Source organism: Myiozetetes cayanensis, unplaced genomic scaffold (assembly GCF_022539395.1).
Source record: "Myiozetetes cayanensis isolate MyiCay16 unplaced genomic scaffold, myiCay2020 scf6-25, whole genome shotgun sequence".
Taxonomy (NCBI): domain Eukaryota; kingdom Metazoa; phylum Chordata; class Aves; order Passeriformes; family Tyrannidae; genus Myiozetetes; species Myiozetetes cayanensis.
The window spans coordinates 60,927,627-61,052,353 of NW_026087853.1; the positions used below are offsets into that span (position 1 = coordinate 60,927,627).

A 124,727-nucleotide genomic window follows, 5' to 3' on the forward strand; every position below is an offset into this window, starting at 1 on the left:
CTGTCCTGCCTAAGTGTTCCCAGCTTTTCCAATCTGGAAGCTACAAGGAAGCTGTAAATTCAAAAGCAGAAAGAGAAGATCTACCAGCAAAAGACAGAAAAAGGGAAAGGATTCAGAAAACATTTCCTGCAATCTAATTAATAATTACTCCCAATTCCCCAGTGAGAAGAACAAGAATCTGACAGTCCCCTGCAGCCAGAGCTTAGCGCACATCCAGAGTGGCAATTCCATCACCTAGAAGAAAAAAAAAAAAAAAAGAAGAAGAAAAAGTGATTTAGTTAGTTTTAAAGTTACTCTAATTTCTTAAAACCAAACGAAAACATTTGCTTTTGATTTTTATTGGGCAAATATAATGAGCAGTGGGCACAGGGCATGTCATTAATGCTGATGTGAATGATGCTTTCTGGGGGAAGACCAACGCATTTCCCAAGTCCAACTCCTGCCCAAGGACTGATTTGCACAGGCGTAAAATCTCTTCTATGAAGTGATTTTGTTCCATCTAATCATACTTGCCCAGTCTGTTCCCTGTGGATACTGCCAGGCTGGAGACAGGCACACAAAGACCACTTTGGCCAGGGCTCTCTCTGTCTCTGCAGACTGGGGACTCTGCAGTGACCAGGACACTCCAGCACAGACAGCCTGGAACCAGAGCAGATCCCTCTGGATTGGCAACATCCTGGGGATACCTGGGGACAGAAACCATCAGCCTCTGGGGCTCCCATTTCTTGTCCATCACAAAGATCGTGCCAAATTTAGGGATGCAGCTCCTCAGACTCTGTGACCACAAAACCCAGTTCTGGCCTTGTTCTCGTGGGGACCCACAGGGACTCAACAAAAACAATAAAGGTTAGAGTTTTGTGCTGCTTTGACAAACCTCACCTCAGCTCTGCCTTGGCACTGCCCCTCTGCTCCCAAACACCTCTGTGGGATTTTGGCCCCTAATTTGCACAAACCCATGGTACTTTGCATAATAACTCAACAATGGTCATTAATGGGTGCTGCAGGTGGGAGTCAGAGGGGTTCCTGTGCTCCAGCAGTGCCAGGAGATGTCTCATCCCTTCCCCAGGGCGCTGCTGCAGGGACATTCTCCGGGAGGCTGCAGGACACACCTGCACCAGGATGGGAATCTGGGCTCTCAAACCCATCCAACAGCTCCGGCCCTGGAGCTGCTGCTGAACCTCCTGCTTGGCCAGTGGGGCTGAGAGAGGGAAAACTTACAGGGGGAACTGAGAAAACAACCCCAAATCTCAGTAACTCACTTCGTAGTAAAAAGCTGTGCCTGCGTTTGCACACATCCAGGAAAAGCACTCCCACTGGAGGAGCCTTGGAATTTCCTTTGGCATTCACTGGACCGGCACAGCTCAAACTGATGCCATTCAGTTCTCCATCTCCCAAAGGCAGGTTCTCCTTTGCTGTGGGGTTTTTGCCTGTCCCGTAGTCCCGAGGCAGAAATCAACTAATTCAAGGCAGCACCTCAAAACATTGGGGGAAAACACCATAACACTACACGGCCTCCCTTTGTAAACAAACACCAAACTGCTTAAATAAAAAACAATAAATGGCACACTACAACGTCTGGCACTTTCAATTTAACCACGGCGAGTCAGCTGGTAAATTACACAGTGTTAAACTTAAAATAAATAAATAAATAAATAAATCAATTATGATATGAAAGTCAGGGAGATCAGAGAATCCCCCTACAGGGAACTAAAAAAACAACCACTGCTTTGGCTTCATGGGAAAGCCTGGAAAACGCTTGGAAGCGATGCCGATTTGTCCCGTTTCGTCCCAGTCTCTTCCTGGACCTCGACCGCTTTTAACACAGATGCTGCTGTCTCAGGAAGGTTTTGGAGCGCTCCTGAAAGTTTTTTTAAGAGCCCACAGACTGAAAAGGCACAGGGCGTCTATCACGGACATGTGAACTCCCACAAAACAGCTCCTTTCCCCTCTCAGTACAAAGTTATTTTCACACGGTATCATTTAACAGGAGGTGCCCGGGAACTCAAGACTGAGCCCTGCATAAAACAAAACAAACGGAGGGGGAGGAAGCTTTGCTCGGGGGGAACGCACTCCGGGACAGACTTGACCTTGAGTTTTGCTCTTTGTGTTGGGACATTTTACAGAGAAACTCCAGCACGGGAAAGCCGCAGTGCAGCGAACGAATCCCCGAGAATCCTTTCCCATCCCCTCCCGCCCTCCCCACAGCGCAAGGGGCGCCGCCATGTTGTGCTGCCCCCGCGCAAAGCCCGCCGGGAGTTGTAGTTCCCGCCCCGCCGCACAACATGGCGGCCCCGCGCCGCCGCTGGGTCCTTGTGCCCGCCCGCCCCCTCCCTCATCCCCCTTCACTCCGTTCCCTGCTGATGGCAACGCCCCGAGCGCCCGGGAGAGCCCCGCTTGTTCCCCCCGCGGTCACAGATTTCCATTTCCGCACTGTGGCTGCCGCTTCCACGCTTTTATTGTCAGTGCGGGCGCAGTGATGGGGTGCTGTGCTCTGGAGGGGGGGGCGCGCTGAGGTGCAGACACCTCTGCCCCCCAAAGTGCAGGTGGGGTGGGGAAGGGGGCGTGCGGCCCTTCCCCACGGTGCCCTGGCGGCGGGGGCTCTGCCCGTGCCCCCCTAAGATCAGGGCGCGGGGTCAGCGCTTGGGGTCGGGCCATCCGTGTGGTCGCAGAAGGGGCCGGAGCCGCCGTCCAGGCTGTCCTGCCGCACCACCCCGCGGGGCCGCGACGAGGGCCGTGACTCCCGGCGGGGCCGCCCTGGCTCCTCCACAGCCTCGAACACCTGTTGGGGGACAGAGAGGGGTCATCCCACGCCGCGCCGTGGCCGGACCCCCCGGCCCGCCCCGGTCCCCCGCTCACCTCGCCGGCCAGGGGCTCCCCCGGCAGCTCGGGGGGCTCGGGCGTCTCCAGCAGGCTGATGCTCCGCATGACGGCGCAGAGGGAGATGCGGGGGCGCCGGGAGGCCCCCAGCACCGCCCTGCCGGCCGCCTCCTCCTCGGGGGGCTGCGGGGAGGGCAGCGGGGACGACAGCGGGGACAGCGGGGACGGGACACTCGTGTCCCTCGGGGTGTCCTCCTCGGGCTGCGGCGCCCGCTCGGCCGCCCGGGGCTCCCAGAGGCTGCTGTGCCGGCTGCCACACACCCGCCGGTCAGTGCCTGGACACGGCCCCCAGGGGAGCCACACCTGTCCCCTCCTACCTGTCCCCTTCCACTGTCCCCCTGCCTGCTCACCTGTCCCCTCCTACCTGTCCCCTTCCACTGTCCCCCTGCCTGCTCACCTGTCCCCTTCCACTGTCCCCCTGCCTGCTCACCTGTCCCCCTCCTACCTGTCCCCTTCCACTGTCCCCCTCCCTGCTCACCTGTCCCCCTCCCACCTGTCCCCTTCCACTCTCCTCCTCCCTGCTCACCTGTCCCCTCCTACCTGTCCCCTTCCACTGTCCCCCTGCCTGCTCACCTGTCCCCCTCCCACCCGTCCCCACCCTGTCCCTGCCCCATCCCCGCTCACCTGGCACTGAGGATGCCCTGGTAGAAGTCGAGCTGCCGCATGAAGCCCGGGTTGGGCAGGACGCTGGGCCGGCAGTGCCGGACGTGCCGCAGCGCCCGCTCCAGGGGCCACCCAAACTCCTTCATGGCGTAGGCCAGCACCGTGGCGGCCGAGCGGCTCAGCCCCATGCGGCAGTGCACCAGTGCCCGGCCCCCCGACGCCCTGCACGGGGGACACCGGGGACACCATGTCCACAGGGCTCCCCCAATGCCCCAACCACCCCAGGTTCACCATGTCCACAGGGCTCCCCCAATGCCCCAACCACCCCAGGTTCACCATGTCCACAGGGCTCCCAGTATCCCCAGCCACGCGAGGATCACCAGGAACACCGAGTCCCCAGCCATTCTCGTGTCCCCAGGGCTCCCCTTGTCCCACAGAGCTCCCTGTATCCCCAAGAGCCCCATGCTCCAGATCTCCCTGGTCCCCCCAGTATCTGCAGAGACCCAATTCCACAGGGCTCCCCAGTGCTCCCAGTGTCCCCAGTGCACCCCAGCACTTCATTCATCAAGACTCTTCCCCATATCCCCCTGCGCCCAGCTCCAGCCCCTGACCCTCCATGTCCCCGATGTCCCCCCACCATGCCCTGGGGGCTGCCCTGGCCCCACTGACCGGACGCGGGAGAGGAAGAGGAAGGTGTCATTCCAGTGGGGCAGGAGCTGGGCCGCCTCCTCGTCGTACACCCGTACGTTCATGTACGTGAACAGCGCTGGGAAGAAGTTGTCAATCTCCCGTGCCACGTTCAGGATGTGCGTGACCCTGTGGGGACATAGGTGATACCCCAACGGGTGTCCTATGATGACCTCATACCTCATGGCCCCACCCATGCCATAGGATCCCATGCCACACCATGTCACTCCGGATGACCCCATACACATCCATGACATTCCAGATGACCCCGTACCCACTGTGCCACCCCAGATGACCCCGTACCCACCCCTGACACCCCAGATGCCCCCATGACCACAAAGACCCCATGCCACCCCAGTGGCACCCCAGATGACCCCATGCCATGCCGGTGTCACCTCTGATGACCCCATGACCACCCCACCATGACCCCAGGTGCCCCTGTGCCATGCCACACTCACTTGTTCTGCTGCAGCTCCTCCAGGTTGGCCGCATTCCACTCGGAGCCCTGTGCGGTGACAGCCATGAGGGGTGGGGACACCCTTGCCCACCCTGCCCACCCTGCCCACCCCGCTGCCCACCAGGTAGAGGTGCGGGAACACACGTGAGGGCCGGTCCATCTGCGCCAGCACCAGCAGCATCTCGTTGTCGATGAAGTCCTTGTGCTGGGCCAGGCTGTGCCCCGTGCGCCACTCCAGCTCCTCCCGCACCTGCACACCACCAGGGGTGAGGGACGGCGCTGCCTGGCCTTCCCTGTCCCCCCCACCTGCTGCCACCCACCTCCTTGGAGGTGACGTTCTCCAGGTCGGCAGTGGCCATCACGTCCCGCAGCAGCGCCCGCACCGCCTGCTCCGACAGCTCTGGTGCCGCTGGCCTGGCACCCCATCACCTCATCATGGGTGTCACCACCGGCACTGCCCACCCACCCCAGCCAGACCATGCCCTGCACAGACCCCGCCTCCCTAAATGCAACCCCTGCATCTCCATGACCCATTTTCTTTAAGTGGGAAACTTAAAAAACTGGAAGCTCTACCCATTTTATTTAAGACCCACCCGTTCCTTTAAGCCCCACCCCATTCCTTCAAGCCCCACCTCATTTCCTTTAAGCCCCACTTATTCCTTTAAGCCTCATCCTATTTCCTTTGAGCCCCACTTTATTTCCTTTAAGCCCCACTTTGTTTCCTTTAAGCCCCACCCCATCCAGACAAGCCCTGCCCCGTAACCCACACGCGGAATGCAGACCCCAGCCCTTGGCACAAGCCCCACCCGGCAGAACCCCGCCCTCACAGCCCCACCCAATGCCCCACCCTTACACCACAAGCCCCCCGTACCCGGGCTGTGGGTCGGCTCTTACCGCAGGGGCGGGGGCGATGCCGGGCGCACGGACTCGAGGTCGGCCATGGCCAGCCACTCGTTGAGGCAGCTCTGCTCCGAGCTCAGCGCCGCCGCGTAGCCGCGGGCCCAGGCCAGCGCGGGGCCCCCCGGGATGTGCCCGCCGCGGGCAGCGTCCTCGCAGGCACGGTGCAGCTCCTGCAGCACAGCCCTGCCGCACGCCACCTGCCACCCCTGCTCTGCCACCGCCACCCCGACACCGCCCCAGCACAGTCTGCCGCCACCCCAACACCGTGCCCCTGTGTCGGCCGTCCCCTCCATGTGGATGCCGCTATCCCTCTGCCAGCTGTGCCCAAACCCTCCCCCAGCCCTGTTCCCGTCACTGTGCCCATGGTGGTGCCTGTAGGTCTGTGTCCTGGCTCTGCCCATGGTGGTGCCCACATCCCCTGTGCCCACGCTGACACCAATGTTCCCTGGGCCCCAACAGTGCCCATGTTCCCCATGCCCCCAGCAGTTCCCGTATCCTGTGTCCGTGGTGGTGCTCCCATCCCCTGTGCCCTTGGCAGTGCCCACATTCCCCGTGTCTGTTGTGAGCTCAGATCCCCCATGCCATGGTGGTGCCCACACCCCCTTGGCCCGTGGCAATGTCCATGTCCCCCATGTCCAGGGTGGTGCCCACACCCCCATGCCCATGGTTACACCCAGGCCTCGCTCACCACATGGTCTGCACCGAGATGGGCTTGAAGATGCGGGTCTGTCCACCCGACGTCACACTGAACCCCCTGGGCACCACGGGGATACGTGTGGGTCAGGGTGAGCACCCCAGGCCCACCCCTCCCCATTCCCAGAATCCCGGCCCCCCCTTACCCATCGCCGTCGAGGAACACCTGGGTGTCGCTCCAGAGGGGCAGCACCATGCCCAGGGTGCAGCGGGCGGCCCTGGGGCGGGCACAGGTCAGGGGGTGCGGCCGCCCCACCGTGTCCCCCCCGCACCCCGCTCACCCCTCGTGGGCGAAATCCACTCCCAGCAGCGCCGTCTGGCCCTCGGCGCCTGCCTCCTCCGGCCGCACCACCAGCAGGTACCGCACACGCCGCGGCCGCGCCGACTCCAGCCGCACCGCCTGAGCGGGAGGGGGGCATTGGCAGGGGGATCTGCCCCTCCCCAGAGCCCCCCAGTGCTCCCAGGGACCTGGGAGGAGCATCAAGCATGCCAGGGCCAGGCTGGGCCGTATCCCATCCTTACACCATCCCCATCCATTCCATCCCTGTTCCTATTCTGTCCTGTCCTGTTCCGTCCCTGTCTTGACATCATCCTACCACATCCCTGTTCTGTTCCTGTCCATATCCCATCCCCATTCTGTCTCCATCCCATCCCCTCCCTGTCCCCATCCCATCCCCATGTTCCAGAGGGATCCATGCCCTACCAGCCGGATGGCATCCTGGGGGCGCAGCAATTGCATCATGAGGTGCAGGTGCTTCTCCTGCTGCCTCGGGGCCTGGCCAGGAGGCTCATCTGGTGGAGGCTCATCCAGGGGGGTCTCAGCCGGGGGGGGCTCGTCCTGGGGAGGCTCCTCTGCAGGCAGCAGCAGCGCAGCCCCCTTGACCATGACAAAGCTCTGCCTGGGGGGTAGGAGGGTCCTGAGCAGCTGGGGCAACCCCAGAGCGCTCCTCTGAGGGAGACAGAGCTGGGGAGGGGGCAGCTGTACCCTCCCCATCCCAGTGCCCCCCATCCCGGGGGTCCCGAGGCCCCTCTCACCGCCGCTGCAGTTTGCCACGTCTGGGAGCATCTTCCTCCTGCAAATTGTGGGGGGCAATTCCTGGGGGGAGCGTGACCCCAGGGCACGGGCAATGCCTGGGGGTCCCACCCCCCTTGACCCCCCCCAGCATGGACACCACAGTCCAGTGACCCCTGCCAACCACCACCCCCATGGGCCCCTGGGGAGGTGTAGGGGCCCCATGGGGGTCCCACTGGGGAGGTGGATTCCTGGGGACTTCCCCTCGGAATAGCAGAGGGGGTACTGCCCCGGTGCCCCTCACCCTGGAATGGGGAACCTGGGATGAGCACCCAGAAAAGGCCCAGTGGGAGAGGGGGGGCACCGGGAGCCACTGGGACAGTGAAGGGACTGGGAGGACTGGGGAAAGTGGGAGCAACTGGGGACAACCATCCACACTCCCATATTCCCCCCTTAACTGCGGGAGCAGCGGAGACACCAACGTGCACTGAGGGCAACTGGGTAAACTTCCAGCAAACTCGTAGTAAAGTTCCACCGGGAACGGCCGGGATAACCTTGCACCGGGAGCGACCGGAGATTTCCGCCCCCCACCCCCTCTTCCCTCTGGGATCCCCCGGACTAGCCCATCGCGACCTCCGAAGCACCGGGGCTCCCGGGAACAGCCCCCCGCACCAGAACCCCCCGAACCAACCTAAACACCCCCCAGGGCACCGGGACGCGCAGGAGCTCCGAGACCCCCCGGCCCATCCTGTACCCCCGCACCGGGATCCCCCGGGGCTCCGGGACAGCCCGCTTCCCCCCGGGAGTCCCCATCCCCCGCACCGGGATGGCCCGGGACAGCCCGTACCCCCGCTCCGGGACCTCCCCGGGCTCCGGGACCCCCCGGCCCGTCCCCGCCGGGATGCCCCGCTCAGCCCCCGTGCCGGAGCCGCACTCACCGCGGGGCCCCCGGGCGAGCCCCCCGCCCGCCGCACCGTCACCAGCGCCATGCCCCGCCGCGCCGCCCCCCCGCACCAGGAAGCGCCGCCGCTGCCCCGCCCGGACGGGAACGGGAACGGGAGCGGGAGCGGGCACGGCTCCGGGCACGGCACGGCCACGGCAACACCGCCCCGGGACCACCGGAGAGCCCCCGCTCGAGCGGGGCATCCCCAGCATCCCGGAGCCGCCCCGGCAGCCTTTCCCGGGGATTAGCCGGGACCCCCACGCGCGTTGCCCCTGGGCAACTCAGGATCCGCATTCCAGCCCGTGGGACGCCCCCACCCCCAGGAAAGAGGGAAACTCCCGAGCTCCCCGGCACGTGGGACCCCCCACCATGTCGCCAGCAGATGGGAACCCACCCAGTTTCCCAGAACCTGGGACCCTCCAGGTCCTCAGAGGGTGGGAGCCCTCCGAGGGTTCCTGGCACTTGAGACCTCACCCAGGTCCCCAGAATGTGAGACTCCCCACGCCCTCAGATCTCCAGAAAATGAGAAGCCCCCAAGGGTCCTGGCACCTGGGACCCCTCAGGTCCACAGCAGGGGGGAACACCACAAGAGACCTCAGCACCCATGCCGCCCCAGATCCCACCAGGTGGGAATCCCCAAGGGTCCCCAGCAGGTGGGGAAACCCCCCCCCCCCAGTTCCCCAACCCATGGGACACCCCCAGGTACTCCGTAGGTGTGAATATCCTGAGGGTCCTCAGCACATGGGACCCCCCCAGGTCTCATCAAGTGGAAATCCCCTGAGGGTCCCCAGCATGTGACAGCCCCCCAAAACCCATCACCCCACGGGGCCCCAGTCAAGCCCCTCTTCCTGGGTGAGGGTATCCCCAGGAAATATAATTAAATAAATCAACCCCAGGGCTGGGAATGGGGGCACGGGGCCAGATTTGGGGGAGTTGAAGGGGAGGAGCACCCCAGCAGTACCACACATACGCTTAGTGGCTGAGGCCCATCACCTGAGCCCCACCCTACCTGCAGGCTCCACCCTTTTTCCCAGCCTCCACCCCCTGGGACACCCCACCCATCACCCCCCCAGGCACAGACACGTTTTTGTGTATATATATATATATATATGTATATGTATATGTACAGACATTCGGGGCCCCTGCTCCCCCCACTGCAACGAGGGACGAGGCCAGGGGGTACCCCTGCAGCGCCCCCCCCAACTGGAGTGCCTTTAAATAGGGGTCACCCACATCCCACGGGGACCCCTGGGGACATCCTGCCCCCCAGGGGGTCAAGGTACAACACCAAAGAGGAGGAGGAGGGAGGTCCCAGGGGAGGGGGACCTAGGAATTGGGGTGTTCCTGGGGTGGGGGTTCCCAGGTGAGGGTCCCTGGGCTGAGGTTTGAGCCTGGCAGGAGAGGAGCCCTGGACTGGGGGTCCTGGGGGTAGGAGGATCCCTGGATCAAATTCCCCCATGCGGGGGCTGTGCCCACATCAGGGGGTCCCCATCATGGGGGGGCCACCCCGGCAGGGCTGTGCCCAAACTGGGGTGTCCCAGTGTAGGACAGTACCCACGCTGGGGTGTTCCCTGGGTGGGGTGTCCCTGTCCCTGCAAGGGGTGTGTCCCCACGTGGGACATCTGCGTCCCTGCGTGGCGTGACCCCACGTGGGACATCCCTGTCCCGGTGCAGGATGTCCCTGTCCTGGTGCTACTTTTCGGTGAGGGAGAGGCGCAGGATGCGCTGGAGCTCCTCGTCCTCCTCACGCCGCCGCCGCTCCCGCTCCTCCTGCTCCCGCTCCGACAGGGCCATGGCCAGGCGCAGCTGCTCCGCAAAGCTGCCATACTCGGGGGGGCCTGGGGGGCTCCCCCCACCCGCGCCGGGGGGGCTCCCGGCGGCCGGGGGCTCGGTGCTGGGCCTGGCCTGCAGCAGCATGCTCTCCTGCAGGGCCCTGCCAGGGGACAGCAGACGTGGCCGTGTCCCCTTTGTGGAGGCCACACCCCCTCTGTGAAGGCCACACCCCCTCTGGCACACCTGTGCCCCACCCACCCCAGGTGGACACTCCCCACCCCACGCTCCACCCACCTGCCAGCCACACCCACACCGGTCACTAGCCCCGCCCTCTATGGCCACACCCTTTGGACAGCAAGAAGCTCCTCCCCTTTTTGTCACCCCCAAACCTTGACATTGCTAAGCCCTGCCCCTCATGGACCTGCTCCCTCCCACCAACTTTTTAAGCCCGTTTAGGCCACACCCCTCTGCCCCACCCCAACGCCTTTAGGTCCCTCCCTCCCACCAGGTGAGGTGGGTGTGGCACCCCCCACCCCGCGGGTGGAGCCCCACCTCTCCAGCTGCAGGTCCTCGTCGTAGGGCGGCGGCTCCGCGCCCGGGCGGGTGTTGGTCAGCGCCTCCCAGATGGTCACCTGTGGGGCGGGGCTGCAGGTGAGCAGCTGTGGCCAGGTGAGGGGGTGTGGCCAGGTGAGCAGGTCTGGCCAGGTGAGGGGATGTGGCCAGGTGAGGGGGGTGTGGCCGCACCTGGTCGGTCTCGGTGCCGGCGTCCAGCAGGCTCTGCTGGATGGCGAACTGCAGCAGGTCATCGTCCTCGTCCCGCAGGGGCTCGCTGCGCCCCGCGCCCAGCACGGTGTACCCCGCGGGCACCTCGAACACCCCCGCCTCCACCTCGCACGGGAACGGCCAGGCTGCCGTGGCAGGGGGGCTGTCAGCACCCGCGGGTGTCCCACAGCACCCCACACCCACGGCATCCCACGGAACACTGTGCCCACAGCACCCCGTGGCACCCCGAGGCATCCCATGGCACCCCCCACGTCCCACGACATCCCACGGTGTCCCACAGCATCCCATGGCACCCCACGGCGTCCCATGGACGCCCACAGTATCCCACAGCACCCTGCACCCATGGCACCACACAGCACCCTGTGGAATACCATAGCACCCCACAGTGTCCCATGACACCCCACAGCATCTCATGGCACCCTGTGGCATCCCACGGCACCCCACATCATCCCACAGTGTCCCCTGGCGCCACACAGCATCCACACCCACCCCGTTCCCCTGAGCACCCCATGCCACCCTGAGTCCACGGGGATCCCATGGCTCCCAGCACCCCCCGGCTCCCCTAGCCTCACCTCTGGGCCCGGGGGGGTCGGTGCCGGGGGGCTGCTGCGGGGCACAGATCCGCACGGAGCCCAGTGGCTGGTCACACCCGCACAGGTTGCTGAAGGTGATGCGGGCGTTGAGCACATGGAACAGCGGGATCTCTGCGGGCACAGGCATCAGTGGCTCCGCCCCTCATTGAGCCCTGCCCCTAATTAATCCCATCCCGACTAAGGCCCGCCCTCACCGATCTTGACGGGGAAGCCGGGGGGCAGCTTGAGGGTGATGAAGTCGCGCAGTTTGGCGAAGTGGGCGTTGGAGATGGCCATGAGGTCGATGATGGGCGTCACCTGCTCCGCCAGCGACAGCGGGTGCTGCTCGCACAGCCACAGCGTCGCCTTGAACCTGCCCGGGCACCGCCGTGGGCACGGGGACCCGCTGGGGACACCGCCCGGCTCCGGGGACACCGCCCCAGGGCCCCGGCACCGCCCCCGCGGGGACACACTTGGGATGCATGTCACCACTCCCAGGGTTCCTGACACACACTGCCGTGTCCCTGGGGACCTTGTCACCACCCCAGCATCACAGCCCCTGGGACCATGTCACCGCCCCTAGGAGTCCTGACACCCCATGCCATGTGCCAGGGACCCCACCACAACCCGGTGGGCCCTGACACCCAGTGCCACATCCCTGGGGCCCCGTTATGGGTCCTGACACTCCACGCCACGGCCCCTGGGACCCTGCCAGCACCCCAGGGGTCATGGCCCTGGGACAGCGTCACCACCCCTGTGTCACATATCCCAGGGCCCTGTCACCACCACCACGGGTCCTGTCACCTGGTGTCACGTTCCTGGGACTTCTGACAGCTGGTGCCACATCCCCAGGATCCCATTACCACCCCATGGATCCTGACAGCTGATACCACATCCCCTGGATCCTGTCACCACCCAGTGCCATGTCCCCATGATGTCTGTCCCCTCGGGGCAGTGGCCTCACCTCTGCACTTTGCTGGACATCTCGATGGGGCGCCCGATGTTGCGGGTCTCGAGGTCGAAGTGGGGGTCAAAGTACTCCTCGGGGGTGATGGCCGTGGGGTTGGTGGGGCTGGCAGCCTGCAGCACGGGCGCCTGCGGGGACACCAGCGCTGCTCAGCCCCACCAGGGACCGCCAGTCCCCACTGGGGACCCCCAGTCTCCCCGGGAACCCCCTGGCCCAGTCACTCACCCCGTTGTGGGTGCCGTGCTGCTGTGCAATGCCCAGGAAGGAGTGGAAGGGGGTCTTGGAGCCTGGGAGGAGAGGGGAGTGCAGGGGTGCAGCGTGGGCAGTGGGGGGGCACCCCTGGGGCTGCCCAGGCTGCCACCAGTCACACCCTGCGTGGGCTGCCACACCTGATGGGTGACACCCCAAACGGTGTCCCACGCCTGGCATGTCACACTCCGCACCCGGTGTCCCACACCTATCACATGTCACACCCCACACGCTGTCCCACCCCTGGGGGACGCCTGTCCCACACCCAGTGTCCCACACCCAGTGTCCCACCCTGGAAGGGGGTGGGCTTTGCCCAGGAGTGGCCATGTCCCCGCTGTGCACAGGCCCCTGACTGGCTGCCGGGGCTGTCACCTTTACTGCGTGACTTGTCCTGGTCCGACAGATGCTCCGTCCTGGTCTTGGTGACCAGCTCCACGTTACTGGCGCTGTACACCTGGGGGGCGACACCGTCAGCCCCGCCACGCTCCGGGGTGTCCCCGGCGTCCCCCCCCATTCTCTGTGCCCACCTTGGCCTCGTAGCCGCTGACCACCTCCATCTTCTCCGAGCGCCAGCCCCAGATCCCAGACTTGTTCCTGGGAGGGTGGAAGGCGTCAGGTCCCCACGGGGGGGGTCCCCACAGCCGCTCACCCTCTCCTTGCGCAAGCGTTTTCCTTCCTTCCCCTCCGCACGTGCCTCCCCCTGGCCACGGCCCCTTCCCGCCGAGTGTCACCACCCCCGCCACGCCAGGGCGCTGTCCTCGCCCTTCCCACCTCTCAAAGGCGATGTTCCGGGTGTCCAGGTGCGTGGAGACGATGGGGGAGGTGAGCCTGCCGGCCACGTGCTCCTCGGTGGGCTGCATGGCCGCCAGCAGCAGGTCGGGCTCGTGCAGGGCCAGCGCCAGCGTCTCCGTGTACACCACCTGCTTGTCGTGGTCCACCTCCATCACCACGGCCCCCTCGTCTGCGGGGGGACACCGGGGGGTCGGCACACAGCCCCCCATGGCACCCTGACACCCCCCAGCATGGGGGTCCCTGCGGGCTCTGGGGGAATTGGGAGTCCCTGGTATGTGTGGGGGCTGAGATGGTCCCCTCGGGAAGGGGGAACTGGGGTCCCAGGGGGTCGCTATAGGAGATCTGGGATCCTTAAAGGGCAGTACTTATAATGCAGGGGGTCTTGGGGAGGCATTTGGAGATTGCCTGAGCATATCTGGGGTTCCAGGGGGTCCCTACAGGGAATCTGGTAGGTGCTTATGGTGGTATTTATAGTGCAGGGGGTCTGGGTGGCTCTCCAGGTGACTGGAGGTTCCCAAGAGGTCCCTATAGGGAATCTGGGGTCCCTACAGGGATGTACTTTTAGTGTAGGGGTTCTGGGGGCTCCCCACAGGGACTGGAGGGTTCCCAGGTTTATCCAGTGTGCCAGGGGGTCCAGATAGGTCCTTACAGGGAGGTACCTATAGTGCAGGGGGTCTGGGAGAGTGACTAGAGAGTGTCTGGGGTCCCAAGGGGTCCCTACAGGGGATCTGGGGTCCTTATGGGGATGTAAATATAGTGCAGAGGTGTGGGGGATTCCCAGGGTGACTGGAGGGTGCCAGGGGGTCCCGGGGGGGGGGCTGGAGCTGACCTTCCCCCTTGAAGATGTAGCTGCGGCGGCCGCGCTGCCACGTCATGTGCTCGAAGCCCAGCAGGGTGGTGTCCACCCGCAGGCTCTCGCCGCGCTTCCACACGCGGTACACGTCACTGGGGCACACCTTGGACACCAGCGGCACTGCGGGCACGGGGACCCCCTCAGACACGCGCCCGGGGGGCTCCCGGGACACCCACAACCCGCAGAGCCCGGCCACGCTCACCCCAGCTGGTGAACTCCCACTTCATCTCCACGTAGAAGTCGGACGCCTGGAAGGGATGAGGAGCAGGATGAGCTGGGGGTCCCTGCTGGGGGAGTCCTGGGGGCAGGGATTGGGGTCCCCATAGGTGGGGATATGGGGATCTGGGAGAGTGGGGTCATGGGTGGGGGTCCACGGGGAAGGATAAGGAGGGGGCCCCAGGGAAAAAGGATAAGCACAGGATCCCCAGGCAAAGAGTGGGGTTAGTGGGGGGTTCTGGGGAGAATTGGGATTCCCTGCTGGGGTTACTGGGGAGGTGGGGAGTCCTGGGGGAAGGGACTGGAGTTCCTATTTGGGTCCTATGTGGGGATATGGGGATCAGGGAGGGTGGCTTCATGGGTGTAGGTTCACAGGGATGGATAAGCAGAGTGTCCCCAGGGAAAGAGTGGGGTCAATAGGGAGTTCTAGCAAGATTTTGGGGGGTCCCTCCTGAGGTCACTGGGGAGGTGGGGAGTCCTGAGGGAAGGGATGGGCGTCCCTACTTAGGCCCTGGGTGGGGATCAGGGTGACCTGGGGGAGTGGGGTCATTGGTGGAAGCCAAACAGGGGATCCCCAGGGAAGGAGTGGGGTCAATGGGGAGTTCTGGGAAGACCTGGGGGAAGTTCTGGGAAGATTCTGGGCAGTGGGGAGTCTGGGGGGCAGGGATAGGTGTCCTTACTGGGGTCCTGGGTGGGGATGAGGGCAACCTCATGGGTAGGGGTCATGGGTAGGGGTCTCCAGCAAAGGAACAGGGTTGATGGGGGTTCCTGGGGAGGTTTGGGGGTGCAGAGGCCGTGGTGGGCCCCAGCTGGGGGGGTCTGTACCCGCCGGAGCTTGCTGAGCAGCTCGGGGATGCCGGCGAGCCGCCGCGTCGCGCGCTGGTAGTCGCGGTACTGGAGCACCAGCTGCACCATCTCGGGGTCCCCCGTGCTCACGGCCTCCTGCAGCACTGGGGGGCAGGGGGCAGGGTCACCCGGGGGCCGTGGTGGCGGTGTCCCTGCGTCCCCGCGGTGCCCCCGTACCCGTCCATCCGTTGGCGTTCTCCCGGCCCACGTTGGCGTTGTGCCGCAGCAGCACCCGCACCGACTCCAGGTGGCCCAGGGACACGGCCAGCTCCAGGGGTGTCCGCCCACGGGGGTCCGTCAGCTCCACGTCATGCTGGAAGGGTGGCAGGGTCACTGCCCCCCGGGCACCCTGTGCCACCCAGTGCCCCCCAGTACTCCCCCTGCATCCCCCTGCTCCCAAGGCCTAGTGCTCCCAGTTACCCCCCAGCTCCAGTGCTCCCAGCCCCTCTCCTCCCAGTGCCCTCAATTTCCCAGCCCCTCTTCTCCCAGTGTCACAGAGCCTCCCCCCCCAAGTCTCCCTGTATCCCAGTGCTGCTATCCCAGTGCTCCCAGTTGCTTCCTGATCCCTGGTGCTACAGTCCTCTATTATCCCAGTGTCACCAGTCCTACCAGTGCCACCAGTTCTTCCAGTGCTCCCAGTCCCCTCTGTCCTAGTCTCCCTTAGTACTCCCCTTCCCCCTCAGTGCTTCCAGTCTTCCTCCAGTGCTCCCAGTCTCCCCAGTCTCCCCTAGTGCTCCTGGTGGTCCCTCCCACCCAGTTATCAGTCCCCCATGTTGCCAGTCTCCCACAGTGCTCCCAGCCTCCCCCAAATGCTCCCAGTCCCTCCCAGTCCTCCCAATCCCCTGTACTCCCAGTCTCCCCTAGTGCTTCCAGTCGCCCTGCAATGCTCCCAGTCCCCTCCCAAGTGCTCCCAGTCCTCCCAGTGTTCTGTGCCCCCAGCCTTCCCTAGTGCTCCCAGCCTCTCTCCAGTGCTCCCAGTCCTTACAGTACCAACCCCCCCAGTGCTTCCAGTTTCCCCTAGTCCTGCAAGTCCTGCCAGAGCTCCCAGTCTCCTGTACCCCAGTTTCCCCAGTTCCCTGTACCTCATCTCCCCCCCAGTGCTTCCGATCCCCCTGTAAGGCTGCCAGTCCTCCCAGTCTCCCTCAGTGCTCCCAGTCCTCCCAATAGCCTGTGCCCCCCAGTCTCCCCTAGTGCTTCCAGTCCCCTCCCCAGTGCCCCCAGTCTTCTCTATTGCTCCCAGTTTCCCTCCAATCCTCCCACTACTTCTCCCACACTGCTCCCAGTTTCTCCCAGTGCTTCCAGGCCCCGTGGTGCTCCCAGTCCTCCCATCAGTCTCCCTAGCGCTTCCAGTCTGCTCCTCATGCTCCCAGTCCTGCCTACTGCTCCCAGTCTCCCTCCAGTCCTCCCAGTCCCCTTCCCACACTGCTCCCCATTTCCCCCAGTGCTCCCAGTCCCTCCAGCGCTCCCAGTTTCCCCAGTGCTCCCAGTCCTGCCTACTGCTCCCAGTCTCCCTCCAGTCCCTCCAGTCCCCTTCCCACACTGCTCCCCATTTCCCCAGTGCTCCCAGTCCCTCCATTGCTCCCAGTCCTGCCTACTGCTCCCAGTCTCCCTCCAGTCCCTCCAGTCCCCTTCCGACACTGCTCCCCATTTCTCCCAGCGCTCCCAGTTTCCCCCAGTGCTCCCAGTCCTGCAGGTCCACCCAGCACGGCCCCGTATCCCCATTCCTCCCATTCCCCCGCCCCCGGCATTCCCAGCGCTCCCAGTGCCCCCATCCCCGCTGCCGCGAGCCCCCGCTCTCTCCCCGCGCTCCCATCCCGCTCCCATCCCGGTGCGCGGTGGATTGGGGTGGGGTGGGGGTGGGTTGCGAGGGTGGGGGGGGGTGCCCGTTCTCCCCGGTGCCATTCCCGGTGCCGCTCCCGGTGCCGCTCCCGGTGCCGCTCCCCCACCGTCCCCGCGCGCAGGGCGCTGTCCAGCGCCTGGTGCCGGTTGTGCCAGACGAGCCGGTGCAGCGGGAAGGTGTCGGCGGGCCGGGCCATCCCCGCACCATGTCCTTTTTATCCCTCCCCCGCCCCGCAACCCGCGGGGGCCGCCGGACGGGCCGCAGCGCGGGGCCTTGCCCGCAATGGCTGCGCGGGGGCGGCGGCGGCGGCGGCGCAGAGCGGCGGCTGGGGCGGGGCCGCACCGGGCACCGGCAGCGGCCACCGGCGCAGGGGAAGGGGAAGGGGAAGGGAAAGGCGCCGGCATCCCGAATGGCACCGGCGGCAGCGCCGGGATCCGCCGTGCCGCCGTGCCCGGTGCCGTTCCGGGATGGACATCGGCACCCGGAACGGCACCGGGCACGGCGGCACGGCGGATCCCGGCTCGTCCGCGTCCCGGGGGCTCCCTGACCCCCCTTTTTGTCAGCTCTGTAGAGCTCAGGGACCACCGTGCACCCGGATTCAGGCTCACCCCGTTTTACCCCATCTCATCCCACCCTGTCCAACCCTCATCCTCATCCTCATCCCGGGGGCTCTCTGACGCCTTTTATGTGGTGACATCAGTCCTGTGGTGAGTGAGTGCTCAGGACCGCTGTGCGGCTGACTGTGGGCTTATCCCATCCCATCCCATCCCATCCCATCCCATCCCATGCCATTCCATTCCATCCCATCCCATCCCATGCCATCCCATCCCATGCCATCCCATCCCGTCCCATCCCATCCTCGGGAATGCCGGAGCACAGCCCCCCGACGCGCTGCCCGCAGGCAGGGCGTGCACAGGAGAGGTGCCACCTGCACCGCCCGGCGACAAGGGGACGGCCAAAGTCACCCCCACAGACAAAGCACAGCAAAGGGGGGGGACGCGACCCCCAGCACTGCCCGCTGACACCCGGGACACCCACCCTGAAGGGCTGGGAGACACCCGGGAATGTCCCCAAAGTGCCAGTGTGTCCATGGGGGGACACACAGGGGCAGCCCCCACATCACAGGAGGTGACAGGGACATGGTGACACCTTCAGTGGGCACGGTGACCTCTCTGCCCCCCGCAGTGAGGCGGAGCCAGGTGGTGTTTTCCTATATTTTTATTATAAAAACTCTTTTTTTTTTTGGCATTCTCACGTCTCTGCTCATGAAAATCTCACTCACTCGTTGACCCCCCCCTCTGCCCAGTGCCCCCCATGCCCAGTGCCCCCTCAGTCCCTGGAGCAGAGCGACCAGAAACCAATATTTACAGATGCTGCCAGGAACTGGGGAGGGGGGGAACCCCTTTGCCCATCAGGAGGCTGATTTTGGGGGAGGGGTCCCACCTAATCCCTCTCCCCTGGGAAGGGGGGGTGGCAGTGGGCTGGGGGTGCCCCCCTTGCCCTGGGGGGTGGCAGGAGGGGCAGAGGCAGAGCTGGGGGGTGCAGGGGACCTGTGGCACAGTATTTACAGGGGGTCCCCCCGGCACACACACACACACACACACACACACGAGGAGTTGGCACCCACGGGACAGGCACAGCCACACGGGGAGGGGGGGACACACTGGCACCCACCGACCCCTTTGGCACACGCGGCAGTGGGGCAGCGGGTGGGCAGGGACGGGCAGGGGCGCGGGGGCTGCCTTCATCTGAGCCGGAGAGTTCGTGGAGGATCAGGGTGGGGACACCAGGAGAGGTGCCCAACGCCAGCGGCGTCACTGCAGCCGTGCCCCTGGGGTGGCACCAGCCCCAGGAGACACGGGAGGACACGCGGGAACCCAACCCAATAAATTAGAGGCGGGGTGGGAAGGGGGGAAAGGACACCCGGAGTGGGTCAGAGCCCGTTGGGGGAGCGCTGGATGAAGGGCACTTTGCTGAGCTCCACCACGGGCGAGCGGGGCTTGTTCTGCATGCGGGGCACCCTCTGCAGCAGCTGCTGCGCCTGGCGCTGCGCGTCCCGCAGCTCCTTCCGCCACTGCACCAGCTCGGGGTCGCTCTGCGGGGCAGGCAACGGGTCAGGAAGGGCTCCTGGAGGGGACAGGGCAGGGGGACAGGGTGGCCAGGAAATGCCCGGGGCAGGGAACAGGTCAGGACAGGCTCCCCAGGACACCAGGGCAGAGGACAGGGTGGCCAAGGACTCCCCAGGCAGCGCACAGGGTGACAGGCTCCCCAGGGCGCCAGGGAAGGGTATGGAGTGGTTGGGTGCTCCCCAGGGCAGGGCATAGGGTGCCAGAGCAGGGGACTGGTGGTCTGGGGCTCGCTGAGGCACCAGGGCAAGATTCGGTTTGTCAGGAGGGACTGCCCAGGGTGCCAGGGCAGGGCACATGTGCTCCCTGGGGCAGGGCATGGATCAGATAGGTTCTCCCCACGGCACTGAGGCAGGGAACAGAGTGGTTTGGGACTCCGTGGGGTGCCAGGACAAGGTACAGGGTGTTTTGGGTCTCCCTGGGTTCTGGAGCTGCCCTGAGCTTTCAGCATTCATGCCCTGTCATGGCTTGAAGGACTAAATGTGCAGAGCTAGTGGCCAGCAGGAGGTGGCCAGCAGCTGGCAGGAGATGGATAGTGCCCAGCAGAGGATGGCTAGTGACAGCCTGGAGGTGGCTACTACCTAGCAGAGGGGATGGCTAGCAGTTAGCAGGAGGTGGCCAGCACCCAGCAAGGTCTGGTTAGTGGCCGGTGGGAGCGAGCAGCACTCAGGGGAGATGGCCAGCAAGGGGGCAGGGGGTGGCCAGCCCTAGGGGTGACCCAGGGGGAGGGGGGCACACTCACATCACACTGCAGCACGAACTGCTTGCCCCCGCGGATGCGGAGCAGGATGCACTTGCGCTCCTTCACCTGCGTCTCCTCCACCGAGTCGATCTCCTCCATGGTGAGCAGGGACTGCTGGGGGGACAGGCTCAGCCCGGCCCCTGGGCCCCCACGCCCCCAAACCCCTCGCAGTGCCCACCCAGTGCCGCAGCCCCCCAGTCCCGTGCCGTGCCCGCCTTACCGGCGACTCGCCCTCCCCGCGCCACTCGAGGCGGTTGGGGAAGAGGTAGAAGTAGCGGCGCTGCCACTGCGTCAGGAAGGGGTTTCCCAGCTTGGCCATGTACCCGTGCATGATGCAGTCCTTGCCCATGGCATACTCTGTGCCCAGGAGAGGCAGGGTCAGCCCCGGGTGCATCCTGAGGGGACTGTCAGGACGGAGGTCCCCGGCCCCACTCACCCTCCTCGTGGCCCAGCTGCTTGTTCTTGGCTTTCTTGCGGGCCTCCAGCTTGTCGGTGTCGGCGTTGACGGCGTCGAAGACGGTCTCGGTCACCTCCTGCTGCCAGCGCTCCGAGATGGTGAGCGGGAAGTTGCGGTACAGCTCCTGGTCGCTCTCCAGCAGCTGGGCAGGGCGGGGCGCCAGGGTGAGGGGCTGCCGGGCACCCCACGCCCCCACACCCGGCCCCTGCGCCCCGGTACCTTGATGCCCTTGGTGTCCTCCTCGTCGAAGGAGCCGATGTCGAAGGCGTCGGCCGCGTTCACCTCGCCGCGGGGCGGGACGAGGGGCGGCGGGTACTGCGGGTAGGAACGGGGGGTCACAGGGGTGGCTGCCCCTGCCCGTGTCCCTGTCCCCAACCACGGGCGTAGCGCCTCTCACCTTCTGCAGGAAAACCATCTGCCAGTCCAGGCCCTTGAAGAAGGGCTCCTCCTTCACCTCCTGAGCCCTGGGGAGGCAGGAGGGCGGGTGAGCTGCGCTCTCAGAGCAGTGCACCAGCACACCCTCCCCAGCAGCCCGGGGGTCTCGGGGCACTCACCCACGCCCCATGCAGCCCAGGCGCCGGTTGACATCCCGCTGCAGCAGCCCCTCCAGCAGAGAGCGCAGCTCCGGGGAGAAGGAGTCTGGCAGCTCCACAGCCTGTGGGAGATTCCACGAGCACACTGGCACCAAGGGACAGGGATAGGGACGCACACAGATGTGCACAGGATACACACAAATGGGCACGAACATGCACTGTGGGCAGAGCTCAGCGTGAAGGACCAGCTGTCCCTGACCCTCCACATCCCCAGTGAGCCCCTCAGGTCACCACCAGCACGTGGTGGGGGGCACAGCAGCCCAGAGGTGCTCGTGCCCTGCCCTCACATCAGCACCCCTGGCACACACACACACACACAGGGGAGCCCCCACTCACCATGGTGAGGGTCATCCGGTCGATCTCGTGCTTGTCCTTTGTCTTGTGCTGCCGAAACGGGCTGTGCCTGCAGCATCAGTGGAGGGGGGGGTCAGCAGTGCCCACCTGGGCCCACCCACACCCACCCGAGCCCGACACTCACCCTCGGAGCAGTTTGAAGAGCATGCAGCCCAGGGAGAACCAGTCGGCGCTGCTGTCGTACGCCACCCCCTTCTGCAGCACCTCCGGCGCCATGTACCCGTGGGTGCCCCTGGGGAGGGGCACAGGGGGGTCAGGGGCCGCCCCGGGCGGGTGGGCAGGGTGGGCAGGGGTGTGGGCACACTCACACGCTGGCGTGGGGCTTCTTCTTGGAGAAGTCGCAGGCCAGGCCCAGGTCAGAGATGCGGACGTGCCCGAACTCGTCCAGGAGGATGTTTGCTGGCTGCCAAGACACGGCATTCCCCCTGAGCCCACAGGCACAGCTGGGGAGCTCTCTGGGATTTGGGGTGTCCAAAGGACTGAGATGGGACTGGGAAGTGCTGATGGGGTCAGCAAGTACCCGCCCTGAGGTCTCAGAGTCTGCCACTGATGTTAGGGGGCTCCCTAAGGGTGTGGGTGCCTGTGGGGACGGTCACCTTGAGGTCACGGTACACGACGAAACGGCTGTGCATGTGCTCCAGGCCCAGGATGATCTCGGCAGCGTAGAACCTCATCTCCGCCTCCGAGAAGACGCCGTGCTGGGACAGGTGATAGTGCAGGTCCCCCCCTGTGACCACAGGGACCAGCTGTCACCCTGGCACTGCCTCCTGGAGCCATGGGGTCCCTTGGTACCGGGGTCTCACCGTTCATGAGGTCGAGGATGAAGCTGAGCTTGTCGGGCGTGTGGAAGGCGTACGACATGCACACGATGAACGGGCAGTCCTGGCGGGAGACACAGGGGGTGGTCATCCTCCCTGCCCCTGTTCCCTGTGCCCTGCCACAGCCCACCAGCAGGGTGCCAGCCCTGCCCCTGTGCCCTCACCCCGGTGCTGACGAGGGACAGCATGATGCGCTCGTTGAGGGCCAGCGTCTCGCCCTGCTTCATCTTGATGCGCTTCTTGTCCAAGCACTTCATGGCGTACCTGGGGGCACGGAGTCCCTGCAGCCACTGTGTCCCCACAGCCACACCACCGTGTCCCTCTGTGGGACCACCAGCACCCCAAATTGGGAGTGAACCCCTCTGCCTCCCGCCACGTGGAGCATCCCCTATTACATTTTGCCCGTGTCTGCTTTCCGGCAGCCGTAGACCTCCCCGAAACCGCCGCGGCCGATGATTCGGTGAACGCTGAAGTCGTTCATGGTGAGCTGGAGGGGTGACAAGGAGGCACGGGTGAGCCTGGACACCTGGGTCCCACAGCCTGTGTCCCCCTCCCTGGAGGTGCATCCTGGGGTGCGGGGGTTCCTGCTCACATGGATGTTCAGCTCCACGTTCTTCCACTGGCAGAACCGCGTGAACTTGTCACTGCAAGGAAGCACAGACAGGGCAAGAGTGGAGACCCTGGAGAAACACCCTCTGCCAAGAACCCTTGGATTTGTCTGGAGACAGGCAGCACCCACTGGAACCCTTGTCTGGGAACAGAGACCCTGGGAGAGACCTGGGGATGAGAAGTGTCCCGAGTCCCCAGTGTAGTGACAGACACCCCTGGAGCTTTATCTGAGAAGGGACCCCCTGGTCCCAGTCTGGGCTAGGAGACCCAGGGACCCAGGGGGATGGGACACCCCGATCCACATGGGACTCTCCTCCCAGCTCACCTCTCGATGAATTTCTGGAAGATGCCCCCTCGCAGGTTCTGGCAGATCTCCTCAATGTAAGGCTGGAGGGGACACAGAGCTCAGCGTGGTGTCCCCAGGGACACCCAGGTCACCCGGCCCCCACCATTACGTGAAGTCTTCTCCATCCCTGGGATTTCACACACCCCCACTGCCACTTCCAGGCCCCCAGGGAAGCTTCTGCCACTCCAGGTAACCTGAATCTCTGAGGACCCCAACACCACCAGACCTGGGGACTCCACTGTCGCCCTAGGGTGACATCCCTGCTACCTCCAGCTCCCAGTGCCCCGATGACCACCCCATGGGGACCACCAGCAATCCCCCATCACTCCCACCATGCTGGGGACCCTCTCACCATCCCTTGGGGTCCCCATACTCGCTGGGAATCTCCTTTTTTCCCCCACCTCCAGGGACTCCTGTCACCCCCAGCCCTCTTTAAGGATTAACTCCCTGAGTACCACAGGTGTCAGGGAACCCCCTCTGTCCCGGGTGATGCTCACCTGGAAGAGATCTGGGGGCACCTGCTTCTTGCTCAGGCGGCTCTGGACGTGCTCCGTGGCGCTCTTGGAGAAGGGCTGTGAGGCGAGATGGGATTGTGTCACTCTGGATAGAAGGGACAGGGACACAGGGGCCAGGCAGGGGAAAACCCCCAGAGGGGGTCTGTGTCTGGGTCTATGGCTCCCAGGACGGAGCCCGTGGAGGATTCGGAGCTCCCTCTGAAGACACAGGGTACCAGGCCCCTGTGGGCACAGGGGGGACACCCCTGCCAGCCCGGTGCCTCGCCCCACGGCACGGCACTCACGTGGGAGCAGGCCAGCAGCTCCTTCATGATGTAATGGTCGAAGATGTGGCGGCTCCGGGCGGCTCGTTCCTCCTCCGAGTCCAGCTTCTCGTACTTCTTGATCTGGAAAGGGCACAGCTCCCGTGGCACAGGGGCACACAGGACCTGGCACACTGGGAACCGCGGCCCCAACCCCTCTGGGTGCCACATCCTGCGGGCGCACGATGGTTCCCCCATCCCCTGTGTCCTGGCTCCCTGGGCACCGTCACCTCGGGTACTGCTCTTGGCACCGCGTCTGTGGGCCTGTAGGTACCAAAGCCCAGCCCACCCCTCCTCATGAACACAGGGGGCTGTCACGGGGGTGCCCCCATCTCACCTCCTCATAAAACTCCATCAGAGGCTTGGCCTCCTCGGCCTGGTTGAAGGCAAAGTCCCGGAAGAGCAGGTAGCCTGGCAGGGACAAAGCCACAGCATGAGAGATGCCAGCCCCACAGCCCACATCAAGGGACACAGGGACCATCCCCTGGCCTGCCTGGCCCTGCTAACACCCCCATGCCAGGCTTGGAGAAGGGAAGTGCCCAGCAGGGAGCGGTGAGGGTTTGGCAGGGTGACAGGGGGGACCGGGCTGGCACAGGGAGCAACGCTGTGGGGCAGGGCAGGGGGGCAGCGAGGGGGCTGAGTGGAGGGGGACACTGTGGCAGGGGCATGGGCGGGTACCACGGGCAGGCTGCCCTGGGGACGACGTGCCCGGAAACCGCCGGGGCCGGCAGGAGGAAGTGAGAGGCGCTTCCTGCCCGGGACGGTTAAGGCTGGCGTGGGGGGAAGCGACAGGGCGGGGGACGTGGGGTGGGGAACGTGGCGCAGCCCCCTGGCACCCCGTCCAGCCCGGCCCCACAGCCCCCCTGCTACCCCCCAGGGGGCAGGGGAATGGCCATGGCCACCATCACTGTCGTGGTGGCCACCAGCCCACTCCAGTGGGTGCTCCCCCAGGTGCCCCCCCACCTCCCCCCCACCCAGGGCCCTCAGCTCACCGATCTTCTGCGTGAAGATCTTGTCAAAGGTCACCTCTCCCCGGTCCTCCAGGTACTTCTGCATGACGCTGCGGATGCTGGGGAGACACCGCAGGGGCTCAGTGCCCCCTGGAAGACCCCGTGCCCACCGTGCTCCTCCTCTCCCACTCCTCCCATGTTCTGTGTCCCCATCCAAGTGTGACAAGTTGCTGGGCCCCTGTAAGGATCACAGGGTGTCCCACGCACTGGGGGTCCAAGGCAGGCTGGGGAGGAGGGTGTCCCCAGAAAGCTTCCTGGGTGCCTGGAAGTGAGGGCACCTGGGTCTGGAAGGGGGAGTGGGGACCCTGACCACACGTGTGCACCTGGGCACGGGTGTGAGTGTGTAAACAAACGTGTGCAAGGCGGCAGGAGGGCAGGGGGCTGCCGTGGGGGGGTCAGAGAGCATACACGTGACTGTATGTCCATGTCCGTGTGTCTCTGCGTTTGTGTCTGTCTGTCAGGCAGGATGAGTGTGTGTCCATGTCTGTCTCCATGTCCATGTGCTGGTGTCTGTCCGTGTGTCAGGCAGCACGTGTGTGTGTCCATGCCCGTGTGCCCGTGTCTGTGTGCCTGTGTCTGTACATCACGCAGGATGTGTCCATGTCTGTGTGTCTGTGTGTCCCTGTCCACGTCTGTGTGTCCCTGCCCGTGCGTGTCCGTGTGTCCGTGTCCGTGTGTCCGTGTGCCGGTGCCAGGGGCAGGACACGGTGCCGGAGCGCTCCCGGGCAGGTGTTCCCAGCGGGTGCTGCACACCCGTGTGCAATGTACCGGTGTCACACCCGTGTGTCCGTGTGCCGGTGTCACACCCGTGTGCGATGTACCGGTGTCACACCCGTGTGTCACTGTGCCGGTGTCACACCCGTGTGCGGGTGCCGGTGTCACACCCGTGTGCGGAGTGCCGGTGTCACACCCGTGTGTTTGGGGTGCCGGTGTCACACCCGTGTGCGGGTGCCGGTGTCACAGCCGTGTCCGTGTGCTGGTGTCACACCCGTGTGTCCGTGTGCCGGTGTCACACCCGTGTCCGTGTGCCGGTGTCACACCCGTGTTTGTGTGCGGGGGGGTGCCGGTGTCACACCCGTGTGTCAGGGTGCCGGTGTCACACCCGTGTGTCAGTGTGCCGGTGTCACACCCGTGTGTCCGTGTGCCGGTGTCACACCCGTGTCCGTGTGCCGGTGTCACACCTGTGTGCGGGGTGCCGGTGTCACACCCGTGTCCGTGTGCCGGTGTCACACCCGTGTCCGTGTGCCGGTGTCACACCCGTGTCCGTGTGCCGGTGTCACACCCGTGTGTCCGTGTGCCGGTGTCACACCCGTGTGCCGTGTGCCGGTGTCACACCCGTGTGTCACTGTGCCGGTGTCACACCCGTGTGTCCGTGTGCCGGTGTCACTCCCGTGTCCGTGTGCCGGTGTCACACCCGTGTCACTGTGCCGGTGTCACACCCGTGTCAGTGTGCCGGTGTCACACCCGTGTCCGTGTGCCGGTGTCACACCCGTGTGTCCGTGTGCCGGTGTCACACCCGTGTCCGTGTGCCGGTGTCACACCCGTGTCAGTGTGCCGGTGTCACACCCGTGTGTCAGTGTGCCGGTGTCACACCCGTGTGCGGGGTGCCGGTGTCACACCCGTGTGCGGGGTGCCGGTGTCACACCCGTGTGCGGGGTGCCGGTGTCACACCCGTGTCCGTGTGCCGGTGTCACACCCGTGTCAGTGTGCCGGTGTCACACCCGTGTCAGTGTGCCGGTGTCACACCCGTGCGGTGCCGGTGTCACACCCGTGCGGGGTGCCGGTGTCACACCCGGTGCGTGTGCGGGTGCCGGTGTCACACCCGTGTCCGTGCGGGTGCCGGTGTCACACCCGTGTGCGGTGCCGGTGTCACACCCGTGTCCGTGTGCCGGTGTCACACCCGTGTGCGGGGTGCCGGTGTCACACCCGTGTCAGTGTGCCGGTGTCACACCCGTGTTTGGGGTGCCGGTGTCACACCCGTGTCCGTGTGCCGGTGTCACACCCGTGTGCGGGGTGCCGGTGTCACACCCGTGTGTCACTGTGCCGGTGTCACACCCGTGTGCGTGTGCGGGGTGTCGGTGTCACACCCGTGTGCGGGGTGCCGGTGTCACACCCGTGTGCGTGTGCGGGGTGCCGGTGTCACAGCCGTGTGCGTGTGCGGGAATGCCCGTGTCACAGCCGTGTGCGGGGTGCCGGTGTCACACCCGTGTCCGTGTGCCGGTGTCACACCCGTGTGCGGGGTGCCGGTGTCACACCCGTGTCAGTGTGCCGGTGTCACACCCGTGTTTGGGGTGCCAGTGTCACACCCGTGTCCGTGTGCCGGTGTCACACCCGTGTGTCTGTGTGCCGGTGTCACACCCGTGTGTCCGTGTGCCGGTGTCACACCCGTGTGCGTGTGCGGGGTGTCGGTGTCACACCCGTGTGCGGGAGCGGCGCCGGGAGCGGTGCCGGGGCTGGGAGCGGCCGGCCGGCCGGAGGGGCAGCGGCGGGGCCTCACCTGGGCTCGGGCAGGACGATCCTCTTGCTGGCGCGGGCGGCGGGCGCGGCGCGGCTCTTCTCCATGGCCATCAGGTAGCTCACGTCGGCCAGCACCGCCTCCAGGTCCGCCATGGCCCCGCCGCGGCCCCGCCGTGCCGCCCGGCCCGCCCGCCGGCCCGGAACCGGAACCGCGCCCGGAAGCGGAACGGGGCCGGGCCGGGAGCGGCGGGGGCGCGGCCGGGCCGGGCTGGGCCGGCGGGACGCGGGACACGGGGCGGGCGGGAACGGGAGCGCCCGCAGCGGCCACGGGGACGGCCCGCACCGGGAACGGCGGGCGGGGCCTGCGCCGCCCCGCCCACACGGGAGGGGCCGCCACACCGGCGGCAGCGGGGGGGACACCGGGGGGGACAGCGACGTTACATGTGTGTGACACCGGGTGACACCGGGGGGGACAGCGACATTACATGTGTGTGACACCGGGGGGGACACCGACGTTACATGTGTGTGACACCGGGGGTGACACTGGGGGGGACACCAGTGTGTGACACTGGATGTGTGTGAGACACCGTGTGTGTGTGACATGTGTGTGTCACACTGGAGAGGGTGTGACATTGTGTGTGTGTGATACTGGGTGTGACAGCGGGGTGTGTGTGACACCGTGTGACACTGTGAGAGTGTGTGTGTGTGTGACATTATGGGTGTGTGACACAGGTGTGTGACACTGTGTATGTGTGACACTGTGTGTGTGTGTAACAGTGTGGGACACCGGGGGTGTCTGTGACACTGGGTGTGACACCAGGTGTGTGTGACACTGGGTGTGACACCGGGGTGTTGTGTAACTGTGTGTCAACAGGTGTGTGTGATAGTGGGTGTGACACCAGGGACACCTGTGTTACACCAGACGTGTCTCACTGTGTGACACTGGGCATGTGTGATACCAGGGGTGTGTGTGACACTGTGTGTGTGACACTGGCTCTCTCCCTGTGTGTGACACAGTGTGTGACACTGTGTGCGAGAGACCGTGTGAGTGACACTGGGTGGGTGTGTGACAGTGGGATCCCGCCGCGGGGATGCGGGCTGTGACACCCCTGCAGGCCGGGGGACACTAAATGTCACCCTGGTGGCCCAGGGATCTGCCAGGAAAGGGCAGAGAGCAAGGACTCGCACGGCCCTGGCAGGAGGGGATGGGACACAAGCACAGCTGCCACCACCCACCAGGATGGGGACAGAGGGATGGCTGCTACTGCCACCATAAGAGATGACAGGGGGGACAGAGGAGGTCCCAGCCTCGTCCCCTCCGCTTCCCTCACAGACAAACAACGGGCAGAGCCAACACTCAGGGATTTTAGTTCGTTGTTTTTTTTTTTTCTTTCACTTTTTTTATTCCAAAAATCCACCCCCAAGAAACAAAATATTTCCCTTGGGAGGCTGGGATCTTCCCTCCCCCCACAACAGCCTTGTGGTAATACGTTATGAACAAAGATCCTCTCTAGAAATCTCAGAGAAAAAAAAAAAAAAGGAAAAGTAAAAGGAAAGGCAAACTGAAAATGAACCAAAAGTAACTGCCAAGTAGGTGCCCTCCCTCTGCCCCAGCCAAGAACCCCAACCCCAACTGAGAGAGCGCAAGACTTGGTTTGCTTTTACCCTTAATGCTTACATTTAATTTTAAAGCACAAACATCAGAGATGGACTCTAAATCGCCAACAAAAAAATAGATATTTACAATATTTCTCCGGGGAGGGGAAGGGAGGGAAGGGGGGATCAAAACGAAACAAAAACCACAACCAAACCCTTAAACAAGTTAACTTTGCTTGCAGGAGTTGTCTTTAGGGAGCAGGCTGGGTTGGTTTTAAATCACTAAGTGATTTTATTATATATAATTCTCTTTTTTTCTTCCTTGTGGATTTGCACCACGCCGGGGTGGTGAGGAGGGTTGCACGCCGGCACCTCTGCGGGGCACAGCGGGAAGGGGGTGCTGTCCCCATGGAGGAGGGACCCCCAGAGGGAGGGAGCCCCTGGCCCCTCCAGCCACACCCACCCCCAGCTCTTTTTAAGTTTTCTTTCTTGTTGCAAAACTCAAAAATTAATCCAAAGGAAAAAGAAAAGCATTTAATTCTTCCAACGTCTTCCCTGGGAGCCACCGCCAAGAGAGGCCGAGGCCGAAGGCTCTTCCTCTCACCCAGGGGGGATTTCCTGCTCCGAGCCCTCCGGCAGTGAGGCCACACCATCCCTTGTCCCAGGCACTGTGGGATTGTCCCCTCCGATCCCCCTGTGGCAGCCAGGGACAGTCCCCACACCCGGGAAGGGGGTGGGCGGCCATCTCTCCTCTCTTATTGCTTCTGAAGCAGTGTGGGGGGGCTGCCCTCGGGAGGACCTCCCTGCGGGGCTGGGGACAGGTGGCACAGAGGGGACACCCCGGATTGTGCTATCTGTACGCTGCCAGGGAGAGAGCGGGGTGCTGACACGGGCTGGGGGGAGAGAGTTGGGGAGCGTCCGGGCACAGGCAGGACAGGGAGGGAAATAAAATAGTGACCCAGAAAAAGAAGATTCCAACTTTTTTCCTTTCTTTTTTTTTTCTTTCCTTTTTTTTTTTTGTTGTCTTTTTTTTTTGTTTTGTTTTCTTTTTTTGTTGTTTTTTTGTTGTTTTTTTTAAAGTGCAAAAAGCTCTCTGCTGCCCTAGAGAGAGGTTCTTTGGACCAACCATTCATTGCAAAGGAAAATCGGCAGCGAAAAGGGGGTGGGGGAAGGAGAGGACGATGCAGGGGGGTGGCCGTGCCAGTTCGGTCCCAGGCCATGGAAAAGCCCTCACCCCTCTGGCCCCAGAGTGCTTCACGGTGCCGGGAGCTGGGAGGAAGAGGAGGCAGCTCCTGTCCCCCCATGTGCTCCCTCACCCCTGGCTGATGCTTCCCGAGTCCTCCCTGAGCTCTGGTGTACCTGTGGGTTCTCCCCTGCTCCATCCCCTTGGACAGACGGCGCTCGGGGAAGGCGGATGCTGTCCCAGAGTGGAAGCGAGTTATCCCCCAGCCTCGCCTCCCCGGGCTCTCAAAGCCCCTGCTCCTGCTGACACCCCGGCCACAGGCTCCTGCCCTCGGCCCCAGAGAGCCGCCCGGGTGTGTGGGAGCGGCGGGAGGGGGATGTATCGCAGTCCCTGCAGCCGGAGGAGGGCAAGAGAAAGGGCGTGAGAGCGCTGGGCAAGCACCGAGCTGGCGGTGGCACAGAGGGGTGTGGGGTGTTCTGGCTCTGCTCCCGCTTCCTTGGAGAGACCTTGACCCTTAAGCTTTGTGCTACCGGGGAAGTGACAAGTGTTTCAAGGCAAGGAGACGACGGGGAGGAAGGGGAAAAGCTGGGGGAAGAGGGTGCCCCATTTCTCTGCACAGAGACCTCTGTTACAGGCTCCACCCCAAGAGCGGCCAGCCTCCGGGCTGAGGCTCCCTGCCATGTGCCCGTTCCTCCTCTGGTACTGGCCAGCCTGGCGGGACATCTTCCTCGGCAGAAGTCCCGGGGAAGGAGGAGGAGGAAGGACAGTGGAGCAGCGGCCCTGCCTGCCAAGTCAGGTGGGAGGCAGCGGCAGGACACGGAGGGCAAGGTGGGGAGGTGGAGCGGTTCTCCGAGAGGGGTGGGATGGGCTCTTTTCCTTCTCCTCAGTCTGCCCCGGGGAGGGTCTCTAGCTGATTTTTTGGATCAGCTTCTCATCGGACAGGCAGTAGAGGCTGTTGATGGACAGGTCCGAGATGAAGTGCTCACAGGCTTTGCGGGTGATCTGTTTGCAACCTCGCAGGTCGATTAGGGTGACGTTGGAGATGCGGCGCAGGTACAGCAAGGCCTGGTCCGTCAGCTTATTGCAGCCTGCAGGGAAAGGAGAGCCAGAGTGAGGGGGAACAGCTCCAGGAAGGCAGCACCGAGCTCCCGCGTGGGGCTGGGAGGAGGAAGGTGCCGCAGGACGGCTGGAGCAGCGCACCCACCTGCCATGTTGAGCTCGGTGAGGGAGTTGCGTGTGGAGGAGCCCACGGCGGTGAGGAGGTTGGCCGACTGGTCCGTGAGGTGGTTGCAGTGGCTGAGGTCGAGGCGGGACAGCAGGGGCATATGGCGGATGATCAGGCGCAGCGTGGCGTCGGTGATGTCCAGGCCGGCGAGCCGGAAGTCGATCATGTTGCGGAGTTTGCTGCGATTGTCCTGACCTGCGAAGGGAGAGGAGGAGCTGAGCGTGGACAAACTGCCCTGGTGCACTGGGGCACTCTGGATCCAGCATCACCTCCCTGCTCTGCACCCAGAACGTCACCCTTTTCCATCTCCCCACAACCCCCAGGGACCCTCCTGAGCGACCATCTCTCCAGCCCTGCCTGGGGGCAGCAGCTTACTGGGTTTGTCTGTTGGAGGCGTGAGTAAGTCCCGGATCTGAGGGTCCTTGATTCCTACTGCCCACCGAAGATCGAGGGTCCTGAGAAGGGGGCAGCTGGAGGTACTGAGAGCACAGACCGCAGACCAGGAACAGCCCGCTAGGATGAGGTCTTTCAGGCCTGGTAGGAGGGAGAGAGGTAACGAGTCAGACGGGTTTGGTCAGCTCTGAGGCATCCCAGATCCCAACTTTTTTCCAGGCACATGAGGAAACAGGTCCCCTCCCTGCCTGGGGTGGGACGTTCGCTGGGGGTGAGATCCAGGCACCCCAGGAGTTCCCAAGCTGGCAGGTACCAGGGTGCAGAGCATGTCTCACTGTGCTCCAGTCCTCGGGAAGCCTTGGAGCAGGCTGGTGGCAGAGGCAGAGACCCCTGCCCAGCCCATGCTCACCTGGCAGCCTGTTGACGAGCCACGTAAGCTGTTTTTTGGAGATGTTGGTCCAGCTGAGGTCGAGGCTGACCGGCTGCCTTTTGATGATGCCGCTCAGCGCCTGGGGGGTGATGGACTTGCACCTGCTCAAGTCTATCTTTGTCCACAATCTCTTGTCACAGCACCTGGGGACAAGGACAAGGCTGAAAGTTGAGCCCCATGGGATAAGGGACAGCCAGTGGGTTGCCTGGCTTCAGGGAGGAGCCCAGCCCTGGCATGGCCCCAGCCACAGAACAAGGCTCTCCTCCTGGTTTCCATAGGTCTCCCCAAACATGGGAGGTTGCTGAGGGTGTCTGGCCACCCAGGGCCACCCGGAGCACATTCAGCAGAGTTAGTTTTGCTACCACAAAACAAGACTCAGAGTCACAGCTGTTGATCAGCTTGTCCCCTCCAGGTGCTCCTCCTGCCAGGGCAAAGATTCTAAGGATCCTTGCTCCCAGCAGACAAAACACTCCTCCTGATCCCATCCCACAGCTTCAGCACCGCTCACTGCTTCGCTGGGAGCTGTGGCAGAGCCCAGAGGTGGCAAAAACTCCTCCTCTCCCATGTGGAGACCTGGACCTGATGGCAGCTCAGCTGAGCCCCTGACGGTACAGGCGAGGGGACAGTGTCCTCCAGCCATCACACCACACCCTTCCCACCAGCCACCGATCAAAGCAGGCCAGTCCTTTCCCATCATGCCATCCCTGCTGCTCGGCGGTTAGAAACCTCCCAGCTTCCATTCCCGTCTGTTCCCAAGCCCTCCACCATGCACAGCTGTCCCAGTGCCAGCATTGTCTTCGGGCCTGCTGCCCCTGAGGCACTTCCAGCCAGCAAACCATCCTGCCTCAGCCTGCCTTCCACACTTTCCCTGCCTGCTGGCAGCACAGGAGGCCAGAAAGGGCAAGGACCATCAGGGTAGTGGGTGAGGAAAGGACACTGGCACCTCACAAGGACGTGGTGGGGGACACAGATGCTCAGATCTCCTAGAGGGGACAGTAAGGACCAGTGCACACAGGTCCAAGGGCAATGCTGCCTGGCTCCAGGGAGCGAAGGGAGGGCACTGAGGTGAGATCCCTTCCCTCTGGCTGCCCACCAAGCACGTCCCCTCAGCCCCCCCACGTCCCCACACTCACCACTTGTACCAGGTCTTGCACACCCGCATGCACTCGCAGAGCTCCCTGCGGGTGAGGTAGCGGAAGACGGACATCCAGACCTCTCTCTGCATGCAGCTCTCCTCGTCCTCCTGCGCTCGGCCCCCACGGCCGTTCAGCCGGGCCGCCCCCCCCTCCTCCGCGTTCTCGTCCTCCTCCTCCTCTTCCTCGTCCTCCTCCTCGCCGGCCGCCTCCTCCTCGCCCCCGCTCCGCAGGGGCATCCTGGCGGGCGCGTGGCGCACGACCACGCGGGGCGAGTGCTGCAGGTTGGCGGAGGAGGCCGTGATGGCTTGGAGCTTGGGGACGATCGAGGTGCCGTGGACGTCTTTGGTGGGGCGCTGGAGCGTCACGGTGAGGTAGGAGCCGTGCAGCTTGGCCTTCTCCACCTCCGACAGCTCCTTCTTGCCGCTGGGGTTGTTCTCCTTCTCCCGCACCATGGTTCTCTCCGTGGCCTGCAGCCGCAGCAGCTGCCGCCGCTTGAAGCGCTCGTCCCGGCTGGCGCTGTGGTGGTCGCTGGGGCCGGCGCCGGGGGACGAGCGCGTCACCACGCCCCGCGGGGACGCCGGGTCGTGGATCAGCTGCAGCATCGGGGTGGGAGAGTTGGGCGGGGGAGTCAGGGGCTCCTCGCAGCTCCGCAGGGGCCGCAGCACCTTGGCTTGTGCCGTGTCGTCGTCGCTCTCCTCCACCTTCCGCTTCTGCGGGGAAGGGGGTTAGCAGGGACAGAGCTGTGGTGGGCCTGGGCAATGTTTTCCCTCTTTCCTCTTTCCCAGGGAAGCAACACAGTGCTGGCAGTGCCTGCACCAGCAGTGCCCAGTAGAATCATAGAATGGTTTGGGCTGGAAACAGCCTTAAAGTCATCTCGTTCCAAACCCCTACCATGGGCAGGGACACCTTCCACTAGCCCAGGTTGCTCCAAGCCCCATCTAATCTGGTCTTGAACACTTCGAGGGATGGGGCAGCCACAGCTTCTCTGGGCAACCTGTTCTAGTGCTTCTCCACCCTCTGAGCCAAGAATTTCTTCCTAACAGCTCATTTAAGTACCACCAGGACCAGAGCCCACCCACACCAGGAACCAATGTTCTCCTTCTGCCTTGACAAGAGGGATGTCCCCTGAGGTTGGAGATGGCTTCCATTACATGCCTAACAGCCCAGTGTGTGTTGCAGTGGAATCTCTCAGGATCACAGCTCAGCATCAGTGGGAGCAAAGGGTGCTCACCACAGTACCGGGGGACACACCCCTGTGGGATGCCAGGATAGGATTGTAGAAAGATGTGGGCAGGTCCCCAAGTGCTGCACCCCCCCACAATCCTCACTCTCACTGGTCACTGCCCAACTCATCCCTCCAGCCCACCCTGGCTGAACACATCCCTGGCAGGATGCAGTGGGATGGAGGACACACATTCTGCTCCTTACCTGGCCCTTCTCTGTGTCGTCACCCTGGTAGCATTTGGGGCACTCCCAGCAGTTGGGAAGCTCATCGTTGAGCAGCCCCTCCCCATCCATCTGCAAAGAAAAGGGGAGGGTCAGCAGCGGCCCTGCCCCTGAACCAAGCCCGCCCTGTGCCCAGCACCTGCCCTGCTCACCTGCAGACAGCCAGGGTGAACAATCTCATTGCAGATACAGCACTCCATGAGCTTCTTCTCAAAGTCCTGTGAATCCTCGTTCTGATCCACCTCACCACAAAGTGCACACGTGACCGAGTGAGGCAGCCTGGGCTACAAAGGAAAGCAGGGGTGAAACCAGGGCAAGATGGGACAACCTTCCCGCTTTCCTTCCCCACTACCCGAATCATGGGGAAGGGGCCAGCTATCCCCCAGCAATCAAACTAGGGTAATTGCCCTCCTCTGTCACAGAATCACAGAATTGTTAGGGTTGGAAGGGACCTCTGGAGAGCACTTAGTCCAAACCTCTCACCCAGAGTACGTGACACAGGTGGGTTTTGAATGTCTCCAGAGAGGGAGACCCCATGCCCTCCCTGGGCAGCTGTTTCACTGCTCTGCCACCTTCATGGGAAAGTTCTTCCTCACGTTGAGGTGAAACTTCTTGTGTTTTAGTTTATGGCCCTGACAGGCCACACAGAGCCACTGCCTGACTGTGGGAGGCTCTGAGGGGAAGGCCGAGGCCGCAGACTCACCGCTAAGCACTGCCGGAGGACGCAGGACTGCTTCATGCGGCCGGGCCCGCCGAACTTCTTCATGTCCCTGCAGTAGTGGCACATGCCACACTCGCCCTGCATGCAAGCCTTGCATTTTCGGCACCGCACCCGCCGCCGCCTGGCGCCCGACACGATGGGGGACACCGTGGGCCTGACGGGCGTCGGGCGCGGGGTCGGCTTCATGGTGTGCGGCTTGGTGATGGGGATGGTGGGCAGGCGCACCCGCAGCCGGGCCTGGAGCTTAGACTGGCAACAGAGAGAGACGGGAATGGGGTGAGAGGAGCAAAGCACTGCGTTCTGCTGAGGTCTGAAAGGCTCTGGTCCCTGGATCCAGCACTGTGACCTCGGATACTGTGCTGGAGAACAGCTCTGCTCCCTCAACGCTCTGCAGCCAGAGGAGTCTGGATTGGACACTCCATCACCTCACAGCAAGAGCTCCCCTTCCTCCTACCCCCCATCAGGACTCAATAATGGGTCTGAAAAGGGGTGCTGAGTCCCAAAAGCACCACGGTGTTCCAACAACATCCACTCTTTCCTTCTGAGGCAAGGAATGACAAGGTCCACCTGGGCTGTCCTCTCCATGTGCCACTCAGTGATTCTTGTGGGTCTCTTCCAACTCAGAATGCTCTGTAACTCCTGTCTGTAACCCTGGTCACCTGCCAGCTCTGCACAGGACAGGGCTCAGCTCCGGGCACTCCTTCCCAAGCTCAAGGCACACTGGGAACACCCACCCCCCTGTTAACAGTACAGGTGGGACAGCACAGCTCTTCAGCTGGCATTTGTCACCCTGTATCCCACCAGCCCTCACAGGAGATCTGCTGCTGGCTGCAGCATCCTTCTGGGATCAGCCCTGGTGGGGTGTCCACCACAGCTGAGGGGCTTGGGGAAGGGCAGGCTCCCAAAGGATGGGGTTGGGGATGTGCCAAGCATCTGAGTGCTGCACCCAAAGCATATAGATGTCCCCAGGTCTCTTCTCCCAAGAAAGCTGCCTGAGATGCTTGTGCTGCACAAGGACCAGCAAACCACACTGGATCTCCTTGGGCAGGGCAGGCAAGCAGAGACAGGCACCTCCAAAGGGCAATCCGAGAGGCCTGTTTGTCTCCAGACTCCCAAACGGAGCGTTACCCACCCCTCCCAGAGTGATGGGGTCCTGCTCTTCCCACAGCCTGCCTGTGAGCCCGTCTCCTGGCAGGAAGGAAGCAGTGACCTCGGGGAGCCAACCTGGCAGGCCACAGGAAGGCAGCCTGCAGAGGGGAAGTCCGGCTGCTCCATGCCTCCATCTGCCTGGCAAGCTCAGCGTGGGCTGTGGCCCAGCTATGGGCCCTGGGTTATGAGCACAGCTGGAGAGGGAAGGGCAGAGATGCATGGAAAGGTCCCACTGCTGAGGAGCTGGCTGCTATCTGCAGGGAGCTGCCTCCCTTGGGGCTGTAAGAGCCAAGACTACAGCAGAGTGTGCTAGCAGGGACAGGGACACAAGGGACACGTTCAGCTTGCAGGGAGGGGCTGGACTGATGCCGGCCTTCAAGCCCACCCCTCACATCACTACAACAGTGAGTCCCTCCCCAACACACAACACTCCTCAGACCACCCAGGACTGCCTTATCAAGCCAGAGCTGCTGGGAGAGGAGGATCACCCCTTCCTCCAACAGCCAGGCTCCATGTTCCCTGAGCAGGACCAAAGGGCTGGAGAACATGGAGCAGCTGATCCAGTTACCACCCGTCAGCTGAGCTGGGATAACCAGCATGGTGGGAGAACTCCATTCTGCCAGCAAATGGGTTTGCCCGCGGTGCTGTGGAGGTGGTTGCACCCTACATCCCACCTTGGCACTGCTCCAGAGGCGGGTATGGAAGCAGTGCCACCACACCCCAGTCCCGGGCAGCGACTCAGCCCCACGTGACACCCACCCAGGTCCCCTCCTTACAGCTCTTACCTTATCTCTCTTGGGCCACTGGACGATGGGGACGCCTGTAAGTGCCAGTTTTGGGTCGCTGTTTGCGTATTCTTCCAACAGCAGCTAACGGGGAGAGAGGAGTGGGGGAAAACACAGCAGAGAGACAAAAAGCACAGGTGTGAGCAGAGGGAAACACAGCTCCCGCCAGCGAGGCAGGCTCCGAGCAGATGCCAAGGCCAGCACACTTCAAAGGCGGCTGGGAAGGAGCCCTCCTCTCCCCACGCCCGCCAGCAACCATCCCTCCTCCCCACATGAGACAGACAAGCTCTGTCGAGTCGATCTGCACCAGCGCTTTCATCAACTGCATTTCAGCCCCGAGGCCCCGCACTGGGCGGTGGTAGGGGGAGAGCGCCAAGATTCGGCAGTCTAGGGGGATTTATGGGGGAGGATTCATCAGGATCGCCCCCCCCCCCATCTGCTCCCCCAGCACGGGGCAGCTGGAGGGTGCAGCAGCAGCAGGATGTGGTGCCCCAGCACCCCCTCCGTGGCCTGGCACAAGCTGCCGGGTAGCCGAGAGCTGCTCCCCCGCACTGCCTCGGGGTTTGGCTGTGACTTTGATGGAGAGATCCCTCGGCACCGACCGGACTGGCACGTTGCCCTATGGCGCGACAGCCCCTCGCTCCCGCCGGACCGGGGCTCCCACACTCACCCTGGTCCTTCCGGCCCCCGAGCCCCCCCAGCGCAGACCCCTCCCCACCGAATCTGCCCGTCGCAAAGGTGCTTTATTTACTTGACGTTGCCATGGCTACGCAGGCAGGAGCCTCCTGCCGGCATCCCGGCGGGCGGTGCTTCCCGCTGCCAGGCAAGGCCAGGGCAGGGGGTGCCCGGCGTGCCCCCCACCCGGTTTTTCCGGGTGTCTCAGGAGGCAGGAAGCCGCAGCCTCGCCGCGGCTGCCCGGCAGCGCAGCGTGCCGCCTCCAGACCTTCCGCCTCCCCGGGAGCACATGCCGCGAGGAAAGGTCAGGGCTGGGGGCTCGCACAGGGACATCCGCGTGGGCACCGAACCGCGCCGTCCCCCCTGCCCGGGCTCCGCGGGGGTGGAGGCGGCTCAGGCACGTTTCCAGACGGGGAGCCGAGGGGCTGGGAGGACTCTCGGGGTCCTGAGGCTGCATCTGGCTCGGAGCCGGGGTGGGCGAGAGCCCCCTCGTCCCCTGTGCCCCCTCGCAATGTGGCCGCGGGGACGCGGCCGAGGGGACCCTGCGAGCACCGCGGCCGGAGCGGCGATCGCGCTCCGGGGAAGGGGGAGGTGAGCCCAAGCACCAGCCAGAGACACCCCCAGGGAATCAGGGGTCCCCCCGCGATCCCCTCCCACCCTGCCTGGGACCGGAGCGTCCCCGCGTCCCCTCCCCACGAGCATTGCCAGCCGCCTGACCTTGCGCCTCTGGAGCTGCCGAGACTCCGGGGTGAAGTTTGCCGAGCCCTCTTTGTTTCGGTGCCCGCACTGCGAGGGCTGGGGCCCCCCACCCTCTCCCCGGACACCGCCGGGGGCTGGCTCAGACCCCGGCCGGACCCCCGGTGTTCGGGGACATGGCTGGGGGAGCAGCTGCGCCCCCCGCCCCGAGCGCCCTCGGCTCCCCCCGCCTCCGGCAGCCGCACCGGCGGCCGCGTGCTCCTCCCGAGCCCTCGGGCAGCGGCGGCGGCAGCTTCCTGAGCCGGAGACAATGCTGCTGCGTCACCCACATGCGGTTCCCAGCAATGCTTTGCAACGGGAAGATGGCAGAAGAAAAAGCGAGCGAGGGAGCGGAGGGCAGAGCCGCGCTGCTGCAGCGCCGGGAGGGGCCGGGACGGCGGGGATTGGCGCAGGGTCCGGGCGGTGCTGCCCACCGGCCTCCCCGGGCTCCCTCCCTCCGCCGCCGCAATCCGAGACGCGGGGGCCAGGCTCCCCGGGGCCGGGGACAGCGTGGCACAGAGCCCTCTCCCCGTCCCGCTCACGCCCAGCCGCCCCGGCGCTTTTCTTTTGTCTGCTCCGAGGCGGGTTTTGGATCTGGGAGACCCCAGTGGGGTAAGCGGGGCTTTGGAATGTAGGCGAGGGTGGTCCCCCTCGCAGTCCCCCACCAGGGACTGCACCCCTACCCTCCCGACCCGGCTGGATGAATCGTCCCTGGGAAACATCCCGCCAGCCAAGTTTGGGAGCAGCCGTATTCCCAAAGGCACACCGGGGACCAAACCACTAGAGGGGGACAGATCCATGCCGGGCGACCAAGGTGTCCCCACTCAGCCCCAGCTCCCCGAGACCCCCCCGCAGCTACACACTGCAATTAAAATGGAGGAAACTCCTGAAATAAAGCAAAATAGCGGCTGCTCCCACTCCTGATGTATCCAAAGCATCTGCAGGCAACTACAGCTTTGTGTTTCGAGGAAGCCAGTCACATGCCAACCTGGATCCAGACTGTCACCACCTGAACTGCCAGTGACACCCTAGGGCCCAGGGACCCACAGGCCCAAGTGCTGTGTGTGTGACCAGTGCTGCCATCCCACCTCCCAGAAAGGGAGACCTTCCTGGCACAGCTCACAGGCCACCCTCAACTTCTCATCCATCCATCCCTAAAGGATACAATCCCCATTCCTCACCAAGTCCTCCAGGTGTCCCATTGCCCAGCCAGGTACATGGGCAATGCCAGACCAGAGGCTTTGAGATGAGGTCCTGGAGACAGCATCAGCACTTCTGGGCAGGCTCTCCTTGTTTCTACAATCCTTGGTGCTCCAGTAGCTTCAAGGAAAGCCCAAATGTAATCCATTCATGCCAGGCCACAGGGCTCTGGCTTTAGTTGTCAGACCTGCTCTCAGCAGCCTTATGACCATCCTTCTCCTCTCAAGTCCAGTGGTGGAAACCAGCACAACCCAGAGGGGTCAGAAAGGATGGATGGGAGCAGTTGAAAGACAACAAGAGCTCTCAGAAATTCCCTCTTTGACAGTGATCCCTCCAACGACACCATGCTCAGGATTTTCAGACAATCCCTCCTGCCACAAAGCTGGAAGCACATCTTTGTCACATCCACAGTGCCATGTCCCACCATGTGATGCTCCAGGCTCAACTCATGACAGGATACATACTTTTCCACATGACCCAACATAGAGAGACCCCGAAATCGTGATCACCATACAAGAGGTCGTGGGACAAGGCAGCATTTTCCTGCTCCATGCCTGCTGCCCCGTGCCTGGGGACGCTGGATAGCAGCGGGTGGCAGGAAGCATGGCAGGAAATCTCATCTGAGGGGCAGATCAAAAGAAAACACCACATTCTGACCCTGGGGAGCACAGACCAAAGTGGGGTTTTTCCCAACAGTCCTTAGCCACATCCCAGGTCCATAAATGACCTGGTGCCACAAGGACAGGAACACCAGCTGCAGATCGATGGTCCCAGTTAAAAGATTTAGCTAGAAACATCTTAGCCTTTTTCAGGTTTTACAAGCCAGTCTGTACTGGCGAGTTCCATCACCTCTATGGAAAACAGAAGTTAGAAAAGTAGAGGTTTGCTGTGGTCTGACAAACTTGTCCCGCTTTCTCAGGCACCCTAGGGTTCCTTGAGGATGCCAGTCCCGAGGGACAGAATCCTTCTGAACCTTCAAGGACAGCCAGCTTTAAAGGAGTAAATCCTCAGGGAAACTGTCTGGGACCACAGGGATTGTCACCTGCAGCTCACAACTGGACACAGGGATGCAGGGGGGTGTCACACCAAAACCAGAGGCACAGATTCATTAGCTCCAAAACATTAACAAATTTCTTTGAACAGGTCTCAAACCCCAACACAACACCAACAACCTTGACCGCTCTGCCTTCAAAATGCCCAACACCAACCTCCTTTTCTCAGTCCAAGGGTGAGACATGGTGCTCACAGCTTGAGCTCCTTCAGAGCATCACAAAGGGGCTCAGAAACACATGTGTCACATACTCTAAGGTCACAGCACACACAGGACGCTTGAAAAGCCACAGGAAACCAGAAATGCAGCCTTTAACAGCACCAACACCACCACTCCTTCAGCCAGGACAGCCCACCCCGGGACCCCAGAGCTGGATGTCAGCTTTGATGCAGGCAAGCAGCTGAACAGGTCACCATCAGCAAGTAGGGGAGAAGGTGGTAACTGGTTTTAGGGACTAAAATGCACTTGTGGGGAATAAAGTGAGGCTGATGGTCTCACTTCAGTGCTGAAGGGGCTAAAACACCAAAGCTCATGGGGTCAGCTCAACAGGTCTGGTAGACAAAGGGAAATAAAACCTCAAACAACCCTCGCTGGCCTTAAAAAATTGACTCATGTAACGTCAGGTCACACCCTGGGCAAACAGTCCAAAGAAACAAGGCCAAATCCACCTGGGCAAGGACAGAGCTCCAACCATCAGAGTCCACAGGCAGAACATGAAGGGAACTGTATCACCAAGGAGCACTTTGCACTGACACCCACCAGGGCCCCAGCCAGGGCCCAGAGGGTCCACAGAGGGGTCTCAGCCATGCTGGCTGAGAGCAGTCACTGCTCCTGCTACCCTGACCCAAAATCCAAGGGTGTGACATCAGCCTCATGCAGAGGAAGAGGAGGACACGGAGCCTGCAGACACATCACCCCCTGCCCCAGGACAGGTCAGGGTCAAGCCTTTCCACTTCCAATACCACAATGAAGTGGACGCACCCCAGCACCCCATCCACCCAGTGGATGCATCCCCACCAGGAATGCCAGTCCCTGTGGCTGCTCGAGGCCTACCTTGACGTCAGCGATGAGGGCATCCTCGTCCTCGATGCCGGTGGGAACACACTTCTTGTGCAGAGGGAGCGACTCCAGCTTGTCCACGAGGCAGCGCAGCCCCTCCAGCTCGAACTGGGTCAGGTGCACCTTCCTGTTCTTGCGCGGGCTGCCCCCGCTGGGCTCCCAGGCCTGGCCGTTCTGGGAGCCCCGGCTGGAGTCGGAAGAGTCTATGGATGGGGTCTTCTTCAGACCCGGCAGGCTGCTCCGGCAGCTCCTGCCCAGTTCGTCATAGTCCACACTGGCACCGTTGGCGATGGGGCTGGTGAGGATGGACCTCCTTGTGACCGGCCGCCTGGGCTCCTTCCCTGCTGCGTCCTCCTCCTCGTCCTCCTCCTCCTCCTCTTCCATGTTCACCGAGTCCGAGGAGCTCAGCTCCATGTCTGTCATGATGGAGAAAGAGTGAGAGCACAGGATTCAGCTTCTAGAGGAATCCCCCCAGCCACAGTGGATAAATATGGGGACAAGGCAAGGGGAAAGGAGGGGACACCTAGCAGCTGGAAAAGAACAGCTAAAACTCCTTCCCATTCCTGGCTTGTTTTGTGGGAATGCAAGGCACCAAATATGGAAAAACATCCCAGAGGAAAAGACAGCAACACCCTAGACTGAATTTCATGGAGTCCTAGAATAGTTTGGGAAGGGACCTGTACAGGTCATCTTGTCTAACCCCTCTGCCGTGGGTTCAGGCATTTTCCACTACATCAGCTTGCTCAAAGCCCTGACCAATCTCATTTTGCTTCAGAGGGCTTGGGATCTCCAGCCACTTGGTCCTGTGAGTGACTCAGGACCTTGATCCTACCTTCATGACAGGAAAAAGAGGATGTGGACTCACTCATGACTGTGAGGTCTCTGAACCCTTGCAAGTAACTTTGACAGAACTTGAAATCCTGCATGTAGCAGGCCCTGATCAGCCAGAGACCATTCCTGCCCCAGAGCCCACAGCACTGTGGTGGTCACTGCAACTTCCCTCCACCTCTAGTGTGACAGGCTTTGTGTGTCCCAACAAGGCCAGGAACTGGTGTGCTGGTTTTGCAGCTCTGAGGAACCTGGGCTGTCACAGGGGTGAAGGAGGAAGCAGAAGTCTGGCTGGTTTTGGCTTCTTCCTCAAAGGAACACCCAGCTTACCACACTGCTGAGCCAGTACCCCAGCAGGAAGATGTAAGGAACCAGTTTGATAGGGGTGAGGAAGGAATAAGGGCCGGGCTTACCCATACTGAGCGATTCCTTCTGGAAGTCCTTGGTGAGGTGTGAGCGGCTGGTGATGCAGTACACGTAACGCTCCAGCACGTACCAACACATCTCGTAATAGAAGGGGTAACGAAACTTATTTGGGACCTGCAAAACAAGGCAAGAGGGTCTGCTCAGGCCTCCTTCACCACCACTGCACTCACAGTTCTATTACTGCTGCCTCAAAGCAGAGCGATCCCCTCTGGAGACAGGAAACCCGTGTCCAGGTGGAACAGCATCATTCCTGCTTCTGGCGGCCTGATGGGATTTTCCTTGTAAAAGGCTGTTATCAACAGGCAGGGCACAGACCCGGCATCACTCACCTGCCAGGCCATTAATATTTCATTTTTCTTTGTCAAAGTTGCAGCTCTTCCCACATAGACCTTCTAACATGAGTACCAGAGGAAGTGAGAGACGCCACACCAGGTTTGGCTGAGTGTCCAACACAGCCCAGGTGTGTCCTGAAGCTTCTCTGCAGGAGCTGAGCACTGCAGGACCCACATCTCCCCAAGCAACAAGCAAGAACATCCATGTACCTGCCTGTTTCCCCCCACCCCTGGTGCTCCTGGCTCTCCCACAGGCCCTTACCCGCGTGCGGTCTTCAATGCTGTAGATCCGAAGCTGCATAGGGATGTTGAAGCTGTGTAAGAAGTTGCCCCCAAAAACCAGCGTGTCCATGGGGGTGTACACAGCATGGATCCAACCTTGGAGAGAAAGGAGAGTTGGAAGAATCCTTTCTGAGCAACAAGGTGATGTCAAAGTCTCACAGTTTCCAGTCCTTTTCCATCTCTGAGGAACTCTGTTCTTCTGAGCACGGCTGCCAAATCTGCACCACCTTCACATCACTCGGGTAAGCCCACCCTGACAGCTGCACCTTTCACCTGTTAGCTTCAAGCACAAGACTGGCTACTGACCCCTTGTCACATCAGCCAGGTCAAAAAGCAGCTGGGGGCTACAATGGGACCAATCAGACCCCAACTCATACAACACCGAGCTCATGTGGCCCCCTTCCATAGCTTTTTGTCATCCTGGTGTCATTCTATAGTGTTTCCTAATTGTGTTAGACCTAAGAACATCAGCACCAATGAAAACAGCCTACCAAAATCTGTTCCAACAATTAAAACACCCTCAGAGTAACTCAGGTTCCCGCTCTGTTATCTCCAAGGCTAAGCAATCCAGCCAAGTCCAACATTTGGGGAATTCCAGCACGGGTTTCCTTAAGGCAAAGCCACTTAGTTCAAAAGAAGCGTCACTTGTGATAACAGGACTCCAATAAGTAAGCTGTGCAATCCCTGCTGTTTTCTGTTCCTGGCCCTGCTGAAAGCTACAACTCTGCAGAGGTATCATGAGACACTCAGGAAGCTGAGGAGCCTGGATTACCTTGGGCCAGCCTGTCCTCAGCCTGCACTGTTCTGGGTGTCAAACCCACAGGATCTGGAAGAGCCTCCTTTGATAGTTAATCAAGTGTGACATGAGCCAGCCATGGCCTTCCTGTCACCTGGGCTGAACCCACAATGCCATAACAGGCCTGTTTTGGGAGGTGGGAAGCAAGAGGACAGAGCCATGCTGCATCTCCCCCTCCCAATCACCCATGAGGAAGCTAAATCCTGCCTGTGTCCAAGAGTTTCAGTGTCTCACCACAATCCTGGACGCTGCCAGGATGCCCCTGCCCACCCTGTGGTACCTGAGGGGATGACAAAGGTGTAGCCCTGCTTGAGCTCGATGCGCTGGCACTCTGACACTCTGTCCCCAAGGAAAATGTCTCCCTGCTTCCCTGAGAGAAGCCAGTTTTCATAGAGCTCCAGGTTCTGGGGTGTAGGAGGGATCAGCCAGAAGATCTGCAAATAAAGACAACACACATATGTAGGTCCCCTTATATTAAACAGTTACTGACTATCCTCTGTTTCTTTCCAACACCTGAATCTCTTCCTCTCCCCTCTCTCAGAGAAATTCCCACTAAAATGACCTCAAGAGATGCCCCTCTAAAGAGGTCAAGCAGCTGAGAAAGGTCTTTCCCAATCTGACACACTGGGCACCACAGGTAGCTTGAGCTTGGGATGTTTTTTAAGTATCTACATCAGAGTCAAGAGATGCAGAGCCCAGGAAAGACACCGGAGTGCTAAAGACAAGGGGATATTTACCTGAGTATTTCTGCCACGTTAGAGCTACAACTGAACGAGAGATTGGCGCCTGTTTGCCTCCAGGTAACACAAGTTTAGGGTGGAAAGACCTCAATTTGCTGTCTGGGATCAGCATCCTCAAGGATTAACAAGAGAACAGACTACATCCACTGTCCTAAAGCACCCGTAGTTGTTCCAACAGGGAGTGTCCTACCTTTCCCCCTCGGTGGATGTGGTACCACACAGAAGTGCCACCAAAGTCCACATGGAAATCTGTGTAGCAGCCCTTGACACTCATCAGACAGTACCTGGTGGAAAAGAAGGTGACAGTAAGTGGAAAATGAGCGGTGATCCATGTTTTGGAGCAGATATAACACATTCAAAGGGAATGGGCCCCCTAAACCCAGGCCAATGGTTCACAGCAGTGCCAGAAGCCTCATGATTCCCCTCCTTCCACACAGCCAACGGGGGCTTAAATAACTGACTGCAGTGTCCTTACAAGTGTCACCCGCAAAATAAACAGGGAGACTGTTCCTCCTGCTTCCCCCAGTACAAACTACTGCTCTCTTGGGCAGTTCTCTTCAAAGGGAGGCTCTGCTGGCTGCCACAGCTCAGGAAGTCACTTACTTCTGCACCTTGGGATACTGCATCTCCAGGATAGCATTTGTAGACTCTGTCTGACTCTCCTTCAGGTGTCTGGGCCACATATTATCAACCCAGTCAATCAAATCCACCTATGGCAGAAAGGTGGGAGATGTGAGCAGAGAGAAAAGGGGCACAGCAAACCCTTTTGCTAACCCCACGTGGCAACCCCCCCTTTTGTTCCATTCCCAGTGTAACCTTCCCAGTGCCACTGGGGCAATACCACACGTGAAGAACTTAGGATCAGATGTTCTGATGCCAGCACCAGACTCACACAGAAAACATGCAGGGCAGCATCTCCTAGGGTGGGATTCAACTCCCTAAGCTTCAGGAGAGCCAGAGATGTCCAAGCTCCCTCTGCAGTTTAGAGGGAGAAGTGAATGGCCCTACACAGCTACCCCTTCCCCTCCACCAACTGCAGAGGGAGTTCAGGATGTCCATCCCACCTTCCACTCTTCAGTAAGAGCAACTCATTTTCCCACCAAACAGCTTCCTGCCCCTCTTCCAGCACACCTCCAATCCTGGTCTCATCTGCCCTCAGAGACTTCAGCACTTGGCACCAGAAACCCTCCCTTCTACACTGCACAACCCTCTGGAGCTCCACTCCCATGTTTCCAATTGCTGGCAGGTAAGGAACAGGTCACCTCTCTACAGAGTAACATGCAAGGGACTTGGTCATGGTCAACAGTCTGACTGGGAGATCAGCTCCAGCAGCTTCCAGAGCACACACTGATATTATCCCTGCTGAGCCCATGCATGTTCTGAGCAGCCCCAAGAGGACGAGGGAAGGGAGATCCCTGGGGAAGGAAGAGCCACGCTCACCGTGGCAGGTCTCTGCACCAGGTTCTCCAGTTTGGTGTGGCTGAACTCCAGGCTGATGACGTTGTAGAGCTTCTCCCTCTCCTCCTCCGGCGTCTCGTAGTACCGCGCCCACTGCGCCATGGACATCTCGATGTCCCGCTGCGTGTTCACGTCCATCACATCCACCATCCGCCGGCTCCCTGCCACCACACACACACGTCACTGCACAGTGCACCACCCACAACACTCCAGGAGATGAGATCCTCAGAGAACCCACCCACACAAGCGTGCTGCCTTGGCGTCTCCCAGAACTTCCACACCCACACGCAAACAGAAGCTGCTTTAGGTCAAATTAGATCCAAGAAGGTGATCCCCGGGTAAGGACAGCTCACGTTCAACCAGCTGCACTCTGGGGAGCCACCAGACCTCAGCTTAAACCCAAAGAGTCTCCCCATTCCCCCCTAGCTGCAGGCAGTGACACTCACCGACACACAGCCGCACATCGTTCACGCTGAAGTCCGGATCCGGCATCCTGCAGGACAAACACCCTGCTCAGAAACCATCATGTGCTCCTGGCACAGACCCTCCCCACCTGTAACCCAAGTGTTACACCCTGAGGGTGCTGCTTTGGGCTGTGTGCAGACCACGGCATTAGATCTGGGGTGAAACATCAGGACAAACTTCTGGCTCGGGAAGCAGATCTGGGAATAGGATGTACCATCTCCACAGCACAAGCTGCTGTACAGTGACTTCTGGCAGAGGAGCTCAGCAATCCCAGGCCTCGCTCTAAAGGCTGCTCGTGTGAGTTATCCCAACCCAAAGGCATAGCCAGGCCAGCACACGCAGTATATTCCACTGACACAGCAGAACCCCTCCAACTGTTTGTACTGGCACACTTCTCTGTACAAACACTGCTGTCACAGGCAGAGCAGCCTGGCAGCCATTCGAGCAGCTCTTGACCCAGAGAAATACCCAAAAGCTCAGGAGAAATCCAGTTTCAGCCACACTCTAATCCTCAGTATCAAATCTCTGCCCTCCCAAGTCACCCAGCAGTTAAAACTGAGCCTGGCACAATTTCCCACCTAATTCACCCCCAGTACAGAACATCCTGCACTGGATGAGATGTCACCCACCCATTCAGCCAGCTGGGGGAGGTTCAGAGCAGTGCTGCTGATACTGGCTCAGAGAGTTTGTGAGGGATCATTTATTCTCTAATCATTGTATTAATCAACTCCCAAAAAAACACTGACCCAGCTTTACACTCAAAGCTGTAAATCTCAATGAATGTACTGCAGCAAGAGAGACACAGAGCAGTTTAGAAGTTGGATAAAGCAGGCTGGAATTCTGGAAAATGCCAGAAATACTACAAATTGTTTGAGTCTCTGGCAATAGATGCCTATGTTACTAGGAAAGAAACCCAGCCAGACGTTGCATCAGATCAGCAGTGGGACTTTCCAGACATTTGGTGGAATTCTGATCACCTACAGCCAATTCAGTACTCTGATTTTCAGTCCAAACAGACTAATAAGAGTGGGATAACTGAGGTGGAAGATATTTGTCTCTGCTCACTGCATGTAAAGGACAGTGTGGACAGGACACAGTCATGCCAACTTGGCAGAGCCAGGATCAGATCCCACACAATGTGGAGAAATGAAGGAATTGGGCCAGTCCCCCACCACTCTGTGCCCCAACACTTACTTTATCCCCAGGCCGTCCGAGCTCCTGAAGATGAGAGGGTCCCTCAGGCCACCCCGCTGGATGTACTCAACTGTGAAATCTGGTGTGGGGAGACAAGAGGAGGGAAGGTTTAGGGAGGCTCCTTCAGAGGATACACTGACATTAAAGGATGTCTGGAGATCTCTAGTCCAACCCTGCTCCCAGTAAACTGACTTCTGACTCAGATCAGGTCATTCAGGGCAGTTGAGACCTGAGAACCTCCTCCTATCTCTGTGGTCAGCAAAAAAACCCCTTGTTCCTCACTTTTTTACACTCCTTTGGAGATCCTGGAACTCCTTTGCAGCAGCTCTGGGAGCAACATGGCATGTGGTGTTGACAAGCCTCAGATAGGCCCCCCCCCCGGGAACTGGAAGTTTGCAGGGAAAACAGTCTGAATTTTTGTCCTCAGTTTCCTAGAAAGCTCACAGTCAAGCAAGAGATGCCTTGAAGAAGTGCTCCTCCCTCCAGGAAACCCTCCCAAGGTCGTGTGATGAAAAGCCATCCCACTGAGCTGCGTGTGTGGTGAAAGGAAGGGGAGAGATCCCACACAGTCCTTGAATGAAACATCTCGCAGACATGTGGCTGCAATTACAGGTGCTGACCCAGGAGAGCCCTTCCACTCCTGGCTTCCACGTGTCCCAGCCGACCTGCACCGCTGCACACCAGCTCCCTGCTCTCGGGATCAAACAGCTGCCACGCCATTTCCCCACACACACCGCCTGGCACCAGCCCTGCTTACTGACTGCCAGCCCCCAGACAAACCTTTGCCTTCCATGAACACCACGAAGGTGGAGTTGAACTTGTTGGTGGACAGTTTTTCCTCGAGGTCAAACGTCCTCTTCCCTTCGATTTCGTCGTCGGAGATGCCATCGTCCTCGTAACGCCGCCTCATGGTGCCACGCTGCAGGGAGAACACACCTCGGGAGTGAGGGAAGAGTTACGGACCAGGAGGAACAGCCAGAGCCTCACCCCAACCCAGCACAGCTCAGCCAGGGCTGCTGGGGGAGCCCAGCTCTGTCCTGCACCCGAAACACACCACTGAAACAGCAGATTTGCTCCTCCTGCACCCAGATTTGTGCAAGCTGGGCTATATGGGAGAGAGAGGATCACTCCTGATGAATTCTAGCACAGAAATACAGGAGGAGGGGAGAGAGCTCAGCATAACTAAGGCAAAGAAAAAAAGAATCAGTCCCTCTTTTTTACAGGTGCATCAGTATTTTGCTGCACTAGAGGTAAAGACGCTTTGTGAATTTAAATGTCTGCCAGAACGCCAAGTGATAAAGGAAGGGTTTATATTGGAGACAAAATTCTCAAGTGGTCATCTTTGGCCAGGCCTGTACACAAAAGGTGATTTATTCCCTTGTTTGTGTGGGGAGGAGTAGCAGAGGGGAAGGAACCCTTTTCTTACAGGGTCTCCTAAGTCCATCTGTGTGGGGATTCCTGACAGACATCCTCTTCTGGCATTGCTGGATCTGGAAAAAATTACTGTCCCCAGCTGTTGGCCACCTGGTCAGGGAGCAGCCATTGCTCTGGCAGAGCCCTGCGTGGGAATGCTCCCCAAATCCCCCCAGATAAAAGGCAACCTGCTCTGAATTAGCCAAGCTAATTTAATTCCCCCAATTAGGGATGCTCCATATCAAGCGTGCACACCAACTGTTGGGCCAGGAGAGAGCAAGGATGGGACAGGAGGTGACACAGCTGCTGTCACATCTGTGGCAGTGTCACAGCCTCAGTAACACCACTGGAACCAGCCAGGGACCACGACAAAGAAAAGGACTCCCTCGTACACAAGCACTGCCTTAAGGAAATTCTTACAATTTAATTAGTTTAACAGTGCAGGAGCATCTAGGGCCATTACAAAAAGGGTTTTGCCCCCACCCACTATAACATTTTAATTTTAGTTTTAAGCGGCCATTAAGGCAGAGCCATTTATCTGTTGTTAACACCTCGTTGACTGCACTCAGCTTTCCAACCCCCTTCCCAAAAACTTGAACGACAGGGGCACAAACAGCTTATCTGCCAGGCTTCTGCTGAATGGGGTATACTTCAGGAAGAACCTGAAACAAGGGTCTGTCCCCCTCAGAGCCTGAATGGCTCTGAGGATTAAAACAATCTAGAAAAGGGCTGGGTTTGCTGTCCTTTGTCTTAAGCCATCCACTAAAGATGGAGAGCAAATGGGAGTACTTTCTTTTCCAGTTTTCAATAATACAAAGATAAAACTCTCTTTAATTACCGCTTTTTAGAAAGACACTTGTATAAACGCAGAAAAATGCATTTAAAAAAACCCCAACAAACAAATGGAGGTGGCACCAGCAGAGCTGACCTATTCCTGGGGAACACTTGGAATTTCACACTGGGCTGTGCACACAAAAAACTGGAATTCCCAAATGCCCACTCTGCTTCTAAACTGAGGCTGGCTCTTCAAAGGATATGCATCAGAGCATGAAGCTAGAGATGTAGAAGTTTCATGGCTGTGTTGTATCAGGGGATGAGTCCACCTTACAAAGCACTTTTCCTCAGAAATCACAGAATCTGTTAATCCTGAGGTGCTCAGCTTTAAAATGAGGACACAGAGCAGATGAGAATCCCCTTCCAGCAGGACTAGCTCTTCTTTTTTCCCAATCCCAGGCAAGCCTGGGACTACAGGTCCCAGCAGGCACCTCCCTGTCACTAATTAGAGGCTGTGCACAAAGAAGCAGAGGATTCTGGGCCCTGTAGTCTCACCTGCTTTGGGATCAGGTGGGGGTGGCTCACTGCAGAACCAGGTTGCTCCTTTATCCCACACACTCACTTTTAGGGGGAAAAGCAGCTCTTCTGCCTTCACTGGGTACAAAACCTCACGAGGGGGGGGAAAAGGTTTGGCATGGAATTCTGGCAAAAAGGGACTATATCCAAATGAGTCCCTTAATAACTTATATTTGGCTCCCAGGCTGGAAATCTGGATGGTATTTCAGGGCTCCTGGTTAAGTGTAGCTTAAGTAGGAGCAAGGTTACATTGGGCTAAAACTCAGGTAAGTCCCACTTGAGCACATGTCTCAGGAAACCTGGGCTGGAACACAGCTCCAGGCACAGACACAACGACCAGGCATTGTCTGTCCTTCTGGAAGTGGCACCAAGCCAGCACAGGCTCTGGACTGTGCAGAGCAGCTAATTCAACAGCAGTGTGACCATGTGGCTGGGCCTGATCCCAATCCCACTGGTGTCACAGGCATATGCTGGAGATGCCATGAAAAGGAGCTCCTGCTCCCTTCCCATCTCCCCACTCCAGCTTTAGCACCCAGTCACTCCAGTTTGGCATTTGGACCACAAGATCACTCTGTCTTGGCTAATCCTGAGCACAAACTTTGAGGACAGATCCCGCTCCCACCTTCTGTGAAGGTGCAGTAAATGACCTGGTCCCTCACTAACAAATCTGGAGGCTTTATGACCAAACTAACACGATGTGTCTCAGAGGAGGCCACTCCACCAGACCAACCTGCTGTGGACTCACATTACAACGAAACTACACTTCACTCCAGCTGGATCCACCCATGGATCTGCACTGTGGGATCAGGGAACCATTCAGACTCTTTTCCCAGACCTCAGCACAGCCTCCAAGACAAACAGGTTGGAACCTTCAACCCAAACCACTACGATAAGGCAACCACACCGAAAGTGCAAACACCAGAAAACAGGCAGGAACACCTTAAACTCCAACTCCTTTGCAATGGGGAAACAGGGATGCAAAACGCAGAAGGACGGGGATTGTCTCCTCCAGCCCAGTAAATTCCAAAGTCTATTGCTCTTGTCATCAGCAAAGCATCAGCCACAAAACTCCCTCAGCTCTGCCTGTTCCCGTGGGCAGGGAAGAGTTTGGCCTCCTAATTGGCACAGCATGTAGGAGAGCAGGATCCCAGCCGTGGCTGAGGACCCAAAAGCACAATACAAACAGCTCCCATCCCATCCTACCCGGCCGGGGCCACAGCGCTTTCATGTCATTGTTGTCTTGGAAGGGTGGGGAAAAACAACATTTCAGGGCCTGCAGAGCAGGCAGGAGGAAGGAAAGGCTTCTGTGCTTCCAAGAGTGCTTTTTGGGGGAAGCAGTATCTGCAATTTTCCCCTCCTGGAGTCTACAGCTCCCTCACAGCACAACTACACAAACCATGATCCCCCAGCTGCCCAAATTGTGTCTCTGTATGAGGATGGATGTGGTCAGTGGATGCTCCAAGATCCCCTTTCCTCCCTGATGTGTTTTGATCCTCCCCTGACACGCAGGGAATTGCTGCCTGGTTAAATAACTGGTACAGGTGACACCTGCAAAGCCACGACAGGTTAATGCCCATCTCACCTTCCCCCTGCACACACTCAGCTGTGCAAATCCTTCTGGCAGCACTGAGTTTGACCTCTTCCCAGGAAGGGCCAGCTACCTTTGCCTCACAGCCTTTGCCAGGGATGGGGCTTGGCTGAGTACCCCTTCCTAGCAGATTCCTACAGCCCTCCTAATTCTTCTTCCTGCTCCTTGGAGCAAAAGCCCATCCAGGTAGGTCTCACCAGAGAACACAAGCAACTCCCAGCCCTGGGCTCTTAGAATAAGACCACTTCTTCCTGGGGGTGGCTCTGCTACTGGGAGCTTTTCCAGTGTCAACCAGTTTAGCCAGGGATGCACAACTTCCAAAAAGAAGATCAGCAGACACCCCCAAAACTGCCCTCTCTAAAAGTGTCCCAGGTGAAGTTCAGCTCCAGTGAAGCAAGAGATCGAGTCAGGCCCATTACATACATCAGTGTTCAGCAGCAATATTTAAATATCCCTTTTTTTCCAGCTTTCTGTCAGGATTCAGGCATTTTTCACCCTGCTGAGAGTTTTTCACCCTTCCTGTTACTAAGGAAGAACTTACAAGTGGTCCAAACCCTTTCTCCCTGTGTCAGGCAGGGTCAAGATAAAGACAGTTTATTCATCCTCCGAGACTGAGCAGCCAGCAATTCCCATCTAAGACAGCTGTCCTTCCCCATTCCTTCCTGGCCCTCTTGAGTGCCACTCAATTAATGTAGGAAATAGGGAGCATGAATATTAATCCTGCAGACAGCTACTCCTTCTATTCTGATCCTTTCACCTGCAGTCTCCTTCTCCCAAGGAAAGTGTCTCATGTAGCTCCACAGTGGTACTCTTCAAAACACTTCCTTGGAAACCTCTTTCCATGGAGCACAGCTCTCTCTAACAGCAAAGGAACAGACATCAGTTGAAGAGAGCCAGAAAACCTCTCTCCTGTGGATTTTTTTTTTTTTTTTGAGGGAAGAACGAGTCCAAGGTCACATTTGAAAAAAAGAACAAGCCGTCCTTTCGCCGAAAGAGCCTCGTGTATTTACAGAGTGAAACCAACACACACCACAGTATTTTAGTCACTTCCTGTCCTGTCTGCTGCCATCCCCTCCCTCATCTCCCAACGACTCCAGGAACCTCCTCCTGCTGGGTCACAGCTCCTTCTCCTGCTTCAGGAGACCTGAGCACTCTCATTTTTCCTCTCCCTACGCCTGTTGTCTTTCCAGAGCAGCTTCCCTGGCGTGAAGCCTCCCACAACTCTCCCTCATTCCTTTAGAGAAAAGATGTTGACATGAAGAACGCAGTCAAGTTTTATCCCCATTTCCAAAATCCCTCCTTCCAGGTATTAACTTCCACCTGGCTTCCAGTATATGTACAGAACAGTGTGATTCACCACCTTTTCCTCGCCCCACCCCTTTGTAGGTTTACTTTGCCCAAAATGCATCCAAATTGGTAATAATTTGCACCAAATTGGTAATAAACCAACAATAAATAAATAAATCAACTCTCCTTAGTTTAGGAATTTAACTTCTCCCCTATTTTTACAGCAAACAACTGTGGCTCTTGCCCAGATAAATCCAGACCATCCACATCCAAACCCGTGGATGGGTGTTTTGATCTTAAGTGTGGCAAAGAGCAGCATCCAGAATTCTGCCTCTGAGAGCTTGTGCTGAGAATCTCCAGCAATTTTATCCATGGGAAAGGGTTCCATTCCTCTGGAGAGGCACAAGGCAGCGTGACAGGAGGATGGATCAGACAGACCCAGGGTGGAGCAGGTGCCAATGCCAGAACAGACTCTGCAGGGAAGACCTTCCCTTGCAAGTGTTTCCAGATACACCAAGAACCAAGGCACCCAGATGGTGACACCCAACCAGGAGTCTGCCAGGTCTCTGCTTATCTTAAGCACAGGAGCTCTTTTTCTCTATCCCTCTCCTCCAAGCCTGCACCTCCCACTTCAGCTCCGGAACTGAGCTCCAAGCTCTGGAGCATAAGCACAGCAGAGAAGCAGCAGGTTCCTCCTGTGCCTCCCCACCTCCAGGCACCTCAGTTTCTCCTCAGCTCCTTCTCCTCCTGTCACTCTTGGGCTACAAAGAGTCCTACAGAGATGGGTTCGTGTTGTTCTGGTCATATTTTGGCTCTGCAGAGCCAAACAACTGCAAATACCTGGGAGATGATCAATAAAGCAGTCCTGGGCTCCCTGTTCCACCAAACAGAAGGAGGCATCACTTAGGATCTGAAGAGCAGGCCATAATCCCCCCAAGAGGAACCCAAGAACCAAACCATCGATCTTCACTCAGGTTTAACACCCCTCACCATCTCCTGTCTCTCTCAAAACCTGGAGAGCAGAACAGGCATATCCCAGGTGGCACATCCCTGGACAAAGACGGCCTCAAAGCACCAGGCCGGGAGTAAACAGGATCTACGCAGAGCTGGAGCCCTTCCAGGCTTCACAGCTCCAGGAGAGATTCCTATCACGAGCAGGGCTGGCAGCGTTTCAGAACGACCGGGGAGAACGCCTCGGTTTGCACTTCTGGGTTACAAAACTGAATGTACACAAGGAGTAATTGGGGAATTGGAGCAAGGTGGGAGGAGGCAGGTGGGGAGACAGCACGGATGGGTCAAGGAGAAGTCCAGCAGCTGCTGCTGAACCACACACTGACCAGCCAGAGCAGCAAAACCATGAGGCAGAGGAACATGCTACATCAGAACACAGATGGGCAGGTCTGGCAATGGTCCCAAAAAGGAAGCACTGCTCTTAGGGAAGGATATGGCTCCTCACTCCAGTCACCTGCACACTATGTCACACTCAGACACTGCCCCCACTGGCTTCCATGGCACTGCTAACCCCCACACTGCCCACACCCACCACCAGCCACAGCACCTGAGACCTGGACAAGCCCTGCCTGGATTCCATGACAGGCTGAAGAAGTTCCTGCAGGACCACCAAACCCTCCGCCATTCTCCATTCCAGGACTGAACACTGACCCTCTGAGTGTTCAAAGCCATCCTTCAACATTCAGCCTTCTCATTTCTCAAGGAGATTGAGAAAACCCCTTGAATTACATCCCACCACTTTCAAATCAGAAGAAATCCAAGGAAAAGAAAAACCTGTGTGGAGCCCTCTCCCTGCCAGGTGTCCCCAGCACATGCCCTGTGCAGCTGGTTAGATGAGCACTACCAGCTCTGCTACTCCTTTTGTTTTGTGCAGCAAAGCAACAGAGTCTCCCCAAAATGGAACAAAGTAGGCCAAACTTCCCCCAAAAAGGCAGGATTGAAGATTATACACATTTAATCCATTTTCCCACTACTGAGCCCACACAGAGAAGGAGGCAGAGACCCAGGACAGAGGACAAACAGAGCCATGTGCACTCAGAGGTACAGCTGACCCTGCAGAAGCAGCTCAGCCCTAAGTGACTTCACTCCTCCCTGGGACAGCCAGAGCACCTCTCCGGCCCCAACACAGTGGGGATCAGAGAATTAGCTTGGATTTTTTACTCAGGGAAAAGCTCACCCTCCAAATTTCCCAGGCTCCCAACCCAGCCCTGCAGAAACCTGTTGCCAGTTCTGTCCCATCACACAGACTGAACGAGGCTGGACCATGGGAGGGCTTGGATGACAAAAACACAGGAAGCTTTGAGGTTTGTCCTGCAATTCCTGCTAAGCTGACACTATTCTTTAAAGGGAACAGCAACAGGCTGCCTGAATTGTAGTTTATAGGGCTGAGGATGCTTAGGAAGAAAGCAAACAGCACAGGGCTGCTGGGAAGAACAAGGACAATGTGTGAAACCAGCTAGTAGGAAGGACATTTCCTCCATACTCTGTGCTGTTACACCATCCCTCCACACTGTCCCTCCCCCTCTGCTCCACAAGGAGCCCAGGACTTGTCCTTTCCTTGCTCCAAATGGGGCAAAGGGGCTCAGTGGCACATGGAAATATTTATGCACAGCAAATTAAAGACACTGAGGCAGTCTGACCTTAAAGGAGCATGCATTACCAGCCCTCTCCTTTCCACTTCCAGCTGCTTCAGTTCAATCCTGAGACTACAGAGGCACATGGAAGAGCTGGGACAACTTTAATCAACTGATATTTCCTTGCAAACTCTGTCAGGATCGCCTCAAACAGGACATGATTCTGCTCTCAGCTCCCAGCCCTGAGGACCAGCACCAACAAAAACCAGAGACGATGCTCACACCCCAGAGCCTCTTCCCTGACCTTAAAGGGTGTGTGGGGCAGCTTTGTTAAAACTCTTTCGTGCACAGAGTGACGGTTAAAACGTGTAAAATTCATCACCCAGCAACCCTGCACAGATCTCAGCCCAAAAACTTCCCTGGTTCAAGTTCCTGGAACTTCCACAGGGATTCAGCATCCCTGGACATCCAGCTCATGCTGTTTCTACAGCAACACAGATGCACAAGCACGGACAAAGAGAAAGGGAACAGACAGAATCCCTGCCCAACAGATCCATCTGGATCCACAGGCCACACTTTGTCACCAGGTTTATCTCCCTGGCCCCCCAAAAATCATGGGTGCCCTTGCCAAGGGAGATCTGCAAGTGTCCAAAAGTGGGCAGCACAGGGAGTTCAGGCCACTGGAAAGGGAAGAAGAACACCCAAGTTCCTCACAGCCCCCAAAAGGCTCACTCATCATTCCCACCTCCGGAATCAGCAACACGCTTTTACCAGCAGCAGCATCACACATCTCATCCTGAAGGGAATTGCTTCCCCTCACACACTTCCAGAGGACAGGATTAGGGCAGCACCTTGTTTCTCCACCTTCTGAGCACACCACCACTTCCCCACAGGTGCCATTTCTCTCCCAAACCCACCCAGTGACCTGTAGGTCCCTGTCTGGGTGGCTCCCGACATGATTAAGGCACTGGGTGTGCAGCAACTGCTCTCCTGACTTGTTGATGTCACTTCCAGCTGGGATAACCTCGTGAAAACCCACTCCTGATTACTACAGGAGACATAAAAACTTGTTTGGTAACTCACAGGTAACTTGAAGTGCTCCTGTGCTGCCTGGCTCCTTGCTTAGTCAGCACTGCAGCTTCCAGGACACACTCAAGGCACAGCCAGGTTTGGGATAGGAAGAATCCAGCAGAGATATTCACCTCCTGCATCCCTTTCTGCTGACATGGAACATCCCAATGGCTTCAGGGACATATTCTCCCATGGACCAGCACACTCGTGCATCTCACAGGATCTAAACGCTCCCAGGGATTTCCAAAGCTTTCCAAGAACAGCCTTCAGTCGCTGCTAGCTTCCACCAAAGCCCTGCCCAGACCAAATCTGAACAGTCCCTAAATTATTTAGAGCTCCATTATTACACCTGGGTCATTTGCAGTGACTCATTTGTAGTGTGTCCAGTTTGAGGCATGTGGGAGAGATTAATTACCCTCCTTGCACGGGCCCTGTCTAGACTGGGAAACTGAGGTGTGTCCAGCAGAGCAGGGACATCACCCCATCCAGCAGAAAGGATTTGGTACCCCCAATACAAATAAGTTGGAAAAACACAGGATTCCAGCTGCTGTGACTCTGGGCACCCATCAGAGCCAGCAGTGTCATCACCCAGGCACAGGCAGTGCGCTCCTGGGATCACTCCACAACTCACACAGCTGCTGGAGGACAAATCTTGTCCTCCACACTCCCCAAGCTTCATCCCTCAGCTGAGGCCTCCACGTGCTGTGAAGCCCATTTGAACTCTCTCCCAGGGGAGAGTGTGGACACCGACATGTAAGGACAGGTTTGGCAACTGCTGTTTACAGGAGAGGCCTCAGGTTTTGGCTGGTAGAGACAGGCAGAGGCCTCCTCTCAAATTTCAGATCCTCACGTAGGGATCTGACCAGAGGGCAGGGCAGTACTAGGGCAGGACAGGACAGTCCCGAGCCATGGGAGAGACAGCCTTTTCCTCCCTGGCTCCCCTCTCACCTCCCAAATGCTCCACAGCACTTAACACCCTTCATGGGTGTCACAACCACCTCCCACAAACAAAATAAGGGTGACACTGCACCCAGACAGGGATGGTCATTTGGGGGCAGCACCCCAGCACCCTCAGAGTTGTGGCTCAGCCCCACAAGCACCCACAGCCCCGAGGCAAGGCGAGGCTCCTCCTCGGGCTCTCTCCAGCAGCAAAGCCAGTTGAAGAGGTTCCTACTCCACCCTGTCTCCCCATTTCACACTCCCACCTCTCCAGCCTCGGCAGGTTTGCTGATGGGGCAGGTAATTCACTACTCCAGCACAGACAACGATTTGGATTAGGTGCTTCCCCACTGCCAACTTCCATCCAAGGCCAGGATCCCTAATTCCCTGGGGCAGCGTTCAGCTCAGGGGCATCAGCTCCCGAGGCACTGACTGAGGGAGGGAGAAAACCTCTTAAACCAGCTCTGCCACCCCGGCAATCCTAACTGGGAACCACGCCCTGACATACAGACTACTGACTTGACAGCAGCGGGGAGACCACTACGGGCAGGATCTGTCCTCTGGGTAACAGCACTCTCCTGCTGTGCTCCCAAGCCATTCCAAAGTGATCCAGTGCTGCTGCCCTTCATTCCTCACCCTGATCATTGTCACTGAAAGCTCACAGCATCACTCTGGTGATGTGCTAATCCCGGCCTGCAATTCACAGGGTCTTGCTACTCTTAGCTCCCAGCAAAGGCCTGGCAAAGGGAGCCCTGGAGCAGGGAGAAGGAGAGATTTCCTCACACTTCCAGCACCCAGGAACACGCAGTGACACCCCTGCAGAAGGACAGGCAGACTCTGTGAGGAAACACAGCACCAGGCTGACCCAACTTCTTTATTCCTGCCTTTGGGAAGCCCAGGCTCCGCGTGGGGAGCCTGGTATGACATGGGCTGGGTGCAACCACCCAGTGACAGCCAGCGAAGACTTCCAAGTCTCTGAGAGGGACCGTGGCATTGTTAGTGCCAGGGCTGGACTGTCACTCAGGCACAGGACACAATGGAGCATTTCAGCTCCTCCATTAAGGGCCTGCAAAACACACAACCCCAGCCTGAAAAGCTGGCACCTCAGAAGGACTGCCTCGTTAGGGAGTTGAGGAGAACATTTACAGACAATTAGGAGAAAACGACTCCTGCAAGTCCCATCCTCCACTGCTCAGCCTTAATCTCCGGGTGAGGATTATCCATGAGTGTCCCCTCCACCCTCACACAGCATCACCCGCTGCCTGTGTGAGCCTCACCAGGACACAGCTTCTCCCACGGTTTGTTCTGGATGGGTGCAAGGCATCCTCCCAGTGACATCCCTGCATCCTGAGAAACTCACCCAGGCCTTTATAATCCTGGGAGTCATGGATACAGAGTCTGAACTTGGGAGCAAGCACAAGTCAGAGCAGTGCAACCCACCTAATCTGTCATTATGCCACAGGGGGATGTGTGAACTGGTAGAAAATTCCTGTAGGAGTGAGACTACACCCGGAGCAGAGGTGAATTCTCCTCCAAACTCAGATCTCTCCCAACACTGACAAATTCATTCAGAAAATAGACACGCGTCAGATTTTTGTTGAACCAGAGAAAGGCAACAGTATTGCAAACTAAATAAAATAACACAAAACACTCAAGACTTCCTCTATATCCTGATGGAAACCAGTCAGGAAAAAGATGCTGTTGCTGTGATTACATGACACACCAGGAAACAAACTTTTTTTGCCATCTCAGGCCATCAAAACATGCAATTAATTCATCAACTTCACTGCTAGAAACTATTCTAGCCCAGGCTGTTTGGCTACTGAGATGATTTTGTTAAATTTTTTTGGTTTTGTTTTTGCTGTCACACACACACACTGAACTCCGGTCACACACAGCTGTCAGCACTAGAAACACACTGTACTAACCAACTACCTGCTTCCCTACCTGGAACTTTTCATTTAGGCCTACTAAAGCCAGCTCCTAAGTCGAAGGCATACACAGGATATTCCAATAAGTCATATTCAGCACTTTTGCCTTCCTGGATAATTCAAGTCACGCTTTACAGGAGAAAAATAATCATCTCTTAAAGGCCCTTCAACAAGGGAGCATCACCAACACAGTGAGAGCATGGAATGAGCTGAAAGTTTGCAGGAAAAGCAAGGCATGAGGTAAAGCTCCTCTACTACACAGGGGTCATGCCTCCTCCTCTGGGCCACAGGCCAGCACAGAGAACACACATACAAGTCCAGGTGAGTCTCATCCTCTGCTTGCTGCCCTCGTGCCTTCCCAAACCCCTTAAGCACCAAGCTCATCAGTGTACAGGCATTTATCCAGCTTAGCACATTCTGCTGGAGCCCGGCCCACCTGCACCAGGACACCAACTCTCCCTAATTTGTATTTGACAGATTAGAAGCATTTTTAAGCCAGTAAATTCGTGGCTGATAGTCCCCTTCACCTGCTGTGTCTTTATCCAGAGGTTTTGGGTTAGTCCTGGGTCGTTCCCCAGTCAAACCAGCACCTTGGGTTGTGTCCTGCACACTGTGGGAACCAGTGTGTCAGGATGAGAAAGAAAGTGGGATTGCTGCTATTGCCAAGTTAAAACATCCCCCAAAACACTTGGGAGCTCCCCAGCACCCTTTCCATGGCCAGCACCCAGAACTAAAGGCAATGCTTAATGCCAAATACCACATGGCCTCACACCAAATGAGTCCAGAGTATTAAAGGATAAGGATTTACCTTTATGGGCAGCAGCATCTTGAAGGGGAGGGAACAGGTAGTGCTGTGACTCAGAGAGCAACTCCATCACAGAGCTGTCACTTGCCCTTCCTGGGGGATTACAACTGCCTCAAAACCGTGTGGGACACACAGGAGCTTCCCTGGGATCTCTGGGAACATCATCTCAGACTCTCAGAGCAGCTGCTCCCAAGCCATGGGATTCACGCAGTGCCCCCAAACAGCAGCACAAACACCAGACGAGCCACAGCTCCTGACAGGGCCTAACTGGGGCCTGACTGCTGGAGCAGCTCCCTCCAAAAGAACACAGTGGGAGAAGACACAGGCACAAGAAAACCAGCTTCAGGCTCAAGCTTTCTCAGATTTCACAGCACACTCAAACCAAGGCCCATAGAACGGTCACCCACAATGTTTCAACTCCTCTCCTCGTTCCAGACACACAGACAACACCTGTAGTGACAAACTACACTGATACTTCTTTCATGTCCTTATCCCACAGCTCCTCACTCAACCTCCAACCCTCCCCTCTTCCAGAGCTCAACAGCCAAACTCCCTTCAACCTCGGTGACACAAAAGGACCCACAGAGCCATTGCCAGGCAAGCTCCGCTCTGGGCAGGCTGCAGCCATCCACCACGAGCCTGCTTGGGCTGTTCAACCCTGCTGCCAGGAAAAGCCTTCTCCTTCTCCAGTTCCAAGAGAACCCAGACCGGGATAAGATTGTTTAGGGCCAATACTGACCAGTCTTTGGCTGTAACGGATCCGCTCCTCCTCAGGCTCCATCTCCGACTCCTCTGAAGAGAGCGAGAAGGACACGCCAGGACTGCTGTCTTCGTCCTCTTCCTCCTTGGAAGCCAGAGGGAAACAGTGAAGCAGGACATGGAGACACAGGACACCTACACTCCCACCCCCCCTGCTCCTTTTGGGGCCGACCCCACCCCCCTGTGCAGGGCTAAGAGAACACAGTGGCTGAGCCGACCCCAACTTTGAAGGCTCCCATTCTAATTTAGGCACGACCCAGTAAATGACTTCACCAGCTGCTCTGTAACGTGACAGGACCTGCGAGTCTCTCATCAGGAAAAGGCCTTTGCTCCGCTCTACCACCAGCCCAAACACCAGCCCCGCTGGCCCACAGTGGGACAAGAGTGCTGTCAGACCCTCAGTGGCGGTCAGGGAGCAGCCTGGCTTCCCCAAAACAACGCAGACAACCAACTCCTCCAAACAACACAACCACTGCCCTCGGGATCTCCTCTGCCATGGCATTTGGGAGAAGCTACACCAGCACACATCTCCCACGAGCAGGGGAGGCACACAGGATCTCCCCTACATGCAGCACCCAAGCAGGGAAGCACTCAGGGACCTAACTCCTGACTTGAGAAGACCTAAATGCTTCGATCTCCAAATGTGCCACCTGGTGACACCACACACCAACCCGGGAACACCACCCGAGGCGTCAGATGGCACCTACGCTCTTTTTTTTTTTTTTTTTTTAATGGACAGGAAGGAACCAAAGCCCGGGTATATCGAAGCTCTTAATCCCCAGGACTATGCCTGAGCCAGACCTTCAGGGGAAAGGGGTCGGGGAAAGGGGGTAGGGAAAAGGGGGTCGGGGAAGTGGGTCTGCCACCCCGTGTACCATTACAGATCCGCTACCACCATGTACAGAGAACTTGTTCCCTCCTGCTCCTCCCCGGTCCTCGCGTTTGACAGCAGATCATCCCCAGTCCCGCCAGCACCTTCCCCGCCCCTGCCTCCCTTCGAGCGCCGGCACCGGGACTCCCGGCTCGGCCGAGGGAGGCAGTTCGCCCTCACTTGCCGAACTCTGTTTATAAACAACCGGACAACCGGGAGCACGGCGCGCTCGCCCCGCCGCGGGGCGCGGGGGACACCCCCTGGCCCTCGGAGCGCCCCCAGCCCGGGCCGGCCCCGCTGGGGGGCAGGAGGGTCCCCGGGGAGCTGTCAGCCGGCACCGCCGCCCCCTCCCCAACTTCGCTGCGCGGCCTCCCGGGGCCCCGCTCCGGCAGACCCGCCCGGCCCCGCGCCCGCCCGCGGGGCGCCCGGTGACCCCCGCGGTGCTCACCAGGTCTCTCCTGCGCCTTTGTCCTCTTCTGCCGCCGGCACGGGGAACAGAACACACGGAGGAAGGGAAGAGCCCCGGGTCAGCAGCGATCGCGCCCCGCGCCCGCCGCCCCCGGCCCCGCCGCCCCCGGCGCGGGCAGCGGGCGCTGACAGCGCCGCCGCCGCCCCCGCCGCCGCGGGCCGCGTCCCCGCCGCCAGCGCCGCCGCCCCCGCCGCCCCCGCCCCGCCGCCCGGTGCCGCGGCCCCGCCGCGCCCCCGGGCCGGCCCGCCCGCCCCGCGCCCCCGCGCCGCCCCCGGCCGGGAGCGGGTCCCCTCCTCACACAGGGCCGCCGCCGCCATTTTGAACCCGTCAGAGCCTCACATCACACCGCCGCCGCGCGCACGCGCCTGCACGCACCGCCGCCCCCGCCGCCCGCCCCCGCGCGCATGCGCCGCGCGCCCCCACCGCCCCGCCCCGCCGCGCGCCTGCGCGGCTCCGCGGTGGCCACGCCCCCTCCCCGTTCGCTCACCACGCCCACTTTGCCGAGCGGCCACGCCCCCTCCGTGGCCACGCCCCTCGCGGGGGGGCGGTAGGGAAGGGGCGGTGGGATTTTGGGGGGCTGGGAGGGGGTCCTGACCGGCCACTGGAACCGGCCCTGGGGGTCCCGCACCGGCCCTGGGGGTCCCGCGCTGTCCGCACACCTGTGCACACCTGTACGGGGGTCTGCGTGCCGAGACACGGCCACGCACGTGTATCTACATGTAACTACGTGCAACCACGGACAGCTACACACGCACACATTACACACAGTCCACATACAACTGCTTAGGCATGGGCTACGGATACCAACAATATAGTTATAAACTATATAGAGTTATATGTATAACATCCATAGTTATAAACTATATAGAGTTATATATATAATATCCATAGTTATAAACTATATAGAGTTATATATATAACATCCATAGTTATAAGCTAACAATATACAGTTATAGTTATGTGTACAGTTATACATATAATAAATATAGTTATATAGTTCTAAACTACCTGTATGTAGGTATAGTTACATATATATAGTTGTAAACTATTTATATTAACCATAAATGGTTATAACTACAGTTATATATAGTAGTATATATAGCTATAAGCTAACAATATGCAGTTCTACGTTCAGTTACAGTTATATATAATAAATAGTTATATGGATAGTTACAAAGTAACTACATATAGGTATAGAATACATATAGTATATATACTATACATAATTTATAACTACATTGCATACTTATAAGCTATATTAATTATAGTTATATATGGTTATTATAGTTGCATATTTATATGTAAAAACTATATATATTAACTATATATAGTTATAACTATATATATATAACTATATATATATTAACTATATATATATATAGTTATAACTATATATAGTTACTTATAAACTAACTCTAAGCCAACAATAGTTAGAAACTATATATAGTTCTAATTATGTATATGTAGTTACAAACTATATACAGTTCTAGTTATATATATAAGAAATATAGGTATACAAAGAGTTTGAAAGTAACTACTTATAGGTATAGTTACACGTATAACATATATATATTTATAAACTAACTATAATATATTTACAACTATAAGATATATAAAATGCAGGCATGTAAGCACGGACAGAATGCGGGTGCAGCACACACGTGCACACATGTAGAACACATACACACACGTGTACACACTTACGTATGTGCAGCACAGCACCTGCACACCCCTGCACACCCCTGCACACACTCACACCCGCCCCAGCCCCAAATCAGCAGGTAACCCCTTTCCAGAGGCCACCCATCCATCCCAGATCCGTGGCGGGACCCTGTGTCCCCATCTCCCACGCTGTGTCCTTGTCTCCCACCCCCGTGCCCACCCTGTGTCCCTGACACCTGCCCTGTGTCCCCAACACCCACCCCGTGTCCCTGTCTCCCCCCCATGTCCCGACGCCCAGGCCGTGCCAGGGCTGCTCCTGCCGCAGGGACAGTGTCACGCTGACAAGTGCTGTGTCACTTTAATGGCACAAGTGTCCCGCGGTCACCAGCCCGTGTCACTCCCCGAGCTGGCCTGCCAGGGGGAAGGGGAATCCCTCACATCAGTTCTCTGCTCCCAGGGCCCGGCTGGCAGAGGATGCTCAGGTGCTAGGATTCCTAGTGGGACAGGGACAGGACACTGGGATCCATGGTGGGACAGAGACAGGACACTGGGATCCATGGTGGGACAGGGACAAGACACTGGGATCCCTGCTGGGACAGGGACAGGACACTGTGGTGTCTGGTGGGACAGGACACTGGGATCCCTGCTGGGACAGGGACAGGACACTGGGATCCCTGGTGGGACAGGGACAGGACACTGGGATCCCTGGTGGGACAGGGACGGGACGATGGAATCCGCAGTGGGACAGAGACAGGACGCTGAGATCCAGGTGGGACAGGACACTGGGATCCCTGCTGGGACAGGGACAGGATGCTGGGATTCCAGGTGGAACAGGATGCAGGGATCCCTAAAGAGGGCGCTGAGATGCCCACTGGGACAGGACATGGGGATCCGTGCTGGGACAAGACACTGAGATCCAGGCGGGGCAGTTTCTTCACGCCAGGGGGACGCTTTCCTGCTGGCACCCCCCGGTGCCCGGCAGTGCCAGCCCCGGGGCAGGAGGGTGGCCGCGGTGGCAGCGGAATCGCGGCGGTGTCGGCAGAGGCGTGGCAGCAGCTGGGAGCCGCGGTGCGCTCAGGGCTGGGGGCAGCGGGAGGTCCCGGGGGTTGTGCGGTGCCAGGGGGCTCAGAGGAGCACGCAGCCCCTCCAGGCTCTCCTCCCGCGCTGCCTCCGGCGGGTGGCACTCATGGCAGCGCTGCTGGCTGCCACAAAGATGTTCCCGACGTTCTCCTGGTACCTGGCCGAGCACTCCATGTAGGACACGGCGCGGACCTGCCGGGCCATGGCCTCTCCCTGCGGGGAGACACAGGAGTCAGATCCCCCACGAGGAGCCCGGGTGCCCCACTCCCCCATCCCGTCGGAGGGTGGCAGTCACCTGCTGGCGGGAAATGGGCTCCATCCGTCCATCCCGCAGCTTCCGCAGCGTCTCCTCGTCCTGCCGCAGGTCCGTCTTGCAGCCCACGAGCAGCACCGGGACTCCCTTGCAGAAGTGATTCACCTCCGGGTACCACTGCAGAGGGGACGCGTCACCCAGGGAGAGGGACAGGGGATGGAGGAAGAGCGGGACATGTCACCCACGGATGAGGACGCAGGACCAGTGTGGAGGGGAGCAGGTGATCCAGGGATGGGGACACGAGATGACCACAGAGGGGAGCATCTCACCCAGGGACAGGCACAGGGGACGGGCACAGAGGGGGACATATCACCCAGGGATAGGGACAGGGGACGGGCACAGACGGGGACACGTCACCCGGGGATAGGGACAGGGAACGGGCACAGACGGGGACACGTCACCCGGGGATAGGGACAGGCAGCAGCCCCAGCAGCCCCCGTGATGTGTCACCTTTGTTAGGATGTTGTCGAAGCTGCTGGGGTCGGTGACATCGAAGCATATGAGGACAACGCTGGCGTCTGAGTAGGACAGCGGGCGAAGCCTGTCATAGTCTTCCTGTCCTGCCGGGCCGAGGAGCAGACCATTATACACCAGTTCCTTTCTGGACTGGGTCCCCCCTCCTCCGCCGTGCTCCCTCCCCTGTCCCCCGACGCTGGGACCCTGAGAGTGACATCTTCTGTTAACCCCTCCTCTCCCACGGTCATTGCATGGGGACACCCCTCCGAGGCACGACCCAGGGGTGTGGGACACACCAAAACGCTTGGATGGGAGGGCGGGGGGCACAACTAGCCGCCCTGTCCCCTCCTGTCCCACCTGCTGTGTCCCAGAGGTGGATCGTCACGGGCTTTCCGGCAACCTGGAGGGACGCCGTGTACTTCTCGAACACGGTGGGGACGTAGACCTGGTAGGGGACAGGGAGAGTGTGAGACAGGTCCCACAGGCAGCGGTGGTGGGCATCCCATGGGGACAGGGCAGGGCACGAGGAGGTACCCAGGAGAGAGGAACAGGGGGCAGCAGATGGTGGTGCCTTGCCGGCGCAGGTGGGGTCGGCACCGTCCTTGACCCCCATCCCAGGGCACTACTGAACCTCTTGGATGTCCCGGTGGGACTCGGAGCTCCAGAGAGACGTTCTGGGATCTCCACAGCTGCTCCCCCCTCCACAGACACCCCGGGTCCCGTCGGTGCCCTCGCTGAGGGACAAATCCCGCTCCCCATCCTGTGACCCCCCAGGTGAGGCAGAGATGCCCACCCACCCACCGAGGGGGGTCTGCCGCAGACCCCCATCAGCCCCAGGCTGGGCCACCCCCTCCCCAGTCCCCCAACGTCCCCATGTCCCACTGCAAACGTCCCCACTGCTGCCACCGCGACCCTCCCATCCCTGTCGCCGCTCCTGCACGGGGACAGTCACCCTTCCCCCCCACCGGTGTGTCCCGCCGGGGCTGGCACAGGGCACAGGGAGCCCGCTACCTTGGGGAAGTCCCCCCTGGCGAAGGCCACCAGCAGCGATGTCTTCCCGCAGCCCCCGTCCCCCACGACGACAACCTTGACCTCGGTTTCGGGGGATCCTGGGCTCTGCCCCCCGCGCTCCCGCTGCATGGGGTTGTCCAGTGGGGCCGTGGAGCCTGCCTGGCCTCGGCGGAGACAGGGATGAGGACGGGGCGGTGGGAAGCACCCGCCCGGTCCAGGGTGCGGCCGCCACCCGCCCGTCGGGCCCGCCCGCGGCGCCGCTCGGGGCTGGGGCCGTGGAGGTGACAGCGGCGGGGACACGCGCGTGGGTGTCCCCGCGCACCTCCCATGACCTCCTCCCGGCAGGAGAGGCGTACTCTTCCCAGGTCCACGTCCCTCCTGCGGGTGCAACTCCCCCTCACACGCCCGCCCGTGCACACACGTGGCTGCCTCTTGCACACGCAGGGACACGGGTGACCCCACCCCACGGGTGACCCCATCCCACACGGGCAGCCCCCCAGCTCCTCCTGGCACGCTCCGTGCGGCTCCTCCTGCACACTCGTGCTTGCACGGCCCACATTCCTGTGCCTGTGTGTGCAAACACACCCGTGGGCCCTCCCAGGCACCCCGTTCCCACCCCGAGCCCGGGTTTTACTGCCCTGAGCATCCACAGGAGGCAAAGTCCAGGGGTGGAGGGAGGCACGAGGGGGGGTGACTCACTGCTACGTCCCTGCCACCAGAGCCACCCCTGACGTCACACGTCACGCCTGTGCCTTGCCATGCTGGGCCAAGCCCTGCCAGCAATCTCTGGTGCCCAGCTCAGCTCAGCACCAGAGAGTGAGGGGGGCAGCCCCCCGCCCCCAACTTCTTCTGGTGACCCCAACACACTGGTGGGGACAGGCTGTGACACCCCACTTCACTTGTGGATATCCCAAACCAGCACTGATGGTGCTGGGGGTGGTCCCCACTGACACTCATGGGGGGCAGCCAGTGCTGCTCTGAGGAGGAAGGAGAGATTATGTTCCCCCCACACCCCTGCTTGGAGGTCCCCAGAACCACCTCCCCTCCAGTCAGTGCCATCTTCTGCCACCGCAAAACCCTGTGGGAGTGAATGGGTGCTTCTGGTCTAGGGGTGCAGGGAGGGATGGGGGAATCATGTGTGTGGTTCCCCAACATCCCTGCAGCCCTGTAGCTCATCTGCCACCAGCCCCTCTGGGCTTGGTGGGTACCAGTCAGTCAGGAGAGTTCTGGAGCCCCCAGACCAGCTAGGGTGAGTCCAAACTGATGGCTGGAGCACTAAATTGCAAATTCTCACCCAGGCCTGACACAGGATGAAGTTGGAGGGGACACAGCAGTGATTCTCATGCCGGGAGGCTGGAAGGCAAATGCACACAGTAATGAACAATCTCAGAAGGATGCCAGCAGCGGGGCAGGATGGGGAGAGGAGACTGGAGCACCATAAAACAATTAGGAAGGTGGTAATTACCAGACTAATGAGATATCAGGTTGAATCCTAAAAGCATCAAGATTCTTTCACAGCAAGATGTAACTGTTGCAGTGCTCATCCTCTGGGGTATTCGCTCGGACAAAACATTTCCTTTCCCGCAAGACCAACAGAAATTTGACGGGAGAAGAGACAGCCCAGTGCTCTCACTGCCTGACCTGTGACTGTGCAGAAACGCCCCGAAAAGCAGCTTTATTTGGGGAGAGACGGGCTGCTCGGAGCTTCTGAGGACGTGGAGACCCCACACCTCCTCACCAGAGAAGACTGTGGCAAGGAGAGCTAAGACGCACAGGCAGGTCAGCTCTGGGCTGCTGCAGGGAAAGGGAAGGGGTCGGGACCAGAGTCTCCTTAGATCTCCCCACAGCCCCCTCACTGCTCCCATGGGTGTCCCTAATTGGGGTGAAGGGAGCCCCTCCAACCCTCTCTCCACCCACACCCCCAGCCCTCCCATCGCCCCGTCCCCAGTCCTGCTTTGCCACATCACCAGGACCCCTGTCCCTGTCACATCCCCTGGGGCCCCACTAACTCTCTGCCTGCTCTGACCACAGCCAGGGAGCACATTCCACCTTCCACCATGGAGCCTGAACCAGACATCCCCAGCTCCCACATCTCCCGTGATGGACACCAAAGGAGATGATCCGTGCGGGGCAGACGTCACCGACATAGCCATAGACGGTGTCACCCTGCTCATTGGCTTCTGCGGGCTGCTGGGGAACGGGGCTGTCCTCTGGCTCCTCGGCTTCCACATCCGCAGGAACCCCATCACCGTCTACATCCTCAACCTGGCCGTAGCTGATTTCACCTTCCTGCTCTTCGTCATCACCTCATCCCTGCTCTACATGGTGGACAATGCATCCTGCTCTCCTGTCGTTTCCCTCAGGTACCTGAGGTCGCTCCTCCTGCTCTCTCTCTTCTCCCACAACATGGGGCTGTACCTGCTGTCGGCCATCAGCATCGAGAGGTGCGGGTCCATCCTGTGCCCGCTCTGGTACCGCTGCCACCGCCCCCAGCGCCTGTCAGGGGTGGTGTGTGCCCTGCTCTGGGTCCTCTCCGTCACTGTCATTGCCACGGTGACGTCCCTGTGCCTCTTGGATGAGCACGAGCCCTGCCGGACGTCTCTCATCTCCATGTTTGTCCTTAACTTCCTCATCTTTGCCCCACCCATGGTCATCTCCAATGTGATCCTGTTCATTAAGGTCCTCTGTGGCTCCAAGCGACGCCAACCTAAGAGGCTCTACATCGTTATCTTCCTCACTGTCATCTTCTTCCTCATCTTTGGGGTTCCTCTCAGCCTCTTACATTTCCTGCAGCAGCTCAGCTACACCTCTGTGTCCTCCCAGGTTGTTTTCCTGCTCGCCTGCATCAACAGCAGCACCAACCCCTTCATCTACTTCCTGGTGGGGAGCTGCTGGAGGCGCTGTTCCCTGGTGTCCCTCCAGGTCGCCTTCCGGAGGGTCTTTGAGGAGACGGTGGTCACCACGACCTCCAGCTAAGGGGCCACTGCGGTCCCACTGGCTGCGCTGCCCAGCCCGGCTTCACGCTCAGCCGCCCACCCTCGCTCCCAGCCAGGCCCCCGCAGGTCACCTCCGCGCAGCTGTGTGTCGGCATGCATCCCTGATCCCATCCCCACTCCGTCCTGATCCACGCTGTGCCTGTCCCCATCCCTGTCCCGTGCCGGTCCCGCTCCACCCCGCAGGTTCCCGGCCGGGGCCGCTCCCCGGCTCCGAGGCCGGCCCGTCGGGCTCTGCTGCCCTCCAGCGAAGGGACACGGGTCGGGCGGCATCCACGCACCCGCGACACCTCCAGACCCCCTCCGACACCCTCCTGACCCCCTCAGACACACTCTGACAACCTTCAGACACCTTCCAACGCCCCCATGGCACACTCCAGGACTCTCCTGGCACCCTCCAGATCCTCTCCCGACGCCTTCCAGACCCCCTCCGACACCCTCCAGACCACCTCTACACCCTCCAGACCCCCTCTACACCTTACAGACGCCTTCCCGACACCCTCCAAGCCTCCCCAATACCCTCCAGAGCCCCCTTCCAGGGGTCGCTTTCCCCCCGGGCGGTGCCCGACAGCCCCGCTCCTGCCCCACCCCACCCGGGAGCGTCCCGGCTCCTCCCGGCCCCTTCCCGGTCCTCCACCCCAATAAACGCCGCTGGCTCTATCCCTCCGCCGCCTCTTGTTCCTTTCCCAGGGAAGTTGGGGCGGGCTGGATATAACGGGGGTGAAGTTCTGAGTGTGTGGGGACTCTCCAAGAGAGACAGCCCCCCAAAACCTTACGGAGCGTCCTGGGGCAAGCAGCCCCGTGGGGAGGGACTGCAGCGTCGGGAGCAGGGATGGAGTTGGGGGGAGCTGCATCAGGGGGCAGGACATGGTGGGATTGGCATGGGGAAGCGGCGCTGGGGGTTGGTATGGGGGCTGTGGGATGTGGGGGCTGGTAGGAAGGTGTGGGACGTAGTGGGAATGTGTGGGATGTGATGGGGCTGGAGGGGAAGTGTGGGATGTGCTGAGAAGGTGTGGGTTTTGGGGGGGCTGGTGACCTCGGCAAAGCCACAGGGGAGCTGGGAAATGCCCCGTGGAGCCCGTGGTGACAAACACACTGTGTCACTGGGTAGCCGGGCTAGGGACCGCGAACTCCCCCTCCCTTTGCTGCTGCACCATCCCAGTCTGCTGAAGGAGAAGCTGAAGCCAGGCTAGAGGGAGAATTTCCGAAGGAAAAGAGTCCTTTACACTTACACCTGGTTCACAAAATTAAAAGTGAAAAGATGTTTGGGGATATCTTTTCTGTGACGCTCACAGAGCAGTCTGGGGGTGGAACACTGAGCCCCGGGCCATCCTGTCCATGCCGGGGGTGCTGGTGCAGTCCCAGCTGTCGGGATCATTTGTGCTCCAGGGAGCACGAGCCATGAGTGTGTCCCCTCCCTCCATGTGTGTGTCCCCTCCCTCTACCCACATTCCCGGCTGGCAGCAGGAGCCAGAGAAAGCCGGCAAACTCAGGGTTCACAAAGCTGTTTATTGATATCAGACCACAGCGGCATGCAGGAACCATGCACCAGGGGGATTTTTGGGATCACAGCCCTGTGGGGCATGATTCCCTTGGAGGAAGAGTGTCCTAGGACCAGGGAGGGAGGAGAAAGCCGTGCTCCAACACGCTCCCTGCAGAGCATCCCTCCCACGCTGCCCTTGGCAATGTGCCTGCTCCTCTTTCTGGCGGGATTACACTGCAGAAGGGTGACGCTGGGGGAAATACCGTGGATATTTATTAATCTGGTGACTCAGGGAAACCCTCAGCTGCTGTCCCGGGGTCCTTCGACAGGGACCACTGTGTCCATGCTGGCACCATTGCTGCAGGCAGTGTTCTCTTCGGTCTCCTCAAAGAGCCTGTGGAAGGAGGTCTGGAGGGACACCAGGGAACAGCGCCTCCAGCAGCTCCCCACCAGGTAGTAAGTGAAGGGTTTGATGCTGCTGTTGATGCAGGCGAGCAGAAAAACAACCTGGGAGGACACGACAGTGTAGCTGAGCTGCTGCAGGAAATGTAAGAGGCTGAGAGGAACCCCAAAGATGAGGAAGAAGATGACAGTGAGGAAGACAACGATGTGGAGCCTCCTGTGTTGCTGCTGCTGGGAGCCACACTTGACCTGAATGAAGAGGACTGTGCTGGAAATGACCATGGGCAGAGCAAAGAGGAGGCTGAGGACGTACATGGAGATGAGAGACATCTGGCAGGGCTCGTGCTCATCCAAGAGGCACAGGGACGTCACCGTGGCAATGACAGCGACGGAGAGGACCCAGAGCAGGGCACACACCACCCCTGACAGGCGCTGGGGCGGTGGCAGCGGTACCAGAGCGGGCACAGGATGGACCCGCACCTCTCGATGCTGATGGCTGACAGCAGGTACAGCCCCATGTTGTGGGAGAAGAGAGAGAGCAGGAGGAGCGACCTCAGGTACCTGAGGGACACGACAGGAGAGCAGGATGCATTGTCCACCATGTAGAGCAGGGATGAGGTGGTGACGAAGAGCAGGAAGGTGAAATCAGCTACGGCCAGGTTGAGGATGTAGACGGTGATGGGGTTCCTGCGGATGTGGAAGCCGAGGAGCCAGAGGACAGCCCCGTTCCCCAGCAGCCCGCAGAAGCCAATGAGCAGGGTGACACCATCTATGGCCATGTCGGTGACGTCTATCCCACAGGGATCATCTCCTTCAGCAGGTGAGGTGGGAGGTGGGGACACGTGGCTCACTTCCATGGATGGACGCTGGGTGGGTGGTGGGACGCGGTCCCCGTCTGTGGTCAGAGTGGATGGAGAGTTAGAGGTTGGAGAATCCAGGGATGAACCATGTGGCTCCTGACCAGCTCCCTGCACTGGGAAGAATTCAGGGCAGAGAAGTGGGATGTGCTGGGAGGGAGCCGGCAGACACTGTGGGGTGGGAGAGGGAGGTGGGAGGGCTGGGATGCTGACAGGACATGCAGGAGGTAAATAGGAGGGGGGACCAGCACTGTGGTCACTGGGAGAGGGTGGGAGGAACAGAGCCGCATGCTGTGGATGTGGAGGAGAGGAAGGTGGGGTAGGGAGGAAGGAAAACATTTCACTTAACTGTTCGCTGTGGGGAAGTAGCAGGCGAAGATTTTCTGTCCAGATCAGCAGCGCTTCTTGAAATCTCATGCTCCTTTTGGATCCATATCCTAGAGCAGATCCTCCCAGGACAGTTACATGAAGAAGAAAGTCCCTGGATCCCTGGCTCCTCTCCGTGTCCTGTCCTGGTGTTGTTCCCTCAGGAGCAGTGGGGCCACAGGGGAGTCTGAAACGGTTTTGTAACTTTGGCTACGTCAGAGCTGCACTTCCTTGGGGTTATTTATCTTGTTTGAATTTATTTTTTGTTTGGGTTGGGTTTTTTTGGTTTTTTTTTTGCCACAAAGGAAGTGGCTTCTGCCAAAAGCTCCCCATGAAGAGTTTTGTGAATGGCTCCTCATTTACTTCTGATTAGAAACACTCTCCCCCCACCCCCTCCCCCAGAGAACTTCCTGTTCTCCCACTGCATTCCCTCTCCAGGCAGGTTTTGGCCATTCATCATTTTTCTCCCAACCTCAGCATCCCTGGGGGGTCACCACCTCTCTGGCAGCAGAGGGGTTCTGGTGGTGCTGGAATGCTGGCAGTGCTGGCAGTGCTGGCAGTACTGGCAGTACTGGCAGCACTGGAGAGGCAGCTGGGTGCTTCTCAGAAGCAACTCTCATTCCAGGAAGAGCACGGGGATCATTGCCAAAACCTCCCCTGGGCCCAAGGGAACACACCTGCAAACTGGAGCCAAGAATTCCAGTTTTTACCATCCTAATGCAGGCCCTGACAGCCCAAGTGAAGGACAGCAAGCTGTTGTTTGCAGCCAGGTTATGAGCCCTTACACCCCAGATTAATTACTGCTAATACCCTTAATGATGCAGTGAAAGCTACTGGAGACCAGATTTCGGGGTGCTGTGATCCCCATCCCAGCACTTCACCAGCAGCACATCCTCCTCCCCCTCAGGGTTGGGAGCACTTGTGGTTGTTTTTACCTGTTCCCACCCCTTTGGTAGCAGGGACACCTTCCACCAGCCCAGGTTGCTCCAAGGCCTGTCCAACCTGGCCTTGAACACTTCCAGGGATGGGGCAGCCACGGCTTCTCTGGGAAATCTGTGCCAGACTCTCACAGGGAAGAATTTCTTCCTAATATCCAATCTAAATCTATCTTTCCATTTAAGGCCACTCCTCCCAGATTTGTTATTTGCTCTTCATATTTACTATTTATTACTTATTGCTATTTATTGCTTACCATCTATTGTTTGCAATTTATTGCCTAATTTACTATGTACTGTTTATTACCTACCACCCACAGTTTATTATTTACCACCTGCACTTTAGAAGTTTACTACTAGTATTATTAATTACTATCTTAATATCTATTCATCATTTACTCTTCACATTAACATCATTTTAACCAAATATTTAACATTATTCACAAACATGCGTAATATTGCTTAATGGCTGCAGGCTGTACTTTCCCCACCAACTGAGAAGGAGATGGAGAGGGATGTGGAGTGACAGGACAAGGGGAAATGGCTTCACACTTACAGAGGGTGGGTTTAGGCTGAATATTGGGAAGAAATTCTTCCCCTGAGGGTGGTGAGGCCCTGGCACAGGTTGCCCAGAGGAGCTGTGGCTGCCCCATCCCTGGAAGTGTCCAAGGCCAGGTTGGACGGGGTTTGGAGCGACCTGGGCTAGTGGAAGGTGTCCCTGCCCACGGCAGGGAGTTGGAACTGGATGGTCCTCAAGGTCCCTTCCAACCCATTCCAGGATTCCATGAACACACCTCAGGGATGTTGCCACCAGGCACAGAGGAGAAGCAAATGAGGAGGAAGATGAAAATTCTGTGCTCAACGTGACACCAGGTCTGCAAAGAGGAAGTGTCTGAAGGAACCAGCAAACGGGGCTGTGGCGCCTGTCCCGTGGGGGTGGCACTGGGGCAGGACCTTCTGCTGCCCTCAGAGGGATGACCCAGCCCTGGCACATCCACCCTGGGGCTCACACCCAGGGCAGGCATCCCAGGGGCTGCTCCTGAGGGAGAGGCAGGGAGCCAGAGCCAGCCTGGACTGCTGACAGGCCCTCAGCACGGAGTCACCGTGGTGCTGGGGGCCAGGTCTCTCCTGGCACCGTTTGGGCATGGCAGCCTTGGGAAGTTTCCCGTGCAGTGCTGGCAGAGGGCACTGGCATCTGCAGTGCTGGACACTTCTTTGTTTACATTAACTTTATGTCTGAGATCTGCCTGTTGCTGGCCTCTGTCAACAGCAGCACCAACCCCGTCATTTATGTCCTGGTCGGGAGCTACGGGAAGCCCAGGCTCAGGGGATCCGTCAGAGTGGCTCTACAGAGGGTCTTTGAAGACAGGGCTGATCCCCAAGAGGTGGGTGAGACCCCTGTGGTGGGAACTGCTGCTTAAATCCCTGTGGGTGCAGACTGGCACTAGAAGAGAGGCAGCCCTACCTCTGCACAGTGGGAGCAGAGCCTTTGCCTGTCTGGATGAGCTGTGCATCCCCAGGACAAGGGGATACTTGAGATTCCCAGGAGCAGGGCTGGTTCCCACCTCAAACTTATATTTAAATTATTAAATAAAATAATAATTTTTTTCCTTGTAATTCACTGGGGACTGCAGCTCCTTCCCCTTCTGGCTCATGGGCTGCCTGTGCTTATTTCTAAAGTGACAGTTGTGACAGTCTCCTCATGCTGCCAGGTAGTTCATCACGCTGAAATGATGTGGCCCAGAAAGTCCTGTCTCATCTGTGCTCCTGTTCTCACCACCTTGATCCTCAAAAGCCCCCAGACCAGAGGAGATGACGGTGAGGGACAGAAATCATGTTTTCAGCTCCCTCTGGCTCAGGGTCCTCCTGTGCCACAGGGATGGAGAGAAAATCCAAATGCTGCTGGCAGCATCATCCAGCAGCCAAACCTTCATCCTCCAAGGGACCAAGCTTAAACCTCCAAGGAGGTTTGACTGGGGAGGCAGGAAGGGATGGGAAAAGAGGAAAGTGCTGTGGTGACCAGCACTCCGAGGTCAGACAGACTGGCAAAGAGGGGCTGACAGCTGGGGGAAAGAGGAATTCTGTGCTGGGGTGGAGAAGCCCATGGAACAAACTGTGAGACCCAGAAGAGACCGAAATAGAGGCTGGGAAGTACAGAAGGAATCCTCCAGGAGGATGAGCTCTTCCTGCCAGGGGACATATCAGCTTCCCCACGCTGCTACCAGAGCCATAATATTTGCACATCGTGGTTTCCTTTGTACACACATAAACCCGGCCTTCACATAAACAAACAACCGATGTTTGTAAATCTTGAGTGGGAAATCCAGATTTTTAGAGAACATGCTCAGGATGTTGCCCAGGGAAGCAGAGGATGAGAGATCCCAGGGAATTCTGTTCTTTAATCAAGCACAGGACTTGATGGGGCAGCCACAGCTTCTCAGGGCAACCTGTTTCAGTGCCACTCTCACAGGGAATGATTCTTTCCCAATATCCAATCTAAACCTGCTTTCCATCAGTGTGAAGCCATTCCCCCTTGTCCTGTCACTCCATGCCCTTGTCTCTTGGAGCCCCTTTAGATGCTGAATCATGATCTGTTTACACTGTAAAGGGTCAGCTCGGTGAGAGGATGTGAGATGCAGATTGCACAGTTTGGGACACAAACACAGCATCAGCAAGGAGGAGAGTAGGTAGTCCCAGGGCCCTCCCACATGCCAGTTCCCAGCAGGAATATCCCTGCTCCTAGATGCATGTGAGTCTGGATAGGAATCATCTCACCTCACTCCAGCTTTTCTTTTCTTTCATTAGTTCCATGGAATTAATTTTGGGTGCTGAATGACTCCAAAGGGAGTGTGGAAGACAACTCAGATGAACCCAGTAACTTACCAATGGCTAAAGCCAAGCAAGCAGCAATTCACCCCTTCTTCTATTGCTGAAATCCTGAATCATCCCTCTGCCATCTGTCCGTGTTCCATGTCATGCCCAGATTTTATTATTCCATGAGCTCCTCGACACACAAAGTAGAATCCTCTTGGAAACTGTGTGGTGAAGGTCAGTTGTCACTGGGCTTGTCGTATACAAGTGGTAAAAACAGATCTGAACCAGAAACCGAAGTTTCCCATCAAGTTTGTAGTGCAGGGTCCTAAAGATCCACCCCTGGAATGGGAGGGGAAAAATTCAGCCAGTTCGAAGATCATGTTTTGGGATTGGGGTTGCTTTAAAAGGAAAGAGGAACCTGATATGGAGACAAACTCTTTTCCCATAGGTCTCCTTTCTGAGGCTCTCTTTCGTTAGTCATTTCCTGTACAAAGCCAAGAGCAGATTAGAACCAGAGCCCTGATACCGTCAGAGGCGGGGGAGCAGTTCCCCCTTTGCGACAGCCCTGGAGAACATGAGTCAACACCGGGAAAAGGGGGATGTGAGAGGACCCGGGACAGACCCCATGCCAGACACTGCGCAGGCTCACCGGGAAGGCTTCGCTCCCATTTTCCAAGTGGTAATTCCAGGAAAGCTCCTGGAGGTCCCATTGCAGGGGCAGCAGCTGGTGAGCGTGAGGGGATGTGAGCCTGCAGCGTGTCTGCTCCGGTGGAACTGTCCAGGCTGCGAGAGGAGAGAAGGTCAGGCTCTTCTGGGTGGCTTTTCTCAGCTTAATCAGTTCTCCCCGCCCCCACCTCCCAGGTGTGGAACCTGGTCATCAATTTTCACCAAATCTGATCTGGGAATAGTGGTCTGTAGGGTATTAAGACCTATAAATATTATGGAAAAAGGCGGGGGGGGGGGGTGGATGCTGAAATGAGTGTGCTGCTGAAGGAACCCAGCAGGTCAGTGATATCAACTACAATATTAGACACCTGAGAATGCAGATCAGACCCACCCCAAAGCCTCTTGTTCTTTGTTACCTCCAAAGATGTCCCTCTTCAATTATTTTGCTCCTCCAGATCTGTCCTGTCCAAATCCAGGAAGGAGGCATCTCCCTGGGTTTTGTGCCAGGCATGTCCATATCCACATCCCACATCCTATTTTCCATTTGTCCTGTCCCTCACCTCTCTCTGTACCCCTCCATGTGGAAGTTGGGGCATGGTACAAGATGGGAAAAGCCACGTGTGTAGACAGAGTGTTGCTGATGTGTCTCTGTTTCTCTCCCCTCCAGCTGTGTGAGGGGAAGGAGGAGCAGCACAGGTGTCACAATGGACACGTCCCCTGCCACGGAAAGAGCCAGCCCCGCCTGCTGGGGCAAATCCGGTGGGATGGCACCTAACGGGAGCTGGAGTGAGGACAACCCCTACAGCTGGACTGACTGTGAGAGCAGCCACTTGAGCAAAGTCCCTGTCACGCTGCTCATCTGCCTCTGTGGGATGGTTGGGAACGGGGCTGTCCTCTGGCTCCTCGGCTTCCAAATCCGCAGGAACCCCGTCACCATCTTCATCCTCAACCTGGCCATCGCTGACTGCACCTTCCTCCTCTCCATCACCCTCTCCCTGGGGATATTTTATGTCCCAGAGAGCCTCTGCCACGAGCTGGGCTCACAGGGAGTGACAACCGTGCTGAACATCACCATTCTGTTCGCCTTCACTGCCAGTGTCTACCTGCTGACAGCCTTCAGTGCTGTGACAGCTCTGTCTGTCCTACCCCTGTCCCACTGTCCCTGCCACCACTCCCAGCGCTTCCCAGTGCTCCTGTGTGCCCTGCTCTGGGTCCTCTCCTTCCTGCTCACCACGACCCTCTACTTCCACCCTTCGGCGCTCGCTGCCTTCGTCCTGAGCTACCTCTTATCGGTGCTCACCCTGATCTGCTCTGCTCTAACCCTGCTTATTGTCCTGTGCTGCTCATGCAAACATCCTCCAAGGAAGCTCTGTGCTGTGGTGCTGCTGGCTGTCATCTTCTTCCCCTTCTTCACTGCTGATTTTGGGTACTGGCTCTTGCTGAGGGTGTTTGATTTTTCTGTCTTTGTCCTCAGCGCCTCCCTCCCGCTCGCCTGTGCCAACAGCAGCGTCCACCCTCTTATTTACTTCTTGGCTGGGAGCTGTGCAAAGAAGTTCACACTCTCTGTTAGTGCTGCCTTCCAAAGGGCTTTTGAAGATGTGTCAGAGCCTCAAAATAAAGACAACACAGTGGAATCATTATAAAATAAAATAATCATAAAATAGAATCATAAAATATCCTGAGTTGGAAAGGACCCATGATGATCATTGAATCCAACTCCTGGCCCTGCACAGGACAACCTCAACAATCTCACCATGTGCCTGAGAGTGTGTCCAAATGCTCCTTGAGCTCTGTCAGGATTCCTGGAGACCCTGTTCCAGTGCCTGATCACCTTCTGGTAAAGAACCTTTTCCTAAAATCCACCCTAAGCCAGCTGTTTAAACCCCTGCCACCCCAATTCTATGATTCTGAGATGCTCTGGGGATGGAGGTGTCCTGTGGCAATACTGATGTGGGTCTGGCTGAGTGGAGTTAACTGCAGCACAAGGAAACGTGGTGGGTGGCAGGGGAACTCCTGCCTGGGGTGGATGCTGGATGATGTGATGAATAATCATGAAATCATCACAGAGTGATTCGGATTGGGAAGAATTTTAATGATTATTTAGTTCCAACCCCCCCACCATAGGCAGGGACACTCACAAGACTTGTTGCTTTGAAATCTGCTTTGAGTCTTTCCTATTCAACAGGTCTGAGCTTTTCCTGTCTCAAAACTGAGCTTCTCTACCCTGTGGACTATTAAAACCAATTCACCAGGGCTCAGAGCTCCTGCCAGGGTTGGTTTTTTTTTTTTTTTTTGATGTGTCTGCTAAAAACCAGAGTGCAGGTGAATATCTTGGCACAGCAGTGCAGAACAATTCCTGGACAATTCCTGACACATGGGGATACTATGTGGAGATTTCACACTCAGCTTTGTTACCAGGGGCAGCGGGAATGTGTTTTTGGGATCCCCTCTGGAAGTTTTTCACCAAAAGTGCATCGCTCCTGCTGCACACTGAGATTGGTCTGCACATCGTGTGGGCTGCCTGCACGCAAGGGTTTGGGGCTGGACCTGCATCCTGTGGATCCTCCCACTTTCCTCCGGGCTGTCTGGACGGTTTTAGCTCGAGCAGAGTGTCGCAACCACGACCTGAGGGCTGGCCCCACTTCTGGGGAGTCTGCTCCTCGTCTGGGAAAAACAACAGGAGGAGGATTAAAACTAAATGAGCTCTGCCTGGAGACTCAGGAAAGGTGGGATTTTCTGTGTGAAAGAGGATGCAGGGAGAGGGAAGGAAAAGGAAAACTGGACCTTTCATGGAAAAGAACCTGTTGAGGCTATGAGGACTCAATCCCTGTAGCCTGGCTCAGGAATTCTCTGGGTAGAGGGGAAGTGGCAGTGCTTTCCCTGCTTCTCTCTCCCCTCCATGTCTGTCAGCCCTTGACGAAATAATGGATCTGAAGGATAGGCTTTAGAGGCTTTAGAATGAGAAGAAATAGAGGAAATGAGCCATTTTCTTATGCTGAGTCAGCCTTACTCTGTTCACCAGTGACAAGCTCTGCAGCAAAGCCCAGATGCTGTTTATTTAACAAATTTATGGGTCAGAGTTACCACGCTGGAAACAAACAGAAGAAAGAAATACAAATTTTATTCAGGGGTAGCAGCAAAGTGAAAAAGAACAGTACAGCCAGGATTTTGGTTAGTCATTAAAGCCACTGTGCAGAGTTGCTGCTGAGCTCCTCCTGAGGGTGGCCAGATTCAGGATGGAGGTGGTGAATGGCTTCCTCTTCATGCTGATGCTGGGGAATTAAAGGATGCCCCCATTCTGCAGAAAAGCAGTTAAAACACCCTAATTTCTAAAAATTTAAGAGTTCCAAGCATCTGCTTCTGTGAATTTCCATATTTCAAGCTCTTTTTGGTCGTGGCTGCAAAGGTGTGTTCAGTGGAGTTGGTATGAGCACAGGAATTGGTGTGTGTAGCTTGCCAAGCCCATCTGATCTGGTCATCCCCTGCTTTGCTTCATGGCATGGTCGGAAGCAGAGCCTGGAGAGGGCTTTGTGATCTGTGCCAGAGCGGGCATTTGCCAGCTGTGCTGCTCTCTGTCATCAGAGAGGAGATATTTGGCATCCAACATCCTCAGCTGCTCTGTGTTATCTCACAGAATGACAGAGTGGTTTGGGTTGGAAGGGACCTTAAAATGCATCCAGTTCCAACCCCCTGCCACGGGCAGGGATGCCTTCCACTAGACCAGGTTGCTCTAAGCCCTGCCCAACCTGGCCTGGAACACTTCCAGGGATGGACCATCCACAGACTTCCAGGGGCAACAACTTACTGGAGTGAACATGAGTACCAGGAACACACCTCCTGTAATCCCCCAGCACTACCGAACCTACACTTCACTCGGAATGATTTAATGCTAGAATTAAAGAATCTAACAAATTCTCACTTAAAGTGCAAGGGAAAGCTGTAGTTCCTTCCCCAGCTCTGCAGCCCTGCCTGGTGTACGGTTGTTTCCTCTCAAAGACGCCGTGAATGCAGAGCCAGCTCTGCCGAGCTGCTCTTGGGACAGAAGGGGAAGGGTGTTCCTTGCGATCCCAACCCCTCTCCTGCCATCTAGAGGCATCAGCCCCACAGAGATCTGTGAGATCACCGCGGCCCCGCGCTGGATGCATCCCAAGGGCTTACTGTGTCACACTCTCTAAAACCAAGAGATCCCTCAAAACAGCATGAAACTCATCTGCTGAGCCAAAGGAGATAGAGTTTATTCCCTGGGAATGGGGCAGGAAGGGTCATTCCAGGGGAATGCAGCCAGGGAACAGGACCCAGCCCCGCTACCCTGGCTCTGAGCCACGGGCCCCCAAGCCCCCACACTTCTGGCTGTCCGGGAGGTTCCACATCTCCAGCTCACCTCACCAGCAGGGCCTTACAGAGGGGTCACCCTCACCTCAGTGTCCCCACTCCCGTGGCTCCCCTCCTCATCCCCTGCTTTCTCCTCAAAGGCGCGTCGGAGCGCAACTTTGACGGAGCGGTGGAAGCGGCGCTGCCGGCAGCTCCCCACCAGGACGTAAATCACAGGGTTCAGGCAGCAGTCCAGCAATGCCAGCAGCAGGGGGATGTCATCTTCAGGGAATAATTCCCCGGAGCTGGGAAGATTGAGGAAAACATCTAAGCAGAAGGGAATACCGAAAGCAAAGAAGACGATGATGTTGAGCAGGACGGCAACGTAGAGCCTGCCTGGGTGTCGCCTGCGGGAGCCACAGCAGAGCTTGGTGAGCAGGAGCAGGTTGGAAACCAACATCAAGAGCGACAAAATCACAGAAAAGGCCAGGACTACACCTGGAAGCACTTCCCCAGAGCGTTCACTGACGGTGTAGGTGATGTAGAGCGAGGAGACAAAAAGCCCAGCCAGGGCCCACAGCGCCCCGCTCACGATGCCCGACAGGTGCCTGGGGCGGTGGCAGCGGTACCAGAGGGGGAAGAGGACGGACACGCAGCGCTCCACGCTGAGGGCTGTCAGCAGCCCCAGGCTGCTCAGGTCAAACACGTGGCACAGAAACCCAACGACAAATACAAAATCCATATAGAGAGGAAAAAGTACAGTCAAATAAGTACAAAATGTTACTAAGGTAAAAAGGAACACTAGAATCAGGAAAAGGAGGAGGATGAGGCAGAAGTCAGCCACAGCCAGGTTTAGGATGTAGACAGTGAAAGGGCTGTGCTTCATGTGGAAGCCCAGGAACCACATGACCATCCCATTCCCCACAAGCCCACAGAGGGAAATCCCCAGGCAGATACCCCCAAAGACAATCAGCTTGTAGGAAATGATCGAGCAAGTATCGTTGAAAAATTCCTCAAAGTCCAGAGCTCCAAAAGTCATGTTCAGAGTGAGGTTCCTTGGGTCAGTCTCCTCCATGGCTAATGACCCTGCTCCAGGTGGCCGCCTTCTCCCTTTCCCACCACCTCCTAGGAGACACAGGGAACCAGAAGGGAATGAGGGCCACCAGCGCTCCCAGCACCCTCCATCTGTCCCCACGCTCCCATGTCAGACCCAGGAAGAACCCCACTATGCCCAGGACAGGCTCCCACCCCTCCAGCCCTATCTCTGGACAGGAGGCATCTCCCACCTCTCCATCCCTGCACTCCTACCTCCTGCTGCTCCTGGGAACAGTGCTGTCACGGGAGCCCTGGCACACGGGACCTCCGGGCTTGCCAGGAGAATGGGTCTGGTGGCGGCTGCTGGAACCACCTGCTGTGCTCACTCCCCTTTTGCCAGGGGGGCAGATCTTCAGCCAGAGATCATGCACCATGGTCAGGAGCCTCCCCTCACAATCTCTCCACATCGGTGACAGCTTCCCCTCACATGTCCTGTGTACGGAGATCTTGTCAGCAGGAGCTGGCTATACCACCACCTTACACTCCACCCCCCCATTCTTCAGCAGGAGGTGCTGATCTATTATGATCCCATTACTACAATGACTAGGAGTTTAAATTTTAAATATAAATGAATTTAAAACTATGGAGAAGGAGGGGACAGCATAGATAATATTATGCCCTTTCTGGTGCTGAGAATCCTGGGTCAAAACACTCCTCTGATGAGCCCGTGGGGACAAACATTGGCCTTGCCTTCACTTGCCACGAGAAACCACCAGTGCTCAGATACAGAACAACATGAGGGCTTTGCCTCTAATCACACCCCTGTCAGACATGTCTCCTCTTAGATTACTTTTTGTGGGGTACATGGTGCTGACAACGTGTTCTTATCTCCAAGGGGTTCCTACCTCACAATCTCAACCTTTCACAGCACAGGGACTGTGCATTTTATTGCAAGTTTTCTGTCCCTCTTTCACGTGCGTTCTGTCTCCTTTGGAGTTATGTCCTAGGCGTGTCATCCCCAAAACTCATGTCTTCCAAGGACATCCTTGTTAATGACCAAGGTCCACAGTCTCTCCAGGACATCCGGCCTGGAGCTGCAGGAGTTGGGTCCAGAGGCAGACTTGAAGCAAAGCTGAGGGTACCTCAGTGAGAGGGGGTGGAGATGGGTCTACAGACAGGTGCAGATGCTGGAAGTGTGTCCCAGAAGAAAGCTGGGAGAGGTTTTGATCACCAGTTACATGTCATCAGAGGCACTGAGCAAAGCCCTGGTGCTGTTGCACGTCTACACATCAGTGACTGCTCACTCTCGAAGGTGCCTGGCTCATCTCCCTCAGCCTCCACTCTGGGGAATGATTTATGCCCCCTGCTGCATTGACAGATGGACCAGCAGGTTCACACAGAGGAAGCCAGAAGCCCGTTGCATGGTGGAGAATGGCAGGGGGAGAGAAAGAGGTGACGTGGCCAACTCTGCTGACAAGATCTCCGTACACAGGACATGTGAGGGGAAGCTGTCACCGATGTGGAGAGATTGTGAGGGGAGGCTCCTGACCATGGTGCATGATCTCTGGCTGAAGATCTGCCCCCCTGGCAAAAGGGGAGTGAGCACAGCAGGTGGTTCCAGCAGCCACCACCAGACCCATTCTCCTGGCAAGCCCGGAGGTCCCGTGTGCCAGGGCTCCTGTGACAGCACTGTTCCCAGGAGCAGCAGGAGGTAGGAGTGCAGGGATGGAGAGGTGGGAGATGCCTCCTGTCCAGAGATAGGGCTGGAGGGGTGGGAGCCTGTCCTGGGCATAGTGGGGTTCTTCCTGGGTCTGACATGGGAGCGTGGGGACAGATGGAGGGTGCTGGGAGCACTGGTGGTCCTCATTCCCTTCTGGTTCCCTGTGTCTCCTAGGAGGTGGTGGGAAAGGGAGAAGGCAGCCACCTGAAGCAGGGTCATTAGCCATGGAGGAGACTGACCCAAGGAACCTCACTCTGAACATGACTTTGAGAGCTCTGGACATTGAGGAATTTATCAACGATACTTGCTCGATCATTTCCTACAAGCTGATTGTCTTTGGGGGTATCTGCCTGGGGATTTCCCTCTGTGGGCTTGTGGGGAATGGGATGGTCATGTGGTTCCTGGGCTTCCACATGAAGCACAGCCCTTTCACTGTCTACATCCTAAACCTGGCTGTGGCTGACTTCTGCCTCATCCTCCTCCTTTTCCTGATTCTAGTGTTCCTTTTTACCTTAGTAACATTTTGTACTTATTTGACTGTACTTTTTCCTCTCTATATGGATTTTGTATTTGTCATTGGGTTTCTGTGCCACGTGTTTGACCTGAGCAGCCTGGGGCTGCTGACAGCCCTCAGCGTGGAGCGCTGCGTGTCCGTCCTCTTCCCCCTCTGGTACCGCTGCCACCGCCCCAGGCACCTGTCGGGCATCGTGAGCGGGGCGCTGTGGGCCCTGGCTGGGCTTTTTGTCTCCTCGCTCTACGTCACCTACACCGTCAGTGAACGCTCTGGGGAAGTGCTTCCAGGTGTAGTCCTGGCCTTTTCTGTGATTTTGTCGCTCTTGATGTTGGTTTCCAACCTGCTCCTGCTCACCAAGCTCTGCTGTGGCTCCCGCAGGCGACACCCAGGCAGGCTCTACGTTGCCGTCCTGCTCAACATCATCGTCTTCTTTGCTTTCGGTATTCCCTTCTGCTTAGATGTTTTCCTCAATCTTCCCAGCTCCGGGGAATTATTCCCTGAAGATGACATCCCCCTGCTGTTGGCATTGCTGGACAGCTGCCTGAACCCTGTGATTTACGTCCTGGTGGGGAGCTGCCGGCAGCGCCGCTTCCACCGCTCCGTCAAAGTTGCGCTCCGACGCGCCTTTGAGGAGAAAGCAGGGGATGAGGAGGGGAGCCACGGGAGTGGGGACACTGAGGTGAGGGTGACCTCTCTGTAAGGCCCTGCTGGTGAGGTGAGCTGGAGATGTGGCACCTCCCGGACAGCCAGAAGTGTGGGGGTTTGGGGGCCCGTGGCTCAGAGCCAGGGTAGCGGGGCTGGGTCCTGTTCCCTGGCTGCATTCCCCTGGAATGACCCTTCCTGCCCCATTCCCAGGGAATAAACTCTGTCTCCTTTGGCTCAGTGGCATTCTTCCTGTGCATTAAATAAAAAGTTATTTATCGGGTCCAGTCCCCATTTTCTCTCTTCATTTTGCCCTCTGTTTATTCTAATTACAATTTGCCTTATATTTAGTTCTGTCTTTGACAGTAATTGCAGTGTTATTTCCTCCCGTACGTATTGTGCAATGAGGATTCCTGGTTCTTCTCAGATCCTTCCCTAATGCAAAGCACAGTTATGATGGAAAGACATCCTAAGGAAGCTCCAAAACAGGTGTAATGAATATACAAGATGGAGAAAATCCATATTGCCAAATATCCATGAGATTCATCAATTAAGAACAGAGATCAATAAAACAAAGCAATTAAGTGTGTGCTAATATTAATATAATTATCAGGACAGAAACAATGCATATAGCCCAGGAATATCTGTCAGTGAAGGAGGATATTTTTCCATCCTATTTATCTTCCAAAGTTTCTTTCCATTAGTCATTTCCTCTACTCAGAGAGGACTGGAAATCAGTGCCCTAAAAGTTGGTCTGTGTTCAGAAGAAATTGGACTTTATGGGTTCATTCCTTCTTCATTTTAAGGTGATGTAAAAACAGCTTCTTTGTGAGAGGTCCCAAGAGATCCCAAGGGAACAAATTGTGTATCACCTGTATGTACATTACAGAAAAATAGCATTAAAAATTAGAGAACAGTAGAAAGTAGACTCAAATTTCAGCTTTCAGGAGTTCAAAACAGGAAACAAAAAGCAACTACAGGCATTAGGATGAACCACTAATTCTTTTAAGTGATGCTTTTTAAATTAATAAAAAGGCAAAGTAACAGAAAAAAATGTAAAAAATAATAGAAGAAAGAAGCTTCCCTTTAGGAAAACAATTCCAGATAAAGGAGTGAAGGTTTTTCAAAGAAAATTACCTATGTTTCCTTCTCCTAACAGTTTTGGTTCAAAGAATAAATGTTAGGTAGTTTTATAGGACAAATAATTCAATTTTGCACCTCAAGGGATTGGTTCTACAGAATAGTTTCTTGCAAATCCTGTTATTTATTTACCTTTTTCTGTTCCCTGCATTTTTTTTCCCTAACCTTGAAATTATTTTTATTGGTAAAGGAGATTTAAAAGCCATGGATTCTTATCTGTCCTTTTCAAGGAAGAGACAAGAAGAAATTCAAGCTTCAGTTAGATGCAAAAACTCTGTCCAGGGCTGGAAGAAATCAAAATAATTTCACTCTTTAAAATGCTCCCATTAGGAAGCCCAGAATGGCTCTCTGAGCTGCAAAAGTGTGCTCGGATATGGATATTTAAAATGAAGTGGGAGAAATTCCTCCTCCTTGCAGGAGTTTTATGCCCGATTTCAACAGGAGGAGGGTTATTTCCCATCTCATCTTCAGAGATCCTAGTGACAAGTGACTGAAAATTCATGCACTTAGGAACGACAAGGATTTTTTGAGTGAAGCGCAAATTCTAAGCGTGAATCCTTTGAGAAAATTCAGACACTAAGGCATTTCAACTTATCAAATTAATGCTATTTAATAGTCACTGAAAACAAACAGGCACTTTTAATGCGGTCCAAATACAGTTCAGGAAAATTCCGTGGTCCAGGTCCTGGCATGATTTCACTGATCACAGACAGAACTCGAAATAATCAGCCGAACTATCTACAGTGAGGATACCGAAGGTCAGGTGCGATGAACCCTCCCCAAAGCCTCGGAGTTCTTCGACTCTGCCAACTCTTGTCTCTAGGCCAGGCTTTTAGGAGGTCATAGTCACTGAGTCCCTGGTTTCCCGCTCATCTTTGTCGTCCCCTGACTCTTCAAAGGCCCTCTGGAATGCCAGCCTGAGGGTGAGCCTGAATCTCCGATCCCTGTAGCTCCCCACCAGGAAGTAAATGACGGGGTTGAGGGTGCTGTTGACGCAGGACAGCATGAAGCCGATCTCCGGGGAGTAGAGGAATTTGTAGCCCAGGAAGTCGAAGAGGATGAGGACGCTGAGGGGCACGGCGAAGATGAGGAAGAGCAGGACGGTGAGCATGATGACAGTGAAGAGCCGGCCCGTCTGGAGGTGCTGGGAGCTGCACTTGACCCTGAGGAAGAGGGTGAGGCTGAAGAGCAGCATGAGGGGTGCACAGACGAGGAAGTCGAAGGTGCCGATGGCGATGAGCAGGCTCCGGCAGCGCCCGGGAGAGGGGCGGACGGTGCACAGGACGTACCCCAGCGTGTTCAGCAGCAGGGACAGAGCCCAGAGCAGGCCCGAGATGACGGCAGACAGGTGTTTGGGGCGGTGGGCCCGGCACCAGATCGGAGAGAGCACAGACAGGCACCGCTCGATGCTGATGGCCGTCAGCAGGTACAGGCCGGTCCCGTACATGAAGAGATCCAGGAAGAGGAATATCCCAAACTGCACCCCCACGTTGAACTGCATCAGGTACTGGACGGTCTCGATGGCGATGCAGAGCAGGTAGCCGAAGTCGGCGGCCGCCAGGTTCAGGATGTAGACAGTGAAGTGGTTCCTGCGGATGCGGAAGCCCAGGTACCACAGGACCAGGGCGTTCCCCACCATCCCACAGGCAGAGCTGATGAGGCAGAAGCTCTCCATGAACTTCAAGACAGCATAGGATGGCTCCTGCTGTCCAACAGCCCCGCTCTGGTTAGTCCCAAGAGCCTGGGCGGTTGTGGCTGGGAGGAAGATTGGTGGGGCTGAGGAACCCATCATGGGTGATTCCAGACACCTGGAAAAAGAGAGGGCAGAGGTGGTAACTCCCAGGTGACTTTCCATCACGGTGACCTCATGGTGTTCCTGGTTTTGTTCCAGCTCTTTGTAGCTAGAACTTGGACCTTAAAGCTCATCCAGTTCCACTCCCTGGAAGGGACTCCTTCCACTAGACCAGGTTGCTCCAAGCCCTGTCCAACCTGACCTTAAACAACTTTAGGATGGGTTTTCCAGACCCCCTCTGGGCAACCTGTGCCAGGGCCTCACCACCCTCACAGCAAGAATTTTTTCCCAGATCTAAACCCACCTGATGTCAGTTCAAAGCCAAACAGAAGTCAGCATTAACAGCTCTGGGATAATTGTCCCACGGAGAAAGGATTAGGTGGGACAAAAAGCTTGTCAGAACTGTGTGAAGGTTCCAGGCAATTAACAAACATGTTTAATTAGTGTAAAAACTGATTGAGTTCAGTCCTATGTGCATGGTCAGAAAACACAGTAGGAAGAAGGTGTCCCTGCCCGTGGCAGGAGGTTGGAACTGGAGGAGCTTCAAGGTCCCTTCCAACCCAAACCACTCTGTGATTCTATGATTCTATGGAAACATTTCATTCTATAAAAAGATGACTGATTTCTATTTTAATTAAGATATTAATTTGCCATTTAATGTGGTTGGTTAGTTCTCTTGGGTCCTGTGTACAGACAATAAACATTTTGGTCTGGCACAGTCAGCCTGTTCCTCAGAAACTGTAAGAACCACATGCAAGAAACCACAAAATATCTCATCCTCACAGGACATTGGACTTATGGGTCTGATAATTCACCCCATTCCCTGACACTGTTTCCTCTCCCACAGTACTGAGATCTGAATGAGAACCCTGATAATAAGAAAAAGTAGAAAAATAGGTTCAACAGCTTTTTTTGTTTTGGTTTGGTTTTTTTTTTTTTGATCTGATGAGAACACATACTGTGGTTTTTTGCTCTCTCTCGGTCAGCTGCAAATTTGGACATGGTAGGCAGAGAAGTGTCGTGAGAGATGGGTTAAAAAGAAGAGAGGAACAAGCCAAAATAGACTTTGCTGGGAACCAAGTCACTGAAGCGTCTAACCAGCATGAACCCTCTGTTCTCTCTTTGTAAAACACATGGAGACAGACTTCCAAACCCACAAAATGGGACAGACTGAATCACCCTTGTTTCATCCCAGCACTCCAGACACAATGACCACAGTTCTGCATGGACAGAGGCAAGAGAAACATGTGATGCAGGGAATTTCAAGGCCAGGTTGGACAGGGCTTGAGGTGACCTGTTCCAGTGGAAGCTGTCCCTGCCCAGGGCAGGGGGCTGGAATTCAGTGATCTTTAAGGTCCCTTCTAACCCAAACCATTCCAGGATTCTATGATTTCCTCTAGGGTTGACTGAAAGCAGGGGACTCCTGGCACTGCACCACACTGTTAGATAGTGGTGGATGATCCCATTCTCAGCTCTTACAGGACCTCAAGTCTAACCCTAAGACTTTAGGGCCCAGCCTTGTGGCTATTCCTCCCTCACCACCTGCTTCTGGGGTGGCCACAAATTATGGGATTTTGGTTCACAGAAGAAGTTAGCTGAAGCAGCATCAAACTGTGCAGCAACTCTGCTGCCAGGACAGAGGAAGACCTGGTGGTTAAAGCGGTTTCCTGGCCTTTAGAAGACCCAAAGCACTGCTCTCTCTGCCACAAGATATCTGTTCAAATCTGAAGCAAGTTTCCAGTCCATTTGGAGAGGTCATGAACATTTGAGTGCCAGTGTATTCCCTTGGAAAGACTGAATTCTTGTCTCCAGGACACATCCAAGACAGAAATCTACTTCCTTAATGAAACTAATCAGTGAATGTGCTCCTCAAACAGCAGCAGCCTGAGTCCAGGTGGTCTTTTTTTGTCTTGGAATTAACCACCCTCCCTGTGCTTTACCTGCAAAACCTGCCTGCAAAACCACTTAGATTATGGACAGAAAGTTATGCTGCTGTAATGTGGGTCTCTAAATAATGACATTTAAATTACAGAGGTGTATTTAGAGCAATCCAATAGCACTTGTTCATGCAAAAGCATCTATGGAATGAAGTTCTTCTTACCTTGAAAATGATTATGACCATGATCTGACCTACAGCAAATTTCTAACCAGCAGGAGAATATTTGATCTTCTTCTCTCCTCCACTGTTTCTGGCTTTCCTCCCTTTCCCTCACCATTTCCCCAAAAGCCTGAGAGGAAGCATTAGAGTGCAATGGCAAAGATCCATCCAGGAATTTCTCACCTTTTTGTGGGTTCCTTGGAATTTCAGCAACTGCTTTGCAGCAGCTGCCTGGTGTGGACCTTCTGGGCAGTATTGTCCCCCGAGTTCTGTGGCATAGGGTCCAGACAAGGTCCTTGTGTCAATACTGCACTGCTGGGCTAATCAGACTCTTTAAAAAGCCAGCATGACACCCACCAGCCAATCACTCTCTGGGGGAAACACGTGTGTGTGTGTGTGTGTGTGTGTGTCTGTGATAACTGAGCCACTTCCCCCTCCCCTCTTCACAGTGTCATGGAAACAATTTTTTTTTTTACTAATTCTCCTCTTTTCAGCCAGTTTTGTCCATACAAACCTATCCCTTGCCTCTTGCTCTGATGTTTCATACCCATGTCCCTGAGATGCTCTGGTTTCAGAGCCCCTGCTGCTTGGGGTCACAGAGAAATTTTCAGTCCTCTCCCAAAACACGGTTGCTGATGGTTTTGCAACCTCCCTCTGCACAGCTGCTCATCCCTATTGTCCCTGCCCAACCATAACACACCCACCACCACACTGTCCTCTCCTGACCCACAGCCTCTCCCAACAAAATTCAGCATCCTATTTGGTTCCTATTGTTTCATCCAACCTTCCCTGGAGGAGGGTCCACCCAAACTTCACACCTCAGCAGCTATAAATTCCCAGCCTCTGCTTGTTCTGCCCCTAGTGCATAATTCTGGTGTCAGGAGCTCTTTCAGTGCAACTCCACACCCCACCTGCCTTTCAGTCTTTCAGTCTTTCAGCACAGTCCTTCACCACACCTCGGGCACTTCCGATTTCACAAAATGCCTCAAGAAAGCCTCCAGCCTACAGCCTTTCTCTTCCAGTTTCACAACTTCCCCCCAAACAGCACCTCAGCCCCATCCTGCCCACCAGCCAAACTCACGGCTCTGCCCCACACAGAATTCACCACGTACTCCCAACATCCCACTCATCTTCTCACCACGCACCCCACACATCCACGAGGACCCCCACCACAGCGCCCAGACCCAAAGGAAGGGGAGTGAAAGCAGAGAACACACCTTTCTCCCTCCCTTCCTGGCAGCTTGTGTCCTTACAAAACTATTTCACAACAGGAGGTACCAGCAACTCTCGATTTTAACTTGTGCATGAATCACTCCTGCTGGTCCATCCGGTCAGGGCAACAAAGGGAGAGGAAACAGAGCAAAATTATTGCCATGTGCATCAGGGGGGACAGAAATGGGCAGATTCAGCCCGAATTTGCTTAGCAGCTCAGATACATATTTGTTCATCTTCCTCTTCCTTTCCCAAAGATTGTAAGACTGGTTTTACTTCCTTACCCAATATTTTTTCCTACAGTCGTTGCCGGTAGCCCTTAGTAACCTGGCCAGGACTCCAGTGTAAAATGATATTTAAATTAAAAGGCTATTTTCACCCCAGAGCAGTATTTAACCTCCTCATAAATTGGAGGGTTTCTCTTTTCCCTGCATGGATCACTGGCATTCTGTGTCAGGAGATGGTCACATCACCTCGGCTGATGTGACCTGCAATGTAAAAATGTCAAGAGAACAAAGGAATGGGCCGTGGATGAAACTATTTATTGATGCCCACATATCAGAATTTAAAAACACACAGTAAACTTCAGAGCAGTGATGAGTTTAAGTGATGCTTAAATTCATTGAATCCTGGAATGGTTTGGGTAGGGAGGCACCTTGAAGATAATTGAATTCCAACCCACTCCATGAGCAGGGGCACCGACCACTAGAGCAGGCTGCTCATACCTGGCCTTGAACAATTCCAGGGATGGGGCATCCACAGCTTCTCTGGGCAACCTGTGCCAGGGCCTTACCACCCTCACAGCCAAGGATTCCTTCCCAGCATCCCATCTAACCCTGCTCTCTGGCAGTTTAAACCCATTCCCCCTAATTGATCAGGTGATCACAGGAAAGCCTGGAGTCACAAAGACTCAACTCAGCTGACTTCCACAGATGTGCAGGAGCTGACTTCCTCCCCTCCCTCAGTTTCCCAATTTGTAAAATAAGGGGTTTTTTCCCCTTACTCTGTAATTCACTGACTTTTGCTGAAACATGCAAGTTCTTGCAAGAGTCTTTATTCACTGGGCTGTCAGTGATGAAATTTCATGTAAAACAGGGACTTGGAGGGTCATCAAGAGGTGACCTGGGCCATCTTGTGTCTCTTTTCTACTTACTACTAGAGATCTCTGATTTTTTTATTTATTTTTATTTATTTTAATGAAGATTCCTACTTGATGGTGGGGGTTTTTTTGGAATAAAAAGGGATTTAGAAGTCCTGTTTTATCTCTCACAAAACTACAAAGCCAAAGCAGAGGATCCAATGGGCCTCTAGTCTTAGGAAAACCACAAATCCAGGTTTCATGATGGATTCTGGGAATAGTTAACTGGACTTGGTCACATCACATGCTTGTCCAGTTTAATATTCAGCTCTGTTTCAAGGAATCATGGAATCATTCCCGTTGGAAAAGCCCTCTAAGATCATTGAGTCCAACAGTTCTCCCAGCACTGCCAAGGCCACCATTAAGCTGTGTCCCCAAGTGCCACCTCCACACAAGTTTTAAGTCCCTTGAGCACCCTGTCAGTGAGGAAATTTTTTCCTAATATCTGATCTAAACTTCCCTCCATAACACAGGATTAATTTCTCCTCCTTCCCAAGTTCCTTTCATTGAGCCTTCACACCTCCCTCCTGCAGCCCTCAGAGCCCTCGAGAGGAGAGATTTCCTTGGAGAGGGTGCAGGAGTTCTACATAAACAGGGAATTAAGCCCTTGAGGTGGGAGATTTCCTTGGAGATGGTTAAGAAGAGCTACTTAAACAATTTTCCTCTCAGCCTTCTCTCTGCTTGCTGGGCTGTGTGTGCATCCTTCAGTGCCCACCCATCTCCAAGCAGCCTCCAAACCAGCTCTCGTGGGCAGGAAACATCAAGATACACCTGGTGATACAGGAAAGCAATAAATAAAATTAGGTGGGATTATTTCACCTCCTAAGCAAGCATTGGAAGCTTTCCAGAAGGTGTTACATGTTTTTAAAGACTGGGCTCTAACTCATGCATACCAGGAAAAGCAGATGTTGAGGGGATAAAATCTTACAGCCCTTACACAAAAAAATTAGATCTTCAAACACAGAGGAGGTAAGTTTTACCAGTTCTCTAGTTCCTTTCCCTTTCCTTCCTCTTTTCTTTCCTTTCTCTGATTTCCTTTCCTCTTTTCCCTCCTCATTTAACAAATGTGAAAATACAAAAAAGAAATTTTCTCTGAATCATCTCTGGCTCTCTTTGCCCAGAACCACGTACAGAGCCAGTCCTGCTGTCCTAAATTAAGTTGTTTAATTCTGCTTCCCATTAACTCCCTGAGATTTTAGGGGAAAACACTTGCAATAAGGAGGTGGTGCAGTTTCTCATCCTTTTTTGAAATTAAAACAGTCCACATTGCATTTATTTCGTATTGCAATTGACTGCATTATATCATGTACCTCTAATCCATCCCTTAAAAGATACTTTTAGAGGTAAGACATGCAAATTTTGCCCCCTTTCTTGAATGTCCTTTTACCTCCTGCCAGTACTACTGGAAGGACAGGAAAAGTCCCAAACTTTCTCAACTTCCTCTCTAGGCTTCACTTTGTGGGTGTGAGAGCAATTTTGGGTTTTCTCCGTTTCAGCGTTTCCTGCGTGTGCTTGAGCAGCTTTTTGCCTGTACTAGAGTTTCTGAGTTTATGATTTTAAATCATAAAGCAAAAGCTTGGATCAGCTGGACTCAACCCCAGAGGGATTTAGTGGGTGGCACCCCTGCCCATGGCAGGGAGGTTGGAACTAGATGGTCCTGAAGGTCCCTTTCAACCCATTCCAGGATTCTATGGTTCTATGGCTGAAGTCTCGTACATTAAAAAATTAAACATGTAGAGGCGGAAGGAAAGAAAAATCAACAACAAAAATCAACCAAAAACAAAACAAAACAAACAAACAAAAACCAAACAAAAACCCACAGGAAAAAAAACAAACAAAAAACCATAAAATCAAAACAAAACACAAAAACTCACACAGAAAACACTCTTGATAAACTTAATTTTAATTCTACATATTTCTTAGTGTGACTGCACTTCTGATAAGTAACTCATTTTTAATAATTAAAAAACCCGATGGATCATTTTGCCTTTATTTTTCCCACGTTTCCAGGTTCCGCATCGAATATCCCTCCAACGGCTTAACATGGAGAACACCAGCAGCGTGAGGGAATTCATCCTCCTGGGCCTCTCGGAGAACCGAGGGGTGCAGAAGATATATTTTGTGCTGTTTCTGGCTTTCTATCTGATCACCGTGGCAGGAAATCTGCTCATCGTGGTCACCGTCACCAGCAGCCAGCGCCTGAACTCCCCCATGTACTTCTTCCTCTGCTGCCTGTCCTTCGTGGACATCTGCTTCTCCTCCACCACGGCTCCCAGGATGATCGCTGGCCTGCTGGTGGGGAGTCAAAGCATCTCCTTCGTGGGCTGCATGGCGCAGCTGTTCGCGTTCCACTTCTTCGGCTGCGCCGAGATTTTCCTCCTGGCGGCCATGGCCTACGACCGCTACGTTGCCGTCTGCAGGCCCCTCCACTACGCCGCCCTCGTGAGCGGGCGCGCCTGCGGCTGCATGGTGCTGGGCTCCTGGCTCGGGGCCTTCCTGCACTCCTCCCTGCAGCTCCTGCTGACCGCTCGCCTCCCGTTCTGCGGCCCCAACAGGATCGACCACTACTTCTGCGACGTCCACCCCCTGCTGCGCCTGGCCTGCGCCGACACCCGCCCGGCGGGCGCCGCCGTGGTGCTCAACGGGGGCTTGATAACTCTGAGCGCTTTCGTCATCCTGCTCTCGTCCTACGTGCTCATCCTGGTCTCCCTGAAAGGCCAGACGGCTGCGGGGTGGCACAAGGCCCTGTCCACCTGCGGGTCCCACATCGCCGTGGTGATCCTGTTCTTCGGGCCCTGCACCTTCGTCTACATCCGCCCGTCCAGCAGCCTGGCCGAGGACAAGGACGTGGCCGTGTTCTACGCCATCATCGCACCCATGCTGAACCCCCTCATCTACACCCTCCGGAACGAGGAGGTGAAGAGCGCCGTGAGAAAGCTGTGGAGCAGAAAAGTGGGGAGTGAAAATGGAAAGGTGTAGGACCACCTGTCCTGTTTCCAAAGGATCGGAGAAAAGCGAGCCTCTTCCGCTGTGATTTCTTTTGTGACAATTCCTCACGGCCTGTCCTTTAAAGGACAGCTTGCTGGTAGCTCCTGCTGTAACTAGGAAGGCACTAAAGGTTTATTTTTTGAGGGGAAAGACACTGTGAACTCTGTGATGAGATGGTATTCCCTGCCTATTCTTTGTCAACAAGCACAGGTCCAGACCAGGGCCTCCCGAGCTCAAACTCAACACCAGTGTTTAAATATATACTGTCAAAAGTACTGAAAATGTTGTTCAGCATCCCATTAAAAAAAATAAAATACAAAACCCTGGTATTATCTGGTAGTTGAGTCCTTTGCTGATGTAAGTAATGGGAAAGGAAACTTCTCCCCTTCCCCTGTCACCTCAACAAATCCTTTCTGAAGTGTTTCAGACCAGGTTGGACGGGGCTTGGAGCAACCTGGGTTAGTGGAAGGTCTCCCTGCCCACGACAGGGGGTGAAATGAGATGGTCTTTAATGTCCCTTCCAACCCAAACAGTTATTCTATAATTCCACAATTCTGTTTACTTCTCCCATCACTGCTGCCATCCTTCCAACCACACCCTCTATCCTTCAGCTCTGGCTCACATTTTTTTTATTTTCATCTTTAGACTAATATAGAATCACACATCTAATGAGAGACACTTTACTGACTGTTAAAAATTAAGGAGTCACCAAAGTAGGGCTTGGGAGGCACAAATTCATGGGTGAATAATAATAAAAAAGAATTGTTTAGGAACTATTCCAGTAGCCAAGACAACTCCTTGCCTGAAGTGGGGTTGAAGGTTTCAAGGTATTCCCAGTTCAAGATAGGGTTTATAACTTTATAACACACACACAGAAAATACTAAAAATAGATACATTTTTAAATGCTTTGGAGTTGAATATTAATGCTTGGAGGTCTCATTTTTGAGTGCTGCTGAGCAAGTATTCACCCACAGCTTATGGAAGCTGTTGCTGAAAGCAGCATTAGGCTCCTCTACGTTTTGTTAAGAATTCTTACAAGAACTTCATACTTGAGCTAAAACGTTGCTTCTGTGCTTTGCACTGTGGCAGTAAAAATAACTGATAGGCAGAGAGAGCTCAGCACAAACCTTTCCAAATTTTTGAAGTAATTTCTTGTGTTACTTCTTGTTTCAAATTTATGTTCATCAGTCATCTAAGGGGTAACACTGGTAACACAGGTGTGGGGCTTTTTCTGGTTGGTTGGTTGGTTTTTTGTTTGTTTGTTTTTGTTTTTTGGTGCAGTGGTAAGAGCAAGTTAATAAGAAATAAAGATGCAGATGAGAAATATTAGCTTAGGACAGACAGCAGACTTTATATAAATTTATATACATATCCTATGTAAGAGACATCTTTACTCCAACACTTCTCTCCAGACACTACCCTAATAACTATTCAAAGAACAATTTTAGCTCCTTGTCCACCGATGATTTCTGACAAAACTTCATTTGCCTCTGGGATCTCATTACTCCTGATAGTCTTGTGCTTCTGCTGTGCGATTTATTGGAACTATTTCTGCTACAGAAATAATTGTTCTTGTAGATGCTCTTGCAAGTTGTTTTGGTGTTTTTTTTTTTTTCAGAATGGGGAATGCAGACAGAGAGTTGGGCTGTTCTTTTCAGCCACTGCAGGGCTCAGAGTTGGCAGAGGTTTCTGCTTGCTTTCACAACTTCTAAGCAGCAAACTGCAGCTGAGACATTCTGATGAAACCACCTGAAGTGGTTTGGAGAGGTTGTCAGAAGAGTGACAGCAAGAAAGCTCTCAGTGTAAATGTTCTGAGGTTGTCCCTTCCTTTTGTTCAGGCCTGGCTGAAATCCTACCTTTGAAAAGCAGCATTTCTGGTGAGTGACTTTTGTGGGGTCTATTTTATGGTTAGGAAAAAACCCACTCTCCATTACAGATTTAGAATCACAGGATGGTTTGGGATGGAAGGTACCTCAAAGCTCATATTGTTCTGACCCCCCCTGCCACAGGCAGGGACACCTCTGACTAGATTGGGTTGCTCCAAGCCCTATCCAAGGTAGTCTTGAGCACCTCCAGGGATATCTCACAGTAGTGATCGCTGTGTAGCGTGTGGGAATGCTGCAAAGGTGAATTTGTGTGTGTTTGTCAGTAGGGGAGGGTCACCAACAGCTCATTCACTACCCCAGTGTCACTAAAGGTGTATTTATGAGGTGTTCAGAACTAAGTCCAGGACCTGGGTCTTGTTTTTACCACCCTCCTCAGCTAAATAATCTGAGCTTGGTTTTACTTATGTTAATAAAACATTCTGGCTCAGATATCACTGTTATTCCTTTAGGAAAGTATTGACTTCAAACTGAAATTGTCCCAAAAATACAACAACAACAACAACAAGCTGAATATTTAACATGCCAGAGGTCAGTTTGTGCATGTCCTGATACTGCCCCAGGTCTGATGTCACTGCTGTTGTCTCTTTTCTGTGCTCCAGGTCCTGCCTGAGTGGTGTCTATGGAGAACACAAACAATGTGACTGAGTTCATCCTGCACGGACTGACACAAGACAGGACAGTAGCAAAAGTCTGCTTCTTATTATTTTTACTCTTCTACATCACTACAATTTTTGGAAACCTGCTCATCATCATGACAATAAGAACAAGTGACCTGCTGAACTCTCCCATGTACTTCTTCCTGAGCTACTTGTCTTTTGTAGACATCAGTTACTCCACTATCTCAGCTCCCAAACTCATCCACGACCTTCTTGTGGAGGACAGGACCATCTCCTTTGCGGGCTGCATGGCTCAGCTTTTCTGCACCCACTTCTTTGGGTGCACTGAGGTCTTCCTCCTCGTGGTGATGGCCTACGACCGCTGCGTCGCCATCTGCAAGCCGCTCCACTACGCGAGCATCGTGAGCCCGCGCGTCTGCCGCTGCCTGGTGGCAGCCTCGGGGCTGGGGGGCTTCGTGCACTCCCTGATGCAGACCCTGCTGGTCCTCCAGCTGCCCTTTTGTGGGCCCAGTAACGGGCTGGACCACTATTTCTGTGATGTCCACCCTTTGCTGGCGCTGGCCTGCGCCGACACCTACACCGTCAGTGTCAGCAATGCCGTCAGCACTGGCCTGATTTCCCTGGGCTGTTTTGGTGGCCTTGCAGCATCCTATACTGCTATCCTGGTTTCCTTGAGGACACACTCTCCCAAGGGGCAGCTCAAAGCTCTCTACACGTGCTCTTCCCACATCGTGGTCGTGCTGCTGTTCTTCGGGCCGTGCATTTTCATCTACCTGCGCCCTTCCGCCACCTTCCCGGATGACAAGGTGGTCTCTGTGTTCTACACCATCATCACTCCCATGCTCAACCCCTTCATCTACACCCTGAGGAACCAAGAAATGAAGAGCAGCATGAAAACCTTGTGGAGCAGGACAGTGAGGAGGATTGGGAAATGAAAGGACATGGGGAATGTTTGTAAGATGACGTGAGCTTAAGACATCACAGGGAGGGAAAAATCCCCTGGTATTTGCTGGAAGTTTGGCTGATTTGCTGATGACAATTACAGGAGGGGAATCTTCCCTTCTTCCTCTGCTAGTACAACTTCCAGTGAAGTAATTACTGTTCTTATTCAATATCAGTATCATGATTAAAATGTTCATCAGGGTAATAGCTGAAAGCTTTCCCACAGCAGTGAGTCTGAATGCTCCCATTTTTATGTATTTGCTCTGTTCTGGTGAATGTGCTGCCTCCTTCAGTTTTGTTCTCCCTCCTGCCCCTGGTTCCTCAAATACTCACCTAGGCTGTCCAGTGCCAACAACTGTAAGACATGCACATTAATGCCCACGTCCAAAAACCACTCCTGTGCAATAAACGTGAAATTATGGCTATTACTGGTTGGATCAATTTTATTTAAAGAAACCCTGAGACACCGATTTTATGTTACAGGTGACCCTTATGAGGGCAGCAGTCTGAGCAGGGTTAAAGATCACAGACAAGGTTTCTATGTCTGTTGGAGCCCCTCTGCTCTGGAGCCAGGCTGGGAGAGCTGGAGGTCTTCAACCTAGAGCAGAGAAGGCTTCAGGGACACCTCAGAGCCCCTTCCAGGGCCTAAAGAGGCTCCAAGAGAGCTGGAGACTTTGGACACAGGCCTGGAGTGACAGGACAAGGAGGACAAGCCATTTCCAGTACAGAAACACAGAAATGCCCCCAGCATCTCACAACTCTGGGCAATGCCCTTCTACTGCAAACTGCCTGGCTGTGGTCAAGGCATGAATTTTCTGAAAACTTCTATTTGCCCTAAAATTTTGGAAGGGGAAGCAGAGGAATGGGATGTCCTTAGAATAGCTGACAACTCACTCATTTGCATGAAGGTAATTGGTGACACATGGAGATGAAATACAGCAGCAAGTCCTTGTCACTTTATGATGGCAGTAAAATTAGAAGTAAAACATCATTACACAGACGAAAAAGTTTTAAAATTTCTCCATATGTCCATCAGAATAGGAAGGGAAAGAGGTAACCACGACTGGCAGAAGACTAAGGGTTTATTTTCATTGTGTAAAACTAAAACCAGGGGTGCAGTCAATAAGATTTTCTTTCTGGATTGGAGGGGCAGCTCCTGAAGATGCAGCAGAAATGGACTTAAAAATCAATAATCACATTCATTCTTTTTGGAGATTATATGCTTTCAGAGACTAGATTCTAGTCTCTAAAATTCATGCCATGGGTTTGATTCCTTGGCTGGCTGTTGGACACCCCCACAGCCCCCTCTCTCACTTATCCTCAGCTGGATATGGGGACAAATTGAAATAAAAAAACTCGTGTGCTAAAATAAAGATGGGGGATCTCCTATCAGTTAACACCATGACTAGAAGAACAAGTTCAATCTGATTTGAACTTAAGCCACAGTTCTCAGTGATACATCACCACCGATATCGTGGTCTGCCCAGACCTTCCTTTGACTTGGGCAGTGAACATTCATATTTGTTCATGTTTACATCTCACCCTGGTGAGGAATTGATCCAGTCTGTCCCTGGGAAACTCCCTGTCCTGGCCCTGACGCTCCCTGATCTCAAGCAACATCTCCTGGTGCCTCACGCTGCCTCGATGCAGAGATTGATGTTATAACCCTAAATTTACAATTTCATTGCTAGAAACTTATGGGCTTGTTTCATACAAAGGGCTCCTGAGTGCTTAGAAGTGTGTGGTGTTTTCTCCTCTCTTCATCACCCTCCAGGACTCCACGCACAGCAGGTGAATTGGGACCCAACCAAGGGACCCAACCAGCAAAACTATTTAATAAGGCCCTCAGGAACCTGCTTGGAGTTTGCTAATGACACATTTCTCTGAGGTCCAACTCTCTTTTACCTGTGTTTAGTCCCCAGTACGTTCCAGGAGTATTTATAGGTTGTGCTGGCATAGGGTGACTTCAGGGAGAAGGAAGATGCGGGAAATGCAGAGGTCAGTTCCAAAAGCCTTGGAGATGTCCCCTCATTGGATGTCTCAGTGTAAATGACAGACAGAAAACAGGACATTGATGCCACCACAGTAAAACCTGCCTGCCAAGGAAAAAAAACTGGCTTGAAAAACTCCTGAAGCAAGTTTCTATGCAACAAGAAAAGTAAGAGCAAGGATATGGGAATCACAAGCAGGAGGAAGAAGAGTGGAACAATTCCCTGACTTGTCAGATCACTTGAAACGTGGAGTGAATGATTTAAAATGTTTTCAGGCTACAAATGTGGAGCTCAGAAAGTTGATGTTGTATCAATATTTAGTAACTGGGTACAGTAGTAACCATTTTTTCCTCTCCTTTCCTTATGTTCTTCAGGTCAGCCATGGGGTATTAAAGCACATGTGTGTGGTGGTGTTTGTTTATGTGAAAGGCAGAGAGAAATCCTCAGTACCTTGTTGAAAAATACGCAGAAAAATGTAAATATTAAATTTTGGCCATTGGGATCCTTTAAGGCAGCTCTTTTTAACGCTGATGGCATCATAGGCATCTGGCCTGGGGTAGGAATCTGCTCTCTTTTTACACTCAGGGACAGAGGTGCAATCTTTCGTGGGATAAATCATCTCACTGTGGTGTAATGACCTAAAAAAGGTAAAGTGAGCCATGTCTTTAAGGTGTTTATTCCTCTTTATTGACTACACAGGGAGGCAGAGCTGCTACAAACTGTGATGCCTGTCCTGAGGTCTCTGTCCACTGCCTAGGGCTGGCTGCAGACTGCTGACTCTTTCTGCACCTCTGGAAAACTACCGAGCCTCTGGGAAAGAGAGGAGGAAAAGTGGGATCATTTCTGAACTGATGGTGTGATTTGCAGACATATATTCTGAATTATGTCCTTGAGATCTACCAGGAAGGGGTAGAAAATAGAGCAAGACCTGAGGAAAGCGCAGGAGGCAAGAGGTATGTAAGAAAAACAGACTCCAGTTTCTTACTAGTAACCTCCTGCTTGCTGAGTTATAAACTCTTGGGCAGAAATGAGCAGCAAAGGAATTTCCTGGTGGGATTGTAAATGGAAATGTGCATTCCTCTGCTGGTCCCATTTTAACTTCCACGAGACAGTGAGTGTATTTGTCGACTGGAGAACTTTAAAAATTCCTTTTAAAAATCAAGAGCTGGAGAAACTGGGCAGGGTTTTGCAGCTTCTGCTTTGTTAGAGACCCCAGTTTTGGGGGGCAGAGCGTGCTCTGATAACAGCAGGCCTAAGGGAGCACTCAAGCTTCCAAACAGCTTCTGGCTCAGGAGAGAGGAATCTGGTTTCTGTGAATGCATTTCCAGTTTCAGAGGGGATAAGCTAACTGACAGTCCTGTCCTCAATTCAGAGGAAAGCCATTAGGAAAAGAACACAGAACAGCTCATGGTTGAGCCATATATTGTAGATAAGATGCTTGAGCGTGGCAGGATTTCCTTCCACCATAGCACTTCAAATTCTCAGCAGATAAAAGGACACTGTAGCATTTTTCCAGCTCTCTGTTCTGTGAGTGTAGGATGTGGTGGAATCACCATCCCTTAAGGGTTTTAAGTGACGTGTGGATGTGGCACTTGGGGACGTGGTTTAGTGGTGGGCTTGGCAGTGCTGAGGGAATGGTTACACTCAATGACCTCAGAGATCTTTTCAACCTCAATGATTCCACTATTCTGTGATTCCTCCCTGACAGAATGGGAGCACACATTTGTCACACCAACTACACTGCAGGAAAACAGTGGTCAGAGTGAGTTCAGGGGTGAGGGCCAGTGTGGAGGGGTCAGAGACCTAAAATAGGGAGCGGGAAGGCAGGAGAGGAGGGGACAGTGCTCTTTGCAAATGTTGCTCACTGTGATTTGTGACATGACACTGGGCTTTCTGTAGCAGGAAAAAGAGGAGTAAATGCATCCTGCTGTCACCATCCACGACCCTTGGAGCTGTAGCACATTCCCTACTCTTCCTGGCCAGCCCATGAGTGCCCCCCTCCCCTGTGCCATGGGAGCCTGAGCTGCAGCAATGGCTTGGGGCAACTTCTCCAGGGTGACTGAATTCATCCTCCTGGGCCTCTCTGACACCAGGGAGTTGCAAGTCCTTCTTCTTCACCATCTTCTTCCTGGCCTACACCATGGTTCTGCTGGGGAACCTTCTCATCATTGTGGCAGTCAGGACTGACCCCAAGCTCTCCTCACCCATGTACTTCCTCCTCTGTAACCTGTCCTTCATCGACATCTGCTGCACCTCTGTCACCGCTCCCAGGATGCTGGTGGACCTGCTTTCCCGGAGGAAGGCCATTGTGTTTGAAGGCTGCATAGCCCAGCTGTTCTTCCTGCACTTTGCTGGCTCCTCGGAGATGTTCCTCCTCACCGTGATGGCCTACGACCGCTACACGGCCATCTGCAAGCCCCTGCACTACACGGCCATCATGAGCCGCTGGGCCTGCTGGGTGCTGGTCTGCTCCTGCTGGGCAGGGGGGTTCCTCCACTCCATCACCCAGACTCTGCTCACCATCCAGCTCCCCTTCTGCGGCCCCAACACGATCGACAGCTACTTCTGCGACGTGCAGCCCGTCATCCGCCTGGCCTGCGCCGACACCTACGTCACCGAGTGGCTCATGGCCTCCAACAGTGGCCTCATATCCCTGGGCTGCTTCCTGGTGCTGGTCAGCTCCTACACGCTCATCCTGGTCTCCCTCCGGGGCCGCCTCACCCGGGGGCACTGGAAGGCGCTCTCCACCTGCGGCTCGCACGTGGTGGTCGTCACCCTCTTCTTCGTGCCCTGCATCTTCATCTACCTGAGGCCCCTCTGCACCTTCCCCTTCGACAAGTACATCTGTGTCATCTACACCATCTTCTCCCCAGTGATGAACCCCCTCATCTACACCCTGAGGAACAGAGAGGTGAAGGAATCCATGTGGAGGCTGTGGAAGTGCTGCAGAGCCTGCTGAGACCAGCTGGGGTTGGCACCACACCTGGACTTGCACCTGGACTTACATCCCTACAGACTGAGGGCTTGGACACTGATGCCTACACACTTCAAATGATGTGTGTGTGTGTGTGTACATACATATATATAAATATTAATATTAAAAATCCATGTTGAAAGAACTGAAGCTTTCTAAAATATTAAAAATCCATGCTGAAAAACCCAAAACATTCTAAACTGTTTCATTTGTGTGGGATCGTAATTTTCAAATAAATAAATCCAGGGCAAGGATTTTTCTCCCTCTCTGCCATGCTTTTACTGTGCTGTGACAGCAGATGGCAGAGGCACATGCACTTAGTGTCCCCAAATTCACCCACCAACACTGATGTTCTCAGGTGAAAGTAGAGACAGTGCAGACATTGTTTGTAGGATTTTCTTCAGACATATAAGGATGTGAATTCTTTTAACCTTTCAGAACATAGTCATAATTGTCTCACTGAAATGAATTATTAAAAACATACAAGGGAGAATATCTGGAGGAAGGAGAGGGATTTTGGATGAGAACATGGAGTGCCAGGACAAGGGGGAGTGGCTTCACACTGACAGAGGGTGGGTTTAGATTGGAGGAAATTCTTCCCTGTGAGGGGGGTGAGGCCCTGGCACAGGTTGCCCTGTCCCTGGAAGTGTTCAAAACCAGGTTGGATGGGGTTTGGAGCAACCTGGGCTAGTGGAAGGTGTCCCTGCCCATGGCAGGGGGTGGAAGTGAATGATTTTTGTAGTTCCTTCCAACCTAAACCATCAGGGGATTCTATGATCCTATGAAGGAGTGACCCAATCCAGTGTTCTGCCCCGGAAGATAACAACAGTTTTTGGGGAAGAAGATTAAGGAAAAGGCAGTAGGAATTTGTTCTGTGAAGTTTTTTTAATAATCAACATTTCCACCTCACAGTAATTAAGTTTCTGTACTTCTTCAGCCACCTTTATCCTTTCTGAGGGCAGCAGTGACATTACCAAATCCATCAGGGATGTAAGTGCAGTGGCTGCCATCAGGAGAACACCAACCAGAGTGATTTAGGACTGGATCCATCCCATCTAAATTAGAATCATAGAATTATTTATGCTGGAAAAACCCTCTAAGACCAGCAAGTCCATCCGTTCCCCCAGCACTGCCCAGGCCACCCCTAACCCACATCTCCAAGTGCCACATCCACATGGCTTTTAAATCCCTGCTGGGATGGGGACTGTACCACATGCCCTGGGCAGCTGTGCCAGGGCTGGATAACCCTTTCCATGAAGAAATTTTTCCCAATATCCAATTCAAATTGCTGCAAAGGGAGTGGGAGGCTTAAATTTCTGTTTTAAATTAGCCCTCGCTCCCACACGAGCAGAAAGAGGAGGAAGATCAGAAGCATCAGTGAGTCACTGATCCTCCTGGTTAAAAGAGATTTCCAAGTATCTCCCATCTTTATGCAAATGGGATTTCATCTTAATGGTGAATTCCTATTTAGAATCATGACTGGATCATCATAGAATGGTTTGGGCTGGAAGGGAGCTCTTTTTCTTTAGTATTGGAGAAAAATGCTGAAATATTAAAATTTTGTTTAGTATTAGAGAGAAGTGCTGAAACATTAAAATGTCCTCCAGGTCAATTAGGGTAAACTTCAATTGAGAAAAAAATTAAAATGTATCACTGTGATAACTTTTAAAAATCCCAACAAAGTTTTTATTACACATTTCAAACTGTAATAACATAGAAATCCCATGCAATCATACAATTTCCTGACTCTGCTTTAATAAAAAAGCCAAAGGAAAATTCCATATTTTTGGGAGATGGTGTCTCAATACAAGGATGGGATTTGGAGTAGCCTGGTCCAGTGGAAGGTGTCCCTTCCCATGGCAGGGGGCTGGAATGAACGAGCTTTAAGGCCCCTTCCAACCCAAACCATTCTATGAAGACAAACGATTTAATGTAATTGATTTTTCTCTCCAGGAAGCATCTTGGGATGGCTTTAATAAGGCCTCAGTTGGTGCTATTAAAAAGTTGGGGCCTGACAAATTGCGAAGGTGGAACTTTGGCAGCTGAGTTTGTAAGCGTGTGGAAATTGGCTCCCCCGCGCATCATTAAAACCCCACGTTCTTTCCCTCCTGGAAATTAGCAGCTCTCTGAGCTCCCTGTCATCCAGAGGGCAGGGGAAAATGACCCCAAAGGGGGAAAAAAAAAAGTCCCTTGAGAACTGGTAGAATCTCTACAATGTTTTCGTTAAATGCCAAGTAAACTGAAGAAATCCCAGTCTAATCAATTTTATTTAAAGGCTTTAGGACTGCAACACAAATGGACATCAGAGAAAAGGGACTGCAGTCAGGCTGGGATCACCAGAAGCACTCCTAAGTGGAAAACTCAAGGCTTGACAAAGCTGGGTAGTCCCAGAAAATGGTGAAAATAGAATTCCTTTGGTTGTGTTGCCCTGGGGATGGTCCTGCTGTGGCAGCAGGGGTGGGCAGTAGGGCTAACCCAGCGTGTCATCAACTGGAGCACATCTGGATTCTGCAAACAGAGATTTTTTTTTTTCCTCTCTGTTTTGGGGGTATTTGGGGTGTTGTTTTTTAACAACTGGTTTTAGAATAGAATATGATGTAAGAACAGTAACTTTAAACTGTGCATCCTCAGCCAGGGATTCTTTGTTGAGTCCACAGCTCGAAAATTGCACTGTACCAAGTGGCTTTGAGTGACTGAGCTATCTGAGTGGAGACACATGAAGAGTTTTCACTGTGCTGCCCATACCTGCAGCTCATATGGGATGGCAACATTAAAGGGATTTTTACACCACCCAAGTATCTCCAGGCTGCTCTGAGGTATTGCAAGATGAGAAATACTAGTGAGATTTTTATTTATTTATTTACCCTGAGGCAGAAAGCTTACCCCAAAGACTGTCTTGTGTTTCTACTTCTACTGACCCAACTAAAAATACCCCTGAAAATACACACTGGAGCATTAGACATAGAGCTGAGAGCCAGCAGCCCAGAAAAATAGTCCTGGGTGACTGGCACCTTGATTTTGTGGGAGGTATTGCCCTCTGATGGTTGTCCAATGAAAAGTTGGGTCACAGTCGGTGGAAGTGACATGAAGCCAGTTTAGGAAAATGGAAAGGCACAGCCCCCATTCTCCTCACACCTATGGATGGGATTGATCCCTTTGTTGCACTCCTTTCTGGCATCTGGGTATAACACCAAATTATTATCTTCATTCTTCATTCCAAAGTTTCATGGGAAGTGTGATGTTTTATGGTCCTTGGGCCAACTGCAGCACACAGAGAAAAATCTGGACCATGTGGATTTTTTCCAGACCCTTGGATAATTCCAATTTATAGAATCCCAGAATGGTTTGGGTTGGAAGGGATCTTAAAGATCATTGTGTTCCACCTCCCTGCCATGGGCAGGGACACCTTCCACTAGCCCAGGTTGCTCCAAGCCCCGTCCAACCTGGCCTGGAACACTTCCAGGGATGGGGCAGCCACAGCTTCTCCTGGAAACTTGTGCCAGGAACTCACCACCCTCACAGGGAAGAACTTCTTCCTAATATGTAATTTAAATCTCTCATCTTTTAGTTTAAAAGTGTTCCCCCTTGTCCCATGCAAGATGCAGAAGCCTTAAATTTGAAGGAGTCACAGCCTGCAAACACAGCAAACAAGCTTGAAAAATGATTGACAGGCAGTGTCATTGATGTGAACAGGGCAGAAATTACAGGATGGTGTTGCTGGAATAGGAACAGTTCCTAGTCCTGGGCATCACATAGGAAGTGATTCTCCCATAAATCAGTGCAGGGATGCTTTCTGGAACCAAAGGGCAGTTTGTGTTAGCTCTCCAAAGCAGTGCTGATAGTTTTAGTCCCTTCCATTTCCAGCCCCTTTTGGCAACATTCTGAAAAAAAAAACCCCATACATGCAATTAAGATAACACCCAAAAAAGCTTCAGAGACAGTTGTCCCCAGACACACCTTCCTGTTTATAAATCTCATTACAGAGGAGAGGTGCTCACCCTTGCAGCCCAGCCAGCCCATCTGCCGGTGCTCATGGGTGTCTGTGTGAATATTGCTGCACTGCTGAACCTGGACTCGACTCTTCCTTCAGAGGGAAATGATTTTTCTGATTTATGTAGATATTCCAATCAGATTGTGAAGGAAGAAAAAGGGTAGTTGTGTTTCCTGGGGGTACTGAGGATTATCTCTTACCTGTAGTTAATTCTGTGTAGCAGTGAGTATTTCTGTGTTGTTTCTGTGGTATTTCACCTGAATGAGTTCCCCATTTTAAGAACTTGCCTTTTATTTCTGCTGACTAAAATATTCCTTATGTACTTTAAGCTCTGACTTAAGCTTCTGTGAGAACATGAGACCACAGAGGAGCCTGGTTTGGATGGGATATCATAATCACCTATTAAATCTCTGTACCTATTAAATCTCTCACACCTGAGAACATGGGACAATATTCACACCATTCCCCAATCAAGCTCTAATCTCCAAAAAGAAGGCACTTATTCTGAACTTTGCTTTGTCTCTCTATAGGGCTGATACGTAAATCCTTGCCATAAATACTGAGTTTCATTCCATGAAGCAATGCAGGATAAATGGGAAGAGGCTTTAATGCCAAATTTAGTCTTCTTTGAATGGGAAAAAGAGCAAAAGGGGAAGTCTAGATATATCCTAAAAGTACTAGTACTGTTATGGAAGTCTAGAGGGCAAAATGTATAGAAAGGTGGGAAGTTCTTAATTGGATACCAGATTATATCTCTTTTTATGTCCCACTGGATAAAACTGAAGAAACCAAAATCATAGAACCACAGAATGTTTTGGAAGAAAGGGACCTTAAAGATCCTCTAGTTCCAACCTCCTGCCACGAGAAGGGACATTTTTCTTTTGATTACCAGGAATTTAATTCTTCTGTTTAATTACTCCATTCAAAATAAGTTTTAGGTTCAGCTAGTAAACTAGACACCTCTGGTGACATTATTATCACTAAATCAGAGTGATGAGGTGTCCCCTGAGGCTCCTCTTTTCGGGGCTAAACAACCCCAGCTCCCTCAGCCTCTCCTCACAGCACTTGTGCTCCAGTCCCTTCCCCAGCCTCGTTGCTCTTCTCTGGACCTGAATAATTTATGCTGAAAGGCTTTCTAGGGACCTGTACCCCACTCCCCTCACTCAGAGAACCTTCAAAGACCACTCACCTTGCCTGGGACTGTGTCCAATCAAGCTGGACACCACAGACAAGGTAACACCAACTTTCAGCTCTTCAGGCTGAGATGACAACTTGCAGGAATTAAACATTTTGGATTAATGCCTTTGAAGCTTAATGCCTACATTTTTCCTTTTACACTGAGTGTAGGTGGGAAAAATTTAGATTTTGAGTGTGGCAATGGAAGCCTGGAAATGTTTTTGAACTGCAGTCTTTAGAAGGGGGCTGCAACTTTGACTAAGTTCCAACCTTTTCTCTCTTCCAGGGAAACCTCTGCCTCATTTCCATAATGAAAGATAAGATGCAGAGGGACAACCTCTCAACAGTGTCTGAATTTGTTCTCATAGGCCTTTCTGATGCTCCACAGGTCCGTTTTCTCCTCTTTGTGCTGTTTCTGACCATTTACTTGGCCACTGTGGCAGGCAACATCACAATCCTCCTTGCTGTCAGCACAGACACCCACCTGCACAACCCCATGTACTTCCTCCTCAGCAACTTATCCCTGCTGGATATCCTGTGTCCTACTGTCACTGTGCCCAAAATGCTGGGGGCCTTGCTGTTTGAGAACAAGGTGATTTCCTTCAAGGGCTGCCTGTTCCAGCTGTTCTCCCTCATTGATGTGGTAGGCACAGAGATCTTTCTCTTGGCTGTGATGGCCTACGACCGCTACGTGGCCATATGCCACCCCCTGAAGTACCTGAACATCATGAGCATGAAGCTGTGTGCTCACCTGGCCATTGGCACCTGGGTGGCAGGGTTTTTTAACTCCCTCTTGCACACCTCTTTGATTTTTACACTGGTTTTTTGTGATTCTAACCAAGTGGAGCAATATTACTGTGACATTCCTCCCATGCTGGGTCTCTCCTGCTCGCCTACCCGGAGCAGGGAGCTGGTGATTCTGGCAGTCGCTGGGGTGCTGGGGAGCGGCGCCTTTGTGGTCACTCTGATCTCCTATCTCTACATCCTCCTGGCCATCCTGTCCATGAACTCCTCGGAGAGCAGGCACAAAGCCTTCTCCACCTGTGGTTCTCACCTGACCGTGGTTTGCCTTTTCTACGGGACTACCATCTGCACGTACGTGCGCCCGTCCTCCACCTACTCCCCTCGGCGGGATCGGGTCGTTTCCATGCTCTATGGAATCCTCACCCCCCTGCTGAACCCCATCATCTACAGCCTGAGGAACAAAGAGGTGAGGTGTGCCCTAAGGAGAGTGATCAGCCAGGTGAGAAGTGCTTTAACAGGACAAGAACACCTTGCCCAGCCTGTGGCGTCCTCTGGAGCTCCAGCAGCTGAATAGGAACTGCGGTTTGTGACTGACCTTCTAAAAATTAGATGCTGTGGGCAAAACTCTTTTTTTTGGGCTCAAAACTCCTCCTCTGGGCTCAAAACTCCTTTTCTGGGCTCCCTTTGCAGTTAGGAGGGAGAACTGTGCACCTCCAGAGGGCCAACTGGATGGCACAGCTTTAGGTTACTGTCACAGGAGAAGACTTCAGCTGGGAATGTTTTTCTCCACTGAGCACAGAGGAAGTTTAGGTGAGAGCACACAGGTGTTGGATGCATGTTTTAGAGCCTGAATGCTGGGAATTGGCACTGTAGGCACACTTGGATGTACATCCCTCTGTTCTAAAGCACTTTATAGGGCTGGGGCCTCTTCTTGACCATATGGCTCCTGCATGTCCCTTCTGGGAGACTGGAAGGGAGGAAGGCTCCTTTGCCATCACTTAAGGTCATCATTTAAGGGGGGAAATGGATGAGCAGAAACACAAGAGTGCTGTGCAGTCTCCTCTGATCACTGTGGATATAAATGTGTGTCTATCAGAGTCATTAAAGTTGGAAAAGCCCTCCAGGATCATCGAGTCCAAGCTCTGAGTGGCAGCTACAAGGCTCTGTGAAGGGGAGATAAACTCTCACTGTCTGAGACAGACCTTGGGATGTGGCTTGTGCCTAGTGCTAAGGAATCAAAGTGACTTTGTGTTTGCACAACACTCATGTCTTTGTGGTAACAAATTCACATTCTTAATACTGAAACAGGGGAAATAATTTAAGCTCCATCCATTCTCAGCTCTCAGCCATCTTGGTAGTGGGTTGAAAAGTCAAGGAGCTTTTCTGCAGGGTGATACATCCTGGATTTTCTAGGGTACTCTTTCGTTGCATTGTTTGTATTATTCTTATTGTTATTGTTACTATTAAATATATTTCCCCATCTTAAGAAATGCATGAAGTACACACAACACCACTTACATTTCCAAGTCAAGCATCAAGAAGTTGTGAAGCCCACCCATGTCGTTGTAACATGGCACAACTTCCCACAGGGTTCAGTGTCCTGACCTACACCATGGTTAGGATTCAGTTTTCCAAACACAAATTTTAGTGGAGTGCAAGGTGACCCGAGGGATCTTTCCTACTCCAGAGTTCCTGCTCCATAAAAAGTCCAGGATTCTTTGAGGTAATAAGGATGCCCAACCCCACTGGCACACACTGAGTGCTTCTGCTTTGCCACCTGCACACATCGATTTTTCACTGAATTCATTGCACCAGAACTAGACAGGAAGAGCAGGAAACAGAAGCAGAACAGAAAAAAATAAACAGAGCAGGAAAAATGTGAGGCTCCACCTTCCTACACTGTCCTTTTAACCCAGTTTGGGGTGTTTTGTCAGAGTTCTGTCTCACCCTGGAGCAGAGCAACAGCTGCATATGTGGGAGCCAGGGCACCCCTCTAGTGTCTGTTCCTTTTGGATTTGAGGAAAGACCTGCTGTGACCTATGTTCCTGCTCTGGATTCATTCTTAATTCCCCTAGATCAGAGAAACTGAAGGAAAAAATCAATCTCAGTGTGCTCTTACATATCATTTTCAACCCTGGAGTGCTTCCCTCGTGCAGAATTGTAGATGATTCAAGGTATATAGGTTATATACGTCCCTGTGGCTTCATAAAGTGCCATCTCTTAATGTCTCCCTTTCTCCTGGAGACTGGATTCTATGCTGGCACCCTGAACTTTCACCCTGCTTAGCTCAGGGCTAATAATTCCTTTGCAACACAACCATTCCTCCACCCAGTTCAGGGAATTCAGAGTTTAATGTCAGTGCTGCCTGAAATACATCCATTGCTGAGCTCTTTTAGTCTTAATGACTTCAAGGTCTCCAAGTAACACCTTGGTGACAAGATGCCTCTACCCTGATAAATTCTACAGTGTTTGTGCTTCCATGAGCAGATGGCAGAAACAGAGAGGTCTCCTCCTTGTCTGAGGTGGAAATTTGAGATAAAAATCCTTGATCCATTTTAAAATGAGATCCTAAATATGTTAAATTATGTTTTATGGATTAGCCATGAAATCTCCCTCCTCTCTCTCTCTCTCTCTCTCTCCTTGTTGGGTGTATGTTGTTTGCTGGAATCCTCCATTCCCTTTGGAGTGAAGAGAAGAAACACAGGGGTTTTTTGCCTGCAAAAAGAAGTTTTACACATGTTCTATGGTCAGAATAAATATATACATATTAAATATATATCCTGTTATATTTGTCTTCCAAGGGTTTATATTTAACCTAAGTGGCCACTGCAAAAAGAAACCCAGATTTTCCATTAATAAACTGTTGTCCCATTAATAAACAGTGGCTGCAGTTTATTCCCCACAAACACAGGGAGAAAAAGTTCTTCCAAGTCAAATCCTTCCACAAAATACACTGTCATGTGCTTTTTTATTTCTTCCAAAGTTGTATTTGTAAACATCCTGCACACATATTATTTCTGATGCTTTGACAAATTCCCCAAACATAAAACTTCAGAGAGAAATCCCTTCGGGATGCCCTTGGAGGAATCTCAATCTGTTTTCCAGGTGCCCTGGAGAGGCTTTGATCACTTATCCCATGAGCATGGACATCATTCCGTCTTCATAAAGACCTGTGGAGCCTGGTTTTTTGCCTTTGGCATAATAATTGGCTCTGAAAATAACATGGAGACCTCTGGAAGGGGAGAGAGTAGGTGAATTTCTGATACAATGCTGTAGGTAAAGTGTTGACTGCCTTTAGTCAGTCTCTGATAACAATTAAATAAACTTGTGCACAGACAAAATCTTCCACCAACCCCTGCCTGATGATGCTGCCCGCCTGTAGTTTCCCTGGGATGGAAGAGAACTCTGAAAAACTGAGGAAACTCTGAGGTAAGGTAGGAAAATTAAGGATTTTATTATGAATTTAATGATAAAAAATGCAACAAAGATGAAGAGGAGAAAAAGGACAATATATGTTGAATAACACTTCTACACATGAATTCATACAGATTAAATGGCACAAGGGTCTGGATTTTCAAGTCTGGATGAAGATTTTAGAGGAATCTAATGCATATCAACAGGATGAGGAACTGAGGGAAGTTCTCAATTATAATTGTTGGAAATATCTAATCCAGTGTCAACAGCTGATCACTGTTCTCCCCTTAACACACATCCCCAAAAGAGAATATTTTCTGACAAAAGGCAGGCTGCAGACCCATTCCTTGAGTGTATCTCACCTCAGGAGCTGCAGGAGAAGACACATATTAAGAAATTAATAAATTCTCTACTACTTAACTACAAGTGGCTCTGGGTTTTTAATGCTTTCATTTTGTGGTGAAACCTGGTATTAACTGTAGCCTTAGGGTGTTTGAAATGAAGTAAGAGTTTGAAATGCAGGAAAATTCGTCAGTGTGAATAAGGTTACAGGGTTGCAACTGTGAGCAGGATATTTGTGAAGCATCTGTCAAAAAATGTCCTTGTACAGACATGGGGCTTGAAACTGGAAGGGAATGGGGTCAAAGGGGAGGTTGTGACAAACTACTTTCTGTAAGGACTTTAGGAAAAAAAAAAACTGGTAAGATCTGCTGATGCTTCTTCCAGAGATGGAAGGAGCATTTCTGTCATAGCAAGAAAAAAAATCAACAGTTCTTCCAATTTTTTATCTTTTCCATACAAATTCGGTGCCGGTGCCAGCTTTTTCACACCGATATTTACAAAGCGGGAATTGCATCAGGAATTGTTTCATGCTCCGTGTGTCTCTGCAGGAATGGGAGGATGGCTGACGGGAACTGCACTGAGGTGCCCCAGTTCACCCTGGCGGGGCTCACCGAACACCCACAGCTGAAATTCATCCTCCTCGGGCTCTTCCTGGGCACCTACACACTGACACTGGTGGGGAACCTGGGCCTGATCGTCCTCATCAGGGTCAGCCCCCAGCTCCACACCCCCATGTACTTCTTCCTCAGCGCCTTGTCCTTCCTGGACGTTTGCTACTCCTCCACCATCAGCCCCAGGATGCTGCTGGACCTCCCGGCGGGCCCCAGAGCCATGTCCTTGGCGGGCTGCCTGGCGCAGCTCTACTTCTACGCCGCCTTCTGCACGGCCGAGGCCTACCTGCTGGCGGTCATGGCCTACGACCGCTTCGTGGCCATCTCCCAGCCCCTCCTCTACCAGCTCCTCATGTCCCCCGCGCTCTGTGCGAGGCTGGTGGCCGGCTGTTTCCTCGGGGGGCTGCTGAGCGCGGCCACCCACGCGGGCGCAGCGCTGCGGCTGTCCTTCTGCGGCCCGCTGCTCATCGACGACTTCTACTGCGACGGGCCGCCGCTCTTCCTGCTGGCCTCCTCGGACAGGGCGCTCAACGAGGCCCTGGTGCTCATGCTGGCGGGGTTCAACATCGCCGCCACCAGCCTGCTCATCCTCGGCTCCTACGCCTGCGCCGCGGTGGCCGTGGGCAGGACGGGCCCCGGCGCGGGCTGGCGCAAGGCCTGCTCCACCTGCAGCGCCCACCTGGCCGCCCTCGGCATCCTCTACGTGTCCATCGCCTTTAATTACATGCAGCCCAGCTCGGCCCGCTCGCTGAGGAGCAAGAAAGTGGCGTCTGTCTTCTACACCGTCGTGGTGCCCCTGGTGAACCCTGTGGTTTACAGCCTGAGGAACGAGGAGGTGAAGAACGCCCTCGGCATCTTCATCGGGAGAATGCACTCCTGAAAGACAATCTTACATTGTTTCCCTGCCTTTTTTTCTCTTTAAGGAGAATGTTTCATGTAGAGGAGACTGAGGGGAGTCCTCATTGCAGTTATCCCCTCGTGAGGGGGAGAGGAGGGGCAGGCACCGATCTCTGTGGTGAGCAGGGACAGAACGCAAGGGAATGGCCTGAAGTTGTGTCAGGGGAGGTTTAGGTTGGATGTTAGAAAAAGGTTCTTCCCCCAGAGGGTGGTTGGGCACTGAACAGGCTCCCCAGGGCAGTGGGCACAGCACCAAGGCTGCCAGAGCTCCAGGAGTGTTTGGACAACACTCTCAGGCACAGAGAATGGTCCTGTGCAGGGCCAGCAGTTGGACTCGGTGATCCTTCCCTTCCCACTCAGCACATGCTTTGATTCTGTGATTCTGTGAGGTCTTTGAGACTGTTGCCTCCAAGAGCATTTGGTATGTTGTTACAGCTGAAAAATTAATTAGTCTGCTCTCAAACTGTGTTCACTAATAAAGTTGCATCGCTCTTGTCTCAAGTGCAAACTTCTTGCCCACTTATCCTACATCCACTCTCACCCTCTGCCTCCCATGGGACAGTCATAATGCCACTGTGCAAAACAAGGGAAAAGCAGCAGAGATGGGGATGGTCCAAATCTTCACACACAGTCACAGCATGGTGGAAACTTGATGGCACTTCTGGAGATGACCCAGTCCTCCTCGAAGCCAGATCAACCAGAAAGGCTGCCAAGGAGTGTGTCCACTCTGAATAGTTTTAATGATCCCTTTCTGGGATTTCAGTCTTGATTGCCTTTATGAAAACAAAGCTTTTTTCATGTTTAAACTTGAGTTGTAGCATCACAGAATCACAGAGCAATTTGGGTTGGCAGAGACCTTAAAGATGACCTTGTTTCAACCCCCTGCCATGGGCAGGGACACCTTCCACTAGCCCAGGTTGCTCCAAGCCCCGTCTTGGATGGGGCAGCCACTGGACACTACTGGGAAGAGTTTTGTTCTGTTCTCTTTTATCCTCCCCACAAAGAGATATTTAGAGTCACCCATAAGTTCCCTCCCTGAGCCTTCTCTTCTCCAGGCTGAACTCCCTCACCCTGCTCATTCTATGAGATGTTCCAGTCACTTAACCCTCACTGATCCTGTTTCCAGCATGTCCTTGCCTCTCCTGCTCTGAGGAGCTGACACCTGGACAAAGCATGCCAGGTGTGGTCTCTGACCTGCAGGAACACCTTTTTCTAGAGCAGCCCAGGAACTGGCTCATGGTCAGCCAGGTGTCCCAGCAGGTCAGACTCCAGCCTTTCCTGGTGCCTGGCTTTATTCCTCCCAGGCTGCAGGACTTTGTTGAACCTCCTGACCCATTTCTCCAGCCTTTCCAGGTCTCTGAATGGTAACACAACCTGGGTGCAGCAGTTGGATTTCCCATCGAAATATTTGCAGCTACTTAGAACGATCAGCTTTTGGATTTTTTAAATCTCCTGGCATCATCTTAAAACCATCACTCTTTTTGGTTAAGCAGAACTATTTGCTTTATTTTCCCATTTTTGGCAGGCAATTTGACTGAAATTTGTATTTCTAGAGTGTTTTGTTAGCATGAATTCTACTGTGCAATACTAAATGAAAAATACTTTCAAAGCCAAGACAAAATATAAAGTTTTACTAATTCTGAACAAACTCCTGTTATATATCTCAATATTTTGGCTGAATCACAAAATGCTGCACTATCTCATTTGTTGGCCACCTCTAGACCCCAGGATGGTCACCATATAACTTCATATCCTTCAGCTGAATACACTTTTCTCTATATATAAAGCATTAAACACATTAAATGAGCTGATTAAATTCATTTGCTGAGTCTTTCCTTAATGTAAGTTTTCTTCTCTAGATTATATTAAAAACCAGAGGTGCTTTTTCCCTTTGCTTAGCTCAGCACAGAACATGAAACAGTGGCCAAGTACAGAACCTGGGGCTTTTTATTTCCTTTGGGACATTTATTTAGAAGTAGATATTCTGGATTCCATCAGATGCCCTATTGCTCAGCCACTCCTTACTCCTTCCCAGGACCACCTCAGCACATGGATCCCCGTGTTGTCCTTGGTGTTCCTCAGTTGGTTCCAGGTCACACTGAGGAGCTCACACCACCCCACCACTCCACTGGTGATTTAGGCAGGTGCCAAGAAGTTCTCAAAGAGAAAGGAGGTGCTGATGCCCCTTTCCCTGACACAAAGTGAGAAGTTACGAACTCCAGGGTGCGGAGAAGTTGTGGCAAACTGAAGTGCTCCAGAAGTTCTCACCTCATTTAACGAGGAGGAACATTTCCATCTCCTCAGAGTCTGTGAAGTTGTCCCCAGGGGCTTGTTAGGATGAAGTAGGTCTACCATGAGCTTCCTGAGAGGGTTTCAAGATCATGAGAGGCTTCTTCAGGATGCCCAGCAGGGCTTGTTAAGCTGAAGACCCTTGGGTGGCTGCTGCCAGGGGAGGTCCTTGTTTTGGGAAGGGTAATTTGTGATGGAAATAGATTTAATGACTTTAGCTGGTGTTGGAGTTTGGGTCTGCTGAGGCTTCCAGTGGGTCATACTATGATTATTGCCTCCACCTCCTGCTGGATGAGGCCTCTTATTTATATTTTATTTTTGCCTTCTCACTCATGGGAATAATGTTTTTTAAAAACTAAAAGAGTCCTTTAGGTGTGGTGGGAGTGGGAGTCAGGGTTGGTCCAGGACAAGGTTGGTGTCTGGCTCTGGCCAAACTTCCCTTTTCCTGTCTCACTTTGCACTGGTAATTTTTCCATTTGTCCTTGCATTTGCCCACTAAAGGCTTGGTCTATCCAAGGGGTCACCCTACACTGTCCCAAAGAGATTTTTCAGCAGATGCAGACTTCCCCAGCACACAGCCCACCACGTCCAAACTTAGTTCTGGGCATAATTCAAGGCTAATTCATTAATTATTGCTCCTGGTAGGTGGCTGGAGGCTCCTGGTCTGGGATGGCACCAAGCAGCAGGAATATCTGATCATCCCTGACTGTTATCCCAGCCCCCATTTTCACCTGCAATATCACCAGGCTGTTGTTCTTCAGGTTAAAATTCTAAATAAGATATTGGAGCCATTTTGAGTCTAACTCTGCTCAATTTTCAGGATCCATCTATTATTTAGTTTCACTTTTAGCTTCCACTGCCCATAACACTATTTACTATTTTAATTTCAGAGAGAGAGAGACCAATACTTAGACAAAAATAGATGGTTTAATACCCACAGAAAAAAAAAATTATATATTAACATTAGGCCTGTTCATGTGTACAAGCAAAAGCTTTAACTTTCCCAAACTTCTTCTCCATCCTTATTTGATCCCATGCTTTTACCTTTTACCCTCACTAAAACAAAATTCCAGTGTTGAAATGGCTGGGGGAAAATGGAATGCCACACATAGATAATAACCCTTGGTTTTCCATAACATGGCACTGGTGGCTGTTTCTCAGCTGCAAACAATTCAGAAACACTCCTCTTTCCAGATCCAGATGTAGATGGATGGACAGATGCCCGAGGATGGAAATCAGCTTGTGTGCAACTCCAGATCCTGGATGCCTTTTCAAACAGGCATCTGAATCCACGTTACCAGCCTTGAGCTCAACTGCCACGCTATGAGCAGATGTGAGGTTTTGATGCTTCTCCTGTCTTGCAGAGGTGGAAAGGTTGGAATATCAAGTCTAATTCTGCTGTGGTTCATCCCCTCCCACCCACCAGAGCCCTGTGTTCCCAAGATGAACTTTAAAGTCCCTCCCAACCCAAACCATTGGAGGATTCTGTGACCTTCAGCCAGGATAAAGAGCTGGTGCCCCTTTCTGGAGCAAGGTGCTCAGCCATAAGTTTCCCTCAAAACCAAGACATGCTCTTTCCTTGTGCCCAATAGCCTGGAACACCAGAAAGAGGGAACTGTGTCAGCCAGCCATGATTTTCTTTGCCAGAGAGGGAAGAATTTAACATGAAATACTCATCCAGTTTCTGATACTCTTTCTCTGAATGTCTATTTTTGGCTACTCTCAGAAATTGATACCCCTGGGCCTGTCTCTCACCACAGAGCTCTTCTCATATTCTTAGAAGTGGGACTGCCCTGTTGGAACAGGAGGATGGGAATACAGACAGCACTGTCATCCAAATAAATGGAGGGAGAATGTATTTTTATTATGAAATCCTCGTATGAATCATCCTCTGGGCATTTACACTTTGCATTTGCCACTGAAAATCAGATTTCACCTATTATTTGGCTAATCTCATATAACCAGTGAGGGATGGAAAGGAACCATTTTCGTGTATCTGCTCCTAAACACAAAGGATTCCTGAAATTCCTGATGTGCCCTCAAAAAAGAAAGGGTGTTTTTCCTTACACAAAATCCAAATATTAATGTGTGGGTTGCAACCAGGACTGGTTTTCCTCTCTCTTTTTTTTTGTGGTGCTGCCAGATATGAAAATACACATGAAAGAGGTTGTGAATGATTAATCTTTCTATAGAAATACAATCCATTTGTGGAATTCAGGTCGGGCTCAAGTTCTGGCTTTGAAATTTCCAAGACTTGGGGAATCAAAAAAAGTTAGACTCGGTGTTTCAGTGCCATTTTCTCTTCCCTTTCCTCCATATTTTTTAATTCTATATACAAAAGATGGAATCAGAGAATCAAGGCACCTTGTGAAGAGAGAGACTTGGCCCTCTTTGTAGTCACCCTTTAAGTACTCGGCTTTAAGTGACTTTCAGCTGAAGGAGAGTGGGTTTAGATCAGGTACTGGGAAGAAATTCTTCCCTGTGAGGCCCTGGCACAGGTTGCCCAGAGAAGCTGTGGCTGCCCCATCCCTGGAAGTGTCCAAGACCAGGTTGGAGGAGGCTTGGAACAACCTGGGATAGTGGGAGGTGTCCCTGCCCATGGCAGGGGAGTTGGAAAATTATGATCCCTAAGGTCCCTTCTGAACCACTCTGGGATTCTCTGATTCTATAAATACCAAAATATGCACAGTTAATTCCAGTCCATATTCTCCTTATTTGATCTAAAGATAGTTTACATCACTGACAGTCTTCTCTATTGGACCATTAAGATGTATTTTAATAATTAACACTCCACAGTCATCTGAGATCTTTGATGAATACTTTGATGAAGTGATTAATACAGGCATGTGCCTGGTCCCTGAAATCATAACTGGATCAGAAAAGACACACAGTCCTCTCCAGAACTCAGATAAGCAATGTCCCCATGAGCCTAAACAGAGATGTTTGTGCCCTGGATCCTTCTAGAATCTGAGTGCTTATTTCTCTACAGGTCAGGAATTTAGGCTTAGAAAAATAACTTTTAATTCTTTGAGTGATGAAACCCATACTAAGAATATCAAAGGAAAGAGCAGAGATATGAATAATGGTCCAAACATGGTAGTTTCCCCCTGTTCTTCTGGATGGGCTTTCCCACATCATTCCCTCAAACCAGAGCACCCATCACATCCCTGTCATGTGTCATGGTTTAGGCTCTGCCCAGAGTTTGGGAAGGTCCAAACACACCTATCACTGGCCACTAGAAACCTCTGTGGAGCTTTCCCATCTCTCCATGGACAGTTTGTTGAAATGGGAGAAATAAACTTCAGTTCTCCTGAGGTGTTTTGCTTTCTCCCACATAGAAGTCCTTAAGTACACCATATGAACATTTATGTGCCCTCTGCTGCACATGTGAACTAGATGGAAGGAAGGAAAAGGGAAAAATGAAATGCAAATAAAGCTTGTTAGTTGGAGAATAATATATATTTGTGTATATATATATATATATATACAAATAATATTTATGGAATGGTTTGGGTTGGAAGGGACTTCAAAGACCATCTAGTTCCAACTCCCCCACTAGTCTAGTCAATTCACAGTCAATTAATATCAACTCTCCTATGAAAGAACAAGGATTATCTCCTATTTTATCAACCAAATTTATGTTAAGGAAAGAGATCAACTGCCTGCTTAATGTAAGTAGCAAAGTAACAAGTTAACTGCTCCAAATCCTGTGTCTAATTTCTGCATTATATCGGGACTAGAACCAGCATCTTTTAATTTGCTATGACCATAATCGCATCACCAAAAGTTCTAATGACTGCTGGAATTCCATTTTCTAAATTGTCACAGTCACTCTGAGGTGCATTTAAAATTTTTCAATTTTAATTTATTTTTTTTTTAATTTTTAAGGACATTTTAAAAGTCTTTGTTTCAAGATAGAAGTGGCCTTGTATCCACGACTCCAGATCATGGGTTGAGAATCCAATTTTCTTCAAGGTCCATCCTCACTTTTAGCACTGTTTTGATGCTTTAAGAAATACAGTTTATGGGTCTGGCTCGTGATCTTCAGAGCACATAATTTGTGATACTTCCACGCTGAGAAAACACCAGGAGCACTTTAATTGGTTGTTCTTCTCTTCCCTCGAGAACTCCGTGCTCTCCTGTGTCCAAAAGGAAGATATAAAACCTGTGACATTCCCTAAAAGAAGCATTTCCTGCATTCAGAAAAAAAAAACAAACCAAAACACACAAATATTTCTCTAGCAGGTGAGTCTCCTGATGAGTATAATTTCCTTCCACTCAGGGAGTTGTGTCTAAGTCCTGTTGGCTGTGTGAATTTTGCATTCACCAAAGGAAAAGTGTTGCTGCATCACCATGCAACAAAATAAAGAAGAAATACTAATGTATCATTTTAAAAGTCTTTGTTTCAAGATAGAAGTGGCCTTGTATCCACGACTCCAGATCATGGGTTGAGAATCCAATTTTCTTCAAGGTCCATCCTCACTTTTAGCACTGTTTTGATGCTTTAAGAAATACAGTTTATGGGTCTGGCTCATGATCTTCAGAGCACATAATTTGTGATACTTCCACACTGAGAAAACACCAGGAGCACTTTAATTGGTTGTTCTTCTCTTCCCTCGAGAACTCCGTGCTCTCCTGTGTCCAAAAGGAAGATATAAAACCTGTGACATTCCCTAAAAGAAGCATTTCCTGCATTCAGAAAAAAAAAACAAACCAAAACACACAAATATTTCTCTAGCAGGTGAGTCTCCTGATGAGTATAATTTCCTTCCACTCAAGGAGTTGTGTCTAAGTCCTGTTGGCTGTGTGAATTTTGCATTCACCAAAGGAAAAGTGTTGCTGCATCACCATGCAACAAAATAAAGAAGAAATACTAATGTATCTTTAAAAGGTGGGAATTTTATTTTTTTTTAATTTTTATCTGGGCACTGAAATTTCTTGCAGGACTTTTTAGTAGCTGCTCATGCTTCTGTGACTTAATTTCAGAGCACGATCAAGAGCTGAAAACAAGAAGAAACAGCCACATGAACATAACCAAGGGATATTCTGGGGGGTTGAAATGCTCTAGTTCTGGGTTTTCACCAGGAATCTCTCAAATTGCCTGTGATGGTGTCAAAACCAATGGTAATGTAACACGGTCTTTTGGATGCAAATAAACCTCAACGGAGCTTTTGTGGAACTTGTCACCTCATTCTAGGAATCAGCCGAGGGATCTGTGTCCTGACCTGAGTCACTCAAGGTATTTAACGGAGCAAAGGGGCATTTCTGGAAAATAATTCAGATTTTAGGATGCACTAAGCCTTCTCCAAGGCTTGCAAAACAAGATCAAAGCTGCCAAAAAAGGGATTCAACTGACTTAGGGGTAACCATCCGAAATTCTGGGATTTATATCGGTCATTCAGACTTCCTCACACCAACCTTCACAAAGCCAAATTCAGGTGAAATTGGTTGTAACCATT

General features: G+C 54.7%; 16 protein-coding genes across 20 annotated transcripts; 8 read left to right on the forward strand and 8 right to left on the reverse strand.

The window, feature by feature from the left end:
• Positions 1–2,451: 2,451 nt before the first annotated feature.
• SSH3 (slingshot protein phosphatase 3) lies at positions 2,452–7,425 on the reverse strand. The gene is made up of 13 exons (XM_050336731.1): positions 7,253–7,425; positions 6,921–7,116; positions 6,499–6,617; positions 6,364–6,435; positions 6,213–6,278; positions 5,519–5,707; positions 4,945–5,038; positions 4,746–4,874; positions 4,626–4,672; positions 4,150–4,296; positions 3,502–3,702; positions 2,857–3,127; positions 2,452–2,779 (listed from the first exon to the last, which is right to left on the reverse strand). Exons 1-13 carry the CDS (start codon positions 7,423–7,425, stop codon positions 2,621–2,623), a joined length of 1,863 nt encoding a protein of 620 aa, XP_050192688.1. The 3' UTR covers positions 2,452–2,620.
• A 1,831-nt stretch (positions 7,426–9,256) lies between these two features.
• ANKRD13D (ankyrin repeat domain 13D) lies at positions 9,257–17,309 on the reverse strand. The gene is made up of 15 exons (XM_050335213.1): positions 17,170–17,309; positions 15,401–15,536; positions 15,203–15,327; positions 14,364–14,409; positions 14,138–14,281; positions 13,288–13,477; positions 13,044–13,110; positions 12,889–12,970; positions 12,493–12,554; positions 12,265–12,395; positions 11,516–11,673; positions 11,301–11,432; positions 10,690–10,853; positions 10,498–10,577; positions 9,257–10,105 (listed from the first exon to the last, which is right to left on the reverse strand). The coding sequence occupies exons 1-15, from the start codon at positions 17,257–17,259 to the stop codon at positions 9,865–9,867; spliced, it is 1,848 nt and encodes a 615-aa protein (XP_050191170.1). The 5' UTR covers positions 17,260–17,309; the 3' UTR covers positions 9,257–9,864.
• Positions 17,310–18,313: 1,004 nt separating this feature from the next.
• On the reverse strand, positions 18,314–27,585 carry GRK2 (G protein-coupled receptor kinase 2). 2 transcript variants are annotated; one of them, XM_050335208.1, is made up of 21 exons: positions 27,433–27,585; positions 24,918–24,994; positions 24,263–24,336; positions 23,908–24,009; positions 23,606–23,680; positions 23,088–23,149; positions 22,746–22,797; positions 22,549–22,640; positions 22,318–22,417; positions 22,139–22,217; positions 21,932–22,062; positions 21,644–21,738; positions 21,460–21,567; positions 21,318–21,384; positions 20,943–21,043; positions 20,786–20,852; positions 20,608–20,703; positions 20,368–20,530; positions 20,152–20,288; positions 19,932–20,042; positions 18,314–19,158 (listed from the first exon to the last, which is right to left on the reverse strand). In XM_050335208.1, the coding sequence occupies exons 1-21, from the start codon at positions 27,543–27,545 to the stop codon at positions 18,997–18,999; spliced, it is 2,064 nt and encodes a 687-aa protein (XP_050191165.1). In that variant the 5' UTR covers positions 27,546–27,585; the 3' UTR covers positions 18,314–18,996. The 2 variants fall into 2 exon arrangements, with proteins under 2 accessions (XP_050191165.1, XP_050191164.1); XM_050335207.1 differs by having other exon boundaries at positions 19,932–20,045.
• A 1,207-nt stretch (positions 27,586–28,792) lies between these two features.
• Positions 28,793–63,805, reverse strand: KDM2A (lysine demethylase 2A). Of its 2 annotated transcripts, XM_050335194.1 has the most exons (21): positions 63,745–63,805; positions 62,406–62,510; positions 49,478–49,616; positions 48,698–48,776; positions 47,485–47,531; positions 47,021–47,199; positions 46,184–46,290; positions 45,771–45,864; positions 45,121–45,274; positions 44,025–44,140; positions 43,418–43,544; positions 42,171–42,592; positions 37,457–37,540; positions 35,505–35,771; positions 34,954–35,085; positions 34,784–34,873; positions 33,353–34,065; positions 32,199–32,362; positions 31,772–31,930; positions 31,376–31,591; positions 28,793–31,259 (listed from the first exon to the last, which is right to left on the reverse strand). In XM_050335194.1, the coding sequence occupies exons 2-21, from the start codon at positions 62,445–62,447 to the stop codon at positions 31,078–31,080; spliced, it is 3,513 nt and encodes a 1,170-aa protein (XP_050191151.1). In that variant the 5' UTR covers positions 62,448–62,510; positions 63,745–63,805; the 3' UTR covers positions 28,793–31,077. The 2 variants fall into 2 exon arrangements, with proteins under 2 accessions (XP_050191151.1, XP_050191152.1); XM_050335195.1 differs by lacking the exons at positions 42,171–42,592; positions 43,418–43,544; positions 44,025–44,140; ... (7 more) ...; positions 62,406–62,510; positions 63,745–63,805 and adding an exon at positions 38,849–38,975 and having other exon boundaries at positions 28,794–31,259.
• Positions 63,806–66,552: 2,747 nt separating this feature from the next.
• On the reverse strand, positions 66,553–68,595 carry RHOD (ras homolog family member D). Its single transcript, XM_050335251.1, has 5 exons — positions 68,288–68,595; positions 67,634–67,721; positions 67,271–67,380; positions 66,803–66,937; positions 66,553–66,720 (listed from the first exon to the last, which is right to left on the reverse strand). Exons 1-5 carry the CDS (start codon positions 68,414–68,416, stop codon positions 66,553–66,555), a joined length of 630 nt encoding a protein of 209 aa, XP_050191208.1. The 5' UTR covers positions 68,417–68,595.
• On the forward strand, positions 68,468–71,263 carry LOC126651157 (mas-related G-protein coupled receptor member H-like). Its single transcript, XM_050336732.1, has 2 exons — positions 68,468–68,506; positions 70,319–71,263. The coding sequence occupies exons 1-2, from the start codon at positions 68,468–68,470 to the stop codon at positions 71,261–71,263; spliced, it is 984 nt and encodes a 327-aa protein (XP_050192689.1).
• A 1,516-nt stretch (positions 71,264–72,779) lies between these two features.
• LOC126650435 (mas-related G-protein coupled receptor member H-like) lies at positions 72,780–78,548 on the reverse strand. The gene is given in 4 exon segments (XM_050335234.1): positions 72,780–73,605; positions 73,608–74,060; positions 74,372–74,592; positions 78,207–78,548. Coding segments are annotated over 2 exon segments (957 nt in total). The 5' UTR covers positions 74,023–74,060; positions 74,372–74,592; positions 78,207–78,548; the 3' UTR covers positions 72,780–73,063.
• Positions 76,518–80,864, forward strand: LOC126650434 (proto-oncogene Mas-like). 3 transcript variants are annotated; one of them, XM_050335232.1, is made up of 3 exons: positions 78,265–78,371; positions 78,586–78,937; positions 79,471–80,864. In XM_050335232.1, exon 3 carries the CDS (start codon positions 79,508–79,510, stop codon positions 80,444–80,446), a length of 939 nt encoding a protein of 312 aa, XP_050191189.1. In that variant the 5' UTR covers positions 78,265–78,371; positions 78,586–78,937; positions 79,471–79,507; the 3' UTR covers positions 80,447–80,864. The 3 variants fall into 3 exon arrangements, with proteins under 3 accessions (XP_050191188.1, XP_050191189.1, XP_050191190.1); XM_050335231.1 differs by lacking the exons at positions 78,265–78,371; positions 78,586–78,937 and adding an exon at positions 76,518–76,708; XM_050335233.1 differs by lacking the exon at positions 78,586–78,937.
• Positions 80,865–83,199: 2,335 nt separating this feature from the next.
• LOC126650448 (mas-related G-protein coupled receptor member H-like) lies at positions 83,200–84,274 on the reverse strand. Its single transcript, XM_050335260.1, has one exon. It carries the CDS (start codon positions 84,187–84,189, stop codon positions 83,200–83,202), a length of 990 nt encoding a protein of 329 aa, XP_050191217.1. The 5' UTR covers positions 84,190–84,274.
• A 1,758-nt stretch (positions 84,275–86,032) lies between these two features.
• On the forward strand, positions 86,033–87,083 carry LOC126650449 (mas-related G-protein coupled receptor member A2-like). Its single transcript, XM_050335261.1, has one exon. It carries the CDS (start codon positions 86,094–86,096, stop codon positions 87,081–87,083), a length of 990 nt encoding a protein of 329 aa, XP_050191218.1. The 5' UTR covers positions 86,033–86,093.
• Positions 87,084–88,997: 1,914 nt separating this feature from the next.
• On the reverse strand, positions 88,998–89,954 carry LOC126650436 (proto-oncogene Mas-like). Its single transcript, XM_050335235.1, has one exon. The coding sequence runs from the start codon at positions 89,952–89,954 to the stop codon at positions 88,998–89,000; it is 957 nt and encodes a 318-aa protein (XP_050191192.1).
• Positions 89,955–96,433: 6,479 nt separating this feature from the next.
• LOC126651158 (olfactory receptor 4S2-like) lies at positions 96,434–97,384 on the forward strand. The gene has a single exon (XM_050336733.1). It carries the CDS (start codon positions 96,449–96,451, stop codon positions 97,382–97,384), a length of 936 nt encoding a protein of 311 aa, XP_050192690.1. The 5' UTR covers positions 96,434–96,448.
• A 2,515-nt stretch (positions 97,385–99,899) lies between these two features.
• On the forward strand, positions 99,900–100,832 carry LOC126650437 (olfactory receptor 4S2-like). Its single transcript, XM_050335236.1, has one exon. The coding sequence runs from the start codon at positions 99,900–99,902 to the stop codon at positions 100,830–100,832; it is 933 nt and encodes a 310-aa protein (XP_050191193.1).
• Positions 100,833–104,861: 4,029 nt separating this feature from the next.
• On the forward strand, positions 104,862–107,129 carry LOC126651159 (olfactory receptor 1509-like). Its single transcript, XM_050336734.1, is given in 3 exon segments — positions 104,862–104,942; positions 104,944–105,762; positions 107,055–107,129. Coding segments are annotated over 3 exon segments (975 nt in total).
• Positions 107,130–111,293: 4,164 nt separating this feature from the next.
• LOC126651161 (olfactory receptor 5F1-like) lies at positions 111,294–112,289 on the forward strand. The gene has a single exon (XM_050336736.1). The coding sequence runs from the start codon at positions 111,294–111,296 to the stop codon at positions 112,287–112,289; it is 996 nt and encodes a 331-aa protein (XP_050192693.1).
• A 3,740-nt stretch (positions 112,290–116,029) lies between these two features.
• On the forward strand, positions 116,030–116,962 carry LOC126651162 (olfactory receptor 1052-like). Its single transcript, XM_050336737.1, has one exon. The coding sequence runs from the start codon at positions 116,030–116,032 to the stop codon at positions 116,960–116,962; it is 933 nt and encodes a 310-aa protein (XP_050192694.1).
• Positions 116,963–124,727: the final 7,765 nt, after the last annotated feature.

Bases quoted from the DNA above. Each gene is read 5' to 3' on its own strand.
- SSH3 (XM_050336731.1), bottom strand. From the start codon at position 7,425: ATGGGGGTGGTGGTTGGCAGGGGTCACTGGACTGTGGTGTCCATGCTG. The intron at 6,618-6,920 runs GTAGGGCATGGA...CCTCCCGCTCAG, and splicing joins CCCAGGATGCCATCCGGCTG to GCGGTGCGGCTGGAGTCGGC. The intron at 4,297-4,625 runs GTGAGTGTGGCA...ATGTCCCCACAG, and splicing joins GAGGAGCTGCAGCAGAACAA to GGTCACGCACATCCTGAACG.
- ANKRD13D (XM_050335213.1), bottom strand. From the start codon at position 17,259: ATGGCCCGGCCCGCCGACACCTTCCCGCTGCACCGGCTCGTCTGGCAC. The intron at 15,328-15,400 runs GTACGGGGGCAC...CCTGCCCCCCAG, and splicing joins GAACGCCAACGGATGGACGG to TGCTGCAGGAGGCCGTGAGC. The intron at 10,854-11,300 runs GTGAGGCTAGGG...CTGCCACGGCAG, and splicing joins CGACCCCCCCGGGCCCAGAG to CCTGGCCGTTCCCGTGCGAG.
- GRK2 (XM_050335207.1), bottom strand. From the start codon at position 27,545: ATGGCGGACCTGGAGGCGGTGCTGGCCGACGTGAGCTACCTGATGGCC. The intron at 20,704-20,785 runs GTGAGAGGCGCT...TCCTACCCGCAG, and splicing joins AGATGGTTTTCCTGCAGAAG to TACCCGCCGCCCCTCGTCCC. The intron at 19,159-19,931 runs GTGAGTGTGCCC...CCTGCCCCGCAG, and splicing joins AGTTCGTGCTGCAGTGTGAT to AGCGACCCCGAGCTGGTGCA.
- KDM2A (XM_050335194.1), bottom strand. From the start codon at position 62,447: ATGGAGCCTGAGGAGGAGCGGATCCGTTACAGCCAAAGACTG. The intron at 45,275-45,770 runs GTAGGACACTCC...CTTTATTTGCAG, and splicing joins ACATCCACCGAGGGGGAAAG to ATCTTCTGGCTGATCCCTCC. The intron at 31,260-31,375 runs GTGGGTGCGCTG...CTTTCCCTGCAG, and splicing joins CACCGAGCTCAACATGGCAG to GCTGCAATAAGCTGACGGAC.
- RHOD (XM_050335251.1), bottom strand. From the start codon at position 68,416: ATGCAGCGGGAGCGCGGGGGGCAGAGCCCAGGATCCCCCGAAACCGAG. The intron at 67,381-67,633 runs GTGGGACAGGAG...TCGGCCCGGCAG, and splicing joins CCACCTCTGGGACACAGCAG to GACAGGAAGACTATGACAGG. The intron at 66,938-67,270 runs GTGACACATCAC...TCCCCTCTGCAG, and splicing joins TCGACAACATCCTAACAAAG to TGGTACCCGGAGGTGAATCA.
- LOC126651157 (XM_050336732.1), top strand. From the start codon at position 68,468: ATGAGGACGGGGCGGTGGGAAGCACCCGCCCGGTCCAGG. The intron at 68,507-70,318 runs GTGCGGCCGCCA...CTCTGACCACAG, and splicing joins AAGCACCCGCCCGGTCCAGG to CCAGGGAGCACATTCCACCT.
- LOC126650434 (XM_050335231.1), top strand. From the start codon at position 76,614: ATGTCCTGGTCGGGAGCTACGGGAAGCCCAGGCTCAGGGGATCCGTCA. The intron at 76,709-79,470 runs GTGGGTGAGACC...TCTCCCCTCCAG, and splicing joins ACAGGGCTGATCCCCAAGAG to CTGTGTGAGGGGAAGGAGGA.
- LOC126650448 (XM_050335260.1), bottom strand. From the start codon at position 84,189: ATGGAGGAGACTGACCCAAGGAACCTCACTCTGAACATGACTTTTGGA.
- LOC126650449 (XM_050335261.1), top strand. From the start codon at position 86,094: ATGGAGGAGACTGACCCAAGGAACCTCACTCTGAACATGACTTTGAGA.
- LOC126650436 (XM_050335235.1), bottom strand. From the start codon at position 89,954: ATGGGTTCCTCAGCCCCACCAATCTTCCTCCCAGCCACAACCGCCCAG.
- LOC126651158 (XM_050336733.1), top strand. From the start codon at position 96,449: ATGGAGAACACCAGCAGCGTGAGGGAATTCATCCTCCTGGGCCTCTCG.
- LOC126650437 (XM_050335236.1), top strand. From the start codon at position 99,900: ATGGAGAACACAAACAATGTGACTGAGTTCATCCTGCACGGACTGACA.
- LOC126651161 (XM_050336736.1), top strand. From the start codon at position 111,294: ATGCAGAGGGACAACCTCTCAACAGTGTCTGAATTTGTTCTCATAGGC.
- LOC126651162 (XM_050336737.1), top strand. From the start codon at position 116,030: ATGGCTGACGGGAACTGCACTGAGGTGCCCCAGTTCACCCTGGCGGGG.